The sequence below is a fragment of the Thamnophis elegans genome, chromosome 7, assembly GCF_009769535.1.
Source record: "Thamnophis elegans isolate rThaEle1 chromosome 7, rThaEle1.pri, whole genome shotgun sequence".
In the NCBI taxonomy this organism is placed as follows: Eukaryota; Metazoa; Chordata; class Lepidosauria; order Squamata; family Colubridae; genus Thamnophis; species Thamnophis elegans.
In genome coordinates this window covers 53,459,110-53,581,005 of record NC_045547.1, presented here as the reverse complement: position 1 = coordinate 53,581,005, position 121,896 = coordinate 53,459,110, and the positions used below count along the sequence as shown (strand labels likewise).

The 121,896-nt window shown below is 41.4% G+C and overlaps 1 protein-coding gene across 1 annotated transcript; it reads right to left on the bottom strand.

Annotated features, from left to right (window-relative positions):
• Positions 1 to 3,987: 3,987 nt before the first annotated feature.
• SLC38A1 (solute carrier family 38 member 1) lies at positions 3,988 to 92,666 on the bottom strand. Its single transcript, XM_032222173.1, has 15 exons — positions 92,480 to 92,666; positions 83,496 to 83,571; positions 81,355 to 81,470; positions 44,134 to 44,207; positions 43,165 to 43,257; positions 42,362 to 42,443; positions 40,264 to 40,346; positions 35,787 to 35,845; positions 35,560 to 35,685; positions 33,091 to 33,170; positions 27,151 to 27,251; positions 24,796 to 24,914; positions 5,902 to 6,043; positions 5,704 to 5,801; positions 3,988 to 4,750 (listed from the first exon to the last, which is right to left on the bottom strand). The coding sequence occupies exons 1-15, from the start codon at positions 92,596 to 92,598 to the stop codon at positions 4,673 to 4,675; spliced, it is 1,446 nt and encodes a 481-aa protein (XP_032078064.1). The 5' UTR covers positions 92,599 to 92,666; the 3' UTR covers positions 3,988 to 4,672.
• Between the last annotated feature and the right edge of the window lie 29,230 nt (positions 92,667 to 121,896).

Sequence of the window (121,896 nt, the reverse complement as noted above, 5' to 3'; positions counted from 1 at the left end):
AAGACCCTCCCCCGGCATCTCGGCTGGTACTGTCCAAGTGGAATCCAGGTCCGTCCGAATCCGAGCGATTTTATCCGACAGAAACTGAACAAATTCCTCAGCTCTACCCTGTAATGGCTCGCCCGCATCCCTCCCTTTCAAGAGGGAGTGGGCTATCCTAAACAGGGCAGCTGGGTGAGATTCTGTGGATGCAATAAGAGCAAAAAAATGAGCACCCCTATCGCCACTAGATAAGTCCTAATAAAGGCTCTTAATTATGTTCGGTCGGATTCGGAGTTACTAGCCCTCCAGCGTCTCTTTAGGCGTCTCTTTTGGCGCTTCATCTCCCGGAGTTCCTCGGTAAACCAAGGGGCCCTCCTGGATCCACTGCCGCGGAGAGGCCGTAAAGGCGCAATCCGGTTTAGAGCCTCCACCGCCGCTGTATTCCAAGCAGCTACCAGGGACTCCGCCGGACTGTGGGCCAGGGAGTCAGGTATCTCACCAAGCATCATCTGAAATCCCATGGGGTCCATCAGGCGCCTGGGGCGGAACCACCTAATCAGTTCCCCCTCCCTACAGTGGGGGAGTGGTTTCCGAAAGTCAAGCCTCAATAGGAAGTGATCTGACCATGACAAGGGCAAGATCTCAATGCCCTTCAAATCTAGATCACGTCTCCACTGCTCCGAGAGAAACACAAGGTCGAACGTGTGACCCACTGTATGAAAACTCTCAGGGATTTCTGGAAAGGCCGGGGAGGCTCTAAATTAGGCCTGGAGTCTGCAGATTGCAAAGCCAGACAAGGCCTAGTGGACCTGGACGCCAGGTGGTGAAAGGGATCCCCAAGGGGACTCACAGATTGCTCCGATGAAAGAGGGGAGGCAGGGAGATACCTTCTCTGACTGACCCTTGAAGAGAGCTGGGAGAACGATGCTGAGACTCAGCCATCTGGGAAGACATGTGGGGAGAGTATGATCTGGATGGTGAGGGACTGATGCTATCTCGAATGCGCCTCCCAGCAGCTCTAGTGACTCTAACTCCAGTTTCTTGCTGCCTGCTGGAGCCCCCTTTCCTTGATGACTTGGAGGTGCTCTTCTAAGAGGGAGCCCGCCCTCTTAATGGAGTTAATGGAGCAATCTCCCGGGACATCCCCTCGCCTGGATTGCAATCACCTGGTGATCCAAGGGCAGCTGTTCCACTGCGCCTTGTGGTGTCGGCCATTTTGCACCACTCCCCGCTCACAAGTACTCACAGAAATAAGCATTGCCTCACCACCTCCACTCTCCTGGATCAATCAGCAGTCATTGGTTGGTTCTGCCCTGTGCGGTTCGGAGCTCCTTCGAACCAGCATGCCCTCTTACAGCAGCGCCGCCAATCCGCGGCTCGAATCCTCTGCCCCACTGACCAGCTGGAGGCCCTCCGCGGTGCTACGGTGGAGTGCTGGCCCATTGTGTCTGCAGGCACCAGAAGTGGCCTCACAGCTCTTGTGGCGAGCTGAGGCAGGAATGCCGATCCTTGTGCTCCGGCCATGTGTGTCATCACAAAATGGCTGCCATCAACAAAATGGCAACTGCCGACCACGCGGTCCAATGACTCCAAGCGAGCTCTGCCGAGCCACTCCTCCAGCAGCCTCTTTTCTACTCTAGCACGGCCTGGAGCCCTCCTGTGGTCACCCAGCAGTTTGGAGGCTCCTCAAACAGCAACAAAGCCCAGCTTGTGCACAAAAACTCACACACAGAAGGAGATGAAGGAAGAGGAGGTGGAAGGAATCAAGGATGGAAAAAAAATAAAATCTCAAGTCCAATTCGAAGAGCCAAGCAAATATAGTACTCATTCCAGCTGAGACTGAGATTAAACTGGGGCCATGCAGAGGAAATAGAGGGGAGTGGCCTCAACTTTAACCTCAGTCTCTGGGCAGATTGGATGTGAGAATAACCCATCAGTGACTCCTCCCACAGGCTACTTCAGAGAATGGAACAATGTCAGTATCCTGAGCTGGATGCCTGGGGGAAACTTCCTAGGGATTTATTTTTCTTCATAGTCTTAAACCTAATTCAGTCTTTTTTAGCTATGGTAGATCTTTCAACTAAACCTTCCTATACTAAATATATATCTGCTTCATTCATGTTTCAGGTAGCAATCATTACAATGGAAAGGATAGAAGACAGAAAGATTGATTAGCTTATTTCTTCCCAGCAATTTTTTGAGTTGGAAATAGCAATAGCATTAGACTTATATACCGCTTCACCAGTGATGGGATAAGACCAGTATGCCCCGGTACAGGTGTACCTGTGCCTGCTGGGAGCACCAGATACCGTTCCGGTACAGTGCTCTGGAGGTCCCACCCACCCGCCCGCTCCTCTTACCTCTATTTGAGCCAACTGGGGCATTTGCACATGTGCATAGGGCATATGGCACCTGCGCAATGCTCCGCCGAGCAGCTGGAGTGTTGCAGGTGGTGAGTACGCAGGCATGCGCTGCGAGCATTCACGTGGTGGATGCCCGGCCCCATTGCAGCGTACCGGTTGCAACAGGAGCCGGAACCCACCACTGCGCTTTACAGTGCTTTTACAGCCCTCTCTAAGCAGTTTAGAGTCAGCATATTGCCCTCAAGAATCTAGCTCCTCATTACCAATTTCCAAAGAATGGAAGGCTGATCAACCCTCAGCCGGTCAGCATTGATAATACATTCTTCTTTTGAAATTGCTTATTACATAACTGAAGGAATTAGCTGCCCCTAAGCTAGTTAATATTTAATTTGCACAATAGTTTGTCATCATCACACCATGATCTAGATGGGAACCTCCACTGTAACATGTTGTGAACTCTTTATTGCAAATGGTATGTAATTTGCCTTCCAACAAATCAGAACATTTGTAAATTCCCAAAATATTTATGATAATCACTAGGACATTTTATGTTAGGAACTTTTGTTCCATTTTAAGAAAAAAAAACCTGAATTCTGAGGACTCATATGTATGTAGTACAAACTCTGAAGTAGCTTGCTTTGTTGTATAATCCTCCAAAATGGCCTAATGCCTGGACAGGAAACCAAATTCCATTATCTTTTTGGCCCCAGCATTGTCCATGCAAAATAAACCTATTGCTCATCTACTTTCCAATATGACTGCGAAGAAAAGTGCTTTGTAGAAGTCATAAACAATAAGGCATTCTGAATTACTGTAGTATACATTCTTAAAAGCGACAAAAACCACAAAAAGAGTATCAGGATCATCACTGTTCCAGGGCCTGAACCAGCTATACACATATGGTCTAGAAATGCCCATAATGAAAGGATAAATATCATAATAAAAAGGATTATAAGCTTCTATGTACTTGATAGCAAGCTCTGAAAAAACTGCATACAACCCGAGAATGCATAAAGATTCCCAATATAAATGCCAGCATGTCCTGTATTCTTTCTTTTCATGAACTGCAGACCCTTGAGCTACAGACCACCTCTGTGCATCAGAGGTCAATAGACAGCATTCTAATTTGCATTCTTAGGCTGCATAGTGCCAGTAAAATATTTACCAACCAGTAAAGATGTCTATGATTATACCAGGTGCCAATTACAATGATGTCTTCATTGATATTAGAAGAAGTTTCTACTAAAGAACAAAGTTTTTCCTTTTTATTAATTATATGTTCTGGCAATACAATTGTCAGTATCTATTTTACTACATGATATTAAAATAGAATTTATAATGGATCAGTATGTTTTTTCACTGGCAACAGTTTTTTTGTTTTTATTGTTCTTGTAAGAGCAAAAGAAAGTTTGAAATTCTCCTAACCAGAAGATCACAACTTCATCAAATATATATATATATCTGCCTAGTATGCCTAGTATGCAATATAGCCCAGGTTCAAATCCCAGTAAGGGTATGGCTAGCTGATGAGAGCTAAATAGCTTGAAATAGATCTATACTAGTCTCCCTTTATTTATTTATCAGCACAAATAAAAAAAACATAAAAACATAAAAACACACACACACACACACACACACACACACACATATATATATATATATATATATTTACAAATGTAATTCTGGCGCCAAGAAATTTTATATCTCACACACATTACCTCTGGATCTGTTTCTTTTGATTTTGGTGTATTTTAATTCAAATAATATTGTAGAGGGACAGGGAGATCAGATGCAATTTCCTGGGAAACTATTTTGAAAATGGATACACATGCATACATATCTCCCACAAGGATAACTGAGCTTAAATAATTACTCTTTGTTTATTAATATCAAAAGACTCCATTGAGTCTATATGTGACCAAATACTAGTTATCTATCTAATTGTTAACCACATTACTGCACCAATGTGATCTCCTTTGATCAGGATAATAGCTAATGGATTTTAGCTGAAAATCAGAAGAAATATTCCTGTGCAATGTATGAAGCAGTAGAAGATATTTTTCAGGTATTTCATTACCATTTACTGCAACAGGAAGACCTATGACCAATGGGATCTGTGAAATTGTTTTGACCTCTGTAATAATACTGATGCAAAAATTACAAATTAACTATCTCCTGTGGAAAATATGCAGTGATGATTAATTCTTGTTTGTTTGTTTCATAGAGGATATTTCTGATGAGTAGGACATACTGGCAATATAGGTGCCGATGGTTTTTTGAACAGCAAGTGTTCTTCTTGGTATCTCACTAACCTTCAGTGGCATGTCTTAATGCACCCAATCATAGATGACAAGAGGAATGCTCACCATGGAAAATAAAATTCCTAATGCCAAAAAGAAGGAAGCCTAGAACCAAAATGAGATATTATTTACATTTATTTATATACATAGTGTGCTCCAACGTGAGTATCCAGGGTGTAGTTCTTAAAGATATTGAAAAGTTGCTATCACAAATATTGCATTGGAAGAAGGGGAAAATTATCAAAATGCATGAGTAATATCCTATTAATTATTCTTACTTTATTTAAAAGTAAACTATTTAGAAGTACATTCCTAGGTGTGGGATTCAAAGGGAGTATGTGGTGGCCAATTTGGGAAAAGCTGCACACTTCTATTATATAATGATTAGCCATTTGAGAATGGGCTTTAAATAGAAGAAGAAATATGTTTATGGGGAAAGCAAGGAAGCCAGCACACAACCAATCTCTAATTATGTCAACAATTCATGGATAATTCTCTTACAATTTAATTCAGAGGTGTGCAAAGTGTTTCTAATTTGCTTTATCTTGCATTCTAAATGGAGTCCTGTTTTGAGTTTAAAACAATTATTTTGCTTTTAAAATAGATGGTTTAAATATTTCTGAAATGGCTTTGAATTTATTTCAGAATATGTAATCTTAGCCTTGTCAGGCATCTCTGAGTTTTGTTCCTGCATTCCCAATATCCTTGGTTTCTGTTTCCTTGTATTGGGCAAAGGCTATCAAATGAGAAACCTGTTCTAAGTTTCTGTGATTAAGAGTCCTGTATGATTAGGTTCCCTTCTTTAAATCTTCGTTCTTATTCATAAGCAGTGCAAGCAATTTAATGCAGATCATTTTAAGGTACTGGTACATTCTTTTGCAAACAAGTATTTATCTTTGTTGCCTTCTGACGTGAATGCTGGCTCATTTAGCCGTTTGCATACTGGAAAGATCTAAGACCCTTCATTCTGGTGAAAAAGTACGTTCTACCTTTGTTACACTTGCACAGTACAGCTTTTAATCTTGTTTAATGAAGGATAATAAAGTATACTAACTTACCCAAATTCTCTGAATCAGTTTTGAACCATCTTGATGGGTGATTTTCAAATAGAGTGAAGATGGAAGAATAAAAATCAACATATTGGCAGATGTTGTTCCTATAACAATGAGAAACATTTTGGTGTTATGTAAACAATTTACAAGTCTAAGTCTCACAAAGGGAGGAAATCTTAATTAAATATATTTAGCATGCTGTACCTACAACTCCAAAAATATCCTCCATGGAAGGTATAAAAATAACCAGCAGGTTAATGATCATCAAAAGGACCAATGTAACCACAATATGTTGGCATAAATGAAATTTGTTTTTTCTAGCAAGCTCAAATATAGATGAACGAACCTATGGAAGAAAAAAAAAGATAAATCTGTTAGGCATAATGTTATATGGGACAGATATCTTTTTATTAATTCTCCTTTAGTATTATATTCTGTGTTCACTTAGAGGAATTAATATAAGATATTTGTGAATATCAGCATTTTCAATTCTATTGCTATTTATTTCAGCTATAGCTTTTTTATGCTATCACAATTTTTCTAATAAAACATTAAAATTTTGCTTCAAATTAAAAATTCAATTGCTTTTTGCCAAATTTAAAATACTTAATCTCTCATACCAAGCAGAATTTTCATCTGAAATTGTTAAAGAACGGAGAACAATGAACACTTATTTATATTATATATTTTCACTTTCTGATAAATATTTGAACTAATATCATAAGAGTGTATGATTGCCTTTGAGTTCTAATTATTCAGGAATTCAGAGGAGGCTTGACTTGATTACCTGGGGAATCCCATAGTTTTCTATAAAATACTGCAATAAGGGTGCTGTCTAGACTTGGATGATATGAACAGATTAGCTCTTATCTTTCCTGAATCCCAGTTCGTTTCTAGTCCCAACTCAAGGGATAGTTTGAATCTATAAAACTCTTCCATTTGTGGGACTTGAAGGAATCTTTTTCTGAATGTTCCCATTTGTGCCATGGCTAGCCTCAAAGGCCTGCTTGGGATGATTTCTTTTGCTAGGATGGGACAGAAAGTTACCCAGGAACAAGCCTTTACATTGGTTGACCACCCAAATTTGGAATGCCTTTCCCAACAAAGTATGGCTGATGTTTTTATTTGCTGTAACAGTGATATTATACTTTTTATTGTTGCTTGGAGTTCCTGTTATTGTTTTAATATTTACTTTTTATTTCATTCTGTATTTTATAAGATTCTTTTACATATGTTTCATGAATTGCTTTGATTATAAACATCTTCACAATTTTTTTAATATTGGAAGTGATATGGTTAGTCCTTGACATGACTACAATTAGCCCAAAATGTATGTTGTTAAGAGAGATGTTAACTGAGTTTTGCCCCATTTTATGACCTTTCTTGCCACAGTTGTTAAGGGAATCACTGCAGTTGTTAATAACATGGTTGTTAAGTGAATTTAGCTTCCCTATTGACTTTGCTTGTTAGGTCATAAATGTCTGATCACATGATCTGGGACAATGCAACTGTCATAAAAATGAACCAGTTGCCAAGCATCTGAATTTTGATTACGTGACCATGGGGATGCTGTAACCATTGTAAGTGGAAAAATGCTCATAAAACACTTTTTCAGTGCTGCTGTAACTTTGAATGGTCACAGAATTAATAGTTGTAAGTCGATTACAACCTGTACTTCCCAATTTTAATGTTTAAAATAAATGCATAGAAAGCTGATGTCGGGCGTGCCTCCTTCATTAACCAAGAAAGAAATCTCCCAACTCCATTGTTTGTGGAATGAAAAGTACTTTTACTGGTTATTAATAGATAGCAGCGAAGTAAAGCAAGGTCTGAGTCAGAAAAGCGTGAAATCATACATATAAAACATTTGCCCAGCCCCCTCCCTCCAACAACCACTGCCCAATCTATAACTCTCTTAGGTGTCATGTGGGAACCCTCATCAGGTTGGTATGCAGGATGGTTGGCCTTGACCAGGTCCAAACATCGGCCATCAGCATGTGCAGAAGATGGTGAGAACAAAACTCCCTTTTTGACTATCACTCCCGCACTATTTATTCCCATCCCAAATACCATGCCTCCCTCCCCGTTTCCATGGCAGCTGAAAGCAAGCAGCAAGCGAAGTAGAGGCTGACATCCAGCCCTCCTCCAGAAAAAGATATCATCCCTGCAGAGAGAGAGAGAAAAAAACCACAATACAAAATAACTATGTAAATATTTACATCTATCCTATCATCAAATCTTATCAGGATAATTGGTGCAGAAGTTCTTCAAATGTCTGGGAGCCCTGGAGAAAATGGGCTGACGTCAAGATAGCACAACGTGCGATCTTGGTGTTCCAAGATAGCAGTCGATATTTCTGCCACTGGATGATCCATTCGGAACTAAACCGTCCCACAGAGACGGTGGTTGAAAAAGGCACCTCCTGCTGATCACAGGGACATCACAAAGTCCCTGAAAAATCCAGGAATAGCCTTTTTTCCGGTGATAGAAACGCAGTTAATGAAGCTGCTGAAGTTGGGACAGCTCCGGAACAGGAAAAAAGTGAAAAGAGAAAGTGTGTCGAATTGGTGAGGAAATTTTATTATTAGAAAGACAGACTACCCCCCCCCAATAAGTTAAATGAAAATTGAAGATAGAAGACTGTAAGCACTGAAATTAATCTACATAAAATTAGTGTGTTATCCTGTTTCTAATTTTTTTTTTCATAGATGGAATTTTTGCAAAGGCTCTCTATTTTTTAAACTGAATTATTTTTTTCCTCTTCTTTTTTTCACTTTTGCTTACACCTATAGATTAAAAATTTCCTTCTTTTTTTATAATGCTTGATTGGATTGATTGTTTTTGATCTCCATTTAATGTTTTTTCTTTCGTTCTTAAGCTTGGAATATAAAGAAGATAATAAGAAGGATTATAAAGAAGGTTGTAACAACAGGCAGTTACACTGCCATTTAGAGGCTGGATACATTGTTTTTCTTCTCTCTCTGATCACTTGAGATTCAAGGTTCAGTTTGTTTACTGAGAGTGATAGTAGGAAGAGCACAAGTTGTTTATATAGGTGCTTTTTGGGAGTTCTATCACTAGCTATTGGAGGGAAGACAACATTTTGACTTGAAAGATAATAAACCTGTTTAAAGTTTATTAAAATAGCCTTGAATCCTATAATGGCAGTGCCTGCAAAATTGGAACAATGGCGTAGCAGGAAAAAGAAACTGTAACATTGCAAATGATTATGTTTGAAATTCAAAATCTATTAGTTGTCACAGAGAGAATTGAAAAGAGATTGGAGAATATGGAATACAAAACAGAAAAATGTGATGGAAAAACTGAGGATGTTTATCAAATGAAGAATGTGGAGGAAAGAGTTCAAAAAATGGAAGAAAAAAATGAGCAAAGAGATAAGAAATCTGTGGATACTGACAACAAAGTGAGTGTGGTTGGTAATGGCAAGAGCGGAATATGGAAAGGGGAGATAGATGGATTGGAACTCTATCCCAGATGTCAAAGCATAGAAGAAGAAAAGGGAGAACAATTGATGGAGATAAGGAGAAAAATCTTTACAGAAGCACTAGTGATAACCAAAGATAAGCTGATGGAAAGAGCAGATGCTGGGTTTCGAGCTTTTATGAGATACAAAAGGAACAACATGTTGTGAAGAGAGGTTCACACAAGATTTTTTAAGAAATTTACTAGAATATTAATGCTACAAATGGCAAGAGATATAAGACTACACTATTACTGGAAAGATACAGGTTGATGCAATGAAAATGTATAATAAAAACTATGCTAAATTTAGCTTACTAGTAGTATGTATAAAATGAAGTGACAATAGCTATAGTTAAATAATGATTAATAATGATAACAATATATATAGATATATTAGTTTGATTATATGAAATATTATATAAACAACACATGGAGAATATAAGAGAAAGTTTAAAAGCTTTATCTAGAATATGTTGTAAAGATGTATTGTGATTGGATGATTTTAGGATGATTTAATAGAATGTTATCATATAATCCTATTCTAGATTTTGAATATTATATATAAAAGGATGTAAAAACAATTATAGTCAAATTAAGGTTGAGATATAATAATCGTGATATACATGAATATGTGTGAATTTAAAATATGCCATTTGATATGAAAAGCAGGTGATGACTATGAAAGAGATGCATGGAAATACTGTAACCAACACACTTTCTACAATTTGTAACGGAAGATGGCTTTTTTATTTTTATGTTTGTTTGTCTTTGTTCAAAAATAAATAAAAATTGTTAAAAAAAAAAAGTCTGGGAGCCCTAACATGAGATTTGTCGACCCATTCAGCCTGGGAAGGGGGGAAATGTTTCCAGGACACCAAATACTGAATGCGACCTCTGTTTTCTGGAATCTAAGATTTCTTTAACTTCAAAATGTTGCTCTCCCTCAATTAGAAGAGGGACCGGAGGTGAAGTTTGAGGCAGACGAAAGGAAGAAATGTGCTCCGGTTTCAACAGGTTCACATGAAATACAGGATAAATTCTTCTAAGGTTCTTTAGCAGCTCCAATTTTACTGATACAGGATTTATGATTCTCACAATGGGGAATGGACCTACATACTTTGGGTCCAGCTTCTTCAATTTTTGGGTGGTTTGTAGGAACTTAGTGGACAAAAACACCCTATCCCCAACTTTGTAGTCTTTTGGCTTAGTTCTTTTCTTATCTGCCTGTTTTTTGTGAGTCTCGTGAGCCGCATCTAATGCTCTGCAGGTCATGGGCCAAAACTGCCGAAGTTGATCACTCCACTCAGATAAGGATAAAATTTGTGGTTTCTCTTGAGGCAATTCAGGAATCGGTACAAAGTCCTGACCAAACACAACTTTAAAAGGGGCCATGCCGGTACTGCTGTGAACAGAATTATTGTACGCCACCTCTGCATTGGTAACAGTTCAGCCCAATTATCCTGTTGATAATTGATAAAACATCTAACACTGAGTTAGTCCGTTCACAAACCCCATTAGTCTGAGGATGGTGGGCGGACCTTAGCCCTTGGATGGAGCCAATCAATTTCAGGAACTCTTTCCAAAAGAGGGAGGTGAATTGAACCCCCCTGTCTGAAATAATATGTTCAGGCACTCCATGTAACCTATATACATGTAAAATAAACAATTTAGCCAACGACTTCACTGACGGGACCTTGGAGCAAGGCACAAAATGAACCTGTTTGGAAAATAGATCGGTGATAACCCAAATAACGGTATATCCTAGACTTTCTGGTAACTCGACAATAAAGTCCATTGATATCTCCTTCCATGGGGCTCCAGGGTGGGTAACACTTTGGAGGAGACCTTGGGCTTCCCTGGTGGTCTTTTTGCAGCCGCACAGACGGGACAACTGGTTATGTAGGACTCAATGTCTTTTTTTAATGAAGGCCACCAAAATTGCTTCTTAACGAAATGCAAATTCTTTACAAATCCAAAATTGCCCGCCATTCTCGAATTGTGGGCCTGTTGAAGAGCAACAGGTTTCAGGTTAGCAGGAACATACAGTTTAGCTCCTACCCAAGCCAGTCCATCCTTCATGGTGCATTCATCAGAATGTTTCTTGAACCAGTCATCAGACTCAAGGCCCTCCTTGAGTTTGTTCATTAGGTTCATAGTCAAATCTAAGTCAACTGGGTTTTGGCTTCTAGTAATCATTGGGGCAGCCAGATTTTTAGCTGGGATGATTAGATGAACCATGCTCAGTCTAGAGCTGTTGTACTGGGGAAGCCTGGACAAGGCATCAGCCATAAAGTTCTTCCCCTCCGGGATGTACTTGAGGGTAAAGTTGAAACGGTTGAAGTGCTGTACCCAACACACTTGTTTAGGTGACAGCTTACATGGGGTCTTCAACGCTTCTATATTTTTATGATCAGTCCATACTTCAAAAGGGTGTTTTGCCCCCTCTAGGAAGTGTCGCCAGGTCATCAAAGCCCATCTGACAGCAAAAGCTTCCTTTTCCCATATGGCCCATCTCCTTTCTGTCTTTATAAGCTTACGTGAGGTGTAAGTGCACGGTTGCAATTTGCGCTCAACATCACTGGCATTGGTTTGTACCACAAATGGCGCATTCATATCAGGGTGTTTCAAAACCGGTTCTGCTGCAAAGAGTCGCTTTAATTTCTCGAAAGCGGCTTGACGCTCCATAGTCCAGTTCAAAGGCTTACCTGGCCTAGGTTTGGTTTCTCCTTTAGATTTTAGGAGATTTGTAATGGGCAGTGCAATGCTAGCGAACAAGGGAATAAATTGACCATAAAAATTTGCAAATTGCAAGTACAAGGAGGTGCTCAATTAGTAACAGCCTGGACTTTTGCCGGGTCCATCTCGATGCATTTGTGGGAAATATGGTCCCCTAGGTAATCGATCTTCTCCTGATGAAAATCACATTTAGACAATTTCGCATAAAGTTCAGCGGCCTGGAGTTTTTTGAGGACTGAGCGCACCAAAGTCACGTGTTCATCACATGTTTCCGTATAGATAAGGATGCTGTCGAGGTAGACTAACACGCCCTTGTACAGGTGCTCATGCAAAACTTCATTTATTAATTGCATGAAAACTGCTGGCGCCCCCTGCAGTCCAAACCGGAGTACTCTGAACTGGAAGCATCCCAAAGGGCAGTTGAAAGTTTTCCACTCATCCCCTTCTTTGATTCTGACTCTTAGTATGCCTCCCTTAGATCTAACTTCATGAAACTTTTCCCCTTGCCCAACTGTGCTAACATATCTGTTCTGACCCCACTTGTCGTACACCAAAGCACGCCGAGAGCAAAAATACTTCAAGGACTTTACAGACAGGCCCTTGGCAGCAAGACGTTGCCAGCAATCCAGCACAGTCCAGGCCTTGGCAGCAATCCAGCACAGACAAGACGGCCACAAAAGTTCTCCCACTTTAGTGAATACATTGACTCCTGCAAAAGGGCATGTGCACAATCATTCCTTTTATAGTCTTGAGAGGAGCCTAATTACCACCAGCTGAGTGCAATTATCTCCTGTAACTGCCTATTAGCTTTTCAGTGCCGGGCGTCCAGGAACAACTCCCTTGGCTCCTCCCCACTGCTCCAATGCATGACTTCAGGATCACACTCCCTTGTCTCCTCCCCACTGGTCCAAGGCTCAGGCGCCTCATGGTGGCCAAACAGCATCTTTGCGCCCTGCTAGGAGTCAGAACCCTGTCCAGGATCCTCCACATCCTCCAGAGCCAACTCATAGGGCCGCTCGCTGTCAAAGTCTGGTGGCAGTTCCAACGGCTCCTGCTGGGCCACAACACATATCCTTCATGAGTGGCAAGGGGTATACATTTTCTACGCAAATCCCATTTACATTTTTGTAATTAACGCATAAAATGAAAGGAGCCATCTTTCTTTTCTCTGAACTATACCGGTGCAGCCACCCATGGCCTAGCTTGTTGTATGAAACCCCTTTTAAAGTTTTTGTCAATAAACTTCCATAATTCTTCCATTTCACGTTGGGTCATCGAGTAAATCTGGGGCTTAGGGAACTTTTCCCCTGGGATGATCTCGATGTTGCAATCAGTAGTGCAGTTGGGGGGAGCAATTTGTCGGAAGCCTTTTCACTTCCTTCAGGTCCCAATATGTTTTGGGGGTTTTCTCTTCCCCTTCAATTTTTTCCTGCACTGCAGCCTCTAGGTTTGGTTCAGCCTTGGCTATGTGGGAGACCCCCCCCTTTCCCCTCCAGGGGTTTAGCAGAACGGATACGCAACCACCCTTTCCTCCAATTCATGTATGGGTTCCATTTTCGCAGCCAGGGTAATCCTAGTATGAGGGGCCAATCCATCCCTGGTGCAACAATTAAACTCAAAATCTCTTGGTGATCCCCCATCCACATTTTTATTGGTTTAGTTACAAAATGGGCAGCCCCCTCCCCCCCCAAGCCACAGACCCGTCCAACTGGCAAAAGGCAATGGGTACTTTCAAAGTCCTCAGTCTTAATCCCATTTTTTCCACCACTTAATTATGCAACGTGTGCATCCAGAGTCTAAGAGGGCCAGCATTTTCCCTTGGGCTCCAGTAGAGGGCACTTTAAGTTCTACTGGAATGGTCATGGGGCCCGATTGGGCACTTACCAAGTGGTCGTCATCAGAGTCAATTTCACTTTCCCCAGAAAGAAAGGAGGGCTCTTCCTCCCTTTGGTTGGGAGGGAAATTTTCAACAGGTTCCACCCCTTTCATGGTGGTGTCCTTTCGTTTCCCCGGTTGTTTGTCTGGCTTTCTCTCCCCAGCAGCAGTGGGTTTTGGGCCAATTTTTGAATGGCAGCTCGTTGCTTGGTGCCCCTCCTTCCCATAATGGAAACAAGCAGTAGACCAGGGCTTGCTTGCAGACCAATTCTTTCTTCCTTTCGGAGCTCCTCTGGAGGGGTGGGTAGGAGTGGAATTTTTACCTTTATCACTGTCTCCCCGGTATTTATTCCTGGCTAGGTCAATCTCCACATCTGCTGCCAGCTTGTACCAGCATTGCAGGTTGCGTGAGGCCCCTCTGTTAACACATTTCTGGTATATATCTTGGTTCAGGCCATCCATAAAACTGTCCATTAAAGCCTCCCCAAAGCCTCCCTGCATATGCATCGACAGCTCACGAAACTCTTGGATGTACTCAGCCACTGGACTTCTTCCCTGAGTAAGTTTTCATCTTGGCTCTCGCCTTACACTTGGCTAGCGGGTCATCAAAACACTTCCTCAGGGCGGCCATAAACACACTGTAATTCCTCAGCAGGGGGGAGTCATCAGCCGCCCTGAGTCTCCCGGGAATAGGGCAGCATACAAATTGAATAAATCCAATCATTACGCAAGGTGACCATCCAGTCTGCCACCTTATTCTCCAATGCCATAGTCACAGCACTCACCTTGCCTTCCTCGTTGCGGAAATCTTCTCCAAACTGTTGCATGAAATTCCAGACCTGGACCAGGAAAAATCCCAGTTTTTTTGAGTCACCTCTGAATTTCACACCAAGAGGAGGAACTTTTGCCATTCGGCATCTGCGGGGGGGCCCTTCCCCCCTTGGAGGGCTCGTGTGGCTGCTGCTGCCGCCAGAGCTCTCTCATCCTGATCAGCTCCGCTGTCTGCTCCCAGGCCCCCCCCCCAGGGTGAGACAAGTCCTCTGCACATCTCTCTTCTTAATCAGGAAAATCAGATTCCCTCTCAGCCTGGCTCTCATGAAAACGATGTTTCTCCCAAGCCTCTTGGAAGAATTTCATACCGTGGGACATCATGAGATCCTCTTCTTCGGCTTCCTGCCAGGCAGCTGTAAGTCGCCGACGTCGGCTGGTGGTAACTCCCGCAGGAATTTCCTCAGGATCATATCTCTGTCCCACTCCCAATGACCACCTAGGGCGAACGGATCTTTCCTCCAAATCCAGTTCCGCCATCCCCTCCATTTCCAAGAGACATGAGGATACGGCAGCCCCCATGTTGTCCTCCTGGTCACTGCCTGGGTTGGACATTTCTTTGGAGGTTTTATTTTTATTGCACTCCCCTCGGAAGGTGTTAGCTCCGGGATGAGCGTGAACTGAGACCTTGCTTATTGTCGGGCGTGCCTCCTTCATTAACCAAGAAAAAATCTCCCAACTCCATTGTTTATGGAATTAAAAGTACTTTTACTGGTTATGAATAGATAGCAGCGAAGTAAAGCAAGGTCTGAGTCAGAAAAGCACGAAATCATACATATCAAACATTTGCCCAGCCCCCTCCCTCCAACAACCCCCACCTCATTGCCCAAACAGCAACTCCCTTAGGTGTCATATGGGTTGCATCGTCAAGAACCATCATCAGGTTGGTATGCAGGACAGTTGGCCTTGACCAGGCCCAAACATTGGCCATCAGCATGGACAGAAGATGGTGAGAACAAAACTCCCTTTTTGACTATTAGCCCTGCCCCATTTATTCCCATCCCAAATACCATGCCCCACTCCCCGTTTCCATGGCAGCCAAAAGCAAGGAAGCAAGCGAAGCAGAGGCTGACATCTGGTTTGATCTTCTGCACTATATCAGGTTTTCTAAATCAGTCATACTGAAAACTACAGATAGTTCTGGAATTACGAATGTAATGGAGCCTGTTCATTCCATTTGTAAGCCGAGGATTCATGGGAGTGAATCTCGTACCTTGATCACACCCTGCTTTCGCCCATGAATTTGAAGCATGGCTTGTTAAGTGCACCTGAGGTATCTCGGGATGGGGAAGGCCGGGGGTGGGGGTGGGGCTAGTAATGAAACAGGCTACCTGCTTAAGACCACCCAAGGCCTCCCCAACTCACTGAAATACCTCATACTCCCTACAATTGCTTTCCCCTCCCACCCAACCTGCTGCGCCAGGTCACTTACTGTGGAAAGATCTAGCAAGCTGTGTCCTCTCCTGCCTCTCAGCCACATGGATCCCTTAGCAGCTCTGTTTTCCTGTGCGTAGGCCTTGTCTAGCATTTTGTCGGCCAAAACAGAGCTACCTCAGACCAGCCAAAGCCTCCCCCAACCCACAAATACCTCATTCTCCCTCCCCTTACGGCCCCAAAATTGTTTCCCCTCTCATCCAGCCACATCAGGTGACATACCTTATGAAGATCTGTCTCCTGTTTCTTTGCCTGCTTCCTCCTTTCTCCTCAGCAAAGGGCTTGATGAGGCCTCTGGTGACAAAAAAAGAGGCCCAGAGGGCTGCGCCGTCCTTCCAGTCCTTGTTTTTCATCATCAGAAGCCTTGTCAAATGGGCCTCCTTTCCCGTTCGCAAAGCACTTGAGGATTGCAGCCCTTTAGGCTTCAGCAACCCTTTTCAAAAAGCCTTTGCTGGTAGGAACAGAGCTTAGGAAGGACGCACCTGCTCCTCCCAAGCTCCGCTAGTGCCAACGAATCTTTTTGCAAAGGGCTGCCAAAACCTACAGGAATGCAATCTCTGGCAAGGAAATGGCAAACAGAAGGAAGGACTGAAGCCTTCCCTCCGTTTGCAAATATCCATGTCTCAATTCACAAAGTGGAGGCCTAATGCGAGATCACACAAGATCAGTAGTATGAGATCTCATGCCACTAATTTCGCATCATCTTGCAGTATGTTAGGCCTCTGTTCTCTGTGAATGTACTGAAAGCCTGAAGCAATGAAGCAAGCAAAGAAAGTGCGGTAGGAATATCTTCACAAGGTAAGCGTGTCTCCACAGGTGAGAGTGCTTGTGGTGTGGGTGGTGGTGGGAATAGGCAGAATGAATGTTGCAGAGCCTCTGTGGTCATTCAAAAAGGCAAACAAATGCTGTAGTGCTGCAACATTCATAATTTCAGGACTTTTTCATAAACGCTAGGGGGTGCTTATTGTGTTAACTTCGAATGTTCGCTAAGGAAACATACATAACTCTGGGTTTACCTGTAAATGGTGCTACTTTCCTACTTTTTAATGGAATAATTTTTAAAAAGTGAAAAGGTTATCAATTCCATCTCTCCCAATATGGACTCTCTGGAATTGTTTGAAACTATAACCTCTCAGAATTCCTAGCGTATTTGTAAGTCCTGGAAAATATAGTTCCAAGATATCCAGAAGGCCAATCCAGAAGAAAGTGTGGAAAAAAATCCCACTGTAAACAAAAACCAGTTTTTGGAGTTAAATGCAATGAAGTGTCTTACTGTCATGGACAATTATGGTAATCACGGGGTTGTTGCCCAGAACATTCAGAGGTAATTGAGGCACTTTATGAGCATCAAATCCAGAGAAACTACAAGTTTCATTACAGGTGGAATGATCTGGCTGAAGCAAGCAGTGTATGAATTTAGCAACCAGAGTGGGTTGGGATACTTTCTTTTTTTAAAAATTATTATACAGTTGTATCACAGCGGCCAGTTGTTTCACCGGATTTGGCATTGGTTACTAGTCAGGCCCCACCCAGGGGCCTAGGACGTCGTAACGTATTTTCATAATATGCGTGCAGATCCAAGCAGTGCGGCTTTTTGCAATTGACTAATGGTGATTTTGTCAATTTTTAACTGTTTTAAATGTAATTCCAGTGCTTTTGGTATAGCACCCAGTGTGCCAATTACCACTGGAATTATCACTGCTGGTTTGTGCCATAGTCGTTGAATTTCAATTTTTAGGCCCTGATATTTTGCGATTTTTTCATGTTCCTTCTCGGCGACCCTGTTATAACCTGGTATTGCGATGTCTATGATTGTGACCTTATTTTTCTCAACCAGTGTGATGTCTGGTGTATTATGCGCCAGTATTTTGTCTGTTTCTATACGGAAATCCCACAAGATCTTGACCATCTGATTTTCGATGACTTTTTCAGGCTGATGTTCCCACCAGTTTGTTGCTGTTTTAATATTATAATTTTTGCACAAATTCCAATGGATCATTTGTGCTACTGAATTGTGCCGCAATTTATAATCAGTCTGCGCGATTTTTTTACAGCAGCTGAGTATGTGATCAACAGTTTCATCAGCTTCTTTGCAAAGTCTGCATTTGGCATCATCAGAGGATTTTTCGATTTTGGCCTTAATGGCATTTGTGCGGATAGCTTGTTCTTGCGCAGCCAGGATTAGTGACTCTGTTTCTTTCTTTAATGTACCTGTTGTTAACCATAACCAAGTTTGTTCACTGTCCACTTTATCTTTTATTTTTTCCAGAAATTGGCCATGCAGTGCTTTGTTCTGCCAACTCTCCATTCTTGATTTTATCACATCTTTTCTGTATTCTTGTTTCGTCTGTTGGGCCTTCAGTAGATTTTTGTTCTTTACTTCAATTAATAGATGTTCTTGACTTTCTTTTAAATAATCAGCCAGTGCATGTTTTTCTTCTTCAACTGTTTGCTTCACTTGTAATAATCCTCTGCCACCTGATTTTCGTGGCAGGTATAGTCTATCAGTATCACCACGTGGATGTAAACTGTAGTGCATTGTCATTAGTTTTCTGGTTTTTCGGTCCAAAAGGTCCAAATCAGCTTGTGTCCACTTAACTATACCAGCTGTGTATCTTATAACTGGTATTGCCCAGGCATGAATCATCCAATATAAACAAAATCAGCAATTTCGATCAGACCAACGGCTTTTTTATCAAAGTCTTAATGTGAATGGTGACACCAAAAGTGAAAAACCAGGAAAACAGGCCACAGTTGAATTCTGGAAAGAATTGTGGGAAAATGCAAAGGACTACAACAAGGAAGCAAAGTGGATACATGACTTTGAGAAAAGCATTGGCAACAAACAAATGCAAGTATTAGAAATAACAACTGAGATGGTCAAAAATCGAGTTAAAAAGGTAAAGAATTGGACATCACCTGGAAAGGACCAATTACATGGTTTCTGGCTCAGATATCTGACCAGTTTACACGCAATATTGGCCAGGCAACTGAATGAAATTTTACAAAAGGGCCAAATTGATGAATGGTTGACAACTGGAAAAACATACTTGATTCAGAAAGATGCAACTAAAGGAACAACACCTGAAAACTACAGACCAATAACATGCTTGCCAACAACCTTCAAATTACTCACAGGCATTATTGCAGATAACATGATGGATTATTTGGAAACAAACAACATCTTGCCAATAGAGCAAAAAGGCAACAAAAGAAGGAGCAGGGGCACAAAAGAACAGCTTCTAATTGATAAAATGATATTAGAAAATTGTAAGAACAGAAAAACGAACTTGAATATGGTCTGGATTGATTACAAAAAGGCATTTGACTCACTCCCACATAGTTGGATCATAAAATGCTTAGAAACAACTGGCATTAGCAAAAATATTACATCCTTTACTGAAAAGGCGATGAAACAATGGAGAACTGAGTTGGCAGTAGGGAATGAGATCTACGGAATGGTTAATATCAAGCGAGGAATTTTCCAGGGTGATTCACTTTCACCTCTTCTCTTCATCATCGCAATGATCCCACTATCAGTAATCTTAAAAAAAATGAAATTAGGCTACCAAACAGTCAAAGAAGCTGAAAAAATTTCGCATTTACTATATATGGATGATTTGAAACTCTATGGAAAGTCAGAAACAGAAATCCAATCATTGACAAACACAGTCCGAGTATTCAGCACCGATATTTCAATGCAGTTTGGCATGGAAAAATGCACCACTGTATCCATAAAAAGGGGCAAAATCACTGCATGTGAGGGAATTGAAATGCCCAATCGCCAATTAATTAAATGCAAAGAAAATGAAGCCTACAAATACTTAGGCATTCTGCAGTTGGATAACATCAAGCATGGAGAAGTAAAAACTATTGTCAGGCGAGAGTACACCAACAGAGTTAGGAAAATTTTGAAATCTAAATTGAATGGTGGAAATACAATCAAGGCCATAAATACCTGGGCAATACCAGTTATAAGATACACAGCTGGTATAGTTAAGTGGACACAAGCTGATTTGGACCTTTTGGACCGAAAAACCAGGAAACTAATGACAATGCACTACAGTTTACACCCACGTGGTGATACAGATAGACTATACCTGCCACGAAAATCAGGTGGCAGAGGATTATTACAAGTGAAGCAAACAGTTGAAGAAGAAAAACATGCACTGGCTGATTATTTAAAAGAAAGTCAAGAACATCTATTAATTGAAGTAAAGAACAAAAATCTACTGAAGGCCCAACAGACGAAACAAGAATACAGAAAAGATGTGATAAAATCAAGAATGGAGAGTTGGCAGAACAAAGCACTGCATGGCCAATTTCTGGAAAAAATAAAAGATAAAGTGGACAGTGAACAAACTTGGTTATGGTTAACAACAGGTACATTAAAGAAAGAAACAGAGTCACTAATCCTGGCTGCGCAAGAACAAGCTATCCGCACAAATGCCATTAAGGCCAAAATCGAAAAATCCTCTGATGATGCCAAATGCAGACTTTGCAAAGAAGCTGATGAAACTGTTGATCACATACTCAGATCCTGTAAAAAAATCGCGCAGACTGATTATAAATTGCGGCACAATTCAGTAGCACAAATGATCCATTGGAATTTGTGCAAAAATTATAATATTAAAACAGCAACAAACTGGTGGGAACATCAGCCTGAAAAAGTCATCGAAAATCAGATGGTCAAGATCTTGTGGGATTTCCGTATAGAAACAGACAAAATACTGGCGCATAATACACCAGACATCACACTGGTTGAGAAAAATAAGGTCACAATCATAGACATCGCAATACCAGGTTATAACAGGGTCGCCGAGAAGGAACATGAAAAAATCGCAAAATATCAGGGCCTAAAAATTGAAATTCAACGACTATGGCACAAACCAGCAGTGATAATTCCAGTGGTAATTGGCACACTGGGTGCTATACCAAAAGCACTGGAATTACATTTAAAACAGTTAAAAATTGACAAAATCACCATCAGTCAAATGCAAAAAGCCGCACTGCTTGGATCTGCACGCATATTACGAAAATACGTTACGACGTCCTAGGCCCCTGGGTGGGGCCCGACTAGTAACCAATGCCAAATCCGGTGAAACAACTGGCCGCTGTGATACAATTGTTATAATAATAATTATTATTATTTAAACATATTTCTATTTCCATTTTCATAACATACAATCACATGTATACTATATATAGCCAGTATCATATAGTATTAAATAATGATTACATCAGTTCCTCTTGTCCTCAACGCCCCCAAAAGATTAACACCCATTATTACCTCTTCTACTCTCCATACACCTCTTTCTTCTACCTCTCTCTTACTTCCTATCTTCCCTCCATCTTCCTTTCCTACTCTGCTTCCCCTTCCTTTCTCTTTCTCTCTCTACATTCCACTCCTCCTTATCTTCATCCTCCTCATCTTCCCCCCTTACCCTCTCTCCTATCCCTCTCTTCCCACCTTTCTTCTCCCTTCTGCTTCCCACTCTTCCTCTCATTGGTGTATTTCCGCTTCCATACTACTCTACTTCCCCTTCCGTTCTCCTTCTCCTCTCTCCCCTTACCACTCCTCCTTATCCACCTCATCTTCCCCCCTTACCCTCTCTCCTGTCCCTCTCTTCCTATCTTTCTTCTCTCCTCTACTTCCCACTCTTCCTCTAATTCTCTTGGTGTGTTTCAGCATCTGAGCAAAATCCCTTTTGTGTTGATGGTATTTATAATTCCATTTCAATATACATAAAAAAGAAAAAATAGCAGTATACATGTACAATCATCCAACATCCCTCCTCCAACTTAGTAAACTCCACTCCCTCCCACCCTCCCCCAACCCCTTCCAACCTTCCCCCACCCTGACTTCCCAGAACCAATACAAGTTATAAATCTTTAACAAAAACAGTTTAAGATATACTTAAAGAAAAAGTAGAAAGTTAATAACATCTTTGAATTGAGCTTAGCTCCTCCTTGCTAGGCTAACTATAAACAATTTGTATCATTTCTGATCTTAATTATAAGCTATCTGAAATTTCCTAGACCCATATTTATTTTGAATATAGTCAATCCATTTTTCCCAGTCTCGTTTATATCTCTCATTTGAATTATCCTTGAGATATGCAACTATTTTAGCCATCTCTGCTAAGTTTGTGATATTCAATATCCATTCCTAGATAGTAAACAAATCTTCCTTCTTCCAGTATTGCGCCACCAACAATCTAGCTGCAGTTATCAAATGCAAAGTCAGTCATCTCTACTGCTGTACAGTCAGTGATTATACATATCAGAGAATAGGTGGGGGGGGGGGTTGAGAGAGCATTTTATGTAATCCATCATATTTTTGTCCAGAATACCTTAACCTTTTTATAAATCTACCATGTAATTAATATTAATGTTTTTTTCCCAACCCGTAGCAAGGTATTCCCCAGAGCATGACCTTTAAAGTTCTCATCCACCTCTTTATTATACAGCAAACAAGCAGCCATATATCAAATCAAATCCTTCAATACTGAGCACTCCATTTCCTGCTAAATTAATCCAGTCGCTTAACATTCCATATTAGAGATTTAGTTACCATCATTAGCCCCCTGAAACTTTTTAATAGCCATCTGAATCTCTTGAAATTTAACCTTTGGCCTAGCTCCTCCCACTGTTTCTGATGTAACACCTGTATGCTCCTGAACGGTGGCTTGTGTACGTTGCTTTCTTAATTCCTGTTCCATTCGTCTGGTAACCACGCGGTCTTGTCTTTGTTCTTTAGCTTCTTGTACCTCTGAAAGAACAAGTTGATCCCCCCTTGTTAAAACTTGAGTCGCTTGCTTTCTATCATATCCTTCTTGTTCTCTTTGTCTAGATCTAGAGGAAGAGGGTTGTCCACCCTTCAGTACGTTGGTGTAGAAATCTTGAGCTTTCCATACCGTATTGAGGCGATGTCTTTTTCCAAGATAGCTAAATGCGATGCCGGTTGGTGCGTCCCATCTAAACTGTATCTGGCGATTTTTGAGCTCTTCCACTAGAAAGGCATAGTCTTTCCTAGTTCTCAGCATTTTAGATGGTATCTCCTTCAAGATAGTCACTTCCCGACCCCGGATTTGAAGCTTATTTTTGTAGGATTCCTGTAATATCGTATTACTCACATCTCTAGTGGCGAAGTAGACCACTATATCTCTTGGTAATTGTTTTTGTTTTGCCAGCAAGGAATTAACGCGATAAACTTTTTCGATTTGCCAGTCAAGATTCCCTCCTGACCTTCCCGCCATCAGGTCGAAGGCTTCAGAGAGAGTCTGTTTCAGGTTCTCTTGTGTATTTTCAGGGAGCCCCCTTAGTTGGCATAACCAACTATTGAATTCAGAGCCGTCACCAAGTCCCCTCTAATCATTTGGTTACATGTCATAAGTTTTTCAGACATCTGTTTGTTAGAAGCAGCTATCTCTTCCTTAAGTTTTGTTTCCATCATAACAGCATGATTTTTTAACGATTAATTCCTTCTGCAGAATTTCCCTTGTCAGGGGGTCCCCCGCAGATGTAGAAGGGAGTGATGATTGTATTTTAGCAGAAGGCGCTGGTGAATTTCCGGCACTTTTCGATGCGGGGGGAGGAGGGGGGGAATTTTTGCTTAGAAGCCATCTCAAACTTAATCTTCTTTAGTCAGTTAAAAAGACCAGGCAGTCCAATTATACAGCAATTGCTATTTGTTTTGATAATAAATCTCTTCTTGATAGTAAATCACTTTTAGGCTTTGCAAAAGCTCTACCCGAGGCACGCCCCTCCTACACAGCTCGGCGCCATTTTTATAGAACTTTCAGCAAGTAATCAGCAGGAGTTCTTTACAATGGAGCTAAGGATTTATACCTACAATTAAGAAGTTCACAAGTATTGGTTCAGCTCGGCTTGAGGTCCATGATACTTTCTGTCTCTGGCACTTCCAGTCTTCTCTTTCAGGATGTTTTTCTGCCGTGTTGCTGCAATATTCATAATTTCAGGACTTGTTCGTAAACACTAAAGGGAGCTTATCACATAACTTTTAACATTTGCTAAGGGAACATTCATAACCCAGGGATTACCTGTACTATAATTTACATCACTTTTATACTGCTCATCAATGAGCAATATGCAGGAATGATGAAATTTATGCCCTAATACGGCCTGGATTCATGAAAGGCTGAACAATATCACTTAATAACAATGTTCCTGTTTTAATATTAAACCACTGACAAGGAGCACCAGCAATTATTTATGTTAGAGTAAAGACAAATAGAATACTTCAACATTTCAAATCACTTTAAATATTCTAGCCTTCAGAGTACCTACCTATCAGACAACAACAAGGAGCAGAGGAAGGAAAATGAAAGATACAAACAATTGTAATGCAGACGGAGTCAGCTGTGTATCAAATAATATTCATTAACCAAAACAGCCCATCAATAGAAGTTCATGGAGTAAATGGGAAAATAGTATGGCTCAGAAAGGAAATGTTATTTTTGCAGCATGATTAATAAGTACATTATTTATTAGACACAATTGAGAAGTACATGTCAATCAGTTTAATAAAAGCAGAAATGGACAGTTCTTAATCACACTTTTTTTGAGAAAATATTACAAATATTTGGAATTTAGGAGGCTGGGGCAATGTTAAATTGCAATCTATTCTTGCCAAAACAAAAACTAAATAAGGAAGCAATTCAATTCTTGTATTCAGGAACTATCAATCTATTAACAAATGGACAGAAAATTCCAACTTACAGTGAAAAATAACACAGGGACTGTAAGTATGACTGCAATAATGACGGCAACACGAACAGTTAAGACAAGGATGTCATCTTTATTCTGGTATTTGTGAAGCAAATCTGATTGTACAGATTCTGGAGGGAAAACAATGATAGAACTGTTATAACAGTCAGATAATTAATACAAGCTTCCATTTAGTAAAAAAAAACATCTCAAGCAACTTGTGATTTAATCTTTTGAAATGAGGCTGGTGAATCACCCTTTCAAATTGAATTGTCAGAATGGTTCAGCACATCAAACTGTGTCCATTTGTATCTGCTAATGGATACTTGGCTTCAGTAATTCAATTTTCAATGAATCTTTGTGGTTATGAGCTTTTTCTTAATTGACTCAGAAGTGAGAATCTGTATGATTTTCTAACTCAAATCAATTTTCTGATCCGAATTTCAAATTTAAATCAAATTTTGGGTGATTGGCATTACAATCTTCTATATCAGGGGTGTCAAACTCAATTTCATTGAGGGCCACATCAGAGTTGTGGTTCACCTTGAGGGGCTGGGTGGGCATGACTGGGTTGGCTATGGACAGCTCAATGTTGCTCACACTGGGGGGTGCCTGTGGTGGCCCAAGTAGGGCTCGGGGGGATCCACTGTCTTCAGAGGAGGAAGGCAAGACCAAGGCAAGCACCAAACCCTTGTCCTCCACAGGAGCCTCGCTGTCCCTCTCAGGCCATAAGGAGAACCCCTGGAGGGCACTGCAGGCTGGTTGGAGCTCTGAACAGCGGAGGGCAAGTGCCAGCCTGCTCTTGAGCTCCCAGGGCACTGGGGCCCTACAGCCCAGCCCGTGACCCGTCAAAAGCGCGTTCCACAAAAGCGCGGTCGACGAAATCGCGTATGTGACGTCATCACAACGTGACGAAAAAGATCAAAAAATTGAAATAAAAATTAAATTACAGCAAGCCGATTCACATAAAGGTAAGGGTTAGGTTAAGGGTTAGGTTAAGGGTTAGGGTTAGAGCGTTAGCGTTACGTTTAGCGTTAGGTTAAGGGTTAGCGTTAGGTTTTTCGTTACGTTAAGGGTTAGGTTTAGGGTTAGGTTTAGGGTTAGGTTTGGGGGGGTTAGGGGAAGGTTTTAGCTTTATTTTTACATTTTTCGATCTTTTTCGTCGCGCTGTAATGACGTCACATACGTGCTTTCGTCGACCGCGATTTTGTCGTCTGCGGTTTTGTGGTAGAACCGCCCAGCCAGCCACACTTTCCCAAGGGGGCACCCAGCTGCACTTACCTCCTCTTCGAGACTGCTTCTGCTGTGCTCTCTCTCCTTGGCCAAGTTGCTCATGGTGTGTGTGGGCGGGCAAAATGTGTGGGTTCTTGAGAGGTGAAGAAATGTGCAAAATGTGAGGTGTTGTGTAGATTGGATAGGGTGCGGAGGGGTGTGTGGATGAAGAAAGTGCATAGGGTCACAAAGTTGCGTAAGATGTACTGCACCTGTTGGGGATAGCACCTGGGAGGATGTGGGTAATGCTTGAAGGTGCTTGTGAGTGTGTAGAGTGTGATATGCAGATCAAGAGATAATGAGTGGGGTTACAGGAAGAGTGTATAAGGGTGCCCAGGAGGTGCTGCATGGGTTGGGCAATGTGCATGAAAGGGTATGGGTTGGAGAAGGTGTGTGTAGTTGTACAAAAGATGCTACATTGGTCAGGCAAGGTGCTAATAAGGGATGGTGCAGGTTACAAAAAGTGTGACATGGAGGATGCAGCATAGGTCAGGGAAGGGATGCAGAGGTGTGGCAAAGGTTGGGGGAACACAGAAGAGAGTGGCATGGACTGGGAAGGGCTTACAGGGCTCCTGTTCTGCTTCCCTTCCTGCCTTCCTTTTTTCTTTCCTTCCTTCATGTATCAAAATCAAATTTACTAATTTTTATTCAATTTCATTTCTCAAATTTATATGCCACTCATCTTGCGGTTTGAGATGGCACTGGGTGGCTAAGGCTTTTCCCCTTCCCTTAAAGTGGTTGCTGGGGATGGTGGTGGTAGAAGATTGCTAGACTGGCTGAGAAACTGCCATGTAATATTTAAAATGAAGATCATGTGACCACAGTCCAGTCCAGCAGCAGAACAGCATCATCAAATAAGAAAATGCCCTTTTCAAATTAAGCATGAGGCCTCCTGATCTGGATGTTATTTTCTTTACAAAGAAGAAAGAAAGTGGCAATATACACATTTTATAAAATTCATGTTTGACTGTGATAATGTTTGAATTATAGGGTAATCATTATTGGCCTCAGTTGCTTGCTTTAAAAAGTATTATGAGTCAAGAAGAAGTTACCTAAAATATCATGTATGTTAGGGAAAACTAAATACATACATACCATAAAATGTCAAATAGCCAAAAATAGCAGTTAAAAAGTACATGACAAACATGGCAAAGAAAGAGATTTTTGTAACCATCTGCATTCTTTTCTGGGAAGGACTGTAAAAAAAAGGAGGGGGTGAGAGGAATGAAGAGAAATGAATGTTGATGGTATTATCATTCAATTATTATTTTCATTCAGAGGCTGCCTGACTCCTCAGCAACATTTATTAAACTTTAATACATGCTACCATTTACTATACTCATTTATAGATAAAACGAGTATTAATGTGAAGCTTAGTTACAAAGGCAAATAGTAAAAAACTGATGCTTCATTCTTAATCCAATTCTTTAACAATAAGAGCTAATATATAAATTCTCAAATGCATTCCTAATTCACTGTCATGAAGGAACATATTTAAAACACATGCAACATTCCCCAAATTTAAGAATTAATGATTGATTAAAAAGTTCACTTTCTAATTTCCATCCAAACCTCATCTTATTTCACATCAGTGTGTACATGTTTCTATACTTCATTCTTCAGTATAGTATGTATAATCTCAAGACCAGGGATGAAATTCAGCAGGTTCTGGAGAACTGGTAGCAGAAATTTTGAGTAGTTTGGAGTAGTTTGCAAATACCACATCTGGCTGGCCCCAGAGTGGGGTGGGAATGGAGATTTTGTAAAATCCTTCCCCTGCCAGACTCAGCAAGCCACGCCCACAGAAGCGGTAGTAAAAAAAATGAATTTCACCACTGCTCAAGACAGCTTGCATTGCTAGTACAAAATTAAAATACAGATGAAACTCAAAAAATTATAATATTGTGCAAAAGTTCATTTATTTCAGTAATGCAACTTAAAAGGTGAAACTAATATATGAGATAGACTCATTACATGCAAAGCAAGATAGTTCAAGCTGTGATGTGTCATAATTGTGATGATTATGGCTTACAACTCATGAAAACCCCAAATCCACATCTCAGAAAATTAGAATATTACATGCAATCAATAAAACAAGGATTGGACATAGAACAATATCGGACCTCTGAAAAGTATAAGCATGCATATGTATTCAGTACTTGGTTTGGGCCCCTTTTGCAGCAATTACTGCCTCAATGCGATGTGGCATGGAAGCTATTAGTCTGTGGCACTGCTGAGGTGTTATGGAAGACCAGGATGCTTCAATAGCGGCCTTCAGCTCTTCTGCATTGTTCGGTCTCATGTCTCTCATCTTTCTCTTGGCAATGCCCCATAGATTCTCTATGGGGTTCAGGTCAGGCAAGTTTGCTGGACAATCAAGCACAGTAATCCCATGGTCATTGAACCAGGTTTTGGTGCTTTTAGCAGTGTGGGCAGGTGCCAAGTCCTGCTGGAAAATGAAGTCAGCATCCCCATAAAGCTCATCTGCGGAAGGAAGCTTGAAGTGCTCCAAAATCTCCTGGTAGATGGCTGCGTTGACCCTGGACTTAATGAAGCATAATGGACCAACACTAGCAGATGACATGGCTCCCCAAATTGACACAGACTGGAAACTTCACACTGGACTTCAAGCATCTTGCAGTGTGTGCCTCTTCATTCTTCCTCCATACTCTGGGTCCTTGGTTTCCAAGTGAGATGCAAAAGTTGCTCTCTTCAGAAAAGAGGACTTTGGACCACTGAGCAACAGACCAGGTCTGTTTTTCTTTAGCCCAGGTAAGATGCTTCTGACATTGTTTGTTGTTCAGGAGTGGCTTGACAAGAGGAATACGACATTTGAAACCCATGTCCAGGATCCGTCTGTGTGTGGTGGCTCTTGATGCACTGACTCCAGCCTCCGTCCACTCCATGTGAAAGTCCCCAACACTTTTGAGTGGCCTTTTCCTGACAATCCTCTCCACGCTACGGTCAGCCCTGCTGTTTGTGCACCTTTTTCTTCCACACTTTTCCCTTCCACATAACTTTCTATTAATGTGCTTTGATACAGCACTTTGGGAACATCCAACTTCTTTTGCAATTACCTTTTGAGGCTTTTCCTCCTTATGGAGGGTGTCAATAATGGTTTTCTGCACAACTGTCAGGTTAGCAGTCTTTCCCATGATTGTGATTCCTACTGAACCAGACTGAGATACCATTTAAAGGTTCAAGACCCTTTGCAGGTGTTAGAGCTTAATTAGCTGATTAGAGTGGGACACTTTGAGCCTAGAATATTGCACCTTTTAACAATATTCTAATTTTCTGAGATTGTGGATTTGGGGTTTTCATGAGCTGTAAGACATAATCATCACAATTATGACAAATCATGGCTTGAACTATATTGCTTTGCATATAATGAGTCTATCTCATATATTAGTTTCACCTTTCAAGTTGTATTACTGAAATAAATGAACTTTTGCACGATATTCTAATTTTTCAAGTTTCACCTGTGTAATGTATGCACCACAAAATTGAAAAAAACATTCACTAAAACAAGAGCCAAGGGTCCCTTGCACATTCAAAATTCTAATCCTGGGGGAAAGTCCTAAAGAGTCTCCATGGGAATTAGGTTCCAAGATTGGGCACCACAACTGAAGAGCCGAGGTGCCACAGTGGTTAGGGTGCAGTACTGCAGGCCACTTCAGCTGACTGTTATCTGCAGTTCAGCGGTTCAAATCTCACCGGCTCAAGGTTGACTCAGCCTTCCATCTTTCCGAGGTGGGTGAAATGAGGACCCAGACTGGGGGGCAATATCCTGACTCTGTAAACCGCTTAGAGACGGCTGAAAGCCCTATGAAGCGGTATATAAGTCTAACTGTTATTGCTATTGCTATTCCTTCCCAGCATCCTACCTCATTTCTTTTTGCAAGATTCTTAGTAACAGTGTCAGAGCAATGCAAGTGGGCCCGTGCAAAGATCTATCTATAGTGGAAGCAAATGAATGAACTTACTGTAAGTATAGTAAAATATGTGATTAAACATGTGGATTAACACTGTGAGCTTATTTTTCTCTCACTACAAACAACAGCTGCTGGAATGATTGCAGTGAGCCTATTTCGGTAATGTCCAAAATTCCTATCTAGCTTTATAGGAAAGCTATGGTAGTTCTTGAAGTGGAAGAGAAGGATTCTGTTGTGATTATGAAATGAAAGAAAGAATCCATCCCCATTCATTGTGAAAGATGATGACTATATCTTCACAGTAACCCTTCTTTTAGATCCTGAATCTATGCTGGTTCCCTACCTACTACTATTTAGAATAGAATTTGTTACTATGTCTATTCAAAGCATTAGTGAAGACATATAAATTGCTTATTCAAGACTTCTTAGAGGTAGTTTGGCTGCATGTACATTTTGATGGAAAGTTCCTTCTCTGTGTCCTGAAAGTAATGAAAGCAAGTATCTTAAGGACAACAGAAAGGACTTTCACAATAGCTGCATCCAAGCCATTTAATATCTGGCCTTGGGAGAACAGGCTAGCCCCTTCTCTGGTGGATTTTCAGCAAGATTTTTAGAAAGTCTTTACGTAACAGACAGAAAAAAATATTCCAAGACTATGCTTGCTGTTATTTAATATTATTTTATTGGATAACTATTTTTAATTGATGCTAATTTTGATCCCATTTTAACTTTCAACTTCAAAATAACATCTATGCATTAAAATGGGATAAGACATTTTTAAATAAATAAATAAATCAACAAAATACATATAATATCATGTAGTATCATCATTCGAGTTTATATTTAAATCTGATATCAAATGCAATCAAATATCCACCAGCTAAAAATCTAGGACAAGAGAAATATAAATGTATGATCTATAGCAGGAGTGTCAAACTCATGATGACACAGTGTTGTCATGTAATGTATCATAACTTTTTCCCCTTTGCTAAAACGGGGGTGGGGGTGGCCAGCGTGTGATCCATCTGGCCCATAGGCCATGGGTTTGACACCCCCCCCCGATCTATAGGGATAAAGGCAATAATGCACTAAGATTTCTGAGATTGTTCTAAGAAGGTAATACTGACTTGTAAGAAAAAAACTATTTGTTGATTTAAGCAACAACATGAATCTGGTTTACAAAGAATATTTTAATCTGGTTAAAGAGTAAAGAAGAAACAAAACAGCAAACCAAGTAATGAAAAGTTGTAAATCCTTTGAGGCTGATGTATAAATAATATTTTCCTCAATGTGTCAGTACTAAGCAATCATCGAACCATCAAAAAAACCCATGGTAGGTCAAAATAGGCTATTAAGCAGTAGTAGCTCATTATAGCAGTATACACTGTGCTTACATAAACTGTTAAGCTTAATAACTTGAATTTCTAATTTAAGGACCTCAGCTAACAGGAAACAGGCTAGATCAGGGGTGTCAAACTTGCATCGTCATAGCATCATCGTGTGACATTTTGGGACTTTCCCCCCTTCGCTAAACCGGGCGGGGGCAGGGCCAACATGTGATGCAATTGGCTTGCGGGTTGCGAGTTTGACACCCCTTAGGTTTGACACCAAGTCCAAACACCTGGAAAATTTCAGGGTAATTTACTTTACTTATATACCTATAACCCCTATACAATTTCTGGGATTATCATTCTGCCTTAAGGCATGTAAACCTTACAGGATACAGAAAATATCTGTGCTTTCAGATTTTTATTTAGGCTTATATGTATTTAAAACAAAAAAGCCTCCAAAGACTTGAGAATTCAATATACTCTGCCTTCCAAATTTTAGTGATATACCATGTTTTCCCTAAAACAAGACCTACCCCAAAAAGAAGCCCTATCATGTTTTTGAATGCATGGACTCAAATTAAGCCCTAGCCCCCAAATTAGCCCTAATTAAAATCCCACCCACCCCAGGGTGCAGGGCATGGGGCAAGGTAAAAATTAAGATGGGGGGGGATGGAGGGGGTTGGAACGGCCCTACTTACCAGGCCTCACATACCCTGACACCTTCCTTGCCTTCTTCTGCATTCGCACACGTCGCCACTGGCCATCGCCCCCAATTTCACCATCAGAGCCTTCCAGAAATCCCTCTCCAGCTGAGAAACAGGACCCCCCCCCAGCCTCCATTTCTCCATCGGAGGCCTTCTGGAAATCCCTCTGCAAACAAGAAACAGGTCCAGATTGACCATACCACCCCAGCCTCCATTTTGCCATCAGAGCCTTCTGTAAAGCTCTCTGCAGCTGATAACAGAACTCCAGATCAATCTGGAGCTCTTTTATCAGCTACAGAGGCTTTCCTGAAAGCCCTCTGTAGCCAATAAAAGAGCTCCAGATTGATCATTTTGCCGTCAGAGCCTTCTGGACAGCTCTCTGTTATTGGCTGGGGAAGGCTTTTTGGAAGGCTCTGACAGCAAAATGGAAGCCGGGGGCACTGCGTGCGTCAAACCAGAGCCTGTTTCTCAGCTGCAGAGGGCTTTCAAGGAAGGTTTTGATGGCGAAATGGAGGCTGGGGGCGATGCATGCAAGTGGCGGCAAGCGGTTGCAGAAGTGGGCCTGCCGCGGGGCTGTTGGTGAGTCAATAATTAGACCCACCCAAAAAGAAGCCCTAGCCGTTTTTTCGGGGGTCAAAAGAAAATAAGACCAGGTCTTCTTTTGGGGGAAACATTGTAATTCGTAATTTTTTTAAACACCTGATTGAAAGAGTAAGGTTAAAAGGGAGAGGGAGAAAAAAACCCCATCATTTATAGAGATCTGCTAGGTTAAGCTGCCTTTGAGCCAGATGTGAACAATGGTGCTATAGCTCAAGATTCATTTAGACTGTGTTAGCATTGTTGGTGTTTCTACAAATAGCTGTGCAAATCTAAAGAAAATGCCCAGCGAGTAACATGTCAATCCCCCTCTCAAGTGAATCAAATCTTTCTGGAATGCTGAGGGGAGGGCACAGTGTCAAATATTCCCTCTCCTTTGGATAATGACAGCACTGCAGTATATAACTCAATATTCCTATCATTCAGATGAAAATGTTCTTTTTTAATAATCAGTAATAAATGTTCTCTTACTCTTTAAGTTCACTGTAGATTGGAAGGACTGATGGATGGCATACAAATGCAAATGCAATGGTAGGCAAAGCATACACACTCTGTTAAAAAAAAAGTAAGAATCAGGATACTTTTCGTAAAGTTGTTATAAAGTCTTTATTGTTTCAAATATCAGAATTGGAATTTTCTATACTTTTGCATCTGTAGTAAAATGAAGAGACGCCTAGAGCGTCGCTGGAGGGCCAGTAAATCTGAGTCAGACCGAGCACTGATGAGAGCCTTTATTAGAGCCTATCTCGTGGCAATACGGGCGGCGAAATGTTCGCATTTTGCCGTCCTCATTGCATCCGCCGAAACGCGCCCAGCCGCCTTGTTTAGAATAACCCACTCCCTCTTGAAAGGGAGGGATGCGGGTGACCCTCTACAAGGTAGAGCTTCAGTATTTGACCGATAAAGTCGCTCGGATTCGGACAGAGCTGGACTCCAATTGCACGATACCAGCCGAGGTACCGGGGGAGGGTCTTGAGCATGCTTTATGGATTGAGTTTCAACGGGCTTCTCCTGATGAAGTAGACAAGGCCATGGGAGCGGTGAGTGCCTCCACTTGTATACTGGACCCATGTCCCTCCTGGCTGGTCTCAACCAGCAGGGAGGTGACACGTGGCTGGATCCAGACGATTGTGAACACCTCTCTCCAGGAGGGAATCTTCCCACCCCTCCTAAAGGATGTGGTGGTGAGACCCCTCCTGAAGAAACCGTCTCTGGACCCAGCCATTTTGAGCAACTATCGTCCAGTCTCCAACCTTCCCTTTGTAGGGAAGGTTGTTGAGAAAGTGGTGGCCTCGCAACTCCGACGGTCCTTGGATGAAGCCGATTATCTAGACTCTTTTCAGTCGGGTTTCAGGCCTGGTTACAGCACGGAAACTGCTTTGGTCGCGCTGATCGATGATCTCTGGCGGGCCAGGGATAGGGGTCACCCCTCTATCCTTGTGCTTCTTGACCTCTCAGCGGCCTTCGATACCATCGACCATGGTATCCTTCTGCGACGGTTGCGAGAGGTGGGGGTGGGAGGCACCGTTTTACGGTGGTTCTCCTCCTACCCATCGGACAGGTCGCAGTCGGTGTTGGTCGGAGGGCAGAGATCGACACCAAGGCCCCTCAAGTATGGGGTGCCGCAGGGTTCAGTCCTGTCCCCCTCCTATTTAACATCTACATGAAGCCGCTGGGTGAGATCATATGCCAGCACGGGATTAAGTATCACCAATATGCAGACGATACGCAGTTGTATCTGTCTGCCCCGTGCCAACTCAGCGAAGCAGTAGAAGTGATGTGCCAGTGTCTGGAGGCTGTTAGAGTCTGGATGGGAGCAAACAAGTTGGCACTCAATCCAGACAAGACCGAGTGGCTTCTGATGTTCCCTCCCAAAGATTGGCTAACTATTCCATCTCTCAGGTTGGGGGGTGAAATTATACGCCCCTCAGAGAGGGTTCGCAATTTGGGAGTCCTCCTGGACCCACAGCTGACTTTAGAACACCATCTGTCGGCTGTGACCAGGGGGACCTTTGCCCAGGTTCGCCTGGTGCACCAATTGCGACCCTACCTGGATCGGGAGGCCCTTCAGACAGTCACTCACGCCCTTGTGACCTCAAGACTGGATTATTGTAATGCGCTCTACATGGGGCTGCCCTTGAAGAGTGTTCGAAGACTCCAATTAGTCCAGAATGCAGCCGCACAAGCGATTGTGGGTGCACCAAGGTACACCCACGTTACACCTATCCTCCGCGAGCTGCACTGGCTACCTATTAATCTCCGAATCCGCTTCAAGGTGCTGGTCGCTACCTATAAAGCCCTACATGGCATCGGACCTGGGTACCTGAGAGACCGCCTCCTGCCGATTACCTGTCTCAGACCAATTAGATCTCACAGGTTAGGTCTCCTACGGATTCCATCCGCCAGCCAATGTCGGCTGGCGACTCCCCGGGGGAGAGCCTTCTCTGTTGCAGCTCCGGCCCTCTGGAACGAGCTCCCTGTTGAGATCCGGACCCTTACTACCCTCCCGGCCTTCTGCAAAGCCACCAAGTCCTGGCTGTTCCAGCAGGCTGGGGGGGCTGAGAAGCATCTACCTCCACGGAAATTGTAAATGTTGGTTTTGTTTTTAATATGTTGTCTTTGTCTCGTTTCCCCCTTTCCCTTGTCTTTTGTGAGCCACCCGGAGTCCTCCGGGAGTGGGTGGCATACAAGACAAATAAATAAATAAATAAATGTTTGAAAAATAAATTTCAGTGAATGTGCTTAGTGATATATGACTATGGAACACAGTTCTTAAGAACCATTTAATTTTACTCTCCATTACCAGGACAAAGTATACACCCTGAAATTTCTTATTAAAAATTTTAAAAAGCACATTCTACAATTGAACTTGTATGTTCCTGTAACACCTATAGCTCTATAGTAGAAAGAAATGGCAAATACTGCATTAAAAAAACATACCTTAGAATTAAATGTAACATACTTTGGTCTGCATCCCTCCGTGCCAAAACTAAAATTGGAAAAGGTAGCATCTGTTGCATTTCTGTCCAGAAAAGGACATGAAAGCTGAAATTTCTTGTATATGACCTACAATAAAGGATCAAAGTTGAAAGATTCAGCAAATAATTTTAAATTTTAATTTAAAGTTTAATCACTCAGACCAAATTGAAACATTAAGTCCAACTTACCACTATGAGAAAAAATACCATGCATGTCAGGGAAAAGCCACTAGTATAGCCAAGATAGCCTGATGGAAATTCAAAGGACAACATATTCAGTAATTTATTATTACTTTCATTTATGTATTTAATAGATCATCATTCCACCCCTTATATGCATTTCAAAATTATTTGCCTTTTTAAATGATCATATAAATATAATGGAACTTAATAGGCAGTGATTCTTAGTTGGGCTAGTAATAATATTTTTACTGCTCTCTCTCTCTCTCTCTCATCTTCTAAATTGCCCATCTCCCTCAGAGATTTAAAGATGTATTGATTAAAAATTCTCTTTAAATAGAAATATATTTCTATATAATATAGTTTCATAGATTTAGCACTGATAATGTTACCCTTTGGGTAATGAATGTCTGCAAGAAAACAACCAAGCTCAGCGAGCACCAAGGAATCCTCGTTTCAACCCTGAGCTACAACTGTTTTCCTTTATTAATAGAGGTTGCACAGCAGTGATGATTTATGGGCAGTACGAGAATTGCCTGTTATTGCTTGTGCTGCTGCATTTTGAACCACATGTAGCTTCTGAATGTCTTCAAGACCAGCCCAATGTGTTGCAATAAGTACACTGTAATAGTCCTGTCTCAAGGTAACCACCATATTAGTATCTGAAGGGCTTCCCAAACAACAAAAGGGAGCAACTGGTACATAAGATGAATCTAAACAAAGATCTTACTACATTGGCATATATCTGCATCTGTTAGCCAATTAGAGAAGGTGGCATAGATTATTCAAAAGTAATGACCAGAACTTTGAACTATTGTACTTGATATGGAATACACTCAGGTTATATTCCAATTGTGTGTTCCTCACAGTTGGTCAATCACGGTGTAATTATATATTCATCCATCTTTTAAAAATCACCATGGTTGATTTTTATCTCTGTCGTGTGAGTTACTCTGAGGGAATATTTTTTTGATGTTTTCCATTGTAAAACGGGAGTTCTACTGCCATCAGTGTGATGCATAAATTAGTCTAGAAGCTAGTTCAATTAATTAATTGCATTTATATACCATTTTTTCTCTGACAACTCAGGGAGGCAGGCAGGAGTAGGGGGAAGTGTTCTTTAAAGGCTATCTCAACAAAATCAGCAATTTGTAAGAAAAATTGAGTGGAGAAAGAGAACTGGTCATACTCATTCAGGGAGCTTTATAGTGGGAGATTACTTGAATCTGCCTCTCCTTGATCCAATTATATTACACTGGCCCTGGCTGAACTTTAGATTTTTTCCCCAATATATTTGTTTAATATGCAAAAAAGAAACAAAAGAAAAGAAAGAAAATAGGAAGAGACAATGGGAATATAAACAAAAATACAAAAAACAAAAGGAAACAATAAATATATATTACATAATTTAAAAAATCACGATTTAAAAACACATAATTATAGCTCATTCACATGGAATAATATTGATCAGTCCTTCTGTCAATAATTCATCAATAGAAAGCTGGGATTCTGAAAGTATTAAGGGCCCCATCTTTTGGCTTTAAATTGAATAATTATCTCAGCTGTCATATATATTTACTTTTTTACTTATTTTAAATGGTTTTAAATGTTTTATTGTTTTAGACTTGAAAGCTGCAGATAGGCACCTGGTTGAGATGGCAGCCATAGAAATCAAATGAATAAATAAATGAATCTCAAAATGTTTTTGTTCGATAGCTCCAATTCTTGTTATAAACTCTGGTTAAAAAATGCATATTTAATATTCTTTAAGATTCTCAGCCAGTGATTTGTTAATATAGGATATTTTAGCTTTTCATTTCTAAATTCTTGTAAATAACTAATATTTTAGCAATATTATTATAAAACATCTGAATATAGAATAATTAAAAAACAATTTTTCATGTCAGAAATTCGGTAATTTATAACTAGAGCACTGTTCCTTCTAAGGTGCGCGGCCGCGCACGTGGCAAGAAACCCCCGCGCAGCAGTTTCTAACTGCCGCGCAGAGATTTCTATCAAAGCAAACTTGGGGAAGTCCTTTGCAGGCGGCTAGAACTGGCCGCCCGCAAAGGACTTCCCCAGACTGGGAGAGATATTTAAAAAAAACGGCGGTCCTTCTAGCTCGCTTTGTTGCTTGGTTTGCTGCAGCCCTGGGGAGCCATGGAGAGGGCGAGTCAGAGGCAGCCCAGCACCTGGCGTCCCCCCCCTCGGCGGCACCGAGATGGCCCTCCTGGACGTCTGACCTGCCGGTATCTCCCCCCCCCCGCTTTCTGCCTTCCGGAAGCCCATCGCTTCAGGTGCTTCAGGCTCTTTTCTTTCCTCCCATCCCTTGCCCTGCTTTCTGCTCGAAACAGAATCTGCTGCTGCCTCCTCCTCCCCCAACAGCACTGCCGGATTTGCCGCCCAACGCTGCGGCTGAGGTGAAGCCGCCAAAGCTCCCGCCAGCACCCCTGCTTAGGTGAAGTGTTCCGAGCGGAGGGGGAGGCAGGCACCGCCGCTGCTGCCATGGGCGGGGGTGCCAGCGGGAGCTTTGGCAGCTTCACCTCAGCTGCAGCGCCGGGCAGCAAATGTGGTGGTGCTGTTGGAGGAGGAGGCGGCGGCAGCAGTTATTCTGGTGGGGGGGGCTCGTCACAGCAGTGATAAGGCCATAGATCAGTCATTTTTAGATGCAGGATATTTTCATACAGTAATGTAGAAAAAGCAATGCTGTCTGCCAAAATGCTGTCACTTAATGAATATGTATAAACATATCAGTGAAAAGTGGGTGAATGAAAGGCAGTAAAAATAGGAAATGTTTGCTGAAAGCAATGCAAACAGAAATGCCTTCTTGTTAAATTCTTCGAATACAAATTTTAAAGATTGTCTTAAATTTCTTGCTGGCTTACAGGCATTATTTTTTTTCTTCCAAAAATTAAGTTAGCCTCAAGGAATTTCATTCCCAAGAAAATGAACACAGAAATGAATGTAAAAAGAAACTATTAAAAAAAAACCTGTTCATTAATTATATAAAGCACTATTTTACTTACACTATTTTCTCCAACTACCATTTCAAATTATTCACCCTTCGAAGTTCCTATGTTTCCCTCTCTCCGTGTGTGTGTATGTGTGTGTTTAAAATGCAGGAATAAAAATGCTCCTAACACACCACAACTTTAAAGGCTATTTTTTGTTTCAAATGCCAGACTTTCTGAGCCAACATTTTGGTTGCTAAGCAGGAGCGTTGTTAAGTGATACTGATATTATTTTTAATTAAGCGGGCCCCTTGAATAAACATAACTTTGAGTTTCAAATAATACTGATTTTGTTGTTGTCTTAGGTGACATCTGTGAAAAAAATTCAGATGCTCAGGCATGAAAATGTGCCACTCAAACACTATACTATTCCGCTCACACTGAAAAAAAATTAGAGGGAACATTGAACTAGAGTAGTACATCTTGACCAAACTGTCAAATCAAGAAATGAAACTGCCATTTCATAATTTTCAGTAATCCAATTTTTTCTTGTAATAACTCAAATGGTTTAAAAACTTCTCTGGCTATAAGATAATCCACTATTAATATCATTCTTACCTATGTCTTGAAACTAACCAGCAATTTTCAAGCAGATGTTTTAAGTTTGAATGAAAAAAAACTTATTAGAATTAAGAACCATACTTCACATGGGACTGTAAAAGTTCTCGACTACAAAAATATTACTTTATATTCCAAACAGGAGTAAAGGCTGAGAATTTTTAGAAGAAAAAGAAAACATTAGATTATAATGCAAGGGCTTCACTATCCTGCAAACCTTTGCTGCTGAATTGTAATGCTTAGTATGAAAAGAAGGGGCAATTATTATATAATTGGTAATAATTATACTAATAATATACTGTATCTAATTTAGTTACTTTTTTCTTCTAGTTTTAGTCCTTTTCAAAATTCCACCTCACATTACCCAATGCATTCCCATGTTGTAAGCAATACAAAAGTAAAAGGCACTTTTAGATTCCCTGGGTGAACTTTTATGAAAAAAACCTGGACAGCTTGTTATACACTGTAGATGATTAAGCTCTGAAGAGGTAAATACAGGGAGCTTGTAATATAATAAGCAAGTAGTAGAGCCTTGGTAAAATTAAAACTTGAAACAACAGTGTTCTGGGTTAGGAACTCAAGAATATCTTGACTTTACAAACATTTTATGATGTTTGGCTAAACTAAGGTTTATATAGTTCTTTTTAATATTAACATATCTTAATAGCAGTGTTTAATTGAAGCAAGCTAAGTTATTTACTGTTCTCGGGAAGTGCAGAACTTTTTTGGGACATAACCAATCTCAGAAATAGAAAAATGAAACAAAGACATGATTTAGTGTCTGAAACAACCAAATATATTCAATCTGTACCCAACTGCACTTTCAGGTTTCCATTCCTAGAAGGAAGGGATAGAAAAACATGTTTAAAATTAAGTTTCAACAATCTTTTAACCTAAAAAAGGTAATTTATCCTTACCCAAATTTTTCAGAAGGCATAGAGGAAGAATTATTAAAAAGGTCACAGCTACGACCAGAACTCGTCCATCCACATACCAGGCTCTATAAAACATTTTTAAAAACAAAAGATAACTTTTACTCTGATCTTCCATTTGTTTAATGTAGTTAAATTTAAAATTATGGATGGCAAAATTTGGCATAATTTTAATCCTTATCCCAATCCCCATGTGTAATATTTCAATTTATATCTATGATAAGAGCTATCTAGTTTCTTTATTTCAGTTTACTATTTGAGATAGGGGAAAAAGGCCTCCTGAAAGAGAAGATTGGAAGTACCAGAGACAGAAAGTATCCCAATCCACTCTGGTCTCTAGACTCGCACATTGCTTGCTTCAGCCAGATCATTCCAAATAATTACCTCCAATGAAACTTGTAGTTTCTCTGGTTATGATGCTCATAAAGTGCCTCAATTACTTCTGATTACAATTGTTGTTCATGTCAGTAAGACATTTCATTGCATTTAACTCCAAAACCTTTCGTTTTTGTTCACAATGGGCATTTTTTCCACACTTTCTTCTGGATTGGCCTTCTGGATATCTTGGAACTATATTTTCCAGGATTACAAATACACTGGGAATTCTGAGAGGTTATAGTTTCAAACAATTCCACAGAGCCCATATAGGGAAAGATGGAAATGATAACCTTTTCACTTCTTTTAAACCATCCATTAAAAAGTAGGAAAGTAGCACCATTTACAGGTAAACCCCGAGTTACGAACGTTTCCTAAGCAAACATTCGAAGTTACACGATAAACATCCCCTAGTGTTTATGAACAAGTCCTAACATTACGAATGCTGTAGCACTACAGCAGTTGTTTGCCCTTACAAATGACCACAGAGGCTCTGCAACATTCACCCTGCATATCCCCCCACCCCCGGCCAGATCTTCACAGGCACTCCACCTGTGGAGACTCAACTACCTTGCGAATAGCTCCCCTCTGTCAGTTTTTTTTTGCCTGCTTCGTTGTTACTTCAGGCTTTCAGTGCATTCACAGAGAACAGAGGCCTATACATAAGCGATCTCACGCGAGTTCATTAGCACATTATGCTACTGATCTCGCATTTTAGGCCTCTGTTCTCTGCAAATTGAGACCTGGACTTTTGCAAACTGAGGGAAGGCTTCAGTCTTTCAGGTCTTCCCTCCGTTTGCTGTTTTCCTGCTTAAACCTGCAGGGAGGTTGTGTCCCTATAGACTTCAACAGCCCTTAGCAAAAGCCTGTGTTGGCAACAGTGGAGCTTTGGGGGGGGATTCCCTCTGAAGCTCTGTTCGGGAAGCTCTTAGGAGAGCTTCCCTCTGAAACTCTGTTCCTACTGGCAAAGGCTTTTTGCAAAGGGCTGCCAAAGCCTACAGCTATCCTCAAGCAGTTTGGTTGCAAGAAAGGAGGCCCGGAATGCTTCATGCAGCCCTCTGTGCCTCATTTTTTGTGGCTGAAGGCTTCATCAAGTGGTTTGGCGGTGAGAAAGAAGGCCCAGAAGGACATGCGCAGTGCTCTACACCTTGTTTTTTGTTGCTGAAAGCTTCATCAAATGGTTTGGTGGCGAGAAAAGAGGCCCGTAAGGGCACACACAGCCCTCTGTGCCTCATTTTTAATTGCCGAAGGCTTCATCAAGCACTTTGCCAATGAGAAAGGAAGGAGCAGGCAAAGAAAGAGAGAGGCTGGAGAGGAGACAGATCTTCATAAGGTAAGTGACCCAGTGCAGCAGGATGGGGGGAGCAATTGTGGGGACTCCAGAGGAGAGAGAATGAGATATCTTAGTAGGTCAGGGGAGGACTTGGGTGGCCTGAAGCAGGTGGCCTATTCCATTACTAGGTCCTCCATGGCCTTCCCCACCCCAAGAAACCTCATTAGCGAATGCGTGGGAAAAGCAGGAAGTGTCACATTCAAGTTACGCAATTCACTCCTATGAATCCTCAGGTTACAAATGGAATGGGTAGGCTCCATTACATTCATAACTCAAGGACTGACTGCATTTCCTCCTGGCATCGACTACTTTATATAAATCTTTCACCCAATCACCAAAATAATCAAGTCAGAAAAAAACATAAATTCAACTTACACAAATGTGTCACCTTCTCCCATAAGGAACTTTATGGCAGCAGGCAGTTCATTTTTAACTATAAAGAGGTAGCTCAACATAGCTGGAGGAAAGCATGGTAAAAAGAAACAAGAAATTGTGCCTTATGCATACAATGCTGTACATTTGTCAAAAGAGAATATTTGCCAAAATTCATACCATGGGTAGTAAGGGAAATAGGGTATGTGCTTTTTTTTACATGTATAGAACTTGCACCAATAAAATACTAAAATAATAATGAAATGAAATGGTAGAAAGGGAAAATCATATGAAAACTAATATTTTTGTTTTACAGTAGTATATCCCCATCCACAGTTAATTATCTGCAGAAAAGGATATAATATTAAAGCCATTTCAAGCTATAATTGAATATCATAGTTTCAGCAGTTGTTTTAAAATCAGCTATTAATCAATAGCTAAAGCAACTTAGGGTTTAGTGTGCCTACAAATGTTTCTGCTCCACATGTAGTTGCTTTAAGTAAAATAATAATAAAAAAACTCTACCCTTTCTTCCCTGTGGACTTTCCCATTGACTGCTGGGAATAGTAAATTTTAGTCACATTCACTTCGGTCCTGATCCCATATGCCTTTTTTTGTGTATGTGCGAGAAAAGGAATGGTATACATGCGGATGATGGTAAATGGGTACATATGTGAATAGCTATGGCTCATTGGCTCCTTCCGCAAATGATTCAAAGCAACCAGTGCAGCTTCCTAGTATGAAATGCTTGAGTAGATCTACTGAATGAATTATTTATTTTTCCTGCTTCTTTAGACTTTATTTACCTCCAGTGTTCTGAAGAGACGTAGATCCAAAAACAATAATCTTTCCTGGAGTGCCAAAAACCTGTTCTCCAAGTTTTTCATAAACCATGCAGCCTAATTAAACCAAGGTGAAGAGAGATGGCAATTAATCACAACAAGGAACAGTACCTCTAATCATATACTGTACATTTGTTGCATACCTATGTGTATCATATTTTATTTTTTATCTTTTAACTGACAAATGGGAAGTAGAGCATAAGAAGCAGAAAGCACCTCTGCATCATAGCATTTGTTCTCTCCAGTTCTTTGCAAAAAAAAAAAGTCTGAAACTATTGTCTTCACTTCTCATAGCTTTGAAACGTAGGGAACACTTGTGAAAACCAATATTGCTGACCTCTTTCCTTCCGGTTGAACCGTAGGACAGTGAAAATGAGGTTGTTAAATTGCTGTGATCATCCTTACTCAAAATTAAAATAAAATAAATTGCAAGAGTATCAACCACAATTTTCATTCAATGAATATTTGTGGTGGTGGTTTACCAAAAATATTACGAGGTTGTAATGATGGGAATGTCAGTGTTCTAAGTAATGCACCCATAGAAAGCAGAGCTCTGAGGCAGGCAGATTCCTCAAAGAACAATTGATTGGATAGATCATATTGGCATAACTGGTGAAAACCAACTCTGAAAGTTCCCATGCTTTTCGCTCAGTTTATTTTCCCTTCACTTTTAAAACATACATTTTCATATACTGTTTAACCTCATTCTTATTAAGATCATATTTGAACTATAGCATTATATACTTTTTTAGTTTAATAAAGCAAAACTAAACAACGGCTCTATTTTTTTCTTGGTTTAACAAAGCATATTTAATTTCTTTTAGAATTAATAAAGCAAAATAAAACAGGCTGGATGATTTAGGCTTTTATATACCATATTCATTATCTCTGTTATTCTGTGAAAGTGAAATAATATAAAGTTTTATGAATTACCTGTTTCCTTTGCACATGCTAACAGGAGATTTATTGAATAAATGGAGAGCAGTGTCACTGAAATCAAAAGCAACCTATAAGAAAAAATAAGGAAAATACTTTTTAGCACTATAAAATTTGAGTAAGCGTGGATGTAAAGCAGTAATATGAATATAACTTTAATTTAAACCATAAGGACCTCTCATAGGTTAACATAATTACTTGGGGGAAGGCAGATTGGCTCAATAACACAGTAACAAATGATATATTAAAATAATTGCTCTGAATGAAATTTGTCATTTGGCCCTAAGGAATTTTTGACTAAGCATTTTGAGGACATTGGAGCTCACACACTTCTGAGTGTAGCAACTTTAAATTTAGCTATTAATACTAAACAAATAATTTGTTGTGCTAATTCTAGATATTCTTTACACTGAAATACTCAGAAAATCAATTTTAAGAATACTTGCTGAAGAACTTTTTCATAGGGAAAGATCCTATTTCTCAATCTTATTTCAATTTGTGCCAAAATTATAATAGGTATTTAATCACAATTCTATTTTTGCAGAAGCAATGTGTTCTTAGGAAAACATGAATTGCAATTGAATTGTATACACAATCTCAATACAGACACTCCATAGGTTAAGATCAAGTTCTGTTGCCCTGTCTATAACTCTTTATGATGACAAAAAAGGTAAAGCACTGAAGCCATGCAATGTTTTCATGAGTTACTGAAAACAGGCTGTACACTATATTAAAAGCACACACTCTACTTTGTGAGTGTGTGCTTTTGAATGAAAGAACTGTATAGTTTCAGTGGTTCATCTGCCATTTTGAGTTGGATCATGTTGCCAATCAACTGTCTGCTATTTTAAGTACTGTAACAAGGCAGCCATCTGACATTTTGTAACAGGGAGCCCTGTTCATAAGTAGGTGTTATCTTCAAATTGGATGTTCTTAGCCCAAAGGCTGTATGTGCATTCAAAAGGTTTTACTCCAAATATGCAAGCAGAATTGCAAAATAAGGAGACTATTTCAGGTTTTATAGTTTCAAATTGTCATGCAGTTAATTACAGTATAAATCTGATTTGCAGATTCCGTTTATTGGGATAATGTAAGAGCAAGAGCACTGAGTAATAGAAGTCAGGATTGTGAAATTTATATGAGGATCACAAGGGGAGCTTTGTGAAATTCTGCTGCTGAGAAACACCCTCAAGGAAATTGCCACCTCTGTGGCTTCTCATCTTCATTGTTTGCACACTGTATAGATATAATGGAAAGAAACACAGGAGAAACAAAGTAGCATGGGAGTTTGTGTGCCTTTTCTTGAATGGTATCAGACTTCATCAACTAGCATTTGTGGGGTGGGGATGTGACATCACATGTGGCTTCCAACAATCACCATACCACCTCCCAAATTGTTCATGAAGTTCTAAATAACAGACATTATTGTGTACCAGGACCTTGGGGTAGAGCCAGAAGAACTGAGGCGGAGACGGGAATAAAGAGGCTAACAAGTTTATTCCCTGACAATACAGGCTAACAGTAAAGAACCGGCTTCAGACAGGAACGTGCGCTGCTCGTTTGGACAGCTCCCTTTTTATACTGGAGCTGTCAAACGACCAGCCAATCAGCTGTCGAGTAATTCCCACTTAAAACAACTCTTATTGAGCATGCTCAGAACGTGACACTCCTTTTTCCTACGCTCGCGCAAGCGTAGTCCTGTAGATAGGCTGGGTGCCACCTAACGCAGCTGGAAACACTAGGCCCTCTGTCGCCGCCTGGGGAGCCTGGACGATCGGCTGAGGACCTTGCTTCGCAGGATGGCAATCGCACGGGCCGCAGAGGTGCCAAGGACTGGGCCGGCCACAGGAACCTCTGCGCCGCTGGGAAGCTGGTGGCATAGGACGGCTCTCACCCCATAGGGTGAGGCATCGCAGGCGAGCACAAGGGGCAAGTGCTCACTATACTGGGCGAGCACATCGTTGGAGACCAGGAGGTGTTTAATAGCTTGGAAGGCGGAAGCCTTGCGGCGGCCCCATAGCCAGGGCACGCCAGAGTCCAGGAAGCGGTGGAGCTGTTCGGCGACAGAGGCTTTGTGAGGCAGGAAGACTGCGTAAAAGTTCAGGAGGCCTAAAAAGGCCTGTAATTCAACTCTGTTTGTAGGAGGAGCCTCCACGATGGCTTTGGTCTTGGCAGCAGTTGGGTGAATGCCGCGGGCATCGACTAGGAACCCCAGGAACTCTACCTGGGGGAAGGCAATTTGACACTTGTCCCGCTTGACTTTAAGCCCGACTTGCTGGAACTTGTGCAGCACCGCTCGTAGTCGAGCCATGAGTTCCTCATGGGTGGACGCAGAGATGAGAACGTCATCAAAGTACGGGATGACGCCTCGAAGTCCTTGAAGCAGTCACTCCATTAAACTTTGAAAGAGTCCTGGGGCGATCCTGATCCCAAACTGCAGCCGGCAGCATCTGAAGGTGCCCCGGTGAGTGATGATGGTTTGCGCTTCAGCTGCAGCATTGTCTACCACCAGCTGCTGGTAGGCTTGGGAGAGGTCCAGCTTTGCGAAGATGGACCCCTCGTCCAAAGTGTGGAGGAGGTGTTGGACTACTGGCACCTGGTATGCGTTGGAAGGTAGAGCGTGGTTGATGGAACAGCGGTAGTCTGCGCAAATTCGGATGCTGCCATCTGGCTTGATTGGCAGCACGATGGGGGTTTCCCACCGCGCATGGTCCACAGACTCGAGGACGCCTTGAGCCACAAGTTTGTCAAGCTCAGCGTCCACTTTCGGCTTGAGAGCGATAGGCACCCTGCGTGGCTTCATCCTGACAGGTGGCACAGAGGGGTTGAGATTGAAGGAGACAGGGGTGCTGGTGTATTGGCCCAGCTTGCCATCGAATACGGCAGGGAATTCGTTGACGAGGCAGTCTAGGTCAGAGGCGCCAAGGTGATGGATGCCGCTGATTTGCAACCCGAGGGACTGGAACCAGTCGAGGCCGAGAAGGCTGGGCAGCTTCCTTTCAACTATGATGAGGGGTAACCGGCCGACAAACCCCTTGAATTGCACTCTCACTTTTCTGGCACCAATTACTGGAATCAGGTTGCCCTGATAAGTCTTTCAGAGTCAAGTTGCAACTCTGTAATTGGCGCTTGGAAAGATGTGGAATGAGGCGTTTGATGGTGCTCCAGGAAACTATAGAGGTCGCGGAGCCGGTATCTAGTTCCATCACACACGGGCTTCCCTCAATGGTGAAAGTTAGCTGGATCTTCTTTTGTAGGCTGTGGCACGAGTGACAGCTGGCCTGGTCACTGTGCATGGCATGCCGGAGGATGGCATGGCAATCCACCATGGGCTTCTTGGGGCCGTCTTTTCCGCCCCGGAACCGCCTCGACCTGTCACCCGGAAAATCTGAGGAGGACATCAGCTGTGCGGCTCGGCACACCCTGGCGATGTGGCCCTTCCTGCTGCATCGTTGGCAGAGGGCTTGCCTAAATCTGCATTCAGCTCTTTCGTGGTTGCCTCCGCACCCACTACATGCAGATCTAGGGTCGCCCTTTTGGCTGCAGAAGCTCTTTCTGCTCGCCTCATTAAGGCGGTTAATGTCCTCCTCCCCATCGAAGTCAGGGTCTTCACTCTCTGACTCTTGGGGCCCAGCAGCCATGTTAAAAGTGCTAGAGGGTTGCGCGACGGCGGCAGGCTGGCTTTTCGTGATGGTGGCCAGAGACGCAGCAGCCATCTCAGAGGCACGGACTTCATTGAAAGCAGACTGGAAGGACAGGTCTGTCTTGGCCAATAGCCCCCTCTGGAGCTTGAGATCGCGAAGGCCAAAGACAAGGTGGTCGAGAAGGGCCTCACTGAGGTCCCTGAACTCGCAATGGAGGGCAGCAGACCGTAAGGCAGCAACGTAGGAGCTGACGGATTCCCCTTCAGTCTGGTTCCTCTGATGGAAGGCGTGCCGTCGGGCAATTTTAGAAGGTGAAGGGGCGTAATGGCTTTTCAGCTTAGCCATTAGCACAGGCCACGGGACAGCCTTAATTGGATCAGGGGCTGTGAGAGCCCTGGCAGTATGGAACACATCCGTTCCGCAAACTGACAAGGAGAATGCACATTTTCGTTCATTGGTTAGCTCTGTGAGGTTGTTGGCGACCAGAAAACATTCAAAATGGGCCGTGTAGGACTCCCAAGTCTCCGAGCCATGATTGAACGGCGCGAAAGTTAACGTGGCCATTCCTGTCAAGCTGTCAGCGACGTCTCGTCGCGGCAGAGAAACACGGTTCTTAGTGACTCAGCTAGTGACTTCAGCAATAGTGACCAGCTAGCTCGCACCTCAGTTTGGCAATCCCATCCTCGTCGCCAGTATTGTGTACCAGGACCTTGGGGTAGAGCCAGAAGAACTGAGGCGGAGACGGGAATAAAGAGGCTAACAAGTTTATTCCCTGACAATACAGGCTAACGGTAAAGAACCAGCTTCAGACAGGAACGCGCACTGCTCGTTTGGACAGCTCCCTTTTTATACTGGAGCTGTCAAATGACCAGCCAATCAGCTGTTGAGTAATTCCCGCTTAAAACAACTTTTATTGAGCATGCTCAGAACGTGACAGACATGATAACTGTAATGGTTTCATGTCCCTAACAATTTTGGGGTAGACAAAAATCTTGCTAGTATCTATATGGAGTGAACTGAATATAAACAATTTCAGCCAGTAAACATTTGCCACCTTCTACACAGCACACCAATTATAGCATGATCTATGCAAAGCTCAAGTTTCAGATCCTTTGCTTGAATGACTAAGATTTATTCAAGAACCAGTTCAGATCCTTAAAAGTGATACTGCCATTCAATTGGGAGGAGGGGGGCCTATGACAACTGATATTTTACAACTGGTTTCTTGGCACCAAAATACTTGAGATCCCATCCCTTTTGGGGGGATGTTTATGATGGCCATGTGGGGTGTTTTACTTTAATGTCTAATGAAGATAGCCATGGGAATGTATGTCTCAGGGCAGTTGATAAAGGAAACATCTTCACACTTGTGCAATGGCTAAAATCTGCATTCTAACAAATGGGAGGGTCTCTACTACTTTAATTCTACTTGCATTGCCTAAGATGTTGCTTTGAATTTAATGGTTTCCATTCTTCTTAATAAAAGGTTCCTTTTGAAATACTCCATTTCAAGAGTCTTCACTTTCTTAAGTTAGGAGAGGAGCCCTTACGTAAAGCAACATCTCTGCAGAATGGTCAACCCAGAGTAGCAATATTTGCTCTACCAAGGGGACCCTACAAACCATGTCTGAGCACAACAGCGAATAAGGGGAAGCTGAATGCTGGAAGATGTCAACGCCCCCAACCGGAGGCCTGCTCCATATACACTATCAGAGAGTATGAGGTGAACCTGGAAGACCCCCCAAAAACCTGCTGGTCAATTGGCATTGGGACAAAAGACGGCTGGGATGAGAGGACCAGAGGAGCCACCCTTACCTGTGGTAACTGAAAACTGGGGTGGAAATTGGAGTTAGAAGCCCCCTCTGACCAGGAGCAGCTAAATGAAGCCTCGCTGAGAGAGGATCGTCTGAAGAGACATGTAACCCAGTTGGTGATGGAGATTTTGGAAAATCTCAACATCCAGGGGGAGTCAGAACAGCAACCAAGAGGTATTGGAAAGGCAGCAGCCACAGATGACGCCAGGGGGGCTAACCCCCCTCTGGGCCCTGTTGATCAAGCTGTCGGCACAGCAACAACAGCTAGTAACCCAGCAAACCCTCCCCCCAATTGGCGCATGGGTTGGGGGCCACTCCCAACCAACCCCGAAACCTGCAATTAGAGAGAGATTGAAATTTTTTTTTTAAATAAGATTTTATTGGTAAAACGAAAATACAACATCCATAACTTGTAAAAAACAATACAACTACATTTCGAGATATTCCCATACTATCAAATCATATAAACATCAAAGGTTAGGTATCTTATTCCTTCCCTCCCTCTTCTCTTCCCTCATTTCTTTCTTTTCCATACCCTTTTCTTCCCTCCCCCCCTTACTTCCTTCTCCCCTGCCTTCCCTCCTTTCTTTTCTCCTTTCCTCCTTTCCTTCCCCCTCCTTTCCCTCCCTCGATCCCCCCTCCTTCTCACATACCTTCCCTCCTTCCCCTCCTCTTTCCCTCCTCCTTTCTTTTCTCTTAATCTCCCTCCTTTCCTCCCTCCTTCCTTCCTTTCAACACTCCTCTTTCTTTCCCTCCCTCTTTCCCTCTTTACTACCCTCTCCTCTTCCCTCCCTCCTTCCTCCCCCAGTTTCTTCTCTTTCTTCTCTCCTTCTTTCTTCCCACCTTCTTTCCCTTCTCTTCTTTCTCTTCCTCCTCTTTATCCTTCCCCCTTCTTCTGCCTTTCCTATTCCTCTCCTTTCTCCTCTCCATCCTGACTTCCCTACTGTCCTCCTTCCCTCCCCTCTAACCTTTGTTACATTTACATATTTTCCTCTGCTGAGGACAACCTGGTTCTCTTTTCCTTTCCTTGCTTAAAGAGGCAAGGATTATAAATCCTCTCGCCTCATCTAAAATGAAGTTTAATCGCTAATTTCATGCAGGTAGTTATAGCGGATTTCCTATCAGCTTTTTAAAGTTTTCCCAACATTGTAGTGTAACAAAATTGCTCGACGGTGGGTTCTCACCCCTAATACATTTCTCCTTTCGCTTATCTCTCAGTTGTTGTATATTGTTCATTTGAGTTATTGGTTTAATCGTATTAGGTTAGTCAGCTATCTCTTTTTGTGTCTAAGTCTTCACTGACTCATCAAGCCATTTGTACAGCTTCTCCCAGACTGTATAAAAGTCTGTATCTTCTTTGTCATTAATTCGCATCGTCAATCTGTTCATTTCTGCTAGTTCTAAAATTTTATTCATCACCATAGTGTTGGTGGGGGCATTTTCACTCTTCCAGCACTGTGCGTAAACAATCCTTGACGCTGTCAGAATATGGACTAGGAGGTATTGGTTAGATTTGCATATTTTTTGATCTATTATCCCTAATAAGAAAGTTTCCGGCTTAAGACATAGTTTAATTGACAAGATTCCATTCAGCCATCCTAGTATTTGCTTCCAATACGCTTTGGCTACCGGACACGTCCACCACATATGGTAGTACGTGCCCAGCACTGTTTTACATTTCCAGCATATGGCCGAAACTTTTGAAGACATTTTCGCCAGTCTTGTCGGTGGAAGATGCCAGCGGTAGAACATTTTATATATATTTTCTTTATAGGCCGTCGATTTTGTCAATTTTAGGTTCCATTCCCAGACTCTTTCCCAGTCGTCTAGGTCTATTGTGTGGCCGATGTTTTGGGCCCAGGTTACCATGACTTCTTTTACCCTTTCTGCTTCCGTTTTTCGAATCAGTAAGCAGTTGTATATTTTTGAAATTAATTTCTCATCTGGTCCAATTAAAATTTTATCTAATTCCTGGTTCTTGTTCTGGAAGCCGGGTTGTGCTAGATCAAATTTGTGTTTGTTTTGAATTTGAAGATATGGCCACCAATCAATGTTTATTCCCTTATCAGCCAAATTTTCCCTGGGGTTTAGTTTGTTTTGGTCGTCTAGCAACTGTTGGTAGGTAACAATTTTATCCAAATTTATCAAATTCGGGTATATCAGGGCTTCCATCGGAGATATCCATTTAGGTAGTTGCGTGTAGTATCTCCTTCTAATTTCCAGCCAGTCCTTAATTAATACCCCCCTTAAATGGTGACTACTAAAATAATTGTGGATTTTATTTCCCTCGCACCATAAGTAGTTGTGCCACCCGTATTGCAGGTCGTGGCCCTCTATTGTTAAGATTCTTTTATTAGCTAACATTACCCATTCTTTTATCCACATAGTTGTTGCTGCTTGATGATATGTTTTCCATTCCGGTAAGCCCATTCCCCCTTGAGTTCTTTTATCCTGCAGGTGCATAAATTTTATTCTGGGCTTTTTACCATTCCATATAAAGTTTCGAATCATTTTGTCCAAATCATTATAAAATTTTTCCCCTAACTTGACCGGTGCCATTTGAAATAGGTAGAGGATTTTTGGCAAAACATTCATTTTAATTACTGCGACTCTTCCCATCAGTGATAGTTGTAGTTTTGACCAAGTTTTTAAGTCCTTTTGAGTATTCTGTAACAACTTATCATAGTTGTCTTCTTTTATGGAAGAGCATTTTGCAGACAGCCAGATCCCTAAATACTTAATTTTTTTAGTTACCTTTAATTCCATTGTTTTCTCTAGTTCTCCAATCTGGTTTTTTGGGAAAAAAATTATAATCATTTTTGTTTTTTCCTTGTTTATTTTTAAACCGGCCACACACCCAAAGTTCTCAATGTCCTTCATCAAATTCGGTCCTGAAAGTAAGGGGTCTTCCACGATAAAGACCATGTAATCCGCGAAGGCCTGTACTTTATATTGTTCTTTTTTTATGGTCAAGCCCCTAATTTCCTGATTTGATCTTATCCGATTTAAAAGAACCTCTAGTGACATAATAAATAGTAGTGGGGAGAGCGGGCACCCTTGTCTAACACCCTTTCCAATTTGTATCCTCTCCGTTAGTTCCCCGTTGACTATGATATTTGCAGATTGCCGTGAATATATAGATTCTATAATCTTAATGAATTTGTCGCCAAATTTCATCATTTTTAGTTGAGTGATTAGAAAGTTCCAATCTAGGTTATCAAAGGCTTTCTGGGCGTCGACAAAGATTAATGCGAGTTGTTTCTCGGATCTTGTTTGATAGAATTCCAGGGTATCAATTATTATTCTTGTATTGTTTCTAATATGTCTTTTTGGGAGAAAGCCATTTTGATCCGAATGGATACTTTGATTTAATATTATTTTTAGTCTTTCCGCCAATATTGATACAAAAATTTTGTAATCTGCATTTAACAGGGATATGGGTCTATAATTTTGGACCTTGCTACTGTCCGCCTCTTCCTTTGGTATTAGGGTGATGTAAGCTTCCCCCCATGATTTTGGGACCCTACCATTTTGTAGTGCCTCATTACATAGTTCTAATAATTTGTCTTCCATGGTATTTTGAAGTTTTTTATATATTTCCGACGTTCCTGGGGGCGGAGCCTGTTGCCGAGGAGGGCTCAACCGAGCTCCTCTCAGAGATCTGGTCTGTATATCTAAATAAGATCATAGATATCATCCCTTTTTGGCTAAGAAAGGGGCAGGGAGTAGCTCTGTGTGCTAGGGTCTATTCGTAATCCACAGCCTTTCTCTTTTTTTGGCTGTGGACAGAGATTAGATCCAGCGGGAGCGGAGCTTTTATCTCCAGCCAGTTCTTCTCAGCTGCCTTTTTTTGCAGCCCTAGACAGGCGAGCCCCCCCCCCCCCCCGGACAAAGCAAAGTTGTTCCAAGCCAGGACTAATACGGGCGGGTCCCACTCCTGTGAGATTTATGCTTTTATTACTATCTTAATTACCAGCACCATTTGTCTTAGAGACTTCTTTGTTTAAACGGACTTCAAAATGGCGATTTCTCTCCGTTTGTGACTGATAGGTGATGTACTTAGCCGGTTTTACCTTCCTGCAGACCGCTCCTTAACAAAATAAACTCTTTTTTTTTGGAAATAGAGGGGAGCGAAAGCGCTGCTTATTTGTTTATTTATTATGGCACCCAGGTCAAAATCGAAGCGTCTCTCTACAAATGTGCCTAAAGAATCTAAAGAATTTATACTGGAATCACAGCCCTTGTCCCCTATGCCCTCTACTGGAGAATTTTTAACACAGGAATTTTTCTTTCAAATGCTTAATGATTTTAAACAAGAAATCAAGGAATTCGTATTGGAGCTATATGATGATTTAAAGTTTAAAATTGACCAAATGAAGGTGAATACGTTTGCAGCCGTGTCTGCCCTGTCAGATTACTCTGCTGAAATAGAGAATAAATTGGAAAGCTTGGAGGAGGCTAATTCTAATTTGACTACTAATATTCAAATATTACAACAAAAAATTAGAGACACTGTTTTTTTGTTTTTGAATGGCCTTTTTCAGTTCTTCTTGTGTGATTTCTTTATCGAGCATCTCTCTCATCTCCTCCGACAAGACTGGAAGCTTCTGCTTTATAAGGTATTTTCTAATGTCTTGTTCATTAATTTCGTCTTGTTTATATAGTTTCCTATAATAGTTCTGTACTATCTTTTTCTTTTCTCCTATTTCTTGTTTCAAATTCCCCTCCTCGTCACACAATTGTTTAATAATTCTTTTGACCTTCTCCTTTCTTATTTTGTGGGCCAACCATCTCCCAGTTTTATTTGCATGTTCAAAATAATTCTGCTTCATTCTCTTAATGTTTTGTGCTATTTCCTCTTGAGAGATCAAATTTATTTGGTGTTTAATTAACTCTCCTTTTTCCCTGTGTCTACTGTTTTCTGGCTCTTTCTGGGTCAGCAGTTCTGTCTCTCTTAATTCTTTGTTCAGTGTATTAAGTTTTCCCCTATGTACTTTGTTTCTTCTTATTATATAGGCTATAGATGTTCCCCTCACAACTGCCTTCATCGTGTCCCAAACATTTTGTATTGAGGTCTGCTCTTTACAGTTTTCTTTAAAGAAGTAGCCCAATTCCTTTTCTATTTGTTGTACAAATTGTTTCTCTTGTAGTATGTTCTGGTTTAATGTCCATCTAGCTTTTATCCTTGCCTTCCTTTTCCATTGCCATAAGACTGGGTGATGGTCAGCCCACTTGTTGGTTGTTATTTCAATATTTACAGTATCCATGAGTAGTTCCAAGTTTGACCAAACCATGTCGATACGGGACCATGAATTATGTGGATGGGAGTAAAACGTGTACTGTTGCATCTTGTCATTCATTGTTCGCCAGACATCATAAAGATCTAATTCCTTCACCATATTTACATAGGCAGACGGTAGTTTCCTTCTTGTACTTTTCTTGTGTGCACCCTTATAGTCCATCTTACCGTCTGCTATAGCGTTGAAATCCCCTAGAATACATATATTTTGCCACTCTATTTCATTTATCCTCTTATATAGATTAACATAAAATCTCTCTTGTTTTTGATTTGGGGCATAAATTCCAACTAGTAAAAAATTTTTCCCACCATTAATTATCTCCACCATTAATACCCTACCATCTTTGTCTGCATGTATTAATTTGGGGTTCAACCATTCTTTTATATACATCACAATTCCTCTTTTTCTGGTTTGTGCTGACGAGCAGAATGTTTTACCTAGTTTTGGACAGACCAACAGGTTATTGTACTTTTCTTTAATGTGGGTTTCCTGAAGACAGATTACATCTAACTTTTGTTTCACTAGATCCAACAGTACACGTTTTCTTTTGGAAGTTATGTTAAGACCATTTACATTTGCTGATAGTACATTCGTTTCCCATTCTTCAATTCCATTACACATTATTCGCTTTGAGGGCGCCTTTAGATCGTGTCTCGATGGGTGACCTTGCTCTCAAATCTTCTCTGCCATATCTCTCTCGCTCTCTGGCCTCTCCCGGCCCCCGCCCCTCTGGTTGAGTTTCAATTATAATGTCCTCCTGTCTTAAAAGTCCTTCTTTATTAAACCTCTCATCGTCTGCTAGTAAAAGTTCCTGGAATTCTTGAGCTTTCGCCAAGGTATCTATCCGGTATTTCTTTTCCCTCTATGTTATCAACATTCCTTCTGGAAGGAGCCATCTGAACTGGATTCTGTCTCTGTTTAAACGTGTGGAGAGGAAGTTGTATTTCCTTCTCTTCTCTCTGACTCTCCGTGGAGTCTGTTTTAAGATGAGAATTTCTTTACCCTTGTATGTTAGAGAGTCCCCTCTTATTGTACTTAGAATGTCCTCTCTCAGCTGCCTTCTCAACACCCTCACATGGATCTCCCTCGGAAGCCGGTGGCGTCTCGCGAAGCCTGTATTGACTCTATAGGCTTCGTCCAGTTCGTTAATAACCTCTTTTTTCGGCCTGTCGAGGACTAATCCCAGGATTTCTCCAATCAGCTCCCGGAGGTTTTCATCTTTTGCTTCCTCCACGTTTTGTAGTCTTAAATAATATGCTGATCGCTCTAATTCTAGCTGGAGGATGGCCTCCTCCAGGCTTGAGTTTATAGATTCCAGATTGTCCTCTACTTTGTCTATCCTTTTTTCCGCTATTTCCGTTCTCCCCTTAACATTTTGAATTTCCTGCTCATTTTTCAGCAGCGCTGTTTGTATTACTCCTATACGTTCCTCAATCTTTCCCATATTGTTTCTTACTTCATGCATTTCATTCTTTACTCCCTCCAGGCCTTTAGTGACACTTTCACCCATCTTCAATATTGCCTCTTGTAGGGAGTCCATTGTTACCACCTGGTCTTGTAGGGTTGAGGCTGCCTTATCTCCCGTTTGCCTGCCCTCGGGACTTTTTCCTCACCGGGGTAGATAGGGGAGTTTGCTTTTTACTCCCTTTAATTAAAGTTACTGTTTTTGTTGCCATTTGCTTTGATTCCGCTCTTCCCCTTTAAGGTGTAAGTCTAGTACCTTCTGAATGCTGTTTGAGTAATTATACAGAGCCCGGGGTACATACAAGGTAATTAAGCTGGAGCAGGGCTGTGAAATATAGGCTCAGTTAATTCTATAGTATCTGGGAGACGTCTACTAGTCAGGAAGAGAAACGTTTCAGCGTGATACGACAGGGTGCAGGAGGCCAGGAAGTATTTAGAACTCACCCATCACTCTCTTCCTGTTGTCAGTGTAATGTTATCCTTCTGCTGTCTCTGGCTGTAATATGACACCGCGTACTTAGTGATTTAAAGTTGGTTCAAACCCTTGTGATTAAGCTTTTTCCCTTTTTCCCAGGCAGGCAGATCCAGCTGACTGTCTTTCTCTCCTCCGTCTCGTCCTCCGTTAGTCCTCAAATTTAAATAGTCCAAAGCCTCAGTCTTCCTCTATCTACTCCGTCAATCAGCTCTCTCAAAAATTTCCTGTTTGTCTTTACTAGCCGCTTCAGATAAATGCGCCCACACACGTATCTGTACTTATTGCAGTTAAGTTGTTTATCTTTTAGATTTAGGCTTTTAAATCAGATCTTGTGATTACCGTCATTCGATCCACTATGTTCCCTGCTGCTGTCTCTTCCTTCCTTATTAGAGGCTGGCAGTCACATCTTCTGGTCGGCCATTAATCAGCCGACCTCTTTTGCACGAACTCTGAGGGAGCCTCTTGCTTCGTGGGGGGAGATCGCCTTTCACCCTCCACTGCACAGATGCTTCCCCTCTCCACAGGTCTTCGCACCTCGAAGGGACCTTGCCTATTACGGCCACGCTCGTGCAAAGACCGGGCGAACCGAACAGAGGATCTGTCAGCAGCTCGTTCCAGCGTGACGCCAGACCGGAAGTCCGAGATTGAAATTTATTAGATTTATATGCTGCCCTTCTCCGAAGGACTCAGGGCGGCGTAGAAGAATTAAAAGAAACACATGATATAAAACTTTAAAAAAATTAAATGGAATATCCCAAACCCAATTAAAATTGACAATACATTTTTTTTTAAAAATTCCAATTAAAATTAACAGTGATCAATACTGAATTTTGTTTTGTTCAGGCCAGGCTGGCATGCTGGAAAAGCCAACTATTTAGGGCGCGTCGGAAGGACCGGAGGTCGGGGATTATACGAAGCTCCTGGGGCAGCTCATTCCAGAGGGAAGGCGCTCCCACAGAGAAGGCTCTCCCCCTGGGGGTCACTAGCCAACACTGTCTGGCCAACGGCACCCTGAGGAGGCCAACTCTGTGGGATCACACTGGACGATGGGAGGCTACCGGTGGCAGTAGGTGATCTCGCAGGTACCCTGGGCCTAAGCCATGGAGCGCTTTAAAGGTCATAATTAGTACCTTGAATTGCACCCAGAAGACAACCGGCAACCAGTGCAGGCCGCCTAAAAGGGATGTAACATGGGAGCACCTAGGTACCCCCATGATAACCCGCGCAGCCGCATTCTGGACCAGTTTTAGCTTCCAGGTGCTCTTCAAGGGCAGCCCCATGTAGCGAGGGTTACAGTAGTCCAGGCGAGAAAGGACAAGGGCATGAGTGACTGTGCACAGAGCATCCCGATCCAGGAAGGGGCGCAACTGACGTACCAGGCGAACCTGGTAAAAGGCCACCCTGGTCACAGCTGTCAGGTGTTCTTCTAAACTAAGCCGCGTATCCAGGAGGACGCCCAGATTGCGGGCCCTTTCTGAGGGGGCTAAAATTTCTCCCATCATCAAAGATGGAACAAGATGCACAAATCGGGATGACAGAAACCACAGCCATTCAGTCTTGGAGGGATTGAGCTTGAGCCTGTTCCTCCCCATCCAAATCCGCACAGCCTCCAGGCATAGGGACATCACGTCGAGGGCATCGTTTGGGTGGTCTGGGTTGAAGATGAAAAGTTGGGTATCATCAGCATATTGATGATACCGTACCCCAAAACCACGGATGATCTCACCCAGTGGTTTCATATATATGTTGAACAGGAGGGGTGAGAGAACCGACCCCTGGGGCACCCCACAAGTGGCGCGCCTCAAGGTCGATCCTTGCTCTCCAGTCAACACAAACTGTGACCGATCTGACAGGTAGGAGAACCACCGTAAAACGGTGCCCCCCACTCCCAACCCCCTGAGTCGTCGCAGTAGGATACCATGGTCGATGGTATCGAATGCCGCTGAGAGGTCTAATAGGACCAGGACAGAGGAGCAGCCCCTGTCCCGGGCCCGCCAGAGATCATCAACCAACGCAACCAATGCCGTCTCCGTGCTGTATCCAGGCCTGAAATCTGACTGAAATGGATCCAGGTAGGCAGCTTCATCCAGGGACTGGGGAAGCTGACGTGCTACCGCACTCTCAACAACCTTCGCTACAAAGCGAAGGTTGGAGACCGGACGATAGTTGGCTAAAGAAGCTGGGTCCAGGGAAGGCTTCTTAAGGAGGGACCTCACCACTGCCTCCTTCAAGGCAGTGGGAAAGAACCCCTCTCTCAATGAAGCATTGGTAATTGCCAGGAGCCAGCCTTGTGTCACCTCCCGGGCAGCCGAGACTAACCAAGAGGGACACGGGTCCAGCACACAAGTGGCAGCACTGAGTCTCCCCATAATCCTGTCCATGCCCTCGGGGGTCACAGGATCAAACTCAGCCCAGATGGTTTTCACAAGATTTATCCCCGTCAAATCTACCCAGTCAAGAGTCTAAGCCTGTCCGGATCTGAGTGATTTTATCCTGCAGATACTGAACAAATTCTTCAGCCCTACCCTGCAAGGGGTCTTTCCCAGCTCCTTGGTTAAGTAAGGAGTGGGTCACCCAAAACAGGGCGGCTGGGCAGTTATCTGCGGATGCAATAAGAACGGGAAAATGTTGCCGTTTTGCCACTTCTATCGCCACTAAGTAGGATTTAATATGAATTCTTAATGGTGTTCAATCAGATTCGGACCGGCTGGCCCTCCAACCACTCTCTAGGCGTCTTTTCCGGTGTTTCATCTCCCGGAGCTCCTCGGTAAACCAGGGATCGACACCGGGTCAGAGGCCGCAAAGGGACAACACGATCCAAAGCCCCAGTGGCCGCCCTATCCCAGGCTTTCACTAGGGCTTCGGTCGAGTTGTGAGCAAGGGATTCAGGAAAAGTCCCAAGCTCCATCAGGAACCTTTCAGGCGCCTGGGGAGGAACCATCTAGTCGGTTCCGCCTCCCTGCGGTGAGGGGTAGCGGTATGGAAGTCAAGCCTGATGAGGAAATGATCCGACCATGACAAGGATTGGATAGAAATATCCCCTATATCTAGATCATTCATCCACTGCCCAGAGACAAAAATCAGGTCGAGCGTGCGTCCTCCATTATGGGTGGGGTCTTGAATTAACTGAGTTAGGTCCATAGCCGTCATGGAAGCCATGAACTCCTGAGCTGACTCAGATGTCTCGCCAATGGAAGGCAGATTGAAATCAACTGCCAATCCAGCTAACACATCCAGCAGCTCCAGCAGGGCCGATGAAACGTAGCAGGGAGACAGGTACGTAACAAAAAGGCCCACCTGAACTTCAAGGACCCATTTCACAAAAAGGGACTCACACCCGCCTATCTGAGAGGTCTAAGACTTTCCCTAATAACCACCGCCACCCCCCCCCCCTGCCCTGGGCTCTCGGCTGGTGAAATGCCCGGAAGCCTGATGGGCATAATTCACTAAGGGGAACACCCCCCTCATGGCCCAACCAGGTCTCCGTAATGCACGCCAGATCCGCTCTACCCTCTTGTATGAGGTCGTAAATGAGGGGAGCCTTATGTACCACGGACCTGGCATTAAGCGACACCAGATGCAGACCAGGGTCCTGTAATCCCAGGCACACAGGGATGTGAGAAGAGTGATGAGGGTTGGAACACGTGATCACTCTTAAACAGCAGACCCGCGTCCCCCAAACATAATTTGGCTCTCAGCTCCCACCATATCTGCCTCTCCCACAAACAGTGGAGATGGTGAACCCCCCAATGGAATGGTTTAATGTCTCCCCTGGAATCCCAACCTTTCCCAGCACTCTCGACCCGCGCCCATTAGTTAGCTCTGGCCTGTGCCCTGGCAGACTCCTCCCCAAGCCTGTCTGAGCAATCCGTATCCACCCCCCCGCCCTCCCCTTAAAATTTAATTTTAAAACCCCTGTAAAAAAACCCTAAGGAGTCTCTTCTTCGCATGCCACCTCTCAGGATTCCAAAATCCCTCATCAAGGAAGCGTCTTGATAGGCAAGAAGGCCATCCCCGGGAAAGGGGGAGTTCCCAAAGGGAATAAAGTTCTGTCGCAGTATAGCATAGAGGAGAGTGTGGCATCAACCAAATGGGATGACATAACGGGGAGATGGAACGAGATGACATGTCCGGGGGGGGGGGGGAGAGCCAACAGTGTTCAAGGGGGTAGCGGGAAACTGCTGCTGGGCACACCCACGCCGGATGCAGAGATCCCAATCCGGGCAACCTGCCGCCGCTGCTGCTGAGCATACCCACGCCGGCTTCAGAGACCCCAGGCTGGACATTCCGATGACCACACTCACGCCAGCTGTGTTGAAGGGGGGTAGTGGGGAAGCTGGTGCTAAGCCCATCCACGCCGGCTGCAGATCCCAAGCTGGGCGTCCCTCCCCCGCTGGTGACTATACCCACTGACGTTGACGCTCTTCCTTCTCCTCTCACTGCCAGCCGCCTCCTTTCACTCACAATGTTCCAGCTACGAAGCAGCAAATTGCAGCTCAAGGGTATCCCCGAGGTCCGAGGAAGTTCTCATAGCTAGACCTGGAACCAACGATGGAATAGGGTACCCCTGTGAGCCCCCGAGAAGGATAATCATCTCCCAGAAGCTCTCCTCAAACACAACAGGACACCATCTTGGGCATGCGCACAGAACACAGAAAAACTCCTTCCCTTAGGGTGAAGTTTGATGGGAACCCCCAAAAATTGGGATTCTTTGTGGCACATGTGCTCACCTACATGCAAGAATATGGGTAGGATTTTCAAACCCAAAGATCCCGACTGCGAGTGGTTACCCTAGCCCTGGAAGGAGGCGCTGCCAGATGGATGGTGACCCTACATGATGCCGATGCGCCAGAACTACGGGATTTCAACGGTTTCATGATGGCCCTGCAATGACGTTTCGAGGACCCCCTCGCAAACCGCAAAGCACACAACCGCATTAAAGTTGTGAAGCAGGGAAGCTAGCCAGTGAGTATACCGAAGAATTCTGAGACCTGGTGTGTTGTGTGAACTGGCCAGAGGATATCCTGGTAAGCTGGTTCAAGGATGGGCTGAGTGATGACCTTTACAATGCCTACGTGGCCCGAGGTGCACCGAACCACCTACATGAGTGGTATCTCATTGCTGAAGAAACAGAGATCGATATGGCCAGAACCAGTACCGAGCGGGGCAAGTATGGAAGAAATCCCCACCCCAATGGAAGCAAGAGCCTTTCAATCCACAAACGGCATCTTCTCCAAAACCCTCAGCCTGTTTCAAGTGTGGAAAAGAGGGGCACCGAGGTGCAGAATGCCATTCCCAAGCACCGGCCGGGAAACCAGAGTGCCCATTGTGGGGGGGGGAAACCTATGAAATATGGCCAGCACGGGAAGGAGATGGCCCTGAGGAGCAGGGAGTTCATAGAATCTCCACCCCCTCCCTTCTTTGAGGAGTAAACCCTGGCTTCTCAGCAGGAGAAACCATACTCATCCGGAAGTGATCCAGAGGATGAACTACTGGTAAGCAACCAATTAAACCGCTTACTCTCCCCCTAAGACTGTTTATCCCCAACTGAGAGAGGGGGATAAAAATCTCAACTTTAGTGGACTCGTGGTGCACCCGCTGTTTGATCAGCCCAACCCTGGTAAGGAAGTTGAGGATTAATGTAAGGAAGCTGAAAAGCCCCATAGCTTTTTGCCAACTAGATGGGTCAATAGCAGGGGGGAGCCAGCTTCATTTGCCACTGAGCCTCTACAGATAGGCATCAGAAGCCATGAAGAAATACTTACATTTACAGTGGCGTCTGGCATGGAATGGCCACTAGTTTTGCATGGTCTTGCATGCATGGTCTCACATGGCTGAAAAAATGGAACCCCCAAATTAATTGGAAGGCACTGTAAGAGTTCAGATGCATGTGACTTTTGCTGAGAATCCACATAAAGAAACTGAGGGAGTAGAGCACCAAGAAATGCCTGCTTACACTATGCCAACCCAGGGCATACCCAAAGAATACAAAGACTTGGCTGAGCATTATAGTACCCAGTGGTAAGATACATAGTATAATAAAAGTATTATTAAACTTGATTTTGCTCCATTGTTTGACTCAAGGAAGAAGAAATGTTCATATTAAACTACCATTCATAGTAGTTTATTAAAAAGCCTCACACAACACTTTCAGCAAAAAAATTTAAAAAATCAAAATCCGTAGTGTTAAAATCCTGATGGTCTTGCTTAAACTGGAAGAGTTCTAACTGTGTATTTTTCCATGTCTTCCCAGGAAATACCATGAAAAGGCTGTTTGTAGTATTGCATGTAATTGAGACAGACAGACTATCGCCAATACTATCCCATGGAATGGCATGAAAGTACAAACAGTGCTGGCTTTCAACAGATTCAAAACATATACACAAGGCCTAGAAAATTATGCAGCATCTCAAGAGTTCTTAGATTTCTTACATTAAACTAGATCAAGGCAGCATGTATGTCAAATTTATTCAAAACAACTGCAGAAATATTTGTGTCAAGAATGTAGAGAGCAATATCTGTAGCTGATAATTTTAAACTTCATAAATATAAATCCGTGCAAACAAGGCCATTGAATTGAGTCATAATAATTTCTGCAAATTTTCAGCATTAGTGCATTGATCAGGGAAAAATGGCTCCTTGCTATATTTTTGAAAGATGCTGCATGTTTTCAGAACAAAAGATTGTCATGTTTTGCAAAAGGTACAAAGGTGCTGCTTCTGTCCTGTGGGGTGTTAGAGAGCTCAGTGGCATTCTACAGGGTATTTGTGAATAGGTCATAAGTCTGTAAGAGTTTATACAAGTTCTAAAATTACATTCATAAGACCTGGTGATATTTTAGCTATTATAACTGCTTGTTGTATGGATATCAGTAGATAATAAATTTATCCATGTAGTATGCATGCATAACTATTAAGTTGTACAACTCATAATGCTACTGAAAAGTATAAGAGCAAGTTAGTAAGATGGCAACATTTGATTGTTTTGTTTAAATTGAGACAAATATAGCACTGAAAGTTGTACCCTATGCACTACACAGAATCCTTGTGTACTGTATTCAGTGCCCCTAGGATAATGGAAGGGCTCCATATTCTATAATCAACACCCACCCCAACTATAACATAACAAGAAATGCTGCAGGAATGGGTCTAAAGCATTTAATTCCTGACTATAGAGTGGATTGGTTCTCACTGGTGGTAAATCTTGTTTTATTGCCTCTCCTCTCTTTATTCCAGAGAGCAGGCTGGATGCTAATTTTTATGTTTCCTTTGCCTTTGATGGAAGATCCATAGGCTATCTAAGAGACAGCTCAATGGGTGGCAAAGGCTGTGATGTGAGAAAACTCTGAATACAAAAAAATTATCAGTTATTTTATTCCCCTGCTGTTGTTTTAGATAGATAGATGGAATACTGAGCTAAGAATGAGTTTGGGGTTGTTGGGTTTTGTGGGTTTTAAAAAACTTATTTAGATGAAATATACACAGTACTGAAGTTAAATGCAATTCTGGTTTATAACACTCAAAAATGTTTTTTTTTCCTGTAGAATAAAACATTACTCAGTTGTATCAGTCATTTGGTTACATTTGTCAATGATTATGTAGGGTAACCTGATGAGAGATGCTAGTAAGAGTTCATACCAACTCCTTATTCATAGAACTCCAGGGATAAACAAACAAAGAGCAAGACAAAGAAGAAACCCTCACCCCATTTTTCTAATTCCACCTTTTCCCTTGCTTCAATCCCTTCTTCTTTCCCCTCATTCAAGTAGTCAAAGAGGTCAATGGAATGACAAAATATGAATTCATGTGTAAAGGACTTTTTCTTCCATTTCTGTCCTGTTTTCTAATCCTCCATTCTCCCTGAAACCCATTTTTATAATAGAAAAGGGGAAGGGAAGAGTTAGAAAACAGAATGAGAAATAGGGTAGCAATTGGCCTCTGTAGGCAGATGCTATGTACCCACTTCTCAAAAAAATAGCTATCAAAGTAAAATTTGAATTTGGATGTACAGCACAACACAAGTATTTCAAAACCCAAAGAAAACTATATTTTTCTTACCAGAGAAGACATCTTTAATTTGCTAACTATATTCAACTACAAAAGAATTATTATTTATGCAAAATTCCTCTCTTTCCCACATTCACCTTTAAATAACTAGGTAAATTGTGATTCTTTTCTAGTATAAACTAGCTGACAACCTGGCGTTGTCCGGGTATTTATTTATAGGAGGAAAATGTCCGGACCAAACGTAATTTCTAATGTTGGATTTTCTCCCTTACCAGAGGGAGCCCACTTGTGCACAACAGGCTGTATCTTAACAGAACACAAATCCTGAGGGGTGTTTTACCCCCACAGTATTTTTTCCAGAGAGTACGTCATCTGTGTACCGTTTGGTTGAAATTGCTAGAGGCATTCCAGAGTTATGCTGGAACATACACACACAGCCATTTACATACATACATACATACATACATACATACATACATACATACATACGTTGGATTTTCCCCCTTACCAGAGGAAGCCCACATATAATACAGATTATATGTGTGTGTATATATGTATGTGTGTATGTATGTATTGTGTCACAACCCCTGGTATGCCCAAATATGGGAGGGAGCATACTGCTCCCCTTTTCTGTCTATCGGCTCACTCTGGGAGCCATCCAGGCAGAAGCCATTTTTTTATGTTGCTTTGTTAACATTTCTGTTGCATTTGTGCTGATAAAGGGAGACTAGTATAGATCTATTTCAAGCTATTTAGCTCTCATCAGCTAGCCATCAGCTGCACAAACCGAAAAATATCCACCATCCTAAGAAACCCCAAAGACAAAATTGAGTTAGAAAATCAAGGAGTATATGAAATCCCATGCCCCACCTGCCCCACCACATACATCGGACAACCAACAGAAGAATAAGTGCATGCACTGAAGAACACAAAAACGCAATCAGAAAAGAGGAACCAACTTCTTCCCTGGTCCAACACCTTAAAGCCACAGGACATAAAATTGACTTTAAAAAGACCAGAACTATTGCCAAGGCTGAACATTTTAACAACAGAATAATCAGAGAAGCCATCGAGATAGAAAAACGCCCACTCAGCATGAACAGGCGGGACGATACCTCCTGCCTGGTAGCCATTTGGAAGCCTGCCCTTATTGATAAACGAGTCCCTAACATGATGAATGACACCAGGCCCACACTCAGAAGGACCAGAAGCCAGACTGCAACTGCATCATTAGCCACTTTAAACCCCTCCTATCCTTACATGAAACACAAACCCCCAATCAATCAGAACACACCTCCACCCAATCAGAACACAGCCAAGCTCCCACCCAATCAGCTCAAACCCCGACTGGCAGTTAAAAGGAAGAAACAGCCGAGATCTCACATTGCTCCTGGAAGCACGAAACCTGAAGATGACGAATGAGACTTCGTCGACACGTCGCCAAGACACCTCCAATTTTACGCGGGAGAAAACCCAAATAACCAAAGACCTACATACTAACATCCGCAAAAACCTCAGAAAACATATTGTATATAACACACACACACACACATATACATACACACATACATATACACACACACACACATATATCAGTGGTGGGTTTCTGCCGATTCGCACCGGATCGGGAGAACTGGATGGTGAAATTTACCAATCTGGTGAGAGGAGGTTCGACCGGTGGACCCGGAAGTAACTTCCAGAATGCCTGCCCCGGCCCTGACGCTCCTCACTCACCCCCGCCTGTCTGGAAGCTGCTCCATCGCTCGCTCCCCCCACCCATCCATACTATCCTAGCCCAATTCGGAGTCAAGTCCCATACCTGGGAGTGGAGGTGGTGAACGGAGAAGCATGGAGAGGTCCAGCGGCAAGCTCAGGAGTTTTCTCCTGGATTCCTTTGTCATGCCTCCTCCAATCTCCCAAAGTTCTTTCTCCAGAGTGTGATAGCTTTCTACTGGATTCCCCTCTGTCTTGCCTCCTCCGATCTCCCAAAGTTCTTTCCCCAACGTGTAATAGCTTTGTCCTGGATTCCCCTCTGTTCTTTCCCCAGAGTGTGGTAGCTTTGTCCTGGATTCCCCTCTGTCTTGCCTCCTCCAATCTCCCAAAGTTGTTTCCCCAGCGTGTGATAGCTTTCTACTGGATTCCCCTCTATCTTGCCTCCCCCGTTCTCCCAAAGTTCTTTCCCCAGCGTGTGATAGCTTTCTACTGGATTCCACTCTGTCTTGCCACATGGCTTGGGGGGGGTCATGTGACTGAGTATGCATGAGTGATGTCAAGTTGGCCATACCTGCCCGGTCACATGAATGCCAAGCCACCCCCACAAAATAGGCCACCCCCACAGAATAGGTTCTAAAAAAAATTGAAACCCACCACTGATATACATAAACACACACACACACACACACACACACGTTTTCGGCTTAAAGTGTGATCAAGAGCACACACCCCCCACCAAGATTTATAGAAAGACGGCAGCTCCAATCACACTTTAAGTCAGTGATGGGCAACCTTTTTGGGGTGGTGTGTCAAAAATCGGCAAAAAATCGAGCATAACTCGCGTTGTGTGTCACTTCGACAAAAACATAATTTTGCGCAATTTATAGTTTAAACTACAAAAATATATAATTGCAATATAATTGTATTTAATAAACCAAAAACAAATTATTTAACATACCTGCTTAGTAACTTCTTTGTTCATCAGTCACTTTTTTCAATGCCATTGTAACTTTGGTCACTAAATGTTTTCCCCCTCCTCGAGACTCCTCACTTCTTCCTTCATTCCTCTTGCTTATCTACCTTCACCTTATCTGTCTTCTGCTCTTTCCCTCTCTTCCTTCCTTTCTCCTTCCATCCTCTCTTCTTTCCTCACTCACTCCCTTCCTCCTTTCCTCTTCCTTCCTCCTTCCATTCTTTCAGCTTCATTTCTTTTGCCTATCTACCTTCTCTGTCTTTCTGCTCTTTCCATTTCTCTCTTCCTCTTCGCTTCTGTTCCTTCCTCCTTCCCTCCTTCCCTATTTCTTCCTTCTTCCTTCCTTCTGCCTATCTACCTTCACCTTCTCTGTCTTTCTGCTCTTTCCCTGTCTTCCCCTTTCCTCCCTCCCTCCTTTCCTTTCTAGTTCCATCTTTTCTTCTTTCCTCTCTCCCTCCCTTTTTCTTTTTTCCTTCCTTCCTCTTTCCTCTTGCCTATCAACTTCATCCTCTTTGTCTTTCTGCTCTTTCCCTCTCTTCCCCTTTTCTTCCTACCTCCTTCCCTCTTTTCTCCCTCCCTTCTTCTTTTTCTTCTTTTTTTATTCCATCTTCCTCCTTCTCCTCCCATTCTTTCTCCTTCCATCCATCTTTTCTCCTTCCATCTTCTCCCCCCTCCCTTCTTCTTTTCCTTCCCCCCTCCCTCCTTCCTTCCTCTCCTTCCCTTTCTCGCACACAGGAAGGGGAGGGGAGGCTTTCTAGTCGCTTTCACAGCATAATTTCTTTATCTAACTTTTAAAAAACAGTGTGCAAATCAAACTTGAGATTTTCGTAACCTGCGAAGCACCAAGTTATTATCTTCTGTTGTTGTTACAAATTCGCAGCTACTCCATTCTTTCCGATAGGGAACTGCATTTCCCAAGATGCCTCAGGTCCTCAAAGCGCTGAACGCGGTTTTGCAATTGACTCCAGCGAGGCCCGGTAGCCGCCGGCTGGGGTGGCTGTCAAGGCGCTGACAGCGGAGCAGTCGCGCCGTTTGTTACTGTTTCCAGCAATCGAGACGGACGAGGGAAGCGGGGGTGGCGGACGTCAGCAGCGACTGTAACGACCGCACGGGCGAGGTGCGGAGGAAGAACGGAAGGTCCCTCCCGCCCGCGACGACGGCTCCAGCCATGGACGAGCAGGCTGGCCCCGGCGTCTTCTTCAACAACAACAACGCGCTGCTCTTGCCGCCACCTCCGGGTGGGAAGCAACCACGCCTTGCCAACTCGCTTCCCACCTCAGCACAGGGGCCGCACAGGCGTGGTTGCTTCCCATCCGGAGGTGGCGGCAAGAGCAGTGCGTTGTTGTTGTTGGGGCCAGCCTGGTCGTCCATGGCTGGAGCCGTCGTCGCGGGCGGGAGGGACCTTCCGTTCTTCCTCCGCACCTCGCCCGAGCAGTCGTTACAGTCGCTGCCGACGTCCGCCACCGCCGCTTCTAATTAATATAATTCTCCCTCTCTTTTTCACTCTCTCTCCAGCACACAAACGCAAATGCATAGGGCAGCCCACCTCACACACAGGTAACTCCGGGCAGCTTACAACATTATGATGCACGTCTCCCCATAGGAGAGGAGATGGGGAAGCCGGGGGCCCGGAGATCACCCGGGGGATGCCGAGGATGCCTTACCAATCGAAAGCCGGCGTACCTCGTCATAATGAGGGATGGATTTCTTGCCAGGAAACGCGAGGGTTGGACAACGGCGGAGGCTCGGGTTTGTTTTTTTCCCCGGGAATAAAAGTGAACATAAGACTTCTAAATCCCCAGCAAGAAAAGAAATGCAACTGTAGTGGTCTCTCCCCCCCTTCCTCTAAAGAACAAATGTTATCCTGCCGCAGAAGCGAAGAAATCTCAGATTTCGCCCTTCTGCAACAGCCTCCCTCGGGATCCCGCTCCTCCGCTACAGATGCATCGCGTCCCAACAGCGGAACGTCTGGTCACCTTAGGGATGAATCCTGTGCGTGTCACCCAAAATGGCTACGCGTGTCAGCACTGACACGCGTGTCATAGGTTCGCCATCACTGCTTTAAGTCGAAAACACCAGCCTGAGGATGGCAAGTGAGACCTCGCCGAAACGCTGCAAGACAATCTCAATCTTACATGGGAAAAGACCCGAATACAACAAGACCAGCATACCTACACCCATGAAAATATATGAACATACATACATACATACATACACACACACACACACACACACAGAGAGAGAATATACAGTCATTTTATTCTAATGAAATATCCTGTTGTACTTTATATACTCAGCTCCTATTAAGTAATTCATTACTCCATTATATTCATTACTAAAAATGGGCAGAACTTGTTCGATCAGTCTTCTTTTTCCTTTTCTCTGCTGTATTTAGTGTAGAAATACAAAACAGTATTTTCAGTAGAAAAGTTTAACACATGCAAATTTAGTAATACGGAATCCATCAGACACATTTTAATGTTAATTTATAAAATGAACCTAAAGTTTATACTAATCTCTGCTGAAATCTTTTAGAGATTACTGTGATTAGCTTTTAGTTATTTGATTTAAATATTATTGCAAAAGTTAAGTGTTTGAATGCTATTATAAACAAAACTGCAGTCAAATAGGAAAGCACAGATAAAATATCCACTGAACTCTTTAAAATTGCAGCAGGAGCAGATAAAGTGCTGTTTACTCCATATCTACAAATATAGAACAAGACTCTGTATTCCAGAGATTGGAAAATATTAGCCAGTTGCTAAAAGCTTTAACAGATTAACAGAATTAGAAGGGACTTTGTACTGTAGGTCATCTAGTCTAACCCCCCGCCCAAGCAGGAGACCCTTCACCAGGCTGTCAAACTCACAGCGTCATGTGACATATTGAGATGTTTTCCCCTTCACTAAATTGGCCCTTGGCGTGACCAGCGTGTGACGCATCTTGACAGTCCTGTCCTATACCATGTCTGACCAATGGCAGTCCAATATCTGCTTAAAAGACTCCAGAGATGAAGCTCCCACAACTTCCAAAGGCAACTTCTGTTCCACTGGTTGATTGTTCTGTCAGAAAATGTCTCCTTTATTTCTCCTTATCTCTAGATTGAATCTCTCCTTTATCAGTTTTCATCCATTATTCTTGTCTGGACTTTGGGTCCCTTGGAAAATAATTTGACCCCTTCCTCTCTGTGGCAGCCCCTCAAATATTGGAACACTGCTATCATGTCTCCCCTGGTCCTTCTCTTCACTGGACTTGCCATGGCGAGTTTCTGTAATCTTTCATCATATGTTTTAGTCTCCGGTGCCCTAATCATCCTGGTTGCTCTCCTCTACACTCTTTCTAGTCTCTTTTTTATAGTGTGGTGACCAAAACTGGTTGAAGTACTCTAGGTGTGGTCTGGTTGTTGTTGTTAGTTGCGAAGTTGTGTCTGACCCATTGCAACCCCATGGACAACATTCCTCCAGGCCTTCTTGCCCTCTACTATCCTCTGGAGTCCATTTAAGCTCACACCTACTGCTTCAGTGACTCCATCCAGTCACCTCATTCTCTGTCGTCCCATTCTTCTTTTGTCCTCAATCTTTCCCAGCATCAGGCTCTTCTCCAGCGAGTCCTTCCTTCTCATTAGGTGGTCAAAGTATTTTAGTTTCATCTTCAGGATCTGGCCTTCTAAAGAGCAGTCAGGGTTGATCTCCTCTAGGACTGACTGGATTGATCACCTTGCAGTCCACGGGATTCGCAGGAGTCTTTTCCAGCACCATAGTTCAAATGCCTCAATTCTTTGGTGCTCTTTTTTATGATCCAATTTTCTTTTCTTTTATAAATTTTATTTTGTTTGAACAAACACATCTTTGCAACACATTACATCTTTTTACCTGTCTGTTTTATCTATACTAATAAATCTTTTATAACTATGACTTCATATATTTGTGCATTTACATTATTTCATACATTTTTCATTCTATGTGTAATATGCTATATATTCTATGTATAACAGTTTTTACTACATTTACCACATTTTGTGTAATATTTATTTGCTATAGTCTATCTCATATTTCAATCTTTTAATCCTTTTCCGGTTTTGTAATTGTCTATTGTTTTGTTGATCTTTATTCCTTTCCTTTTTGCTTTCCTGCTTTTCCCCTCCTTTCCTCTAGCCAATTGTACAATAAATCCCATACGGATTTGTCTTTCTCTTTTAGTTCTTTTGTGAGCCTATCCATCTCTGCACATTCCAATATTTTTTAAATTACATTTTCTTCTGTTGGTATATTATTATTTTCCAGTTTTGTGCAAATATAATTGTCGCAGCCGTAACGATGTGTAAAATTAAGTATCTAGTATTTTTTTCATAACTTCCTTTTATAATCCCTAACAAAAACAATTCAGGTTTTAGTGCAATTTGATGTGTAGTAATCTCCTCTACCCAATCTTTTATTTTTTTCCAATATTTTTGGCAGCTGTGCACGTCCACCACATATGTTAGTATGTTCCATGTTGTTTGTTGCATTTCCAGCAGATAGGTGAACACTCCAGGAACATTTTTGCAATTCTCGCTGGTGGAAGGTGCCATCTGTAGAACATCTTGTACATGTTCTCTCTATAAGCTGTTGCCATTGTTAATTTGTAGTTTATTTCCCAAATATTTTCCCATTCTGCCAATTCTATACTATACCCAAAGTTTATCACCCATGTTATCGTTTCTTTCACAGTTTCTTCTTCCATTTTACATTTTAATATGTAGTGATATATTTTTTTAATCAATTTTTCTTCGGTTCCCTGCAAAATTTTATCCAGCTCTTGTGGCTCCTTATAGAATCTGTCCCTTTCCCTGTCTTTTTTATACCTTGCCTGTATTTGTAAATAGGGCCACAAGCCAATATCTATTCCCTCGTCTTTCAGTTCTGGCCTTGTTTTTAGCCTTTCTTGGTTGTCTAATATGTCTTTATATCTTATCTTGTTTATGTCCAATACGTTTGGGTATATCAGAGCTTCCATGGTGGACAGCCAGATTGGGACTTTATTGTAATGTTTTGTTTTGATTTTTAACCGTTTGTAGTAGAGCTTTTCTAATTAAATGTATTTGGAAATAGCTATGAATCTTGTCTTTCCCATCCCAGATAAAGGCGTGCCAACCCAATTCCAAATTATAACCTTCTATTGTTAATAATCTTCTGTTTTTTTAAATTGATCCAGTCCTTTATCCAGGTGAGAGCTGCTGCTTGGTAATAAAGTTCCCAATCGGGAAGCCCAAATCCTCCTCTTTCTCTACTATCTTGTAACAATTTTAATTTAATTAGTGATTTTTTCCCTTACCCAATAAACTGTGCAATTAATTTGTTTAACTCTATGGGGAAAAAAATTCCCTAGGCTAATCGGCACCACTTGAAATAAAAATAAAATTTTGAGTAGTATATTCATTTTAATGATGGCAATTCTTCCCATTAAGGATATTTGTAGTTTCCTCCAATTTTCCAGATTTCTTAATTTTCTGAATCATTTTAACACAATTACCTTCTTTAATTGATGAGCATTTCCCTGTCAGCCGAATTCCTAGGTACTTTACTTTTTTTTGCTATTTACATTCCCATGTTTTCCTCTAATTCTTGCTCTTGTTTTTTTAGTAAAATTCTTAGTAATGATCTTTGTTTTGTTCTTATTAATTTTAAGTCCCACTACCTTACCGAATTCCTCTATTTTTTTGGATTAATTTAATTCCTGGTTTTAATGGCTCCTCTAATATGAATACCATATCGTCCGCAAATGCCTGTATTTTATATTCCTCTTTTTTAATTTTTAATCCCTTTATTTCTTGATTGTTTCTAATTTCTGTTAGTAGAACTTTCAGTGATAATATAAATAATAGAGGTGATAATGGACAACTCTGTCTTACTCCTTTCCATATCTTAACTTCTTCTGTAGTGTAACAATTTATTATTATTTTTGCTGTCTGGACCAAATAAATTGATTCTACTGTATCATTTTTATAAATTTTTCTCCAAACCTCATCATTTTTAACTATGTAATAATGAAATGCCAATTCAAGTTATCAAAGGCCTTCTGGGCATCTAAAAAGACCAATGCAACTTGTTTTCCCGGATTCTCTTCATAATATTCTAGTATTATAATTATCCTCATATTGTTTTTTAACTGATGTTTTGGTAAGAAGCCGTTTTGATCTGTGTGGATAATTTCATTTAATATTTTTTAAATTTGCTCTGCCATTATTGATGTAAAGTTTTTATAATCTGCGTTTAGTAAAGAAATTGTCTGTAATTTTTTATTTGTTGATGATCCGAATCCTCTTTGGGTATCAATGTTATGTGTGCTTCCCTCCATGATTTTGATAACTTTGCTTCTATAAGTGCTTCATTAAATAAGTCTAAAATCATTGTTTCTGTCTGCTCTTGCATGGCTTTATAAAATTCTACAGGTATACCATCTGGGCCCAGTCTCTTCAATGCTTCCTTTAATTCTATCAATGTGATTTTTTTGTTTAGCATTTCTCTCTCTTCTTCAATTTCATGTAGATTCCTTGCATTTAAGTATTTGTTCGATACTGTCTTGTAATATATTTTCTTTGCTGTAGAGATTCTCAAAAAATTTCTGTACTATTTTTTTTCCTCTTTCCGGTATTGTATGTTTACCCTTTTATCTTGTAAGTGATATATTATTCTTTTTTCTTTTTCTTTTTTCAATTTGTATGCTAACCATCTTCCCGGTTTATTCGCATTTTCAAACTAGATTTGTTTTGCAAATTTAATTTTTTGGGCCATCTCTTCTAGTGTCATCAAATTTAATTTGTGTTTTATTAGTTCTTTTTTCTCCTTTTTTTGATTCTCGTGGGTTTTTTTGCAGGTCCATTTCTAATTTTTTAACTTATTTCTCTAATGTTTCTTGTTTTTGTCTCTTTTCCTTGATTTTCCTTGCCAAATATGCTGTTGTCAAACCTCTTGTAAAAGCTTTTGTAGTATCCCATAAATTTTATAACGATGTTTCTTCTTTCTTATTTACTTCGTAGAAAAGTTTCAATTCTCTTTCTACCATTTTTATATATTCTTTATCTTTCACTATTCTTTGATTCATTGACCATTCATTGATTTGGTACAGTGGTTCTGAGATGACATCAGCCAGCTCCTTTAGAACTTTAGGATGTAATTCATCGGGTCCTGGTGATTTGTATTCATCAAGATCAGACAGGTGTTCTCTTACCATTTTTTTGCTTATTTTAACTTTTATTTCTAGTCTGTTTTTTCTGTTATGTTTTTGGTAGGTTGGGCTATAGTTTCTTTTTGTGTGAACATGTAAAGAATGAGTTAAGCAGCTCAGCTTTCTCCCTGCTGCCTGTTACTTCCTTGCTATCTTCTCTTTAGTGGACCATTTCCTTAATTTTTTTCTTGTTGTTTATATGTTGGAAGAAACATTTTTATTATCTTTGACTTTTATTATCTTTGAGACATAGGTGGCAATTAGATGGCGAACCAATTGAGCAGGTTAACACCTTTGTATCATTAGGCATAACTTTGTCCAAGACTGGATCTTGGGCTTGCCATCATCAACAGAGTACATTTAGAGCAAAAAACCATTTGAATTTACTACTTAAACTAAAGAATCATGGTTACCCAGGTTCCCTAGCCCCATTAATTAAGGTTTATAAAGCTAAGGTTACCCCAATGCTCTTACACGGAGCAGAAGTTTGGGTTCAATACTCAACCACAGTCCTAGAACAAACACAGTCCCAGCACTTGAGATGTATTTTGGATGTAGATCCAAGAACATCTGCTGCAGCAGTTAGAGCTGAATTGCGAATTCACACAATTGATGCACTATCCAAAATTAGAGCATATCTGGTGCAAAGTCAATGAAATGGAGACTGATAGACTCCCCAAGTTGTGTCTCCTAGAGCAAATAAAATTACAATCACAAATCTCCTGGATCACCAAACTAACAAATTTTGTAAGAAGCTGTTGTCTTCCTGCCTCTTGCATAACAGAACTCCTCAAAAAAAGAGCTGCCCAAAGAATTAAGGATATAGAAGCACAAAATGACATAGCTATCCTTAATAATGTGGGTAACTTGAAATGGCTGAGTAAATACAAATGTACTTTTCAAGTAGACAACTATTTGAAGTTACAACTGCCAAAACATCTTAGGGAGATATTTATGTAGATTGCAGTGTGTAGAGTGACACCGAAATATAATTTTATCATATATCTTAAATTATTGTATTCTATTTCAATTTCATTTTAGACTATTTTTTTCTAATTCCATTTTAAATTGTATTTTATTCCAATTCCATTTTAACTTGTTTTTATCAAATTTTAGTAATAATTTGTTTTTGGAACTTTGCAGTTTGATATGGCCCAAGGGCTAATCAATAAAGACTCAATGTCAATGTTTCTGTTTAAGAATTAAGTCCAGTATGGCTGTCCCTCTAGTTCCCTCTTCTGCCTTTTGGGCAAAAAAGTTGTCAGCTAGGCTGGTTAGGAACTTATTCGATTTCTCACTTAGTGTGGAATTAGTCTTTCAATTGATGTCAGGGTAATTTAAGTCTCTCATTACTATTGAAGTATGTTTCCTACATATATTTGTTAGCAAAAAGGACATCTATTTTATTTTTCGCTGAGCACAAATTAAGCTTTGTATGACTTTCTTCAAGATAGCTTTTTTCAGAATTCTTATCTGTGTATTACATAATCCTTCTCATTTTATCTTTGTTGACATTTTTAAAAAACATGATCCTTTTCCTTAAATTTAATACCAACCTGAGTTTTTTGTTTGTTGTCTATATCATGAATCCAATATTATTTTAAACATCCTTTTATATCAATTTTTTGAGGGTTGAAATCTGATAAATACCATTTGCTGTTATTACTCTGAACTATCCTGGTTAAATGCAGGAGAGCCAGTGGTAACAAAATGTTTACAATATTTTTTTTAAAAAAACTGTAATAATTTATATTAGCAATATTACATTTGCTAGTATTTTTATTTTCTAGTAATAAGTGGCAAGAAAGCAGACCTGATAAATGTCATACAAAGATAGCATGGCATTTCATACTATCTTTGCTTTTAAAAAAACAATATTTTTTTAACCTTATTTGTGATTAGGTATTCATTGTATTGTTTAAGACAATCATGTGATACTGTCCTTCCTATGCTGACATACTCCACTCGGCAATGCTGGTTAAGACTTCAGGACTTCCGGTGGGCAGAGCCTGACAGGGGGTTGTTATTTTTAACAGCTCTGGAATCTTGGCGTCGTTAATCTGTCTAAACAGCAATCTATCAAGATGTTTGGCAGTTTATTTACCCTCTCTTCGGGCTTAGAAGAGAGAGATGAGAAGCTATGCATCGGAAGCTCTCCAACTAGCCCTTTCAGCCTAAACGCTGGGAGGAAGGGGGAAGGCACTGGCTGCAGCATGGCAGCTCCGAGCCGGGATTCATTCTGCCTTTTGTTGCAGAACGAAGGTTTTCGCTCATCCTCAGCACAATGATTTATTGTGGTCTTCAAGCCGAGCTCAACCAATATTGGTGAACATCTAATTGTATGTATAAATCCTTAGCTCCATCTGCAAAGAATTCCTTCTGCTAATTAATTGCTGAAAGTTCTATGAAAAATGGCGCCGAGCTGTGTAGGAGGGGCGCGACCCTGATAGAATTTTTGCGAAGCCTAAAAGTGATGTATTACTAAGAAGTGATTTATTATCAAACCAAATAGCAATTAGTGCATAATTTGACTGCTTGGATTTTTTTAACTGACTAAAGAAGATTAAACTTGAGATGGCTTCTAAGCAAAAATTTCCCCCCTTCCTCCCCCCGCATCGAAAAGTGCCAGAAATTCACCAGCGCCTTCTGCTAAAATACAATCATTACTCCCTTCTACTTCTACAGGGGACCCCCTGACAAGGGAAATTCTGCAGAAGGAATCAATTGATGGGTTAAAAAAACATGCTGTTTCGATGGAAGCAAAACTTAAGGAAGAGATAGCTGCTTCTAACAAACAGATGTCTGAAGAACTTAGGACATGTAACCAAATGATTAGAGGGGACTTTCTGATGGCTCTGAATTCGCTAGCTGGTTATGCATATGGCCTTGAAGAAAAGTTAGAAGATCTTAGTGACTCTAATACGAACTTGGTAATGAAGATGGAGGCGGTCCAGCAAAAGGTTAGCGATGCAGAAAATGAAATCATAATGCTACAGTATAGGCAAATGGAATTTGCTTTAAGGATAAGGGGCCTCCCTGAAAGAACACAAGAGAACCTGAAACAGACTCTCTCTGAAGCCTTCGACCTGATGGTGGGAAGGTCAGGAGGGAATCTTGATTGGCAAATCGAAAAGGTTTACCGCGTTAATTCCTTGCTGGCAAAACAAAAACAATTACCAAGAGATAGAGTGGTCTACTTTGCCACTAGAGATGTGAGAAATACGATATTACAGGAATCCTACAAAAATAAGCTTCAAATCAGGGGTCGGGAGGTGACTGTCTTAAAGGAGATACTACCTAAAATGCTGAGATCTAGGAAAGACTATGCCTTTTTAGCTGAAGAGCTTAAAAATAGCCAGATACAGTTTAGATGGGACGCACCAGCCGGCATTGCATTTAGCTACCTTGGAAAAAGGCATCACCTCAATAAAGTATGGAAGGCACAAGATTTCTACACCAACGTACTGAAGGGTGGACAACCCTCTTCCTCTAGATCTAGACAAAGAGAACAAGAAGGATATGATGGAAAGCAAACCACTCAAGTATTAACAAGGGGGGATCAACTTGTTCTCTCAGAGGTACAAGAAGCTAAAGAACAAAGACAAGACCGTGTGGTTACTAGACGAATGGAACAGGAATTAAGAAAGCAACGTACACAAGCCACCATTCAGGAGCATACAGGTATTACATCAGAAACAGTGGGAGGAGCTAGGCCAAAGGTTAAATTCCAAGATGTTCAGATGGCTATTAAAAAGTTTCAGGGGGCTAATGATGGTAACTAAGTCTCTAATATGGAATCTTAAGCGATTGGATCAATTTAGCAGGGGATGGAGTGCTCAGTATTGAAGGGTATGATTTGGTATATGGCTGCTTGTTTGCTGTATAATAAAGAGGTGGATGAGAATTTTAAAGGTCATGTTCTGGGGAATGCCTTGCTACGGGTTGGGAAAAAACATCAATATAAATTAAATGACATGGTAGACTTATAAAAAGGTTAAGGTATTCTGGACAAAAATATGGATAATGCAAAATGTTCTAAAAAAAAGGATAAAGTTTACCCCCCACCTATTTTTTGTTATGTATAATTACTGACTGTAGAGCAGTAGAGATTAACTTGACTTTGCATTTGATAACTGCAGCTAGATTGTTGGTGGTGCAATACTGGAAGAAGGAAGATTTGTCTACTATCTAGGAATGGACATTGAAAATCATAAACTTAGCAGAGATGGCTAAATATTTGCATATCTCAAGGATAATTCAAATGAGAGATATAAACGAGACTTGGAAAAATGGATTGACTATATTCAAAATAAATATGGGTCTAGGAAATTTCAGATAGCTTATGATTAAGATCAGAAATGATACAAATTGCTTATAGTTAGCCTAGCAAGGAGGAGCTAAGCTCAATTCAAAGATGTTATTAACTTTCTACTTTTTCTTTAAGTATATCTTAAACTGTTTTTGTTAAAGATTTATACCTTGTATTGGTTCTGGGAAGTCAGGGTGGGGGAAGGTTGGGGGGGAGGGGGGGAGGGAGTGGAGGTTACTAAGTTGGAGGAGGGATGTTGGATGATTGTACTTGTATACTGCTATTTTTTCTTTTTTATGTGTATTGAAATGGAATTATAAATACCATCAACACAAAAGGGAGTTTGCTCAGAAGCTGAAATACACCAAGTGAATTAGAGGAAGAGTGGGAAGCAGAGGAGAGAAGAAAGATAGGAAGAGAGGGACAGGAGAGAGGGTGAGGGGGGAAGATGAGGAGTATAAGGAGGAGTGGTAAGGGGAGAGAGGAGAAGGAGAAAGGAAGGGGAAGTAGAGTAGAAAATGATGGAGGGAAGACAGGATGTAGAAAGGGGGAGGAGAGAGGGGGAAGAAAGTGTCAGATAAGGTATAAATATGGTGTATGGAGAGCAGAAGAGCCAATAACTGGGTTTTTCTTTTTTTTTCTTTGGTAGTTGATGGTAAGATGAATTGATGTAAATACTTAATAATACAACATGATATTGACTATGTAATAGTATACATGTGATTATATGTTATGAAAATGGAAAATAAAAACTTTCTATGGAAAAGACTTCAGGAAGCGATATGTCCTAATGCATCCATGGCACCCAGCTGAGAAAGCTTATTCAACATTTAAAAGAAGAAAACTGTTAACAATAGTTATTTGATTAGAAAAAGTCCAAAAAAGCATATTCTTCATTGTTTAGAATATTTTGCATGAGATTATGTCTTAAGAATCAAACTTAAAATTTCTTTAGAAGTTCAATAAGAAGCTAAGCAGTAATGTTTGACCATCTGACTATTAAAAAGTTCTTATATTGTGTGAAGTTCATGTTAAATGAATATTCATTCTGTTTTAAACAGAATGGAGTTTAAACATATATTTCAAATTAAGAATGAATTTATCTGTCCATTCTAGTTTCATCCACTTTTTCAGCTTACCCACCTTAAAATCATTTTTTCCACTTCATTTCAGGTTGGTTTAAAAAAAAAATACATGAAAATTCATACCACTCACTATGTGATTTATTAATGCAATTTTGTAAAACACTTTTTTCAAATGTAAAATGTATTGTTTGTTATTTTTTTTATGTGTGCATATTTATGTCTAGTATCTTTACTTAAGGAGTGGTGTGGTGGCTCAGCGGTTCGTCAGCTGAAACCCAGGTTCGAGGCCTGAGCACCACATAATGGGGTGAGCTCCTGTCCTCACTCCAGCTCCTGCCAACCTAACAACTTGAAAGCATGCAAATGCAACTAGATAAACAATTAGCAGGTAACAGTGTTCCATGAGGTTATGCTGGCTACATGACAGTGCTTATTCAATGGCCTTGATACAGAGATGAGCACTGCCTCCTATAGTCGGTAATAACTAGCAGAGTAAAATCTGCAGGGACTCCTTTATTTTTACTTAATAATTCTGCATACATGTTTTTATTTATGAATTACACTGCAAAACTAAGAAACTACATGCGAATACACTTGTGTATTTTGTTTATGTACTGGTTAGATCAGGCATTAAAGTATAAAAACAGATTTTTGGGGGTCTTTCCTTCAGCTGAATATTTACAAGGATTGAATGAAAAATGTTGCTTCCAAAGTTGTAAGTCACTGACAGGTAGAAGTACTGATATGCTAGAAGCTCTTATGTATTTCTTAGCCTCTGTTCTTTGACTTCAATTGGCAGGAAACTGCTATGAAAAAAGGTTCTATTGCTCTTGTTTGCTAAGAGAAAGCCTGCAGTAACTGCACTTTAAGTGATGTGACATGATTACATTTTGATTGCCAAGAGACCCTTGAAATTCAATATCAAATTCAGGTTGTTCATGGCGACCTTGAAATAAGTGAGGATTGTTAGGACTTTGTTGAAAAAGAAAATCTGGAGTTCTTTAATGATAGCTTTAAAACTTGTCCAGCATTGGTAGATATGTGGCAAATGGAGTTGATTGCTTGGAGACACCAATACTAACAATAAAATAATTCTTTTAAGGATAATTTTTTTACTTCATCTATTAAAAGATCCCTATTTAAACTAAATCTATGAAAGTGGTGTTATTTTTCATCCAACCTTTGAATGTGTCAAACTGCTAAAGAAATTTGGCATATGAATTACTTACGCAAAGAGTACAATTCCTGTGTTGGCCAAAGCAAAGGCAAGACCCAATATCCCACTGCCCATGATAGCATTACTAAGGTTGAAGACAGACATTCCCAAAGATGTTGTTCCTGGACTCTGTAAAAAGAGAGAATGAGGGGAGAAGGGAAATAAAGGAAGAAGGCAACTCAAAGTTTGGCAACTGTAAGAGTTCTATTCCATTTTCATTTTGAGAAGTCAGTTTGTCATTACATTACATTAGTCACTTTTATGTTGAGTCTAACATTCACTTATCTCCCCAGTGGAGTTCAGTAGTAGAGAGAAAAAAGACAGGTAAATCTTTATGGGTCATCTTTATGGGTGGGTCTTGACATATCTATTCATTACAGCCATATATCATACTGGTCATAAAGTGGATCATCATGTGACCCTTCTGATTTTACAATTTTTGCACAAGTCATTAAGTGAATCACTATGGTTAGTCAATCAAATCAAATCATTAAACAAATGCCATGATCATGAAGCAAACACATTGTTTGCCACTGTGTTTTATAGCCAAAAACTGGAGGTAAAAGCCAATTTGGGATGAAAATGTCATAAATCAGTCATGTGACTACAGGACTGAAAAAATGTAAACACAAGCCAGTTGCTGAACGCTTGAAATGCAGTCACATGACCACAGGAGGGGGAGTGAGGCAGCTATTCAATCTTTGTCAATTAAGGTTCACCTCAATTTTTTAAAAGCCAAATTCATGCATTTCTTTATTTTTACACAACACATTTCAAAGCTTCACATGGTTATGAAGATGTCTTTTACAAGCAGGATCATAGCAATCAACTCCAGGAGGATTGGTAGAAATCAATATGGTGAAAGTGTTAAAAGGGGTGGACTACTAAAAGTAGGATGCCACAGCTTCATATTTCCGCTCATCCATGTGTTGCCTGGACTTGTTAAGAGTGGAACATGGTCAGTTGTACCAAATACGTTGATTCCACCAGCAGACTCACACAAAGTGTTTTATTAGCTTAGGGTGCCTCATGTCATTTGACTCCAGCAGCTCTCACTACAATTCACTGGAGTGTAATCATAAATTAAGGAAGGCAGTAATGGAATTTAAATATGACCACTATAACTAGCAGCCATTGAGAACCTTATCCATTAATAACCAATCTCATTTTCAACCTCTTGAAAATGTTAGACAGTAAAATCTCATAATTTAACTGTTTGAACAAATGTTAGGTTTCTATTAAATGCGCTAATTGATTCAGGAGCCTTGAGTCAAATTTCAAGAGAGAAACCAGCCATTTATTAGGAACATTTTGGCAATGCCTGTTTTGTGAGTCGGATCTTAGCTTATGTTCCTTCCTTCCCCTCAGTCTGAGTCATAAATCACATTCCCTAATGAGGTAATCTGAGATCCCACTAGCTGAAAGTATGCGTGGAATGCGCTCCCCCCTACTATGTCAACTTTAGGGGTTGACATTCAGCTCCTCTCACTTCCCAAAAGCAACCTGTGCGAAACAAAAACAATTTGAGTTTTTCAGGTTTCCATTAAATGCCTTAATTGATTCAGGAGCCTTGAGTCAAATTTCAAAAGAGAAACCAGTCATTTATTAGGAGCATTTTGGCAATGCCTGTTTTGTGCAGTCAGATCTTAGCTTATTTGAAATATAGCTGAACTTTACATCTGTTCCATCCCTCCACTCAGTCTGAGTCATAAATCAAATTCCCCAATGAGGTGCGTCCCTCCCAAGTCTGCTGCAGTAATCTGAGTTCTGACTAGCAGAAAGTATATGCTTTCCTACTGTATCAACTTTAAGAGTTTACAACAAATACAATTGCTTAACTGCCTTCACCATTTGTCTTCATTAGATAAATCTGGAATTCCGGAAGAAAAATTTCCTGCTTCCTACCTTATCCACAGTGCATTCACCGATCATTAGGAAGATTAATTTTGGGCTGCAGAGAATTATGCAACTTATATTGAAGGAAGGCAAGGACATAAATATAATCACATAAATGAAACACAGATGAACAGTCCTGCAAAGGGTAGCTAATGGCAAAACTTCTTCTTGTATAGGAAATCCAGGCAAGTTTCAGCAGTTTATGTACACCTGCAACATCAAAAAATAAATTTCTATGAAGTGAGGAGAGGAACCTACGTATTCATCACACTTCTTCTTTTCCAAATGACTGTTAGTTAGGCTTCTTCTGCTCTCACGGTCTGCGATGAACTTGCTGAAAAGACACAAGAAAGCAGGATTTTTTAAAATATCATGAGGCATAGCATGATGCACTTTATCACCTGTTATTCCTGTGAAATTTCAATGTGGATTTTGATTTTTTTTCATTAAACCACATTGTACACTAACATTTGAGAAGCCAGGGCATAGGTAAACAAATATTATAGATGAAGCATATAATAAGAGGCACACAAAGACCTGAAAAGACATTCATGTATGGTTCTGTTCTCTGATACACTGCTTAGAAATAATCCCCTGACATGGCTACTTTGCAACAGGAGTAGTTTTCATAGTCCTTTTTTTCTTTAGTGTGACTTGGAAATGCAAATCGTGAAATAGAACACAAGTCTAGAATGTCAGAGGAGTATGGATTTGCCAGTATTGGGCTATGGACTACAGATTCAGCATTGCTCCAGTTTCACAAAATCCCAGAAATGACTATGTTAATGCAGAGAATCCAATGCATTTTAATAATAATTAAACTAAAGTAAATAAATTTAAAAAAATAGAAGTGAAAAAAGTTACACTTTTTAAAAAATAGAAAAAATAATCAATATATAAAGAAATGACTTCTCCCTTCATAACAATAATTAGGAACAATTTCAGTAACTCATTACCTTTTCTTATAATACAACAAATGTTTCCTTCTTATAAAATCTCATCTCTTATCCATATAGAAATCCATAAAACCTTCTCATTTCAGCTTAATATTAGCAAAAATCCATTAAGGTTTACCAGCAATAGCAATATATCTAATAAATCAACTTTGTGTGCTTTTCTTTTGCTGTTAACAATCTTGTTCTTCTTATATTTCTTCCCTTTACTTTTCACAATCTTGATGCTTAATACTCTCAAATAAAGTCTTAGAGATTGATTTCTTCTCACTTGTTTTGTTATTTCTGACAGAACTCTTCAAAATGTTAAACAAGTCTCTTTTCTGAATCCAATGTAATGTAAGAAAGTAATCCAGGTCACTTGTTAAGACATCAGCTGGTTTTATTTCTATATCCACTGTAATGTCCCCTTCACATTTTTCCTGTAGCCTGACATTTTTAAATCCATTTTCAAATCAGATTCAGGCCTACAAGGTAAAAATTGCTCCTCTTCCATATCATCTTCCAAATACAGTGTATTTATAATGCCAAATACTCTTAAAGTTAACTTCTGATCTATTATTCATAAATACAATTCAATATGTCCATTGTATTTTGTTCCATTCTTTATTAGTAAATCAAATTTAAGTTTTCTCCTTTAATTGTAATCTGTATTGTATCTGTAATTATTATACATACATATTACATATATAGATACGTACTGTCAATTTGACTAGAGCAATACATTCTACATGGGAAGAGGAAATATCAGAGGGCTCTGATGGTGGAAAATAAGGCAACTAGGCTGCTAACCAGTTCAGCACATCTGAAGCACCTTAAGATCTCCATAAACATACATTTGTTATGACTGTTTTCTAAGCAGAAAACACAATACTTCAGACCCATAAATGGCAGGGGGCCTGACTATCTGAAAGACTCCAATTTCAACATAATCCTATACAGTGGGTGAGACCAAGGCTTCTATTTGTTCTATACAAGCTTTGGAGAATGGTCTGTTTTGCTTGTCCTCAATTCCCACATCCTGTCCATCCCAGCTTTTAGGAAAGCAATCAAAATATTCTTTTTTTTAACCTGGCATTTTAGTTTAATCAGTTATTTAATTTACATATAATTAGTTAAATAATTTAATTGTTTTAATTATATTTTAGAGAATGAGGTGGCTGGATGGAGTCACTGAAGCAGTCAGTGTGAGCTTAAATGGACTCCGGAGGATGCTAGAGGACAGGAAGACCTGGAGGAACATTGTCCATGAGGTCGCAATAGGTCGGACACAACTTTGCAACTAACAACAAAATATTTTATCTATGTGTCTATGTTTTAGTTTTGTGTTTTAGTTGTCCCAAGTGCCCTTAGGACAAAAAAGAAATTGTATAAAAGAACAAGAAATAAAGTTAACATGCAGATTCACAATTACTGCTCAGTTTCACAAAATAAAAATACCTGTAAAGAACAACAGATCAAGGGATACAATCCCAAACTCATGCTGCCTAAAATTGGTAGCAAATTGAATTAATGCATGTATTAATACCATGTTTCCCCAAAACTACAACATGTCCTGATAATAAGGCCATGCCATATTTTTCCTGTGGGCAAAAATATATGCCCTCCACCAATAATAAGCCCTCTGGACAACCCCCCCCTCCAGCCAGACAGAGCGCCACTCACCAACCTAGTGATATCCCGAAGGCGCCAAGCTGCAAGAGCCGGGGGCAAGGGTGGGCAAAGGCGCTCACATTGCTTGGCGCCTTCGGGATAGCCCTAGGTTGGTGAGTGAGTGGCGCTGTGCCCAGCTGGATCAGAGGGTTGCCGGGCGGCTGCTTTCATGAGCAGTCGCCCGGAAACCCCCCTTTCCAGCCAGGCAGAATGCCACTCACTGACCCAGTAATATCCCAAAGGTGCTAAGCGGCGTGGTGCTCTGCCCGGCTGGAAAGGGAGGTTGCGCAAGTGCCTGTTCTGCCCCCAGCTCGCATGCCTTCCAGCCTCACTATGCCCTGGCCCAGCTCTCCCTGCAGGGCCAGGGCGCCGCTGGCGCCATGCTGCTGCTGGCGTGCTCCGAGCATAACCGGCTTCCAAACTCTGGAGATCCACTGCGAAGTCTTCCGGCAGTGGCCGCTCTGGGACTACGCTCTATGGTTGTGGGCTGGCTGCTGGAAGACTCTCTGTCCACCATAACGCCTTTGGAATATTACTGGGTCAGTGAGTGGTGCTCTGCCTGGCTAGAAAGGGGGGGTTGCCAGGCGGCTGCTCATGAACGTGGTCACCTCATGGCTGCTGTGTAGTGCTGCTTTGACAGTGCAACACAGCCGTTTGCTCCTGAGGCTGTGCCTGGCTCTTCGGGCGCCCACTCCCAAAAGAGTTGCCACCCGGCAACCCCAAACCAATAAGTCCCCCCGATAGTAAGGCCTAAGCAACAAGGGGGGGGGAGGGTCAAAAGAAAATAAGATCCTGTCTTATTTTCAGGGAAACACAGTACATTATTTTCCTTTCATCAAAAGCAAAGAATAGCATATATATATTAAGCCTTCAACTTGTTAAACACACCTGGTTTAATTTCTCAGTTCTTAATTGCTTGCTGCAAAAGGGCTGCCTGTTCTCATGATTTTATTTTATAAGATATCTTTCTTCTGGAGAAATTGATGAGTTTGAGATATGTGACTAGAACCTCAAGTTATCTCATCCATAACGGCTCTAATACCCATACACTACTGAAACTCTTGGGTCTGCTTATAACATTCATTGGGTGAAATGGTGCATCTGTAGGGAAACCATTTTTAAATTAAGAAGTCTCAAATAAGCTAAAATCTACATAATACATCCACATCCCAGAGCTGTGGGATTGAAATCTGAAAACGTTGGGGTCACTTCAGTGTTACCATGCCTTCTGACTGCACTCTCCAGAAACTATAGGTTGCACAATTCAAGATGAGGGAGGCATATCCCCACCCTTTTCCCCACCTCCTTTGAACCTGGCACCCAATGGCTGGTGGCAAAGCCCAACAGTGAGCAGCAATTGGCTAATTTGGAATTGTGGCTGAAATTTGAAATTTCTTAATATAAGAAAGCAGTGGGGGAAGGGTGAGGGCTTGACTTGGATGCTTGCTGGCGAGGTAGTGTAGATGGGTGGCATCAGTGATTGATGTGTGAACCCTTTCCTCTTTGGGGCCCTAGGGAACATGCTGGGATGGCAGAGTGAAGGTGAAGTTTTTCTTGCAGTCCATGGTTCACTTCTCCCTGCAAAGTTGCAGGCAGTCCTGTGGGTCAATTGAGAAGGAGGAAGAGTGATTTCTGGTGCTCTCTGCCAAACAAAGTCAATAGGGAAACTGACTTTGGTATTCCTGTTCTGCCTGTGGTCATTCTATTTCTCTGTTTAGGTAAAGAAGAGTCTTGAAATGATGACCTAATGGCTCACACGTTGCCTAGTCTGCTTCTAAATTTGAACCTAAAACTCTGTAGGAGCTTTTGGTATATATTTGTTCTCACTTATTTATTTAGCATATGGCATGTGTTAGCCAGGGATCACCGAGGTAGCTAGTTACCTCTGTGAAAGGAATTTTTTTGGATGGTATTTTGTTTACCTGCGGGATGCCTGAATGCCAGTAGGCAATCGGGCGAGGCTCCTTTCTTGTCCCTCTGCGGTTTATTCACTCATGAGTATCAAGTTGCCGAGCTGCCGACCTTAGCAGCACGCAGACCTACTGTTTTACCATGTGAGCCATGTTCTCACTGATATTACTCTTTCCCCCTACTTCCCTTTTAATTGACAATCAGATGTCATGTTCCATAGGGATGTTTTGCTTATAAGTCACAACCTTTCACTTAACCTGAAACCTTCCAGATGTGATAAACTGAAATCTCCAATTAGTATGTCTGGGAATCATGGAAGTTGTAATACAAATTATCAGGCCTGCAGCCACTTTTTCTTGTGGATCTTAGGCCTGCCACACATTCTATTACTCTACTATGCATTTTCTATTGTGGGAAAATGGGAGGGGGATTGTACAGTTAGATGATATGTAGCCATAACAAAATTAATTCTAGGAAACCAAAGTCATCCTTTGTCTTTGCACCTCTGCACCTGACCGGAACTGGATGGGTGGAAGCTGCCAGCATGGCAGTGCAAGATTGGACCATGTGATGGACTTGTGGGTGTGAGGGCAAGATCTTGAACTTTCAACTGGGTGGGAAAACTGGGAAGCTTTCAGATTCGGGTTTTCCTAGATGTGCCAACATGGATCTCTTAATAAATTGAAACTTTGAACAATACCTTGCCTTGAACTCTTTAATTTTAAATTTTAAATTTAATTTTGGATGCTATTTGGAACCCCGACAATCAGAACAATATATTGAAGGTATAGGGAATTGTGAGAATTGTAGCCCCACATATTTGCAGGAACCACTTTGAGAAAAATTGCATTGACTTAGAATATTATGTTATAATGGTATATACATTTTTCCTTCTTTCTCTTTCATGTGGGAAAAATGTTTAACTCAATTCTGTACTGTTAGTTTGATGTGGAAAATATGCCTGAATGAACCATGTAATCAGGAGAAATACAATGGAACAAAGATGCATATTTCGTTTCTAAAATGCTTCCTGGTGCTGCCTGGCACTTGAAGATTCCTTTACATTAGACAAAACAAATCAGACTTAGCAGTCTAGGTCTGCTAAGAAAATCATACAAATTATTTTAGTATAACAAAGCAATGGTGAATTATTTTGCCAAATAATTTCTAAAAAGCATCCTAATAACCATAGAAATCCCTCTTGAACATACAGTAAAAATGAGAATGAATTTAATTAACTATTTAGCCAGAAAGACACCACTTTAACACTTACCTTAAGGACTCTGAAAACATCTACATCTAATACAGTGAATGGTACTAGACAGTGAGGCTTATACATTTTTCTCAACATTTATGAAATGTTCCAAAATCTAGCCATATTCTAGGAAGCAGAAGCAGAAGACAGGCTTTGCCTAAAACATGTGTGCACGCATGCAAAACACAAATTCACAAATAAACAAGTTCCACAAAATTATCATGAAATACCATGAAAGTACCCAGTCTTCTTACACAAGAAAAAGAATGGATATATTAAAATGAACTGCATCTCAGAATTAAAGTCACTGAGTATGTAAAAGAAAGTAGAATCAACAACAACAAAAAAACCTATGCCATGAAAATTCAACACCCAGTACATATCAATCTATATCAGTAGGTTAGAAATGTCTACTGGTGGTTTTTTAGTCAAAGACAAAAAATGCCCCGTTTATATCCTTGAACCCTAAACTTTCTCTGTGTTGTTGAATTTTAATTTTCTATTGTTCAAAAGGCACTTTGGTAAACTATATTTCATCAACTAGCCATTTAAGAACAGTACACAGGTTGTACACTATTTCCAAGAAGAAGAGGACGATAGAGAACGAGGTGGCTGGATGGAGTCAGTGAAGAAGTTGGTGTGATCTTAAATGGACTCTAGGGATGGTAGAGGACAGGAAGGCCTGAAGGAACGTTATACATGGGGTCACAATGGGTCAGATATGATTTCACGAGTAACAACAACAATGGTATCAAGAAAAAAAATGCAGGAATTAGACTACAGGAATAAGCCATTGACTTCATTGCCAGTTTGCTTGTTACTATATTTCTTGGTAACAGTTCTATTTACTGTAGTTAATCATAAATGAAAACAAATGCTGGACAATAAAGATCTCTAGACTGACTCATCTGCATCCTGGTGGTATAACCTATTTAGACTTAAATTGTAAATATTTTTAATTACAGCCTTCCTGCCTAAGTTATTATTTTACTCACATAACTTCAATATATAACCCATATTTGGGCTCAAATTGTCAGCTCTTCAAGGCAGACCAGACTAGAACACCAAAGCTATGCAAGCCAATAATATTTTTATTGTAAGGTTATAGCAACAGAATCTGCATTAGAAGGCTTTTCTCTGAAATCCTTTCTGAGATTACAGTTCTGCTTCAGACTCAAGTTTCTTTTATCTGATAACTGTTTTGTTAGAGGCTCTTCCTCCTGTCCCTCAAAGTCATTTCTTCTGGCCATTACACAAAAAGATACGAAATTTTTACTTGAAATCTTACACATATTTTACCTGAAATTAGATTCCATTAAGATCTTAGGGTTAGAGCACAAATTTTGGATAAAGATAATCTCAAAATCAATTTTTAACATGCCTATATTGGACTAGGAAAAAACCTCCTGCCCGAAATGCTGACGAACCATTATCAATTTGCATCAGTGGTAATGATTTAAATGGACCAATCATCTATTTTAGCAAAAGACAGCTTTCTGTGATGTGTAGAATTAAATAAAGCTTAGTTTTAATTGGCTATGCCTTTGTAAGTTTGACTGGCTTACAATAAACACACTGGCCTCAATCAACCTAATCAAATAAACACTAAAAGCAATGGGTCTTAAATGAATCAAATTGATCTTAATAGAAGTGTGTTTCAGAATTCAATGGAGATTGCTCTTAATCAGTGTTTACAATTCTCCAGTAAAACTGAAATGTTATAAACAATTACAGAAAAGCACATCCTTTTATACACACATACAATTTACACAGTGCTAGATTTCCGGAATTACAGAGAGGAACCTGCCCCACTGTATATCGAGGCGGGCTATGTGGAGAGGGTTTCCTCTTTTAAATTCTTGGGAGTGTTTGTTAGTTAAGATCTCACCTCAATCACCTGGTGATTGGCAAGGCCCAACAGAGACTTCATTTCCTTAGGTCCATGATAGAAAGTGTCCTCACATACTGCATTACAGTATGTTACGCTGGTTTAACTGCTGCAGACAGGAAGGCACTACAGAGAGTGATCATTTCAGCACAAGAAATCATTGGTTGCCCTCTAACACTACTGGATGACATTACCAAGTCTCGCTGCTTTAGCAGAGTAAGAAAGATACTCAGAGATGATTCACACCCTGGTCAGTGTCTCTTTGCACTTCTACCATCAGGCAGAAGACATCAAAGCATAGCCAGCCAAACAAATAGGCTTAAAAATAGTTTCTATCCTTGGGCTGTCAGACTCTTAAACACAACCACAATCACTTCTTGCACACATGGAAACATGACTAGTTTGTCTCCCCCCCCCTTAATTATGTGCATAGAGATTATCATTTATACTATTTATGTTGTTTGTATTTGTTGTCATGGATTGCACCATAGTGAGGCTAAAACCAATTTCCTTGCATACATGATGTACAATGACAATAAATGTTATACTATACACAGGAGAACAATCTCAAAGTACAGTTAGCAATGTATTTGGCATGGTGGCCAAAATGTATGAAAAGAAAGTATAAAATAATAAAAATATTGAGAGGGTAAAAAAATAAAAGAGAGGGTAAACACAATTCCATTCATTCTACTTTTTTAACTACAATATCAAACCCTCCCTGATATTTTGGAGCATCATAGAAAGGAGTAGGAAGGACTGAACGATTTGGAAGATGACTCTTCTGAGGGAGTTGTGTATGCAAAAGAAAGTATTTAGCTGCTTGCATGAAAATAATTATACTTTGTTTCTTTGATTCATTTTAAAGTCACATTAAAATTTCTTTTCCAGTATGTTTTATACATTTTAAGGCTTTTGCTACAAATGTTATCAATAAAATTGTTTATCTCAAATGCAATAAATAGCAGCAAACTTTGGAGGGCTGAACTCCAGACATTTTCAAGTTAATAGAGTTGGGAAACACTGATTTCATATGTTATCTCGCTGCTTTAGCAGAGTAAGGAAGATACTCAGAGATGATTCATACCCTGGTCAGTGTCTCTTTGCACTTCTACCATCAGGCAGAAGACATCAAAGCATAGCCAGCCAAACAAATAGGCTTAAAAATAGTTTCTATCCTTGGGCTGTGAGACTCTTAAATACAACCACAATCACTCCATGCATACACTAGTTTTTTTTTCTTCTCTTTTTCTTTCTTTTTTGGTTTCTGTTATAATTTTGCACCAGTGAGGTTAAAACCAATTCTGTTATATTTAAGTACAATGACAATAAAGATTATACTTATACTTAATATCGTGATCTTTATTATATTCTATACATTTATATTCTGATTTTTTTCCCTTGGTTTTAACATGAACATCAATAAAGGATTGGTCATAATGTTCAAACTGCCTCTTTGAAGAGGATGTGACTCAGCAAAGGATCATTCATCAATTGTATTTCAAGTTGGGTTATTTTTTAAAATGCTATTTTTAACAAATATCTTCAAATGGTCAGTTTAGGATAACAGAAAACTACTCACCTATTCATTTGTCCATTTTCTACTTCTGTAAAATCATTTGAATCATTGCTAACATTGTCATCCTCAGGAAGCTTCATATTTTGCATCTCAGTTAATTCTAGTGTTATTTTGAAAGGCATCTTGTTTTAGAGAACTTATACTGGACTTTGAATTTTGGAGGTAAGTGATCAGCTACACAATGTGTTTGACAACCTGGAAAAAAGAAAGAAAGAAGTAATTAATAGCAAGGTCAGCAAGATCAGCAGTTATCTCCCAAGGAAATTTCTCCTCAGTTCTAAGTTGCTTCTCTCCTTGATTAGTTTCCACACATTGCTTCTTGTTCTACTCTCAGGTGCCTTGGAGAATAGTTTCCCTTTTCTTTGTAGCAGCCCCTGAGATATTGGAACACTGCTATCATGTCTCCCCTAGCCCTACTTTCTATTAAACTAGACATACCCAGTTCCTGCAACCGTTCTTCATATGTTTTAGTCTCCAGTCCCCTAATCATCTTTATTGCTCTTCTCTGCACTCTATCTAGAGTCTCCACATCGTGGCAACCAAAACTGAATGCCGTATTCCAAGTGTGGCCTTACCAAGGCATTATAAAGTGGTATTAACATTTCACGTGATCTTGATTCTATCCTTCTGTTTATGTAGCCTAGAACTGTGTTGGCTTTTTTGGCAGCTGCTGCACACTACTGGCTCATATTTAAATGGTTGTCCACTCGGGCTCCAAGGTCCCTCTCACAGTTATTACTATTGAGCAAGGTACCACTTATACTGTACCTGTGCATTTTCTTGCCTAAATGTAGAACCTTACTCTTTTCACCATTGAATTTCATTTTATTAGATAGTGCCCAATGTTCAAGTTTGTCAAGATCCTTCTGTATCTTAAGCCTGTCTTGGCTATTCCTGCCAGCTTGGTGTCATCTGCAAATTTGATGAGTTCCCCATTTATTCCCTTATCCAAATCATTGATGAAGATGTTAAAGAGTACTGGGCCTAAAAAGAGCCTTGGGATACTCCACTGCATACTTCCCTCCATGTAGATGCAGCTCCGTTGAGGACTATATATTGAGTGCGGTTGGTCAGCCAGTTACGAATCCATCTGGTGGTGATGCTGTCTAACCCACATTCTTCTACTTTATCTAGTAGTAGGTTATAGTCTACCTTATCAAATGCCTTACTGAAGTCCAAGTAAACTATATTGATGGCATTCCTCTGGTCCAAAATTTTGTCACTGTCAAAGAATGCAATAAGATTAGTCTGGCATGATCTTTTTTTGACAAACCCATGTTGGCTTTTGGCTATTAATTTGTTTGCTTCTAGGTGTTCGCTAATTCGTTGCTTGATTATCTTTTCCAAAATCTTTCCTGGTATTGAGATCAGGCTGATAAGTCTCTAGTTTCCTGGATCTATTTTTTCCCTTTTTTGAAGATGGGAACATCAGCTCTTTTCCAGTCCTCTGGTAGTTCCTCGGCATTTAGGTAATTTACATATACTAATAAACAAGAATCCTGAAATATTATCCAAAGTGTTATAGAAATATATCACAGGCAACATTTCCTGCAGTATTGGAAAAAAACAATTCTGGTTATACCAACCAACTAGTAATAGTACTGTCCTCCCCTTCCCCTAACTTGTGAGCCGCCCTGAGTCCCCTCAGGGAAAAGGGCGGCATACAAATAAATAAACTATAAACTATAAGTCTCCTATGACACTTGAAAATGGGATTTTTAAAAAACTTTCTGTATACTTATAGTCATTGCTAATCCTGAGCATATTTTACATGGATGCCTCTGTAGCAACCATTTGAAGTTATAACAGTGCTGAAAAAATAATTTTATGGCCCATTTACAATCTTTGCAGCATCCCAGGTATACAATCACTCACCACTATAGTTACTTCTACCCCTTGTTCTGTGCCTGATCTGCATTTTTCTCTCTCCCATCCCAAAGCAGAGAGATTGGACAGATAGGGATTGCAAAAAATTAAGATGCTCTTCTATACATCAAAAGCAATGCAATCACATCAGAAGCCTAAGGCTGGGAGCCTCTACACAAATAACTTACAGTACTCTCTTGAAATCTCTTCCTCTCCAATCTCTCTGCTTTGTGGGGCACAGAGAGGAAGGAAAACAAAAGTGATTTATGTAGAAAATCTTTCCTTTGTCTAACACTTCAGCAGAGAGAAAGCAGATCTGCTTAACTCATTCTCTGCATCAGTTTCATGCAAAAAGAAACTATAGCCCAACCTAACAAAAACATCTGTAAAAGACAGAGTAGAAATAAAAGTTAAAATAAACAAAAAATGGTAAGAGAACACCTTTGTGATCTTGATGAATATAAATCACAGGAACCTGATGGATTACATTCCAGAGCTCTAAAGGAGCTTGCAGATGTCATCTCAGAACCACTGTTCCATATCTTTCAAAAATCTTGGTGCACAGGGGAACTACCAGAGGACTGGAAAAGAGCTGATGAGGTTCCCATCTTCAAAAAAAGGGAGGGAAAAGAGACCCAGGAAACTACAGATCAATCAGCCAAATATCAATGCTGGGGAAGATACTGCAAAAGAATTTTTTTAAAAACAACCCAGATCTGCAAACATCTAGAAATGAGTAAAGTAATAACTATAAGTCAGCATGGGGTTGTTAGAAACAGATCATGTCAAACCAATCTTGTTTCATTCTTTGACATAGTGACTAAATTAATGTACAAGTGAAATATTGTGGACATAGTATACTTAAAACTTCAGCAAGGCATTTGGCAAAGTAGACCACAACCTACTTCTTGATAAGCTAGCAAAAAGTGAGACAGATAGCATCACCACCAGATGGATTTGTAACTGGCTGACAAACCATACTCAACAAGTAGTCCTTAATGGTACTACACCCACTACTCTTCAATATCTTCATAAACGACTTAGATGAGGGAATAGAAGGGGAATTTACCAAATTTACAGATGATAGTAAGCTGGCAGGAATAGTCAACACCCTAGATCTGTGATGGCGAACCTATGGCATGCATGCCAGAGGTGGCACACAGACCCTCTCTGTGGGCATGGGCGCTATCATCCCAGCTCAGCCAGCTGAGACGTGCATGTGCACTGGCCAGCTGTCACCAGATTTTTGGCGTTCTTCCATTTTGGGCACTCTATGCCTAAAAGATTTGCCATCACTGCAGCGGCAGCCAAAAAAAACCCAATGCAATCCTAAATTGCATTAACAGAGGGATTCAACCATGATCAAGTGAGGTACTAATATCATTCTATAAAGCCTTAGTAAGGCCATGCCTAGAATACTGCATCCAGTTTTGGTCACCACACTATAAAAAGCAACAAAGATGATTAGGGGTCTGGAGGCTAAAACATATGAAAAACAGTTAGAGAAACTGGGCATGGCAAGTCCAGTGAAGAGAAGGACCAGGGGAGACATGATAGCTGTGTTCCAATATTTGAAGGGCTGTCACAGGGGGGGTCAACCTACTTTCCAAAGAATCTGAAGGCCAAACAAGGAATAATGGTTGGAAACTGATCAAGGAGAGATTCAACTTAAGAAATAAGGAGAAATTTTCTGACAGTGAGAGCAATCAACCCATGGAACAGCTTGCCTTCAGAAGTTGTGAGAGCTTCACCACTGGAAGTTTTGAAGAAGAGACTGATTTGGTAACTGTCAGATATGGTGCAGGTTCTCCTGCTTGGGTGGAATTGGACTAGATCAGTGATGGCAAACCTTTTTCTTATGGCGTGCCACAATTGTGTGTGCGCGCTATTGTGCCTGCTCAAGTGCCCACACCAATTCAATCCTTCCTGCCCACCTGTGCATGCGAGCACACCCCCATGCATGTGTGCATGAACCCTCCCCAGCCAGCAGAGGCTTTCCTGAAGCCTGGAGAGGGCGAAAGTGGCCTCCCCCAACCCCTGGAGGCCCCCTGGAAGTCGGAAACAGATTGTTTCTGAATGTCCAATTGGCCCGTTGGAGTCCTTTTTCACTCTCCCCAGGCTTCAGGAAAGCCTCCGGAGGCTTGGGGGGGGGGTGAAAAACAGCCCCAACAGGCCAACCAGAAGTTTGGAAATGATGCATTTCCGGCTTCCGTGGCGCCTCCGGGGAAGGCCATTTCGCCCTCCCCAGGCTTCAGGAAAGCCTCGAGAGGCTGGGGAGGGCGAAAAACAGGCCCAACATGCCAACTGGAAGTTCATTCTGGAGGCTTTCCTGAAACCTTCCTGAAGCCTGGGGAGGGCGAAAACAGCCCCAACAGGGACAAACTTCCGGTTAGCCCATTGGACCTGTTTTTCATCTCACCCAGCCTCTGGAGGCTTTCCTGAAGCCTGGGGAGGGCAAAAAACTTCCAGTTAGTCCATTGGATCTGTTTTTCGCCCTCCCCAGCCTTCAGAGGTTTTCCTGAAGTCTGGGGAGGGTGAAAATGGCCTCCCCCGGCCCTCCGGAAGGCCGAAAATCAGCTGGCCGGCACACATATATGTGCCAGAGCTGATGGCTGGCATGCCAGCAAATATGGCTCCACGTGCCACTTGTGGCACATGTGCCATAGATTCACCATCACGGGACTAGATGATCTGCGAAGACCTTGCCAACTATGTTGTTCTGTCCCACTGCCAAAGCATTCTTTTTGATGTGTAGAAGAGCAAACAGCTTACTCTCTTGAAATTCCGCTTCAATAGTCTGCTCTGCAAGGGAGGGCTTCATACAAAGGAGAGACTACCAACAGAAATCACTTGTTTTTTTTTCTCCCCACCTCTCTCACAGTGGAGTTTGGAGAAGGGGATTTCAAGACAGCAGCCTATTTGTATAGCACACCCATGAGCCCCAATGCAATTGCATTGGATTCAACTATTCCAAAGGGCAAGAGGTGTCAGTAAGCAAATCTAAACAATAATTAATCCAAACAACACTGAATTTACATATTTCATTAAGCTATGGATTTTTCAACTAAGCTTTATTTAAATAAGCTACAACTATCACGTTCCTACCATAAGCTAGCTGTTGTGACTCAGCAGAAACCTCCTGTGAGTTGTTTCAGGATGCTCACAGATTTTAACGAGCAGCTGTGCCTCGTTAGGATCTCTCCTCCTGCAGATAAAAATGACTGATAGTGCCACGCCCGAGTTGCAGAAGTCAACGTTCATTCCATTCCGTTTGTTCCATTCTGTTCCGTTCCTGTTCTAGTCAAGTCTCTGTTTGTTTGCAATCATCGAGAAAAAGCATTTGGATAAGTGATTTGATTTATATAAACCTGTTTTGCTGTAGTTTACTTTTGCCAGAGAATTTATCTGTGTTTATTTTGGGCTCACAGCCAGCAAGAGCCAGGACTGATAAAAACATTCCTTTGCAACCCAAAAAGTCAGAAGGATCGTGAGGCACCGCTTTCACGGTCTGTATTCGTACTGAAAATCAAGATCAAGTAGTTTCTGAACGGGCAAGGTGGGGGTCAGAACAGTTTGACTTCTGCCAGACAAACCTCCATTCATATAATTATGGAGCAGCTTTACGCTGAGAACACCAGACTGGCCCAACAAATAACAGTATAGGCTGATCAAATTTCTCAGCTGCAGAGATCTGTAACCCCCCACAGCCAAGGAGGAAGTGCCCAGTGGTTATGCCGGATTAAGTTTGATGGAAATCAAGCCATGTTTGCAGTGTTTCTGGGACAATGCCAGCTGTTCCTGAGTTTGAGAGCAGAGGACTTCCCCACTGACCGGACGAAGGTGGGATTTATTATTAGTTTGCTCTCAGGCACAGCTGCCCGTTGGGCAACACCCTTGTTAACTCAGCCGAGCCCGTCGTTGGATGACTTCCAGGGTTTTTGTCAATACTTTAAGCGTATGTTTGAGGATCCCATTAAGGGGGAAACAGCAACAAGACGTCTTAAGTCACTGCAGCAGGGGAGTGGTTCATTACAAGAGTATGTGAGTGAATTCAGGCTGCGTAGCCAGGATTCAGCGTGGAATGAACCAGCTCTGATGGACACTTTCCAAGACGGGTTGTCTGATGCCTTACAAGATGAACTGGCGAGGGTGGACAGGCCACCGACGTTCGACACGTTGGTCCACTTGTGCCTCCGGATAGACCCCCGGCTGCAGAGGTGGAGGCCTCGCTGTGCATTCCAGGAAACAACTAGCATGCCGGTTCCTCAAGAGAGTGCAGTGGAATGGGAGGAGCCCATGGAGTTGGGTGCTGTCAGACCCCAAGTGTCACGCCCAGAGATGGACAGACGACATACTGAAGGGTTGCGTGGACTGCGGCCGTCCCTCAGCAACGAACTATCATGTCAGACAACCGGCACGTTTGTGCGGCTTTGATACCCTGCTCGCACAATGTAGCGTGCATTCGTGGGGTGTGGAATCCAAGGGTGGATGCCCTGCCTAGGAAATCGGAGAACTCTGACCCTGCGGACTCGCTTCCACCCCGGACTGTTCTACCCGTCACATCCTGCGCTGCAGTTTATCATCCCGTGAGCATACAGTCTCTGATACAAGATGCGCAGCGGGGTGACGAATGGGTGGAGCGATGAAAGGTGGAAGTAGGGCCGGCTTCCCCGTGGACTTTGGAGGGGGATCTTTTGACGTAGCGGGGCCGGCTCTATGTTCCCGCAGGGCCCATCTGTAGACGGGTGCTCTCTTAGGTTCATGGCGCTTCTGCAGCGAGACATTGGGGGTTTTTCCGGACATTGCGCTTGGTATCCCGTATGTTTTGGTGGCCCCGCTTAAGAAATGACGTCCGGAAGTGCGTGGAGTTGTGTGTCCAATGCCAATGGGCCAGGTCTGCGAGGAGGGCTTCGCCACGATTACAGCCATTGCTGACCCCGGTCCCCGCAGCACAGGACTTCGTTTCTAGGATCCCGGCGGGGCACCAGTGTCTTGGACTGTGTTCCGTGGAGGCCATCACCCACCCTTCCGGGTCGCATCCTGAGTGTCGGAACCGGTTGATGGGCCCTGAGGTGGAGGATAGTGTTGTGGGCCGGCAGGAGTCGTTGGAGATGCCGCCAGACTCCGACGGCGAAGGGTCTTATGAGTTGGCCTTGGGGGAGGTGGAGGACCCTGGACAGGGTGTTAGGGACCGGCAGGAGCCGGTGGAGCGGCGCCAGATTCTGACAGTACGGGGGCTAGTGGGTCGGCCTTGGAGAAGGTGGAGGACCCTGGACGGGGTGTCGACGTCGCGCAGGGCAGGAAGAGACGTGATGGCCACCGGATGCCGGGGGAGCATTGGATCAAGGGGAATGTTCCTGAAGGTATTTGGGAGTTATATCAAGAGGCACACATGCTGAGGTCTACTCAGCGTAAGGAACAAAGAAGGAAACACAGGAGATGATTACGAGCCTATCATACGGACAACCCATCCCGACCGCATCCAGACCGTCAGAACTGGGGGAAAGGCCCTGCAGTGAGGGATAGTGTTGTGACTCAGCAGAAATCTCCTCTGAGTTGTTTCAGGATGCTCACAGGAGATGTTAACGAGCCGCTGTGGCTCGTTAGGATCTCTCCTCCTGCGGATAAAAATGACTGATGGTGCCACGCCCGAGTTGCAGAGGTCAACGTTCCGTTCCATTCCTTTCCTGTTCTAGTCAAGTCTCTGTTTGTTTGCAATCATCGAGAAAAAGCACTTGGATAAGTGATTTGATTTATATAAACCTGTTTTGCTATAGTTTACTTTTGCCAGAGAATGTATGTGTTTATTTTGGGTTCGCAGCCAGCAAGAGCCAGGACTGATAAAAACATTCCTTTGCAAGCTGTGTGTGGCTGGAGTTTCTGAACGGGCAAGGTGGGGGTCAGAACAGCTAGCCATAAACCTTTGTTTATAAACCACAATAGCTGGATTCGTATAATATACTAAGCCAAAATCAAATTAATCACATTATAACTTACTACAATATGTAACTTCACCCACTGGTTTGTTCAATCAATCATATTTAACACAAACCATAGCTCAATATAATGTGTTAATCCAGCCAAAACCACTTGGGAATGTTATTTGTGGCGTTGTGTACTTCATTAAAATATACACAGACACTTTTTTCTGAAAGTTGGCTTGCTTTCAAGCCAATTTGGCTTGCTTTCAAGCTGTTTTAAAGGATGCTAGTTTTTGCTTCAGACTTAAATTGTTTTGCTGTTTTGCTGAGAGACTGAAATTGGAATCAATTCTTCATTCATACTTCTTGATGTTTTCAAACAGAATATTTCTTAAACTGTTACTTTTATATAATGGCATAAATTGGTTTAAACTGGGAAATAACATGTTTTCACTGCTGGACTTAAGGGAGTTTCACTAAAAAGTACATTCATCATATCTCTATACATTTTTTATTGTTTTCATGTTTCAGATAGGCTTTTTCTTCAACAGGAAAAACACTTTCTTGGTAGGCTGCAGTGAAACTTTAGAAGACAGAAAAGTCACCTGGAAATAAGAAGAAATTACTAAGTAATTGAAAATTTTGAAGTAACAGTTAAAGGTAAGTCTAGAAATAGAAATAGGACAGACGATATGATAGGCTTTCTACTCAGGTATCTTTTTATGCCACGTTGTTACCTCTTTAAAAAAATTCTGTAAAATAGTCATTCAAATCAGGAAATTTCTTCTAAAATTTATTTTTGCAGTATTTAATCCTGAAATTTGTTTAAAGGGTTGGAACTAAACAAGGACACCTATGGGAAGCCTATATTACAAACACCTTTTACCTATGGTTTGATAATAAATCAAAATCATGGTTTATAAACCAGTATATGTTTCACGTTACACTAATCCAAACAAGAACAAGAATCATGTGAATCCAATCAATACATGAAATTGTTCTGAAGAAATATGGATCAATGGAAAGGGCTTCTAGATCATTGGAGGTGTCCAATTGTTACTTTTCCATCTTTTTTCTTTGTAATTAAAGTCACCCAAATTAAGTTTACCCTAAATTAAATTTGCATTTTACATTATAAACCATATGTAGGTAATTGACTTACAATGACAATTAGCCCAAAATTTATCTTACTAACCAAGACATTTGTTAAATGAATTTTGCCTCATTTTATGACCTGCCTTGCTGCATTGGTTAAGTGAATCATTGTGGTTATTAAGTTAATAACATGGTTGTTAAGTGAATCTGGATTCCCCAATTACTTTGTCAGAAGATCACAAAAGATGATCACGTGACCTCGGGACACTGCAGCCATCATAAATAAGCCAATTGCAAGTGTACAAAATGATCATAAATCACTTTTTCAGTGCCGTTGCAACTTTGAACGGTCATTAAATGAACTGTTATAAGTTGAGGAATACCTACATCAGGTTATTTTCAGAAAGGATTTCCTTTCTTGCTTTGTTCATATGTCTGATTGCAGCAACAATCATATTCAGAAAGTGCACACAAGTAACTGATTCAGTGGGATTCAGTAACTTCTCTTTATATATAATATAACATATTAAGTAAATATACAATACCAAAAGCAGGTGTTCCAACATGATAGTTCAGCAGGAGAGAAGTTTCACTTTCAGTTTTAGTTTCAGATATTAGCATAGCATGCAGCTTTAGTACAGAACAAGCCATGCCCAGGCTCCTTCCTTATTGCTCACACAGCAAATACTGTTTATTTCTAAACAGCCCTCAACTCTCTCACACACTGACAGGATGCTAGCCAGATGGATACCATGGATGTTGGTATATATATTTTTCTTATTTTCCTCCCCAAAAACTAAGGTGTGTCTTATACTCTGGTGCATCTTATAGTCCGAAATATATGGTAAATGTTCTTTCCTCAGAAAAAAACCCTTTGAATGAAAAACAATAGAAGTATTTTGGCTGTTTAATACAAAGTAGGTGTAAGTACTATATTACAATAGAATGCATCCAAAAGTTCCTATGAATGTATAGGGTCACAATAGCATTTTAAAAAGTCTAGTATTGTATTTTCAGCACTTATCTGTACTCCAGGGGCAAATCAGTGAGTTAAAATTTTGTAGTAGCAAGGAGTCTTCTCACTTGGTAGTGGGACAAAGCTTTCAACATATCAAACAAGCATGTAGAAATGAGGTGATTGTAGAACAAAGGATTCTACCAAGACCAATCTTTGGTACAGTGTTTTCCCGAAAATACAACAGGGTCTTATATTTTTTTGACCCACAAAATATGGCCTTGGGCTTATTAAAGGGGAGGGCTTATTGTTTTTGGGTTGCCGGGCGGCTGCTCCCTTGAGACCGGGCTCCCGAAGAGCCGGGCACAGCCTCAGGGTTGAATGGCTGTGTTGCTGTCAGCCTCTGCTTTGCTGCTGCTTCGGCTGGCATTGAAACGGGGAGGGGGGGCATGGTATTTGGAAAGGAAATCATCATGTGCTGGAGGAAGATTCTAGACACAGGTCTGACCATCTCATTGCGCATGCGGAGGAAGGGAGTTTCCTGCCAAGGTTAACTGTCCAGCATTCCATCCTGCTGATGTTTTTTGAAGATATCGCCCACCTGACAGTTGGGTGAATTATAATTGGACTATGGACTGGGGTGCCAAGGGGAGGGGATTGAATTATACATGATATTCTTTGCTTTCGCGCCTAATTAGCCAGATTCAGCTTAGCTTCGCTACTGTTCATTTGTAATTAGTAAAAGTACACTTAATTTCAATCAAATGGAGTTGAGTGGTTTCTTTCCTGATTATTAAATGAAGTCGCACCTGACAGTTGCGCTTTCGCAGCAGCAACACAGCAGCCATGAGGTGACCACGCTTGCGAGCAACTGCCCAGCAACCCCCCTTTTCAGCCGGGCACAGCACCACTGACCAACCTAGCGGTACCCGGAAGAATCCCGATTTCATCAGCCTAGGGGCTGCCTGTTTACCGTCGGCTTGAAGCACTTCCCTTGGGTCTATCAGGAATTTTGCGATATCCCGGAGACCAGCAAGGCTTTGTCTTCCAGATCACAGTCTCTACGGGACGGTTTAGGTCTCAATGGACCCTCCAGCAGCAAAAGTGTCGAGACCGCACGTTGTAACATCGCAACATGGATCCTCCTTCTAGAAATATTCTTATCCTGTTAGAAATAGCCAGTTTATATACATACATACATTCTGCAACCTTGCCAAAATATTTTTTCTCTTTTATTATATGTAATTCAGTAAATAATATATGTGTGTGTGTGTGTGTGTGTGTGTGTACACAAACACATACATGTGTGTATGTGTATATGTTGTGACCTAGCAGGAGCCGTTGGAGCTGCCACCAGACTCTGACAGCGAGGGGCCCTATGAGTCGGCTCTGGAGGATGTGGAGGACCCTGGACAGGGCTCCGACTCCAAGCAGGGCACAGAGAGACTGGTTGGCCACCAGGTGGCGCCTGAGCCTTGGATCAGTGGGGAGGAGACAAGGGACAGTGATCCAGAAACCAACAGTGAGTTGTTCCGGGATAGACACCGTCGAAGAGTTACTGGGCGGCAAGAACAACTACGTAATCACAGGAGGTAATTACGCTCAGGTGATGGTCATTAGGTTCCTCTCCAGACTATATAAAAGACTGCTTCTGCCACGTCCTTCTTGCAGAAGTCAACACTTTGACTAAAGAGAAACTAACTTGGCAGGCTGGATTGCTGCCAGAGTTAGTCTAAATTGCTGCCAAGGTCCTTATCTGTTTGTTTACTTGGCTTTCAGCCACCGAGATTCTGGTCTTGTTATTAAAAGGCTCATTAAGCATGTCTCGGCTTTTGTTACTGGACGAAGGAGGGGGTCAGAACATCTATATATGCGTGTGTGTATGCACACACACTGAATTACATATAATGAAAGAGAAGAAATTTTTTGGCAAGATTGCAGAATGGAAGAGTCTGGGAACACCATGAATTGTTACGTTCGTCTTTGTACTTAAAGAAATGTGTTTGTTCTTTTAGTGGCTTAGATAACATGTCTTAGTTCAGCTCCAGGAAGTTATGAGAAAAGTTGAGATTTATTTATTGTATTAAATTTTTTATAGCCATCTTTTGACATTGTGATGATAGATTCCCAGTCAAGATCAGTTTTCAATGTCAGAAAACAATATAGATGATTAAACAATTTAACAAAATGTGGAGAAGAAATACTCTTGCTATCCTTCTGGCCAGTTCCAAGCCTGTATTTGTCAACAGAAGAGAAAAGTTGGGCTTCAAAGCAGAAAAGATTGGCAGATGGGGAGGACAAGCGTTGAATTTCTATCTCCAATGCAAATTTTCCATTTTTCAATTGGAATCATTTTCAATTGTAAAGTCACCCTGAAATCTTTGCAATAACCAGATAAAGTGGACTAGTATTATTAATATACCTTAGTTGGTGGGAAAGAAGTCTGAGACAATGACACCTTAAATATTATTGAGCTTTGAATCCGATATGAAGCTGTTTTCACTTAAAAATAAGTAAATTTGAGGATTCCCATGTTACAATATAATAAAAGGTAAAGTCTTCTGTAAATTTGAATGATTCTTAACGTTTACTGTAGAAAGTTAGCACCCACCCTTCTCCTAGAAGAATGAAATATTCTAGGAAATATTTAAAAGGCAGAATATTATACCTCCCTGGATGAGAAAAGGAGATACATGTTCTTGGAAAGCAGCCCCCACCTTTATTAATAGTCCCAGAAAGACTGGGCCATCCTATCTACAAGACAAAAGGCTGCGCCAGCTTATCTACAACACAAAAGACCTTCACCCTCAGGGCATAATAGGATTAGCCCTCTACCCATCTCACCACATGGCACCTGGGGAGATTGCATCACTCAGCAAGATTCAACCAAGCCTGGGACTCAAGACAACCTACAAAGTTACCCCTGTATGGCCCCATTGGAGTCTGAGAACCAGTCAGAATACATTTCTTACACAGGAACAGGAAGCTCAAACCATGTGGTCCTATCCACCATTAAGCCATCTTTTCAAATAGCCTCCATGTTTCCAGTGTTTTTCTTCCCCCCACTTGGAAGAATGTCCCAGATGGACATTACTTCCAACCCTACATCTCCATATTACTTTACTGGCAACATAAACTATGAAAGTGGTTTCTCACTGCCTTACGGGTATTTTTCCCTCCAACTTCTTAGTCTAATCTTCGGACCAAACATTTCCTGGAACTAATCCAGATCTCCTCTGGCTTTAAAAAAAAATCAACCAGGTGCCCACACTTGCCAAGACAATTAACAAATTGTACACATTCCTTGTGGCATTACCTCAAGCAGATGAAAATGCCTTAACTAATTATGATCATTCAAGTTTGGCTGAATGTCCATCTTTATGCATACATACATGTGCATGTGCATTAAAAATAACTTCAACAAGCAAACTTATTGAGGCTCAAAATATTCCTGTATTTCAAAAACACTTTATCAAAAAGGTAATTTACATTTCAGTCCAATGAAAGGCAATGGCAAAACAAGAGAGTAAGCTTAAACATGAAAAAAGTAGAAATAACACAAAATGAGGCAGAAGAAAATCTAATAATATCTGGTCTGATTAAATGATCTATATATACATTAGACATAAAGGTCATAATGATTGTGCTATTAATAATGTTCATGTGCAATTTCCTTTTTCCTTGTAATCTGATGGCAATAAATGAAACCAACTGGTTCTAATTCTGCTTTGCACACAAACAAATGTTGTGAAATGCAGCTGTCTGTAAAAACCATGAAATAAAAGAATAGATTATTTCTGAAACAAAGATAAGAAAAGATGCTAAGCCTTTTATGCATGCTGGGGCTAGGCCTGCATTCCTAGCATACCACAACTCCCTGTAACTGGAGGGTAAAAAACAAGAAATAAATATCAATTATTTCTACTAATCGATACCTAAATTGGAAAAAACTTTACAGAATCTGTAATTCATCAGTTATATTTCAATAGACAATAAACTATCAGCAGGGCTTTAAAAAAGACAAAAATGCATCGGGTTTAATGATTTAAAAAATAAAATTCGGATTTCAGCAGATCATGCTTCCTTTCAACGGGAATGGATGTGGCCAAGGTTAGAACAAAGCTTAAATGAATAAATCCAGATTCAAAATGCATGCATTTTTTAGTCAATAGATTGTTTCTTTTTCTTTTAAGTAAAGGTCGCACTAACTTCATTAAAAGGCGTCCAGAATACAGTAAGGCACAATTTTTTTTAAAAAAAAGAAGAGACAGTTCGCAAAGGACAGAGGCATTTCAAGTAGAAATCTTTTGTAAAAAGACAAAGACAAAGAATTTCATCATGCTCTTCTCCCCGCCTCCAAACGCTGTAAAGATGGGAGTTTCATTTATTTTCCAAGATATATTAAAAGCTCTGCACAGAAGCATCGCTTGAGTCCTAGTCTAAACTATTCCTCTTAATTACCTGCCACGAATTTTTCTATACGAGATCTTTATCTCTCCAACAGAAATGAGTCGTTAGTCATCCACAATGCTGTTCCGCGCCTTTTTCTTTCAAATAATGGAGGAAGGGAAAAATAAAAATGAAAACGTGGTTCTCCCGTCTGAACGTCTAGTAAAACCACCACCCTCAATCCTCGGGGGAGACGAGGCCAACTTGCGCATTAGGAGCGTGAATATTCCTCGCCCGTCACGCGACTTTGCCTCCTCCAAGCAAGGTTGCCCGCCAGCTTTGCTTTTCTGACGTTCGCCGGCTAGGCAGCTGGAGACAAAAGGCCCAGCACACTAAGCCGCCTTTCAATCCATCTGCCCCGGCACCCCCCGAACCTCCTTGTGTCTAGACTCGTGTCTAGAGTGAGGTGGGGAAGAGGCTCACCCAGTTAACCTGTAAAGGCAAGCGACGCCTTTCAGCCAAGAGTCCACACCGCGACCCCTCGACTGCGTCTCCGCCTTGCGCTTTTTTTTCTTGCGGCTCCTGTAAGATACCGCGCTCAGGCGCTGGGAGCTCCTATTAGGCTGGGTTTTACCGGATGTGCTGAACCAGAACGTGTGTAAATATTTTCTCAGTTGTCACCACACGCTGAAGTCAGAGTCTCGAACGACATTAGAATCCTTCCAAGAAAAGCGTGGCAGAGAGCGCTATGAATGAAGGAATGGTCAGCAATTCCATGCGGCGGCACCGCGACCCCCCTCCTTCCCCTTCTCGACATCAACCTACGTAGGGGCTCAGCAGAACCAATAAGACAACTGCATCTGGAGAGCCCCGTTGCCATCCGCGCGTGGCCATGATGTTCCGAATTTGTGATTTCGTTTGTTTTAAACCCGGGAAGCGCTTCGTCGCTCACTCGCTCGCTTTTACTCGCGGCTGCTTCCTCCCCGCCTCCTCCAGGAGCACCGTCCTAGGTGCTTTGGATGGGATACATTTGCCCGAAATGGGTAGGAGGGATTCTAGGCATCTATAGCCGCTGCATCCGCCCGATCGGTTAGGAAGAAAGGCACCCAGATACTGACCTGTCTTGCTTTCCCCCCCGGGATGAATGAACAGACGGCGCGATGGGCACTTCTGATCCAGGTGGGCGTCTTCCTCTCGTTTGGTGGATATAGGAGTGGTGTTGATCCCAGGCAGCGTTCCCGAGTTTTCTGATCGGCAGTTAATTGCTTAATCCCAAACGGTTAAAAGGGTTGCTTATAATCAAGAGTGTAACTTACTGCTCTAAGAGTCTATTGTTCCAGGTGGTTTGGGAGTATCGCCCTAAAAACTGCTGACTAGTTGTAATCGGACTTTATATGGCAAGACTCTGAGAAATGCTGCTGAAGTGGTTACAGTTGCTGTCCTTCTTTGTTAAAGGGAGCAATAGCATTGCATTCTGCTAAACAGGTTTGCTTGCATCTGTACCATTTTATTAACCCAAAAAACAGCATGTGACTCTGCTATTTATAGGACTTCAAATACTGTATGCATCAATCTCCCCATCTTCACATGAAAATGTACTTAAGCAGTACTAATTTTTTTTACAGCTACAGAGTTTAGTTACTGTCTCACGACAGTCACTCGAGCCCTTGTGATCTCTAAGCTGGAATACTGCAATGTGCTCTACATGGGGCTGCCCTTGAAGAGCACCCGGAGACTTCAGCTAGTACAGAACGCGGCCGCGCGAGTGATTGTGGGCGCATCTCGGTTCACCCACATAACACCTATCCTCCGCGAGCTGCACTGGCTGCCTGTAGATCTCCGGGTGCAATTCAAGGTCTTACTTACCACCCATAAAGCGCTCCATGGTAGTGGATCTGACTATCTGAGAGACCGCCTCCTGCCAATAATCTCCCTGCGTCCCATCAGATCGCATAGAGCGGGCCTCCTCCGTATTCCATCCGCCAGTCAGTGCCGACTGGCGACCACCCGGAGGAGAGCCTTCTCAGTTGCTGCTCCGACGCTATGGAACAATCTCCCCGTGGAGATTCGTACCCTGACCACAGTCCAGGCCTTCCGTACAGCCCTCAAGATCTGGCTAGCCCGTCAGGCCTGGGGATAAACTCTTCTGCCCCTCCCGAATGCTGAGTGAATGTTGTGTTTTAGTACTTTTTAGTTATTTCACATTTTTTTTTGTATTTTGTCTTTCACTCCCCTTCCCTTACTATTGTAAGCCGCCCTGAGTCCCCTCAGGGAAAAGGGCGGCCTATAAATGCTAAATAAAATCTAAAAAAATCTAAAAATCTACCTGCAACTTTTTCTTATTAGGTTAATCTTAACTATGCCTGCCTGAAATCTGCAATAGTAGGCCTTTAAGAATTGGCTGTAGATTTTGCTGCTCTGAGTGAATCCATGCTGATTGAGATATCTGTGTAAAAACCCATGGCTCCCTTGTGTGGAAGTCCCCCTCCTAGAAGAATGAAATATTTTTGGAAATATTAAAAGGCAAGGTATTATATTTCCCTAAAGGAGAAATGGAGAAATATGTTCTTGAAAGACAGAAAGCAGACTCAATCTCCCTGCCCCCAGCAGATTCTGAGGCCGGCTTTTAGAAATGCAGATTTGGTCATCCTTTCAAGACAGGATGTTTTGAAACAAAGGCAAAATGGTAAGATTAGCCCTCACTCAAGATCCAACACAGGACAAAGCCATTAAGCCACAATGGGAATTGTCCAACACCCTTTCAGAACACAAGCCTCTTCATTGCATCATCTCAGAGCAGTTCAAACTACAACCAAACCTGGGAGCTCAGACCATCACCTAGGACCCCATACAAGTTGTCTGACAACAACCAATACAATATTCTTGCACAGGAACAGGAAGTTCAAGTGCAAAGCCCAAAGAAGGTATAAAAACCCCTCCCTCTCAACTCCATTTTGTCAGCTGCACCAGAACCCATGTGGTTCTGCTTCATCATTAAACCATTTTTCCAATCAGCCTCCCTGTTTCCAGTGTCTTTCTCTCTGCTTGGAACTGAACAAGATGGATATTTCTTTCCGCACTTGCCTTTTAGCTAAATCATGTCTTCCTTGCAGGAGCAAAGGAATCACACAAAGCAGTACTTAAGAGGGTTAACATTTCCTCTTTGTGCCATAATTGAAACTTTGTATGCTAGTCCACACAAAACATTGAGATAAACCGGTGACATTTCAGTATATTTGGTGACATACTTCTGTAGGAAGTTAAAACCCACCCCTCTCCTAGAAAAATGAAAAGATCAAGATCAAAGGCCAGAAAGGGCATAAAACCACGGACTTTCAGGATCTCTGTCTCTTTTCTTCTTCACTCAACATCTTGAAGCAGGTGATGCCCCTTTTCTGTTCAGGAGCTCAAGCTATGTGATCCTGTCCACCATTAAACCATCTTTCCAAGCAGTGTCTTTCCCCCCACTTGGAACTGAACCCAGAAGGACATTTCTTCCAACAATTTAGCACCCCTGATGGGACTCCAAGCTAACCTAACCAATGGATATGGTCCAGGTAAACCTCCCTTGCTGGCACACACCCCATTGAGTCTGTGGGTGGATTTTTCCTGGACCTTAGGTTTTAAAGGGGTTTTGAGTTTTCAGCTCAAAGGCTGCTTGGAAAGAAGGTGAGTACCTCTAATTTTTAATTCTCTAAATTTTAATTTTAAAACATGAGAAATATGTGTATGCCTGCATGTGCATGAGTGAGAGGACCCTTATCCCAATCACAGCTGGATCTTGCTTCCTCTGTGTGTTTTACCAAGAGAGCTCGGAACGTATTGGGGTCAGGCCAGAGCACAGGACCTTTTGTTTGGGAAAGGAGAGAGTGTGTGAAAATGGGATGGAAAAGTGAATGAGATAAGGTAACCAGTTGGGAAGAATTTTTTTGTTTTGTTTTTTGTTTTGTCCTGTGAAACCCCAAAACAAAGAACTATTGCGTGTGAAGAGTGTAGCAGATGCCAATACCCACTGCAGAGGGGCAGCAGGTCTTCCTGGATCCTCTTTTTGGATCTGAAAACCTAGGGCAAATTCCCTACGAAGAAGAGACCAAATATTTCGTTAGGGAATCGAAATCCTTCCTAGAATCTTTTTCTTTCTGAAACTAAGGATGGGTCACATGGCTAAGTTAAAGTGAGCCTTACATCTAAAGGTTCATAGGAAGCGGTAGCTTGTGGGTGACAGGAAATTACCTTGGAGATTTCCTTGAAGTCTGGTATGCTAGGCACATGCCTGTCTTAGCCAGCATCAGTAAAACAAAAGCAAGGAAACTGTAGAAAATGGCTTTGCTGAGGGATGACACAGGAGAACCAATTTGGTTAAATAAAGGTACTAAAAAGAAAAGGAAAAATGTTGGGTTTTGTTTGTTTGTTTGTTTCTCTCTCTCATCCCCTCTGTCTTCTATGCAATCATGTAGTTTGTTTGTTTTAATAAAAAATTTATTTTCAAACAAACATAAACATGCAAAACATATAACATAAAAAACCTCTTCAACTACATACAGTGTGTCGATTGGTTATAAAATCTTTCTCCGCCCTTTCCATTGTCATCACTTCAGCTTTATCAAAAATCACTTATTATCAATCAAATATCTTTGTATATATTATTATTGTACTTCATTTGTTTAATTATCACTATTGTTTCACCATTTTAAACAAGGTATTCTAAATATGTATCAATTTATATTATGATGATTCATTATAATCTTCAATATATCCAATGATAATGAATTTTTTGTATCCTACTCTAAATCATTCTATCATTTTAGCATTAATAACATTCTCTAATAATTTTCAATTCCATGTTTTTTCCATTATTAGTGTCATCAATCTAATATACATTTATACAAATTATTATAATTGTTAAACTTCCATTAAGCATAGCTATTATTACATCCTTTTTATGTGAGGCATTTGAAGTAAATTTATATTATGGCATTTCATTACATCATCCTGAAATCATCCAATGATATTACATCTTTATATTCTCTTCTATATATAATTATTAATCTTTTATAAAAAGGCTTTTCAACATCATCTCCAGCATCCTCACTTACAGTTTATATAAAATTTCATATTATCAATCTAGTATATATAAATGCAGTGACGTGCAGTCAGGTTTATGGCTGGTGAGGCACTGACGTCATCACAATCAGATTTATAAACATTAAAATCCTACAAATTATCTTATCCAATATTTGATTGGCAGCAGTTTGAAGTCGCATATCAGCATTCTTTACACCTACTATAGCACACACAAAAGCACATTTAATTGAAAAAAATTGAAGCTATTATGGGTCTTATCTTTACTTATAAATGAAGTCCATCCGCCACTCCTTCTAAACAAAAGCATCTATAACTTTTTGGTAGAATTTTTCATTTTTCATCTTCTTTTAGTTTTAAAAGTCTCTCTGTCTCGATAGCGATCATGGCCAGGGAAGAAAGTCGTCCTTGATGTCGTCGCGCTCTGTGGCTGTCACTTACTCTGCTGCCACTGAGTCACAGGAAGAACGAGCGCCCTCTACTGTGAGGCAAGAGAACTGCGTGCCTCACCTAATCTGACTTTTTAGGCGTTTTATGATCACTCAGCACAAGAAACACATTCCACACATACTTTTTGACAAAAAACACTCCATTTTATATTATATACATCAGCTAAACTATTAAAAGCAACATACAGAGAGACAGCAATAGGGTCTCATTACAGATCATGTAAAACTGTTAAGCAGAGTCATCCACAGTGAGGTGGCAACTACCTCAGCCTCACCTCAGCTCTCACCTAACTAGTTGAACGGTAAATGTGAAAATTCTGCAATTTTAATACCAAATAATGTAAAATTGGTAAAGTTAAATGGAAAATAACTTTATGGTACAGATCAGTAAATAAATACAAGCATTTAATTTATTTGTACGGGTTCTGGGAAGTCGGGGGGGGGAAGGAGGAGGGGGGGTGGAAGGAGGGAGTGGCATACAAAAAAAATTGTACTTCAATGTTTTAATGATTGACGAATGATGAAATATTTGTGTTTTTTAAAAGAAATAAAACCTTTGGAGCTTAAAAAAAAAAAGAATTCGAAACCCTCCATCTGTTCCTTTCGTCTGCTTGACTTTTGTTATCACTGGTGCTTCTGACAAAATTACTCATTGTCTCTGCCAAATTTTCTCCCCATCTTCATCTATGTTTTGACATCTGAGATAGAGTTCCAGTTCATCGATCTCTACTTTCCGTATTCCGCACTTATCAATTCCCTCCGCACTCGATTTGCTGTCAATGTCAACAAGTTTCTTATCACTTTCATATGTCTCTGTAATTTTTTGAACTCAAATTTCATCATTGTTTTATAAGTATTCTCAACTCTTCCCTCTGCACTTTCTGTATTTTGATATATTATATTTTGATCTATAAATTCAAGACTCTTTTCAATTATTTCTGTAGTTATTAAGTTTTTGAATTTCTAACATAATTTTTTCAATGTTAGTTCCTTTTCTTCTTCATATAGTGCCATTTTTCCAAGTTATAGACACTGCCACTAAAACATCCAAGGCTTTTGCTAGGTTTCAAACAAATTCAGTGAAGTTTTTTCCACTGACCCTTTCAGTAAGCCAAGCTGATAGCTTTGTAATATCAGATGTTGCGAAGCCTCTAGCCACTAGAGGGCAGTGTTACATCTTTTCCCTCTGTTTTTGGCTCTCTTTTCTAAACTCCGAACTCTGGAAAGAGTTTTCTTCGGAAAGAGAAAAAAAATTGTTTAAAGATTATGATCCAGCTGAGCCTTGCGAGGAAAGAGGCTTTTAATCCACAAACACAAAAAATGGGGAAAGTATAGAGGAAGAAGGGGGAAAAAAGACCAGTCCAGTTTAAAAGTAAGAGGCATTTGTAAAAAGTCCGTCCATAAAAAACAAACAAAATTAAAGTGAAAAAGATAATACAATATTTTAAACCAGGGTAAATTCGCCACTTGTTTCCTTCTGTCTCCAATTTTATTTTAACTCTGAGTCTTTTGGGTTTTCTCTTCTTTAATAATAAAGATTTTTCTCCCCATTTCGACACACTGTCTCTCCTGTGCTGCTTCCATTTCAGGGGCTTGTCCCAACTTTCTGTAGCCATTTGGCTGCTTCTCTTGTAGATGGCAAAAAGAGCTTTTTCCTGGATCAACCAGGGGCTTTGCGATGCCCCTGAGATCAGCAGGACATGCCCTTCACTATCACCGTTCCTTCAGAACGGTTTAGATCCAAAAGGATCGTCCAGCAACAGAGATATCGACAGCAATTCTGGAGCCCCAAGATTGCATGTCGTGTTGTTGCGATGTGAAGCCCTGCCTCTCCATGTAGTTTGCTTGTTAAAATTTGTGCCTTCCCTAATTTTACCGAGATTTATGGCGGGAATGACTAATGTGTGTGTAAAACTCAGAGTTCTGTTATTCCCTCATTGTCCTTGTTTTTGTCTCTCTGTGTGTGTATGTCTAAGTCTTTGTGCGCCCTTGAGGTAATTGTAATTGTAAAATGTCTCCAATTCAAAAAGACAATAATGTTAAACTTTTTAAAGAAAGAAAAGAGTAAACTGGCAGAAATTGCCTTCACTCCATTTTGTTGGGCCCACAAAACTGAATGAGAAAAAAAGGAGCCTTTGCCCTGTGTTTGTTTGGCCAACAAAAACAGAGTAAAGAGAATGTCAGAGTTCACCTGGGTAGTTTGGAGCGAACACAAGGATTGATTTCACTCACGTTAAGCTGTCCAAAATGGTCTGGGAGGCCAGTCAGAGACTGGCTTGTGACGGTGGCTGGGATTCCCAATCTTCAGAGCATCCGGTTGGCATCTGCTTTGGTCCCCTCCACTCATGGGTTGAGGCTGATCCTGCACCCACCTGTGGCTCCCACAGCAACTCTTTAGAGGAGGTGAATCCCATGGCTTCGTCTTGCAGAGTTAGGTCCGATTGCGAGGGGTGCCTAGGAACTGGCTCTTTGCGCCTGGCTCCCAGCTGGCGTTCCCTCTTCATGGCCTCTGCAGCTTCCACCACAGCTTTGGAAGGCACGTAGATGGCCTCAACATAAATAGGTGATCTTTCATCTGCTGCTTTCTCGATGAGCTTCTTCTCTTCCTCCATCTTCCCTGAGTTTTTACACCACCCAGGTTTGTGTCGGTGCTGGGGCTCAGGACCCTGGACAGCACCCCAAAATTCAGGGTAGCTGGTGAAGTATTTTAAAGGAGATTCAGATTAATGTCAGGATTCCAAATAGCATCTAGAAGTAAATCAGAGTCCAAGTCAAAGTATTGCTCAAAGTTCCAATTTATTAAGAGAGCCATGTTGGCACATCTGGGAAAACCCAAATCTGAAAACTTCCTGTTTTTCCCCATCTAGTTGAAAGTTCAAAATCTTTCCCCCACATCCACAAGTTCATCACATGGTCCATGCTGGCATTTCCACCCATCCAATTCCAGTCAGATGCAGAGGTGCAAAGACAAAGGATGACCTTGTCTTTCTAGAAAGAATTTTGTTATGGCTACATAGTATGCAGCTCCTTACAATCCCCATTCCCATCTTCCCACAATAGAAAATGCATAGTAGAATAATAGAAAGTGTGTCAGGCCAGAGATCCAAAAGAAAAGATGGCTGCAGGCCTGACAGAGAAGTGTTATTTTTCCTTCCCTCTCTCTACCTTAAAGTACTAACCCAAGGTTATGAGGGAATGTTTTAAGTTCATTTACAGAAAAAAAATCAGGCTTGCACTTACTGTATGTGTTTAAAATGATTTCATCTGTTCATCTTTTTCCTGAAGCATGTGAATCCAGCCCCCAATTCTCATCTGTGATATCCCCATATTGTTACCAGTTTATCTTTAGTAACTGGAATAGTGATGTGTTGTTGTTTCTTTTCAAACACTGCCTGAAAGCTATCTATCCCCCTACCTCTGATCCTCCAGCAATGCCTTTTCTATAGGGCAGGGGACCCTGTTTTCATGTCTTTCAGCCCTGCACAGATGAGCAGAGCACATGGATCCAGATGCCTTCCATTCACTGAGCAAGGAATTAGGTTTGAATCCAGCCCTTCACTAGAAAGTCATCACAGCAACCAGAGTGGAGCAGACCTTCCCAAGCCTTACCACCAAGCCAAGCCTAATGCCATCCAGCAGACATGAAAGAAAGGACTCTGAGATGGACAAGTAAAGACTAAAAGACTCTTTTCAATCCCCAGAAGACAGCTGTCGGCACGGGTGGAAATTGATTGTAAGGTTTTCTTTCTTGTCTTATTTATATTGTAATCAGTTTAATGTACTCATGTAAGAATTGTATTTGAGAGTGGCTGGCACAGCAAATTCTGAACCCCTTAGATTTCTGTCTGGAGGGAGGAAAATTTGTCCAAAATGTCTGTACTGTAGAAGCAACTACACAGGGCGGTGCGGGGGAGAGACCCCATTCAGAATCAGATTGAATTTTATTTCCTTTACCTACCTCCACACAAAGCTTCTCCTAAGTTGATTTGTGCTCTGTGGCACTAAAGCCCAAGCAGTCATATGTCCCTGTTAATCCCATGTGGGAGGGGCAATTCCCCTCAGTCAATTCTCTCACTTGAAGATATAGCACAAAAGAGATCTCTAAAAACCCAAGTCCTGACTGTGACTCACAAATGATGCTGGGCAATTGCCCAGTAAAGCAGGATATGTTGCACTGGTGGTCTCATGAGTAGGAGTCCCAGGCCGCATTGTGTGTAAAAAATACAAAGTAGCCTGGATTGCAAACTGGCTAAACTCAATTTGGCCTCACAAAATAAGAGTTAGGATAGGTTCATGTTCTGACGCCCCTCATCCTACACCAAAGCACGCCGAGACAAAGATACTGCAAGGATTTATTAACACACAGACAGGACCTTGGCAGCAAGCCAGCACAGACAAGATGTTGCCAGCAATCCAGCGCAGACAAGACTTTGGCAGCAATCCAGTACAGACTAACCTTGGCAGCAAGCCAGCCTGCCAAGCTAGCCACGAAAGTTCTCCAACTTTAATGAATACATTGACGCCTGCAAAAGGGCATGTGCACAATCATTCCTTTTATAGTCTTGAGAGGAGCCTAATAACCACCAGCTGAGTGCAATTATCTCCTGTAACTGCGCAACTGTTCCTTACATCTATTAGCTCTTCGATGCCAGGCATCCAGGAACAACTCCCTTGGCTCCTCCCCACTTCTCCAATGCATGATGTCCGGATCACACTCCCTTGTCTCCTCCCCACTGGTCCAAGGCTCAGGCCCCTTCTGGTGGCCAACCAGCCTCTCTGCGCCCTGCTCGGAGTCGGAACTCTGTCCAGGGGCCTCCACATCCTCCAGAGCCGACTCATAGGGCCGCTCGCTGTCGGAGTCTGGTGGCAGCTCCAATGGCTCCTGCTGGGCCACAACAGGTTCAAAAACCATCCCTTGGAAATGGGCAGCCTGTAGTTAGTTAAAAGGGAAAACCATGGCTGTGAAGAATTTTCTGATTTCTCCTTGCTTAAAACCTGTCTGGAAGCTCACAGAAAATGATACTGATATCTGAAATTAATTGACATAGAAAATTGGATGCTGTAAATTTCTTTCCTGAACTTTTGCCGTGGTTGTCCTAGACCTTCATGGTTGAAGGCTCTCCTTTTGGGAGACACTGAAGGAATCCTCCTGCCTCTCTCTCAATGACTCCCCCTTTGCATCAGAAAAAAAATAAGTCTCACTGATCTGACCAATTTTGTCAAGAACATGTGTGTCCCACTCACATGTTTTTTAAAAAAGGAGGCATTGTAGGAAGCTAAAACCCACCTCTCCTAGAAAAATGAAATATCCTGGGAAATATTGAAAAGGCAGAATATTATATTTCCCTGGATAAGAAATGGAGAAACATGTTTTTAGGCAGGAAACAGACTCATTCTTAATAGCCCCCACCTTTGTTAATGGGCCATAAAAATGCCTGAACCAGTCTATTTTTCATAACAAAGATCTTCCCCCTTCAGCTCCAGGGTGATGGGATTAGGGCATGATAATATTAGCCCTTTATGCATCTTGCCACAGGGCAGAAGCAATGCTCAACCAAACTTGGACTCAAAGCAAGTAGTGCCTCCCGGTTTTATTTTATTTTATCAATTTTTAGTACTCCCATTGGATCCTTTTTTATTTAATTAACATTTTTTGTGGAGATAACAGTGTAGAGCATAATACAAACAAAAACTTTTGTTGCTGCCGAGAATTAAAAAAGCATGGGAAAAAGAAAGAAATGCGATGGCACCAGCCCAGGATCTCTCCCTCCAATGAAGACAGCAAAACAACCAAGAATTGAGGAGCTCTTTGTTGGCAAGAGATCTGTAAGTAAAACTACCCCCCCATCCCCAACAATCTGGAGAGATTAGTACAGGACTGGCAAAAAGATGTGACAAAACAGCATTTACTAGACTTTCCCGATCTGGCGGGGGTGGGTGGGGGGAACAAACTAAAGCCAGCTCTTCTCACAAACAACTAGCCCAATAATTTCCTATATGGAGGCTGAGCTAAAGGCAAAAAAGGCGACCAACAACCAGATAATTCAGAGTACGGAGAGTTTACCTTGGGAAAATTCACTGAGTTTATGGCAAAGCAATGCCTTCTCATAGCACAAATGGTGGTTTCAATATTTGAACAATTAATTGCCATCTAACATGATGTAGAGACATTGAAAAAAGATTTAGCTGTTTTTCTTCAAGTACAATATTGGGCCCCAGGTACCCCCACCAAAGATCTTGCAGAAGACTTGGTTAACTCCCATACACAGGATAAGGAAAAAGAAAAAGAGCAAAGAGCCAGAGAAACAGTTAAAGAGTCGGATAAAAGGTGGCAGTCCTCTCAGAAAAACAATCCCTCCCCAGACAAGGCAACAAGAGGAAAAAGTATCAATAAAGAAGAGATTTCATCCCTCCCTCAATTACAACAATCACATCACTCACTACAAACCCAACAGATAGCTTTTAGAATCCATATGAATGGACTTAATTATGGACATTGGAATTCCAGAAGTGCAATACTAAATTCCCCAAGCCAGCTTCTTCACTGTCACAGGGGCATGATTGATCTCCATGCTGTGGAGTGGTTACCTGAGGCCCCAAATTGGAAGTGGATTCTCCTGTCTTTCAAACAGCCCACCATACCACAGATGTTATTCAAGATGAAGGTATATTTAGCCTCCTTCCAAATCTTTCCCATCAGAGTGTTTGGTGAGGAAAGGGTTACTCTGTTAATAGCTAACATGCAAGCTCCCAAGGTGGCTACCTCCTCCTCATTTTCAACCTTGGAAAAGAGAGAGAAAGACAGTGTGAGTCAACCAGCCCTGTCCGGTGAAGAGATACTTAACAGCACAGAAGCTGGTCTCATTAACACTTTTGGCGCTCTCCCAAGGAAAGAACAAGACAATATACTATACAAGTTAGAAAATTTAAAGAAATCCTTATTGGTCACAATGGACACAGCAGAGCCGCTTATAGATCTGGCTTCCCCAATAGTTGAGCCTCTCACTTCTACTCCAGAGGACAAGGGATTACATGAATGCAAGATCATGGAAAATAGAAGCCAAGACCCAAAGGGGGTATTAGAGATCCCAGTAGAGATGGAGATGTTTTCATTTCTGTGTGAATATCCCATGACACCTTCAGTGCCTTCAGCACCAAACCAAGAAACTGAGAGTTGACCCATGTCAGAGCTACCATCTCAAAGAATGAAAGACGACCTAATAACGCCTTGTCCTACACCCAGAGAAGAGGCATCGGAATGGCAAGTTAGCTGGTGCTAAAATCTGTTAGCTGGTGCTAAAATCTCTTGCCCCGAACAAGTTCCTCAAGAGTCTACACATGACCTAGACGGGTCCTCCCTATTTTTAAAGAAGGCCAATTCGGTGTACGATGACACCTCAATACATGGTAACAACCAGACAACTTCCCTTTGTATAAATCACGTTTCCCGATGAGCTGCAAAAGATGACTCACTTTCCTTTAACATGCTACATGGAATATAGCATGTTGGTCTGTTCCATCAAAAGACCAACTCTTTTTTGACTATATACCACAATTTGACATCCTCTTCTTGCAGGAAACCTGGGCCTCCACAGAGATTCAGTTAGATGGCTATTGGGTTAACTCAATCCCGGCTGTCCCACGCAATTTGGAGGGGAGAGCTAAAGGGGGTATTGTGACATTAGTTAATACATCCTTGCAATTTAAATGTGTACCACTGCCACCTTTCCAGCCATGGGTTGTAACTACATTACTCTTATTTAAACAGGTGGAGATTTTGCTTTTTAATATCTATATTCCTCCGCTTAATAAGGATAATGTGATTAACAAGTTTTGGGACAGCATAGAAGGTTTTATTCTTGGCTGTTCAGCCAAATTCCCCAAAGCTGCAATAATTATAGGGGGGGACAAACACTAGAATGGGACCAAATGATCAAGCATTATTTAATCATTTTAAAATTCACTATGATGAAAATGTAACAGGAGAATCTTTGCATTCCAGACAATTTAAAGACCCGAAAGCTAATCGAGCAAGTTTGTGTGTAAGATAAATGACTGTACATTTGGATCTTTGTATCCTTAACGGATCCCCATGGGGCGACTTTCCAGCAGAATATACTTATCGGGGAGCAGGAAGAAAATCCACAGTTGATTACTGGATAATATCATATGACCTCCTGAAGTTCTTACAGAAGATGGAAGTAGACTCGCGACTGGAAAGCGATCATAAGACAATACTCCTTACTCTCACGTTGCACCAGAAATATCTAAGGGCAGGCACAACCTACCTACCCAGGTTAGAGACTCAAAATACCCAGGTAAAAATTAAATGGAACGAGAAAAACGCTAAGGAAATTACCAAGTGGATGTTAGCCCCTGAAACCATAGAGCTATGCACATCTCTACTAAGAAATAAGTATGGAGGATCTTACCTAGAGGGATTTGAATCCTTAATTTTAAATTTGAATTCGGTTCTCAGTAACAGATCACTAGCTCACTCCAAAAGGCCAGTTTCAAAGAACAAAAAATGGTTCAATAGAGATTGCATGCAACTAAAAAGGATATATAATATGGAATACAAGAAAAGTAAAAGTGTGGATCACACTTTGAGGATCACACTTATTACTTAAAGCAGCTGAAAGCACAATTTAAGAACCTTCTAAAAGAAAAGAAAAGTGCTGCTCTGAAGAAGTCTTGGCATAGACTAATTACGGCAGTCAGGACAAAAAATACATCCTTTTTTTGGTACATCACCAGGGGATTGGGAAAACCTCCCCTACCCCCAACAAATCAGGTTCCGATTCATGCCTGATAAGAGCATTTTAGGGACCTTTATACAGATCCTGACTATGTAACCAGGAGAGCCAAGCTAGTTTGGACCAAACTCCTTACTGGCCCCCTATTGCACCAGAAAAGATATCCCAGTTGATCAGAGCCCTAAAGGTTAATAAGGCACCTGAGGCTAATAATGTCCTTCCAGAAATAATCAAAAAGAACGCCAGTTGGTGGGTTCCACTTTTAGCATCACTGTTTACATTTATACATAAAACAGGCCATATACCTAGAGATTGGGAAGTAGCAATTATCATACCAATTTATAAAAAAGGTAATAAATGATGCAGGCAATTATAGACCCATTAGTCTTCTAAGCGTTATTAGTAAACTGCATGCCAAACACTTACATTATAAACTTCAAGATTGGCTAATTTCAGGGGGGGATAATCAAAGACGAACAAGCCGGTTTTAGAGAAGGAAGATCTACGGGGGATCATATCTTGGTACTCCACCATTTAGTACAAAAATACACATATAAAAAAAGATCCTCTCTTTTTGTGGCCTTCCTTGATTTTAAGCAGGCCTTTGATTCAATATCCAGGATCACCCTCTGAAAGAAATTAAAATGCACCTCTATTGATAAATGCCTCCTCTTTCTCATACAAAAATTGTATGCCAATTCCACCTTGAAAGTGAAGTGCAATCCCCAAGGGAGTTTAACCAGTAAAAGTACAAAAAGGGGTATGGCAGGGTTGCATCCTGTCCCCCTCCCTCTTTAACTTCTATATTAATCCCCGATTGATTTCTTACAGAACCCTGATTTCCATCCTCCTAACCTAGCACAACGCAAAGTGCCAATTCTCTTATATGCTTATGATGCCGCTATCA

Coding starts and splice junctions, on each gene's coding strand:
- SLC38A1 (XM_032222173.1), bottom strand. CDS start 92,598: ATGCCTTTCAAAATAACACTAGAATTAACTGAGATGCAAAATATGAAG. Junction 44,208..81,354: donor ACAGGAATTGTACTCTTTGC/GTAAGTAATTCA, acceptor TTTTTCTTATAG/GTTGCTTTTGATTTCAGTGA. Junction 6,044..24,795: donor TCCCTGTGTTATTTTTCACT/GTAAGTTGGAAT, acceptor TTTCTTCCATAG/GTTCGTTCATCTATATTTGA.